The 144179-nt window shown below is 43.8% G+C and overlaps 2 protein-coding genes across 2 annotated transcripts; both read left to right on the top strand.

Moving 5' to 3' along the window:
- Positions 1-32624: 32624 nt before the first annotated feature.
- On the top strand, positions 32625-40892 carry LOC309549311 (uncharacterized protein; the record flags this gene model as incomplete). Its single annotated transcript, XM_082249503.1, is given in 5 exon segments — positions 32625-32884; positions 36057-36870; positions 38188-38695; positions 39404-40483; positions 40486-40892. Coding segments are annotated over 5 exon segments (2970 nt in total). The 3' UTR covers positions 40794-40892.
- A 39781-nt stretch (positions 40893-80673) lies between these two features.
- NIPAL1 (NIPA like domain containing 1) lies at positions 80674-142212 on the top strand. The gene is made up of 6 exons (XM_082259627.1): positions 80674-80852; positions 108877-109152; positions 132525-132581; positions 134406-134496; positions 135001-135161; positions 141380-142212. Exons 1-6 carry the CDS (start codon positions 80798-80800, stop codon positions 141997-141999), a joined length of 1260 nt encoding a protein of 419 aa, XP_082115753.1. The 5' UTR covers positions 80674-80797; the 3' UTR covers positions 142000-142212.
- The last annotated feature ends 1967 nt before the right edge of the window (positions 142213-144179 follow it).

The raw sequence follows: 144179 nt of genomic DNA, 5'->3' as shown, positions 1-144179 counted from the left end.
GTGAAGGAACTGGAGGCACTGTCAGCAGCAAACCAATCTACTATCGCCTCTACTTGTTCTGGCCTCATCACATCTAGAGGCGTATGATGCCCTACCAAATACTGCTGCAGGTTCTGTCGCCTACTCACACTTATGGAAGGTGTTTCACTTGTGCGTGTAGCACAGATCGACCACGTCCTCTCCTTGCATCAGGAGCTCTACCAGCAGCACCACGACCCAGGCCACGGCCCCTATTTGACAGTCTCCTCATATTTCTGTAATTTATGATCTTGCCCTAGAAAAGTGTTTATTGAATAGCGGAACAAAACAACAACAGTATCGCACGGGTGTATCTCACAGTTAAATATGCAAACTATGCCGCAATTTATTTTTTTTACCCCAAAAGGGTGTATATTGAATAGCGGAATAGGAAAAAGGATAAAAAATGATGTATCTCACACGCACAAACACAGACTAGGCCCCGATTAAAATTTTTTGTACCCTAAAGGGAGGATGAGGAAGAGGAGTAGGAGGAGTTCGGAATAGGAGGCAAACTGAAGCGCCCTGCAATCCTTGGCGGTGGAAGGAGATGCGTCAAACAAATTTAAAAGGTGTATCTCACACGTACCGATACAGACTATGCCGTAATTTAATTTTTTACACTCCAAAAGGGTGTATATTGAATAGCGGAATAGGAAAAATTTTATAATACGGTGTATCTCACACGTACAAACACAGACTAGGCCCCGATTACAATTTTTTGTACCCTAAAGGCAGGATGAGGAAGAGGAGTAGGAGGAGTTGGGAACAGGAGGCAAACTGAAGCGCCCTGCAATCCTCGGCGGTGGAAGGAGATGCGCCAAACAAATTTAAAAAGGTGTATCTCACATGTACCGATACAGACTATGCCGTAATTTAATTTTTTACACTCAAACAGGGTGTATATTGAATAGCGGAATAGGAAAAATTTTACAAAACGGTGTATCTCACACGTACAAACACAAACTAGGCCCCGATTACTATTTTTTGTACCCTAAAGGCAGGATGAGGAAGAGGAGTAGGAGGAGTTGGGAACAGGAGGCAAACTGAAGCGCCCTGCAATTCTCGGCGGTGGAAGGAGATGCGCCAAACAAATTTAAAAAGGTGCATCTCACATGTACCGATACAGACTATGCCGTAATTAAATTTTTTACACTCAAACAGGGTGTATATTGAATAGCGGAATAGGAAAAATTTTACAAAATGGCGGTGTATCTCACACGTACAAACCCAGACTAGGCCCCGATTACTATTTTTTGTACCCCCAAAGGCAGGATGAGGAGTAGGAGGAGTTCGGTACAGGCAGGAGACACACTGAAGCACCCTCAAATCCTCGGCAGTATGAGATGCGCCCCAAAAATTGGAAAGGTGTATCTCACACGTACCGACACAGACTATCCCGCAATTTATTTGTTTTTACCCAAAGGTGTAGATTAAATAGTGGAATAGAAAATATTATCAAAAAAAAGGTGTATGTATCTCAAACGTACAGAACCAGACTAGGCCCCGATTACTATTTTTTGTACCCCCAAAGGCAGGATGAGGAGTAGGAGGAGTTCGGAACAGGCAGGAGGCAGACTGAAGCACCCTCAAATCCTTGGCAGTATGAGATGCGCCCCAAAAATTGGAAAGGTGTATCTCACACGTACCGACACAGACTATCCCGCAATTTAATTGTTTTTACCCAAAGGTGTAGATTAAATAGCGGAATAGAAAATATTATCAAAAAAAAGGTGTATGTATCTCACACGTACAGAACCAGACTAGGCCCCAATTACTATTTTTTGTACCCCCAAAGGCAGGATGAGGAGTAGGAGGAGTTCGGAACAGGCAGGAGGCAGACTGAAGCACCCTCAAATCCTCGGCAGTATGAGATGCGCCCCAAAAATTGGAAAGGTGTATCTCACACGTAGCAACACAGACTATCCCGCAATTTAATTGTTTTTACCCAAAGGTGTAGATTGAATAGCGGAATAGAAAATATGATATCAAAAGGTGTATGTATCTCACACGTACCGACACAGACTATCCCGCAATTTAATTGTTTTTACTCCAAAGGTGTAGATTAAATAGCGGAATAGAAAATATTATCAAAAGGTGTATGTATCTCACACGTACCGACACAGACTATCCCGCAATTTAATTGTTTTTACTCCAAAGGTGTAGATTGAATAGCAGATTAGAAAAAATTTGATATCAAAAGGTGTATGTATCTCACACATACCGACACAGACTATCCCGCAATTTAATTGTTTTTACTCCAAAGGTGTAGATTAAATAGCGGAATAGAAAATATTATCAAAAGGTGTATGTATCTCACACGTACCGACACAGACTATCCCGCAATTTAATTGTTTTTACTCCAAAGGTGTAGATTAAATAGCGGAATAGAAAATATTATCAAAAAAAAGGTGTATGTATCTCACACGTACAGAACCAGACTAGGCCGCGATTACTATTTTTTATACCCCCAAAGGCAGGATGAGGAGTAGGAGGAGTTCGGAACAGGCAGGAGGCACACTGAAGCATCCTCAAATCCTGGGCAGTATGAGATGCGCCCCAAAAATTGGAAAGGTGTATCTCACACTTACCGACACAGACTATCCCGCAATTTAATTGTTTTTACCCAAAGGTGTAGATTGAATAGCGGAATAGAAAATATGATATCAAAAGGTGTATGTATCTCACACGTACCGACACAGACTATCCCGCAATTTAATTGTTTTTACTCCAAAGGTGTAGATTAAATAGCGGAATAGAAAATATTATCAAAAGGTGTATGTATCTCACACGTACCGACACAGACTATCCCGCAATTTAATTGTTTTTACTCCAAAGGTGTAGATTGAATAGCGGAATAGAAAATATGATATCAAAAGGTGTATGTATCTCACGCGTATCGACACAGACTATCCCGCAATTTAATTGTTTTTACTCCAAAGGTGTAGATTAAATAGCGGAATAGAAAATATTATCAAAAAAAAGGTGTATGTTCCTCATACGTACAGAACCAGACTAGGCCGCGATTACTATTTTTTGTACCCCCAAAGGCAGGATGAGGAGTAGGAGGAGTTCGGAACAGGCAGGAGGCACACTGAAGCACCCTCAAATCCTCGGCAGTATGAGATGTGCCCCAAAAATTGGAAAGGTGTATCTCACACGTACCGACACAGACTATCCCGCAATTTAATTGTTTTTACCCAAAGGTGTAGATTGAATAGCGGAATAGAAAATATGATATCAAAAGGTGTATGTATCTCACACGTAGAGACACAGACTAGGCCCAAATTACTATTTTTTGTACCCCCAAAAGCAGGATGAGGAGTAGGAGGAGTTCGGTACAGGCAGGAGGCACACTGAAGCACCCTCAAATCCTCGGCAGTATGAGATGCACCCCAAAAATTGGAAAGGTGTATCTCACACGTACCGATACAGACTATCCCGCAATTTAATTGTTTTTACCCAAAGGTGTAGATTGAATAGCGGAATAGAAAATATGATATCAAAAGGTGTATGTATCTCACACGTAGAGACCCAGACTAGGCCCAAATTACTATTTTTTGTACCCCCAAAGGCAGGATGAGGAGTAGGAGGAGTTCGGAATAGGCAGCACCCTCAAATCCTCGGCAGTATGAGATGCGCCCCAAAAATTGGAAAAATTACTATTTTTTGTACCCCCAAAGGCAGGATGAGGAGTAGGAGGAGTTCGGAAAAGGCAGCACCCTCAAATCCTCGGCAGTATGAGATGCGCCCCAAAAATTGGAAAGGTGTATCTCACACGTACCGATACAGACTATCCCGCAATTTAATTGTTTTTACCCAAAGGTGTAGATTGAATAGCGGAATAGAAAATATGATATCAAATGGTGTATGTATCTCACACGTAGAGAACCAGACTAGGCCCAAATTACTATTTTTTGTACCCCCAAAGGCAGGATGAGGAGTAGGAGGAGTTCGGAACAGGCAGCACCCTCAAATCCTCGGCAGTATGAGATGCGCCCCAAAAATTGGAAAGGTGTATCTCACACGTACCGATACAGACTATCCCGCAATTTAATTGTTTTTACCCAAAGGTGTAGATTGAATAGCGGAATAGAAAATATGATATAAAATTGGTGATTTATCAATAGCACATGTGAACAGCAATGTCTTATATCAGTCAGCTCTGCTGCAGGCTATGGAGGGAAAAAAAAAAGAAAATTCCCCTTTTAAGTTTGTAATTTTTAACTAGATTAGTACAGACTATGCCACAATTTAATTTTTTTTAACCCAAGGGTGTATATTGAATAGTGGAATAGAAAAAAGTATATAACTTTTGAAATCACTCAATAATAGCACATGTGTGAACACAGCAGTGTATTATCACAGTCAGCAAAGCAGCACTGAAGGAAAAACGCTGCGCACAACTGACTGATAAAAAAGACTTTTTTCTCCCTCCTCCTCAGTGGGCAAAAAGATTGTGTTCACACCACCCCACACACAGCAAAATCGATGTGGACCACTGACACCTGCCTATCTCCAGACTCTCCCTAAAAGGATCGATAAGATCGGTCACTGCCGGCACTGCAAACCCCCCCCCCCCCCACACTGCAAAATCGATTGTAGAACACTGACCCTAAATATCTCCAGCCTCTCCCTAAAAGGATTGATAAGATCGGTCACTGCCGGCACTGCAAACCCCCCCCCCCCCCCACACAGCAAAATCGATTGTAGAACACTGACCCTAAATATCTCCAGCCTCGCCCTAAAATGCCTATATCTCGCCCTGCCTGCAGCACTCCGACCTGTCCCTCAATTCTTTTCGGACACAATATGATTTTTTGCCTGTCTGTCCCTAATCAGCAGCCAGCACGTATGATGTGTGCTCTGTCCCTGTACTACAGCATAATGACGCAGCGGCGCTCGGTCTCGATCTTATAAAGACTTGGTCACATGCTTCAGATGGCCAATCACAGCTACTAATACATTTGTAGGCATGGCTGGGATGGCTTAAGGCACACCAGTTAAACGCTTGTTGATTGGCTGTTGAAAGCCCGCCATTAAAAGCGCGCCAATACATACAAACCCGGAAATAAAATGACCGAACACGTATTTTTACCCGAACATACAGTAAAGTTTTCGGGTCCGTGTTTGGGTAACAAAAATCCAATTATTCGGTACGAACACGAATAATACAGTCCGTGTTCGCTCAACACTAGTCCCCTGTCTTCTCTTCTCTTCTCCCCCTGTCAGCTCAGGAGTCAGCATTATGACATTCTGTAATCCCAAAAATAAACCTTGGTTAAAGTCATTGTAAAATTATGGGATCTGTTTTGTAAAAATATTTTATAATATCCAGTTAGTCTCCAGTTGTAGGCGGCACTGTAAATAAGATATTTTCCACAATAAAGTTACAAAAGGAGACACACTGCACATCATATAATCTTTTTTACAAAACCGATTACAATGATTTTTACTAGGGCTTATTTTCGGGGTAGGGCTTATATTGCAGCTACCCCCAAAAATCACGCTAGGTATTATTTTCGGGGTAGGCCTTTTTTTCGGGGAAACAGGGTATTAGCAACTCTATTATTAACAGAGATACTTTAAAGCAGAGTTCCGGCCTCAAATACCTTTTTTAACTAAAAATACCCCTATAATACGAATCCATCGCTCTTTACAGAACCGCTATTCTCATACTTACAAGGTGTACAGTATTGGATTTTCGTCAAAATCTTACTTTTAAAAACGCTGTCTGGGCGCGGCCATCTTAGACGTGGGCATTTGAAGCCGCAGTGTAATCTGCTGTGTCCTTCTTCCTGATTCCAGGGAGTGTTCTGGGAGTTCTTCCTGATTCCAGCCTCCTGGGAGTGATGACAAACAGCTCCCAGGATGCAATGCAAAGGCGGAAGTGATGTCGGTGGCCGCGGCCACAGAGGGGGGAGAAGGAGGAAGTACAATCAAAAATGCCCTGAAAATAAGATAAGGGATCACCAAAAAAAATTGAAAATGCCTACTTGTTGATCAGCATAGCGAGCACTCCAGGAATCACTTAAGTTGCAAAATAGGCCGGAAGTCCACTTTACTAGATATCCTCACTATGAAGAAAATAAAGAACTCACCACACAACTAGACTCTGGATTTTTTTTTCTTAGTTTATTGACTACCTAAAAACTAGCATAAAGCTATTACCTACCCAAAGTGTTACTAAAACCACAACAGTAAAATCAGTCTGTATATGCAGTAATGCATGCTTGTTATACTCACTGTGGAATCTACAGGGTTAATCCTGTGCATTGTGTAAAAAAAAAAAAGCTGTTTGATCCCGTCTTGTCTGTTTCTTCCCTTCTTCCACAGTCCCCAATCCATCTCCTGATAGAGCAGAGCCTTTGAGGCACTCTGCACATGCTCAGCTTGGTGTGTATTGCTAGATAGTTTATTTTATACTTCAATATTTTTCACAGATTAGTGTTGGCATTCATTTTTGGTGCACTATGAATCCATAAGACTCCATTCACACTAGCGCGACTTGTCAGGCGACTTGGTCGCCTGACAAGTCGCGGTCGGTCGCCCGCCATTGAATAGTGCAGGACCCGTTCTAATAGGATCGACACAAGTCGCTCCGACTTAGAAAAAGGGTCCTGTACTACTTTGGGGCGACCTGGAGGCGACTTGCATTGACTTCAATTATATGAAGTCCGTGCAAGTCGCGCCGAGGTCGCCCCAGTTTTGACAGGTACCCGGCTCATACTTCCGCCTAGACGATTCGAGCAGAAGTTTTCCTGTCCCCCATCCCTCCCTGCAATCTTCTGGGACACGTCACAGGTCCCAGAAGATTGCCCGGCCACTAAGGAGGCACAGCATGACTCGCTCATGAGTAGTGCGCATCCTACTGTGAAGCTGTAAGCTGCCACAGCCAGGTGCCCACACTTGTGATGCCGGCACCGGGGACAGGAAAGAAAGAGGAGCGAGGCTTCGGGTGGCTGCATCGCTGGATCGTGGGACAGGTGAGTGTTTGTTAATTAAAATTCAGCAGCTAAACTGCACTACATTTGTAGCTGCTGACTTTTAATAACCTTAAAAACGAGTGGAACTCCGCTTTAGGCCCTTTTCACACATGCGGACCAATCAGATCCGCCTGTCAGTTTTTCAGGTGGATCTGAATGGATCCTCCATGCATCCCTATGGGGCAGCGGATGTCGACGGAGACATGTCCGCTGACACCCGCTGCCATCTGATCCGATCCTGTCCGTCAAATCCGGATCGATGGAAACCCTATTTTCCATCCGTCCAGCGGATCGGATCGGATGGGATTGGATAAGAACGGACAGGTGGTCTGTTCTCATCCGATTCCCCCATAGAGAACCGCGGGGACCTGGCAACTCTGTCTCTGCCATCCGCCTGCTCAGCGGGGGATCGACGGATCGATCCCCCACTGAGAAAAAGCTTAGTCCGCCAACGGACTCCGTGTGTGAAAGGGGCCTTAGGCTACCTGCCATTTTCTTTTTGCATAATATTATAATTTTGTTATTTGTTTATTTTTATAGACATTTATTTTGCCTCTACTTCTGAGTCTATTTATCATTTATCAGCTTATATTATCTTTTTTATTTGGAATTATATTGTGTCTTTTTATTAAAAAATGGAACCTGTAACTATGTGTATAAAGACGTTCATCACATCAATCTATTGAACAATTAAACTTGTAATCATATGTACTTATCATGTTACATTTTGTGATTTGCCTCATGTAAAGTGCCATGACCAATGTATTTTCTACTGTATACAGTGCCTTGCGAAAGTATTCGGCCCCCTTGAACTTTGCGACCTTTTGCCACATTTCAGGCTTCAAACCTAAAGATATAAAACTGTAATTTTTTGTGAAGAATCAACAACAAGTGGGACACAATCATGAAGTGGAACGAAATTTATTGGATATTTCAAACTTTGTTAACAAATAAAAAACTGAAAAATTGGGCGTGCAAAATTATTCAGCCCCTTTACTTTCAGTGCAGCAAACTCTCTCCAGAAGTTCAGTGAGGATCTCTGAATGATCCAATGTTGACCTAAATGACTAATGATGATAAATAGAATCCACCTGTGCGTAATCAAGTCTCCGTATAAATGCACCTGCACTGTGATAGTCTCAGAGGTCCATTTAAAGCGCAGAGAGCATCATGAAAAACAAGGAACACACCAGGCAGGTCCGAGATACTGTTGTGGAGAAGTTTAAAGCCGGATTTGGATACAAAAAGATTTCCCAAGCTTTAAACATCCCAAGGAGCACTGTGCAAGCGATAATATTGAAATGGAAGGAGTATCAGACAGCTGAGGTGGGAGACTCTGTCCATAGGACAACAATCAGTCGTATACTGCACAAATCTGGCCTTTATGGAAGAGTGGCAAGAAGAAAGCCATTTTTTAAAGATATCCATAAAAAGTGTTGTTTAAAGTTTGCCACAAGCCACCTGGGAGGCACACCAAACATGTGGAAGAAGGTGCTCTGGTCAGATGAAACCAAAATCGAACTTTTTGGCAACAATGCAAAACGTTATGTTTGGCGTAAAAGCAACACAGCTCATCACCCTGAACACACCATCCCCACTGTCAAACATGGTGGTGGCAGCATCATGGTTTGGGCCTGCTTTTCTTCAGCAGGGACAGGGAAGATGGATAAAATTGATGGGAAGATGGATGGAGCCAAATACAGGACCATTCTGGAAGAAAACCTGATGGAGTCTGCAAAAGACCTGAGACTGGGACAGAGATTTGTCTTCCAACAAGACAATGATCCAAAACATAAAGCAAAATCTACAATGGAATGGTTCACAAATAAACATATCCAGGTTTTAGAATGGCCAAGTCAAAGTCCAGACCTGAATCCAATCGAGAATCTGTGGAAAGAACTGAAAACTGCTGTTCACAAAAGCTCTCCATCCAACCTCACTGAGCTCGAGCTGTTTTGCAAGGAGGAATAGGCAAAAATTTCAGTCTCTCGATGTGAAAAACTGATAGAGACATACTCCAAGCGACTTACAGGTGTAATCGCAGCAAAAGGTGGCGCTACAAAGTATTAACTTAAGGGGGTAGAATAATTTTGCACGCCCAATTTTTCAGTTTTTTATTTGTTAAAAAAGTTTAAAATATACAATAAATTTCATTCCACTTTATGATTGTGTCCCACTTGTTGTTGATTCTTCACAAAAAAATTACAGTTTTATATCTTTATGTTTGAAGCCTGAAATGTGGCAAAAGGTTGCAAAGTTAAAGGGGGCTGAATACTTTCACAAGGCACTGTAAGTACAGTGTCAGTGTACAGTATTATATCTGATCACTGTATTAGTGTCACTAGTGAAGTCAGTGTCAGCTAGTCAGTTTGTGTACCTCCCAGCGAGGGTCTGTTAGCGCAAGATTGTCTGCCACAGTAGCACAATCCCACGGATTACTGCCATTACAGTACAATGTTTATAGCTGCGTAAATTCCAGTATGTATACCATAGTTTGTAGAAGCTATAACTTTTCACATGCCAATTTATATTCCCTTTTTTTTACCAAAGACATAGCAGAATACATTTTGACCTAAATTTATGAAGAAGTTTGATTTTTTTTTTTAATGGATGTTTTATAACAGAAAGTAAAAAAAATCTGCCTGCCTGTTCACTATGCCCAAATGTAAATGGGGCCTAACAGCTAAACAGAGTGCCATTGGATAGTGCAATCTTCCAGCATAATCTGAAGGACTGAGTTTTGGACTGCAATCTTCCAGTGTAATCTGAAGGACTGTCAGTTTGACAGGCTACAACTGGACAATGCAGGAGATAGCCATGCAATACAGAAGCTCCCATCCTAGCTGGACCCCTGCATCATATTGCCAATTTATCAGGGACTGGTCGAGTATCCATCCAGGCTGGTTTTACGGAAGTGGATACATAGTTCGACTTCAGTACAACTAGCCTGTTGAATTTTTGGCATGCAATTACTGCCAAGGGCTACCGCTACCAACAGTAATCATTGTGTTCTGCCGGCAGGGAAGGCTCCCTTAGCCCCTCCTCAGGTAAAACACAATAGCACTGCGGGAGGAATTCCCCCATCTACACTGACTGTGTGGATGGGGGAATCTAGTGATTTTCTTTTCTGCAACCCATGGTTGCAGGAAAGAAAATCAATTAATTTATGGCTTGCCTAAATCCAGTGTATGTATGCATGTATATGTGAAATGCGAAGCTTCTCAGATTAATTGTTACCTAGCAATCCCTAAACACAGAAACACAATATGCTACATCACCTAACATCTGAGCTATCATGCACAATCAGGATTAACTAAAATATAGCACATTAAAAAGTCCACAGGGTGAGTAGCAGCTGAGGATCAAACAATATTATAATTTACAGAATAAAGTTCACTTCTTAGTAAATGCCTTTAAGAAAAACATCTGTTTTGAGTTTGCTTTTGATTATCCACTATTGTAACTACATGAAAAGCCTTCAATTATGTCATGTTTGTTGTCATTACTTTTCATAATGTGGTCATTTGTCTCTATATACAAAGTGGGATCCTTTAGCAGCCAACAATCATTATTGTGGTGAACTGGAAAGGCAAGTGCAGCAGACAAAGGACAATGTCTTACAAGGAATTCCCTCTACTTATAGAGGCTGAAATTTCATTTAGTTTATGTCTGGTGGGGGTGACTCATCAGTGTGGTAGCTTTTAGGGGAGGGCTTGCATCATCATAACCTCTGTACCCACATTAATGACATCCCTAGTTATGCCGCTTTTGATGGCTAGGAGGTTGTGGAAAAGATGATGTATGTTTCCCAGGTCACTCATTTTAACAAAAAGAGCCATAACTTTGTGGGTGAAAATCTTTTCGTACTGCAAATGCTTAGGAAAGTCATCACATAAACTACTAACAGAGCATTAATCAAGGCAACTGGCCTGTATAATTTAATTTCCCAGATTCTTATGCAGTTTTGTTTTGGAGTCATTGCCATGTGTATCTTGGAGTATGATAAAGCTGTTGAACCATCAAGGCCTACTCCTTTATTTTCCCATAATTCTCTTACTATAGGCTGTAGCCATGGGCATCCGCAAGTAGGGGCAAGGGGTGGCAAATGCCCCCCCCCCCCCGGAATCTCAACTTCCCCTTTAAAGTGGTTGTTATACCATCCTGTCTGGTCTGTTTAATACTCCTGTGTGCCCCTGTGTCTGTTTATGTGTTTTAAAAAATATTAGGCGTTCTTTACCATTTTTCGGGGCGCCCCTCACGTGACCCGTCAGCTCTCTCCTCTCCCCATCTGACAGCTGCCTGCAATTGGGGTGAGGATTCCATGCTGTCATCAGTCGGGAGGGGAGGAGGAGGGGAGGGGGAGAGGGAGAGGAGGGGGAGAGGGAGAGGAGGGGAGAGGCGGCCGGTCACGTGAGCGGTGATTGGCGCTCTGAAAACTTGTAAAGAATGGCTTATTTTTATAAAACACAGACACAGGGGCACACAGGATTATTAAACAGACTGTAGACAGGTTATGAAACTTTAAATGAAACTGAAGCACCAGGAGGGGCACCAACACAGGAGCAGACAGCCAGGGAAGGTGGGGGGAGAGAGGACAGAGGAGGACAGGTGAGCTGTGGATGATGGAGGCACGTAAACTGACCACGGTGTCAGGGCTCCGCAGCCATGGTATACCATGGTTAGTTTACAGAGGGGAGGACATAGCCAGGCAGGATCAGCCGGGTATTTTAGGTGATACGGGGGGCCAAATTCACTGCACAAGTTTTGTGCTGTATATAACATGCTTTACGGGAACAGGATCAATTTTTTTTTTTTAGGTTACCAAATGCTTTAAAAATAAATGCTGCCGTTTGTCTTTTAAAAATAAATACTCAAAATAAGTATAATGACTAAGCCATAAAGTGACAAGGTGCTTCTTGCGATATACATAAAATTAATATATATACATCTCACATTATCCAAAATTGCATGAATAAAGAAAGGGGGTCTCAATAAAGTGCATAAAAAATATATATATATATTCAAATCCAATCCAAGAGAGTCCCAAGAGTAAACTTAATACATAAAGTGCTTGATAGGTGTGCCCATCCACAATGTGCTCAAAAACACCACCACTACTAGCCACAAGATGGCCTCTCACCTCAATTGAGTAAAAAGCAATAAATCCTTAATGGAGGTGAATCCGGACCACTGGATGCCAATTGCTGGGCTGCTAATGTTTCGGGCTCAGCACAATCGATTGACATGAAAGAAAGTTGCAAGAGATCTAAGTGCTCACTGCAATTCAACCCTTTATTAAAGTATAAAAAATGTCACTCACATAGTAGGGCACAATCGGGCTTGTGCGGACCATACAGGCAATAATGTATATGATGAGGAGCCGTGCTGTGAAATCGCCACTCGTCCGTCTGAGTCTCCACCCTCTATACGCGTGGTGTCATACACTTGCGTGCCACGACTTCGTCAGTAGACCCCCTATTGTGCTATTGGTCAGGTTTTCTCCACTGTCCAATAAGAGCCCTTGTTGGACACAGTGGGGAGACTCCCCTAGCTCAACAGGCACACCTGGAAACACATGACAGCCTAGCTGAACAATCAGTCCCCCCTGATAAGCATGCAGGGCCCCCTTTATAGTTTGTCCTAGCACCTACCTAGGAGGGTGCTACACATGCCACTAAACAAAGCCGCCCACAAAAATAATTAAATGCAGTAAATAAGTTTGCTTAGTAACAAACCCTAAAGGGTTAACCACTGCCAAAGGGAGACTGAAGCTTCCATCTACAGCCTTGATTCACAAAACAATTGTACTTCTCAAATTTGTATGTGTGTAGTAATAAGGTACCTTCATCCCATATCTAAATATAACATATATTAAGGTAACATGTGCCAGGAAAAAATTAGGAGGCAGGGAAGATGGGAAGGGGAAAAGGGATATGGGGCATTAGGGATTTTAATGGTACCGTAAAAAGTATATTAAACAATACATAAAAGCAAATGGTTTATTTATTACAAAATTCATAAAAAAGACAGGTACAATCACAAATGCATTCCATGATCATTTACAATTGGCCAATTCAAATACAGACTCAATAGCAGTAATAATATATTACCCGTGTTGTAATTATACAACATATGTTCGGGCTATGATCTGCAATTGGGCCACACTCAACATGTTTTGCGGTTTTAACAGCTTCTTCAGGAGTCTAAAGATGTGAAAAAAAACAGAAATCCCTGGGAGACAATACCACCAAGAATGTCCTTCAAAAAGGGCGCCAATATGAACTATCCCCTGGGGGCGAGTGCCCTACTATGATCTCAATCAGGAAATCTCCTAAGTATATGGCGTCAAAAGGAATGAAGTATAGCTGTCCAATCAGACGGGACTGCCTTGAATTACAAACACAAAAAAGGTTTTGGGACTTTATATGAGGCATCGCCTGACTAAGGCTCTATGCCTCCATCCCTGATCATGAAGAAAAAGAAGGGGACTGCCTTGAAAGTTGTTCCCCAAGATAATTAAAATCAAGAGAAGTATACAGTTAGGCAAGGAGGCCTTTTTAGTGATTGAATATTGCTGATAATATTATTGGATTCAGTCATATAGGGTACCACCCCGCTGTGAATACCTCTCACTGAGATGTTGCTCATGCTTTAGGTTTCTCAAATCAGGCAGATCCTAGTACGGTCCCAATGTACAGCCCAAGGCCCAAGCTTTAAAGCCCTATGTGGCCATTCAACTAAAGCCTCAATGTCAGCAAAAGTTCCTCCAGTGCCTGCCCCCCAACAGGCAGCCCTGATTCACCAGGTGATTCTAACCTAATGAACTAAACCTTACTCTTCCAGGCAGGGCTGCTGTTAAAAACCACAGGACCCCATACAGACAACATGACATGGGGCCCCATACAGCGAATGCTTTAGTTATGAATGAACACAGTGAGTGATTGGTACCAATCACTCATTATGTTCATTCAGGAAAGGAAGGGGCTGGTAAATATGACATATTTATCTAACTTTTCTCCCACTCTCAGTCTTGAAGGATTCTATTGTGTGCTTTCAGCTATCAGTGGGAAGAAGAGGAGGGAAGCCAGCAACGCTGCGGAGGTAGAGGGCAGTTAAGGGGGTCTGGGCAGCAGGGGGAAAATGTATGGTGTGCAGGGAGGACGATCAGTGTGGCAGTGGGGCAATTTTTGGATCCGATTTTCTATATGGCTCCCTGCAGCAGCTAAAAGCTAACTGGAGGGGGAGGAGAAGAAGCCAGGTTTCATCTGCTGCAGAGAGAGCCATACAGGGGATTGGTTCCAGTAATTACCCCCCCTGCCACAATGATCATCCTCCTTGCCCACATCCGATTCACCCTGCTGCCTGGGTCCCCCCCCACTATCTGGGTCCCGCACAGTAGGACTGGTGGTACCCCCTTATCTACAGCCCTGCTGCCAGGAACCAGGACATAGTGAAAGAGTAGTGTTCAGGACAGCAACAAAAAGGTAGGAATTTGCAACAGAATTACAATAATACTCTGCAATGTATGCAAACCACCCAAGGGAATTGTGACATCAAAAAGCATGCTCCCCCCCCCCTTTTTTTTCTTTTTGGTGAAAAACTGGAGAGCAAAAGAAATAGAAAAGGACGTCCTATATTTCAACAAGCAATAGCTGGCTACAGTAGTCATCTACAGGCGACTCCTCTACCTTCTCTGGGAATGCTGGTCTTTGGAGGGGGTTGGCATAATGGCACAATAGTAAAGCAAATATAAGAAGCCGCCAAAGGGTAAATGCCATGTGTGAACAGACAAAGTATTTCTTTGTGCCCCTGGTATGCAGAGTACTCTCCGTGGAGGAGCTCAGGGTATGCAAAGCGGCTGCAGGAAGCAGGGCACAACAATACCCAGCAATGCAGCATTCATTTAAATACAAAGCATTTTGAATTGTAGCTCACCCAACCTCTGTCATTTAACTGTAAACACTGGCACAGGGCAGGTGCATGTGCCTAGGGGAGACCCTGCTGACACCGCTGCCCGCTTCACATGGACCCAGCGGACCCCAGACAAGACTGCGTGATAAAAGCCACCTGAGGACCAGTAGTGGGGCTCCCTGGATTATGGGTCATTTAGCCGAGACACCAGGGACTGCATCCAACCTAATCCACATGCATGGACAGATGGCCAGCCCTTTAGACCAGCCAGGTAGAGGAGCACACCTAGGTCCTGCACATAGGGGGAAAATAGAAGAACGTCGAGGCTGTAGGTGGGCTCAAATTTATATGAGTTAGGTCCTGGAGGCATGGGGGCCGGAGCCTATACCCAGCATCTGTGCTGACATGGAGCCGTCAGGAAAACAATAAGATATGCAGAGAGCATAGAGTGACAATATGTCCTCCTTTGGGAGAGGAGATGCCATAAAGCTTGCGGCCTGAAGAGTAATATAAGGAACAGTTTTTCTGAAATAGGTGAGCACCACAACAACCCCTCCAGTGTAGTTTAATAGGCCTCTTCGACTTATTACAGCAGTATTTTGGATATTTTCATTATGTACCTTGGACTCTGAGCTACCTTTATTTGAGACTAATACTGCCAAGTGTGCTGAACTGTATTGCCAACTACATGGAATAATTAAAAGACTCAATGATTTGAAAATATCATAAAGGCCAACAAGTGCGCCCGTAATTCACAAACTCTTGCGCCCACTATTCATACCACACAGTCTCACTTATCCGCTTTCTAGGCTTGTGGTTTCCCTACAATGTTAACTTTTTTGTTTATGAATATCAAATACCTATCTTATTGTCACTAGCTTGATTATTGTTATTTGTGTAAACTGTTTACAACCTGCATTTATTTCTTGCAATACTTTGTTGTAATGCCTTTACTTTTACAAAATAAAAATATTTGAACAAGAAAATATCATAAAGGCCACTACCATACTTTCTTTTTTACTATAAATTTAAAGAATAACTTGACTTTTGTTGAGGAAAAAACATTGCCCTCTGGGCGATCAATGTACATTGCAGGAATACCAAATTTTGTTGCTCTGAAAAAAATACCTGTTTGTGTCACCTGAACTTTACAATGTGTCTGAATGGCAAGGCCTGGTGAATTATAATCACCTGGTGCACTTAGAGTTCTAATGCAGTGGTCTCCAAACTGCGGCCTGGGGACCACATGCAGCCCTTTGCTTGCTTTTACCTATCCCTTGGGGCACTGTTTACATCCACTGATAGCAACAATGGGGCATCATTTCCCCCCACTGACACCAATGAAGGAGCTGAATTCCTCCAAATGAAACCAAAGATGGGGCAAAATTCTTCTCAATCAGAGGTGGCTCTAGGCCAGGGGTCTTCAAACTATGGCCCTCCAGTTGTTCAGGAACTACAATTCCCATCATGCCTAGTCATGTCTGTGAATGTCAGATTTTTACAATGCCTCATGGGACGTGTAGTTCCACAACAGCTGGAGGGCCGTAGTTTGAGGATCCCTGCTCTAGGCTTTGTGAGGTCTTAGACATGAGGCGCCGCTCACGCCCACAATGGCAAAAATAATTCAAGCGATCCATCTGTCAGCAGACCTTCCCTTAACAACAGGTGAGTCATCAGCCCCTGTCATGGGCGGGCAAAAAAACGTTATCCTTCCAGTGTGGAGCCCAGTGTAGTGCTTTGACCTCTGGCCACAAGTGGTGCTAACTCACATATTAATGCAGTTCCACCATGCTAAAACTTAAATAAAAAAATTAGAACTGACAGCAAACGGTTCCCCTGTGCTGCCTTTATACATGTAAGGTAATAAACATATTAGTCTGGGCATCTCTCACTGAAGAATCAAAATATACATGATTCATACATCTTGAAATTGTGGTGCTACATTAATAACAAGAATAAATCCAAATGTCGCAGGAAAATTCTGAACAATTTAAGCTCAAATTTGATAAGGTTATATGGAAGACTAACTAGTCACATTAGGTCCTAAGAGTTCCATACATATGTGTATAAAGTTTAGTTCTATCATATTATAATTCCATGCTGTAAAGTAATAGTTTGGTTATTCAACTGTAGCATATGACCATAGAGAAATATCAAGACAATTAGAAAGCTGTATCTGAGGGAGGTCTGCTGAACTACCATGAAACACATCCACACCCTTAGACCCTTTTATTGGTCATGTCACCTATAACATTCTCCTGTTCTGGGAAAGATGATTGCATCAATAGCTCAGATGCTCTCCCAATTTTCCAGCAATATGCAGAAATGTTAAAGGTCATTATGAGGTACAATTATTCTGCTATACTAAAACCGGACTTTTGCCACTTTGAAATGGCCCCCTCATGAACCAAAGACCAAGAAAAACCATGTTAAGTACTTTTGGCTTTTTTTTCCCCAATTATTTCTCTATTGCTGTTATTATCTATTTTGTAATATTTTTTCTGTAAATATTAAATTATATTTTAATTTCAAACATTAAGCCTGTGTCTTGCAGAGTTTCCCTACCCATGCTGCATTGCGGTGCCTTTTCTGGGGAATGGGACACTGTGCACTCATCTAGGAGGGCCCTGCACACTGACACAGAAAATCCTTAATGGGCACAAGGATGGATTTGGATTGAGTTCTGGTGGAGATCCTAAGGTGGAGGTAATCGTGGCTATACCAACCATAGATAAAGGGAAAGGTGGATTCTGATTTAAAATAACTTTGGGTCAAATTCAGGAGATGAGATCATATATGTACTGTATGTCAGTGAAGGGGATTGCACAATATGATATTATGCTCTATTACAGAGGTTAACCCAGGCAGGTTTGAAAACATATCTCGATTCCTCTGCAAAAACTCCCAAGACTCCTGTTTTTGTGAAGGGGAGAGAGCCTCTGCAACTCCTGCCTTCCTAATCTGAGCATTAGGATCTTCCTGGACCTTCACACTGACTGCCAAAACCTCTCTATCTTTCCATGTTTTTATCAGGTTGACATGGCAAATCTAGTAGGGTTTACGTTTGGTGGGCTGATGGACTTTGTAATTAACGTTCCCCACCCCCTCAACTATCTCAAAGGGTTCTTTCCTAACTACGGGCATAACTTTTGTTATTCTATCCTGCAGTTGTGAAATGTGTTCAACCACACTCTGGTAAAGGGAATCCTCTTGTTCCCACGTCTCCTTCACTATGTCTAGTAGTCCACAGGGGTGTCTCCCATAAACCAGCTCAAAGGGGGAGAATTCTGTGGAGGCCCAGGGTACCTCTCTTATGGCAAACAACAAGGGAGGCAACAAGCAACAAGTAATCCCAATCACGCCCATCCTCCTCAACTGCTTTTTTTAGCATCACCTTTAGGGTTTTGTTGAAATGCTCCACAAGTGTTTAGTCCACAAGTATTTAATCTTAAACAGTTTACAGAGGTCCTTCTTTACTTTTGACATAAATGGGGTACCTTGATCCGTCAAGATCTCGGATGGGAGCCCTGTACTCATGAACATCTGAAACAACTCCCGTGCGATGACCTTGGACAAAACAATTTGTTAAAGGGACTGCTTTCGAATACCTGGTGGCATAGTCAAGGACAACCAGAATGTATTGGTGTCCCCTAGCTGACTTGGATACATGGCAGACCAACTCCATGGTTGTGCAATCAAAGGGAACCTCAATAATTGGAAGCGGTACCAGCAGACTACGAAAATGGGGGGTTGGGGCGTTTTTTTGACAGATGGGGCAGGACTCACTGTAGTCCTTAGCTTCCCGATATACACTGGGCCAATAAAAACACTGTAAAACCCATTCCTGAGTTAAAGCCGGACCAAAGTGACCCCCAAATACATGACCATGAGTTGAATGTAACACTTTCGACCTAAAAGTTTTAGGTACCACTAGTTGTTCCAACACTTCATCATTGACTTTAGTTACTCTGTACAAGTCATGATTCACAGCAAAATGAGGGAACTGCATATCTGCCCCAGGGTGCTGTGGTTTACCATCTAATACTATGGCCCAATCCCTGGCGGGGATTAAAGTGGGGTCCCTCATCTGGGCTTCCCGGGAACCCCCGAGATTTGACAAGACCTCAGAGGAGGTACATTCCGCTTCCACCCCACAAATACCTCCAGGGGACAGGGATCACTTTCCGCAGGTTCGACCACCTGGTACCTTTCATCAATGTTGACATTCAGCAACACCGTTTTATCCATAACCTGTGTGGATTCTTGTTTTCGAGGGGAAATTCCCAAACTTTTGAGCTTGTGCTCATACAAGTCCCAAAATAGGGAGCAGGGTGACCACCAAGTCAAGGAGCGCTACTATCTCCTGTCCATTGACCTGCACCACACACTCATGCTGATTCAGGCTGACTGCAGCACACACTGCATAGGCATACATGGAGCGACAACGACCCATGTCGCACTTCATTGGTTCTTCCCATCTTGGGCACTGGGCTGCCAGATGACCCAGTTAATGGCAGGACCAACAGTGAGCCTCCCGGGGCTCCCCCTGCTGGCTCTTGGAAGGCTTTGTCACTGAAATGCTCCTGGCAGTTGTGTTGTGCACCCGAGCAGACACCATGTGGTCAATGGGTGCCATCCTGGTGTTGGAACGTACTTCCTTGAAATGGGCCATCTCTCTGGTAAAAGAGGGTCTCTCCTGGAAACGTCCTGCACAGCTGTAGCGCTTGACAGCGGCAGCAATCTCATCCAAAGATTAAGGCTCGGACTGAGCCACGCATCGGTGGAGATCCCTAGACAGCCTATGCAGGAACCGGTCCAGTGCGATTCGTTCCACAATTTGAGCGGGTGTCTTCTCAGGTTTCAGCCAGTCCTGGAACAAGTACATTAAATGGTACAGCTGCGCACGGGCAGGCTTAGCCCTGTCAAAGCAACAGTCACTCCCAGCCTTGCTAGGATTTCTGCTTTCAGCAGCTTATAGTCTCATGCTGATTCTGGGGCCAAGTCACAGTATGCATGTTGGGGATCTGCAGTCAGGAATGGAGCCAGCACATCCACCCAGTCTTTCTCAGGCAGACCTTTCCTTGCTGCAATCCGCTCAAACATTGCTAGGTACGATTCAACATTGTCTGTGACTGTCATCTTTTGCAGGGCCTGCTGCACTGCCTTCTGCGGGTCACCTTTAACCATTTCAGCCTGCTGGGTTACTGCTTTCTGTACCCGCTATCTATTCCACCAGCAAGAGGTTTGTCTTCTGTTGTGCACTTTTCATTTGCTGCTGTGCAATAGACACCATCAACTGCTTTATGAATTCCTCCATTTCCTTTTCAGAAGTTCTCACAAGCTGTGCAGCTTTAATCCAGGACATGGGATTGGCCTGCCCCCCTCAAACTTCCCGCATTCTCCACCAATCGTAAGGGATCAGAGGGGTGAACAGCCAGCTCAGAGACAGTCCAGAAAAATTAAAATGTGCTTTAACTCAGCTTTAAGGCAAACAAACAGAAAAAAAAAATGAATGGCTTGTCTTAAAAAATAGTCCCACACAGGAGTATCGTACAGGTTCTACGGTAATTAGTCTTATAGGCAAACTTCACAGCTCTTCCCAAAGCTACAGTCTTTCACAGAGGTTTTATCTCACCCAGCAGGTCACAATCCACAAGTGGAGCCTTCCACACAGCACTCTGATCTCTCTCTCTCTCTCCCCCTCTCTCTCTCATTTCAGACCAGCTGATTAATCAGGCTCTGTGGGGGCCAACCATCACTTCCAGGACTCCTTCTTCTTCTTTACACTGAAGATAGTACTTAATGACATTGGCTGTATGTTTGGGGTCGTTGTCCTGTTGTATAATACATTTGGAGCCAATTTCACGTCTCCCTGATGGTAAGGCATGGTGTTTGGTGGATAAGTATCTGCCTGTATTTCGCAGCATTGAGGACACCATTGATAATGACCAAATCTTCAACTCCATTTTCACAAATGCAGCCTCATACTTGCAAGGAACACAGATCGCTTTCAGAGAGCAATGCTAGTGTAAACCAACTCCAAGAGAGAAATTCCCCCACTTTGGAGAGATTTCCTCTTACTTGCTGTAATCTCTTTTTTTTTTCTTTTTTTTTTTGTGTTGTAAAACCTAATAAAAAAATATCTTTAACCACTTGCCTACTGTGCACTTAAACCCCCTTCCCATCCAGACCAATTTTTAGCTTTCAGTGCTCTCACACTTTGAATGACAATTGCGCGGTCATGCAACACTCAACCCATATACATTTTTCGTCCTTTTTTTCATAGAAATAGAGCTTTCTTTTGATGGTATTTATTCACCGCTGGGCTTTTTATTTTGTGCGCTATAAATGAAAAAAGACTGCAAATTAAAAAAAAAAAACGTTTTTTTTTTAGTTTCTGTCATAAAATTTTGCAAATTAGTATTTTTTCTTCATAAATTTTGGCCAAAATTTATATTTCTACATATCTTTGGTAAAAATAACCCAAATAAGTATATATTATTTGGTCTGCATGAAAGTTAGAAAGTCTACAAGTTATGGTGCTAATCATTGAAAATTGATCACGCCTAATGTACTGACAGCCTATCTCATTTCTTGAGACCCTAACAAGCCAGGAAAGTACAAATGACCCCCAAATGACCCCTTTTTGGAAAGTAGACATTCCAAGGTATTTAATAAGAGACATGGTGAGTTTTTTGAAGTTGTCATTTTTTCCCACAATTCTTTGCAAAATTAATTTTTTTTTTTACAAAATTGTCATATTCAACAGGTTATTTCTCTCACATGGCATATGCATACTTACAATTACACCCCAAAACACATTCTGCTACTCCACCTGAGTATGGCGATACCACATGTGTGAGACTTTTTTACAGCCAGGCCACATACAGAGGTCCAACATTGAAGTAGCACCTCCAGGCGTTCTCGGAGCATAAAATATACTTTTCATTTCTCAACCACCTATTACACTTTTGAAGGCCCTGGAGCACCAGCACAATGAAAAAGCCCACTAAATGACCCCATTTTGGAAAGCAAACACCCCAACGTATAACCTATGAGGCATAATGAGTCTTTTGAACATGTCATTTTTTTCCAGAATCTTTCGGAAAATGTGGAAAAAAAATGAAAACGCATTTTTTTTTACACAAAGTTGTCCATTTATAAGATATTTCCAACACATAGCATGTACATAGCAAAAATGACACCCCAAAATACATTCTGCTACTCCTCCTGAGTATGGCGATACCACATGTGTGAGACTTTTACGCAGTCAGGTCACATACAGAGGCCCAACATGCAAAGACACATAGCATGCACATACCATGAATTACACCCCAAAATACATTCTACTGAGCAAAGGGTAAACAAAAGCTTACCTGTAGTTTTAGAAGCACAGTTGACCACAGGAGTTGAGTCCAGGCAGCAGGCAGGGACCTGGTCAGCAACAGTGCATGCAATTCTCCAGGCAAGGATACCAGTCCAGTGTCAGTGCATGCGGCAGGCAGAGGCATGATGGTAGTCCTGCAGGCAGAAGTAGGGCCTCTGTCGGGATAGAATGGGGACAGGGGTAGAGTCTTCTCCCACCCAAATCGCTTTGAAGCCTCCGGGATCCAGACCCTAATCTGAGAAGAAGAAAAACAAAAAAAATTGTTTTCTTCATCCAGAAAAACAATTCTGGTCCCCTCACATATGCGAGACCCCTGTGGTATGAATCCCACTACTTCAAGAGGCAGGCAAAAATCGTGGTCAAACAGTCCAGGGTCAGTTCCAGAGGAGGCAGAGGTAGGTACAAAATCAGCAGGCAAAGGCGTGGTCAAATAACAGTCCAGGGTCAGTTCCAGATCAGGCAGAGGTATGAACAGAATCAGCAGGCAGAAGCATGGTCAAAAAACAGGCCAGGGTCAGTTCTGGAGCAGGCAGACATAGGTACAAAATCAGCAGGCAAAGGCGTCGTTGAATAACAGGCCAGGGTCATTTCAGGAGCATACAGTGGCATAAGGGGTGAAGGCGGAGGACTACGTTTACCATACTAATAATTTAGACACGTATGGTAACGGCGGAAACAGTCGTCTACACAGAGGCCTGGTTGGGAAGGACACTGGGGACAATAATAGCGGGTGTCTTTTCGAATTCCTGCCTTGGTACACACCCTACATTTTTTCTGCCGTTTTTGGTCTCTTTGTGTGGGAGGGATTTTACTGGGAAAATGGCGTTCAGACAGTCTGCTTATTACGTCAGATCGAATGTTTTCTGGTGGGCCGTTTGGAAATATGAGGGTTGTGAAGGTAGGAATTGTATGTGGCCAAATGAAAAATATAAATTGCTACTTTTTTTGTACCAATGATATGTACGTCTTGTGGGTAGATAGGGTTCCATCATTTGGTCGTTGAAATCCACTCCCCCCATGAATAAGTTGTACTCATGTACACATGTTGGCTTTTGGATTGGGCCATTCCTTCTTCGGGATTCCACATAGTTGTCATTGTGGATTGAAGACAACATGTAGACGTTTCTTCTGTCCCTCCACTTCACAGCCAGAACTTCCTCATTTCTCAGACTCGCCGTCTCCCCTCTTCTCAGCTTGGTGTTTACGAGCCTTTGAGGAAAGCCTTTCCGTTTTTTTCAGACCGTGCCACATGCAGGAGTCTTCTTTCTGTGAAGGTTTCGGAACAGGGGCAAACTGGTGTAGAAATTATCTACGTACAGGTGGTAGCCTTTTTCAAGGAGAGGGTAAATGAGGTCCCAAACAACTTTCCCGCTTGATCCCAAGTAGTCCGGACATTCAGGGGGATGCAGCTGGGTGTCCTTCCCTTCGTACACCCTGAAGGCATATGTGTACCCTGTGGCTCGGTCACATAGTTTGTAAAGCTTCACCCCATAGCGGGCCCGTTTGCTGGGAATGAATTGTTTGATGCCCAGCCTGCCGGTAAATTTAACCAGGGACTCATCCACACATAGATGTTGGTCTGGGGTAAATAATTGAGGGAATATTTCCGAAAAATAATTTAGAAGTGGCCGAACTTTGAATAGCTTGTCAAATGCTGGGGAATTTCGGGGAGGGCACTGGGTATTGTCATTAAAATGGAGGAACCTCATGATCATCAAATACCTGGCCCTGGGCATTACTGCAGAGTAGATGGGCATATGGTAGATGGGTTTGGTTGACCAATATGCTTGCAATTCGTTTTTTTTATTGAGTCCCACGTTGAAGGTGAGGCCTAAAAAGATCTTGAACTCCTCCACCGTTAGGTCTCTCCACTCAAAGGGACGGGAATAAAATGATGTGGGGTTACTCTGGATAAATTGTTGTGCATACAGGTTGCACTGGGCCACAATGGACGTCAGCAGGTCCTCCGTAAAAATTAAACGGAAGTAGTCTATTGGGGCAAAGTTCTCCGTGTTGACCTGGACTCCGGGCTGGGCAGTGAAAGGGGGGATGATGGCTTCTCCTGAGTTGGGAGGAAGCCACAGGGGGTTCTGAAGGGCATAGGGAAGGCTGGCGTTGGTCCTAACCCTTTGGGGGCGAGGTGTCACCCCACTTGAGCTTGGCCTTTCTTGCCGAGGCACTGTGGTGCTGGTGGATGGCACTGCGGAGCTAGTGGATGGCACTGCGGAGCTGGTGGATGGCACTGCCTCCTCCTCACCAGAACGCCTTCGTTTGGCAGGCGGGCAGTATTCTTCCTCGTCGGAGTCGGTCTGCGTCCCGCTGCTAATGACCGGCTCGTAATTTACTTCGGATTCAGACTCTGACTCCGAAGAAGATTCCGAAGCAGAAAGCTCCCTGTTGATGTCCATGTCCCCACTGATGATATTGAAGGCCTCCTCGGCTGAGAACATTTTTTTTGCCATCGTTGGTGACACTGATGGGCACGGTGACACTGATGGGCACGGTGAGACTGATGGGCACGGTGAGACTGGCTCACTGATGGGCACTGTGATGGGCACACTGATGGGCTCTGTGGGCACACTGATGAGCACTCTTATGAGCACTGATGAGCACACTGATGAGCGCTGTGGGCACACTGATGAGCACTGGGCGGGCACTGATGAGCACTGGGCGGGCACTGATGGGCACACTGGTGGGCACTGGTGGGCACTGGTGGGCACTGGGCACACTGATGAGCACTGGGCACACTGATGAGCACTGGGCACACTGATATGCACTGGGCACACTGGTGGGCACACTGGTGGGCACACTGGTGGGCACTGGTGGGCACTGGTGGGCACTGGGCACACTGATGAGCACTGGGCACAGATGATCACTGGGCACACTGATGGGCACACTGGTGGGCACTGGTGGGCACTGGTGGGCACTAGTGATCACTGGTGGGCACTGTTTTACACTCACGATCTCTCCTCTCCTCACACTGCAGTCTGTGTGTGAGGAGGGAGAGCTGGCAATGAGAGATGATCTCATATGTTTACATTTGAGATCATCCCTCATTGGATGCCTCGATCGAGTGACGAATGGCCGCTGTGATTGGCCATTCGCCACGATCTGTGATTGGCTGTGTCCAAGGGACACGGCCAACACAGATTATCCCCGGTGCGCGCTCGCGGGAGCGCGCGGGGAGACTGTTACTACCGAGGCAATGACAGATGATCTCATCTCTCATTTAATCACTAACTGAGTATGCAGCTTCTTTATCTTTTTTTTCCATTTATAGTTTATTACGCTCTTCAGCAAAGCACATAGTACACATAACAGAAATATAGCCTTCGTAATGGAAAGGACAGAAACATCCACATGTGTCATTACAATAAGAACCAGAAGACACTATGAGCATGTCAAGAACAGAGTCATCTCTTCAGTCTCCAGAAACTGGTTTCACACGGGCGTTTTCTGTAGTCCGCATCCGCCTGCTCAGCAGGGGATCTCCCCACTGAACAGGCAAATGACAGGTCCGTGTCAGCTCCGCTATGCAGAGTGGACACGGACACAACCTGCTGTCAGATGTAAATGGACCATTTGTCTGTTTCCATCCTATTGTCATCCGATCCACTGTTTTTGGTGGACAGAGTTGGATTGGAAGCTGGCAGGTGTCGGCGGACACATGTCCGCCGACATCTGCCGCTCCACAGAAAGCTATGGATTGTCCAATCAGGTCCTCCTAAAAAACTGACAGGTGGACCTGATTGGACAGCCCATGTGAAACCAGCCTAAGGCATCATGCACACTGGACATTTTTACAGCTGCTGTTTTTGGCGTCAGGCTTTTTTTCTACAGCCAGTAATCTCCCCAGCATGTTATCCTATGTGTCCATGCACACATATGCTGTTATCAGCAGTTTTTGGCAGGGACATTTTCTGGCTGGAACCATAACCCCCCCCCCCCCCCCAGAACTAGTGGGATTTGAGAGGATATTTTCAGCTGTACACTCTAACTATAATAAAAGCTGAAAAAAAGCTTAAGAACGTCGAAAAACCAGGCTATTCGGCAGAAGTGGGAAGCTTCTTTATCTTTTATTCACTTGAAGACCTGACTTTTTGTGTAACAATCATTGGGTTTTGCATTTTTTTATGTCACATGATATTTATGCAATGGTTTTTAAAATGGGAATTGGGAAAAAATACACTTTTTTTTTTTTTTTAAATACAAAAAAACAATAAATAATCCAATTTTTTGTATAATTTAAAAGGTGATGTTATGTAGAGTAATAGATACAAAATATATCACACTTTAAAATTAATATTACGCATGCCCATGCTGCGCCAACAAACAGCGTAAATTTAACTATTCATAGGTTACGCTTTAAAAGCCTTCTTCAGGTTACCACTTTAAATTCATTTTACACAGGAGGTCTGGTGCTAGAATTACTGCCTATAATCGGACATTCGCAGTGATATCTCACATGTGTGGGACGATCGCTGTTTTTATTTTTCCTCTGTTGCTTTAAATGTTTTTTTATCACTTTTATTGCTGTCACCAGAAATTTAAACATCCTTGTGATAGCAATATGCATGTGACAGGTACTCTTTATGGAGGGATATGGGGTCAATAGGACCCCAGATCCCGCCTCTGCATTTAAAAGCATTCAAAACGCCAAGATCATTGTTTTTAAAAACTTTAGATTTTTTTTAAAATGACGCAGATAACATGCGGGTAAACTGAAAGGGATTTCATGTCATCACTTCTGGGTCACCATAGCTGAGACCCGATCAAAACCAATCCCAGTTTTGATTGGGTGTCTGACTAGTCCGCAGACGTGCCAGCTGGTAACTCGAATATTCCGCTGAGATGGGAGAGCCCGAACAGTTAAAGCTGGTGCCATGATCATTGCCCCAGGTTTCCTGTTTCAGGGTGGCTCCTTGCAGCATTCTATAAAGCTACCCTTGTTTGCAGAGACTGGAGTTGTGTCTCCCTACACTGTCTGCATCAATAGAAATACACAGCCCTGTAGCCTAGGATAGCAAGGCACTCCCCTGTTTGCATCAGTGTTTATCTGTACACTAGAACTTTATACTCTGGATCTTTGAATTAAGTCATTTACTGCTGCATCATCACCGGGTTGTGGACTACATTATTATTTGGACTCCCCTGCTCCTCCCTCCTCCTCTCCCTTCCAGCAGGTAGCAACAATAGACCTCTTCCTCAACAGAAGATTCTTTACAGCAACAACAATGTGTATAATATGTTCTTAAAGGGATCATAAAGGCAGAAAGTTTTTTTTTATTTTAATGCATTCTATGCATTAAGATAAAAAACCTTCTGTGTAGAGCAGCCCCCCTAAGATCCCCGAATGCTTACCTGAGCCCCATCTCTATCCAGCGATGTCCATGAGTGCCTCGGCCGTCCTGGACTTTCCCTCCTGATTGGCTGAGACACAGCAGTGGCGCCATTGGCTGCCGCTGCTGTCAATCAAAGTCAGTTAGCCAATGAGGAGAGAGGGGGCAGGGCCGAAGCACGGCTCCGTGTCTGAATGGACACACGGAGCTGCAGCTCGGCTCGGGTTCCCCCATTCGACAAGAGGGAGGGGCCAGGAGCACTAAGGAGGGACCCGAGAAGAGGAGGATCTAGGCTTCCCTGTGCAAAACCACTGCACAGAGCAGGTAAGTATAACATGTTTGCTATTTTGAAAGAAAAGAAAATGATGAGACTTTAGTATCACTTTAAGGAAGCTATTGAGGAGAGAGAGCTGCAGATAAACTGGTAAAACTTATGTAGGAGAAATGGTTTCATCTCTGTATCCCCTAAGGCCAGTCACAGTTTTTACACTTGCTTACACATGTACACAGATGTACATGTAGCACCCTCCTAGGTAGGTGCTAGTGAGAGTATAGTTTTTGGCTCTGTCTACTCATTAGAGGGGCTGCAGGCAAATCTATATTCCTCTTTGCTTACCAGAGTTAGTGAGGTCTGCTCTTTGTGCTCAGCATGTGATTCATTGTGTCTAAAGAGTGTTTCACACAGGTCCAATAGGGAGGCATGTTGGATAGTGGGAAGAAACCTGTCAAATGAATGCATAGGCTTTGATAGAGTCCTGGTGATTGGCAGTGGCCAGTGGCCTCAGTGCATTCTGGGGTTCAAGTCAGGAGCACATGTGCTGTGGGGTCTTTGGCTGGAGAGCAAAGTCCCGGAGGGAGGGGGCGGCCTCCTCCTCCTCTGTAGCAGTGGCACATGGTTGCAGGAGGCCGTCCTGAGGGCCGGAGAAATGGATCAGAGGAGCTGAACCTAGAGGTCCAGGAGAGCTGACTGAGGGGGAGACACTGGAGACCCTGGAAAAACAGTATCGTGAGTACAGGGACTTGTGTCAAGGGGGCCTGACCTGAGGTGGGCCACCCCACGTGTAGGATAGTCAGAGGATGGGTGTCAACAGTAAAAAGAGAGAGAGAGGATGCTGAGGAGAGTGTCCTGAAGATAATCAATAGTTCACCAAATCATCTTAGGAAAGAGACTTAATTCTAATTCACCTTTAGTGGCAGGGTGAATCAACAGCCTGGCTGTACATGAAGATAGAAGTCCTCCAACATTGTGCATAGTTAATTCGGAGTATCCCACTATTCCCTTCTCCCTATCCCTAATTTATAATAAAACACAAAACAACTAAATACCCCTGGACTGATTATTGAAACTAGCCAAGGAAGAACAAAAGGACTGTATGATGGTAACTCAGGGGGACCCGAAAAGTGTGATACTGGCAGTCCTTACGGGGCAGTGCTACATTTGGGGGCGTCGTCCGGGATACAGATCTGGGTTACAGCAATGGTTGCTAACAGCAACAGCCAAGTAGTCCCACTAAATAATGCCATGCTTTTCTTAAGTAATGTTCTGGAGTGTTAGTAAAGAAAGTAATGTCTGCTCTACAGTGACCATTAAATGTGTGTTGGCAAATTGGGTTTGCAACGGTGGTTGCTACAGGCAACGAACAGACATTCACCCAAGAAATAGTATGTACTCTCAAGTGAAATGTTTGAGAGTTGATGGAGGAGAAATGCACTGTATTGTACAAAAGGATTGTGTCTGCATTAGAGTAATCAGTGCAAGTGTTGATCAAGAGAGTAATGATCTGGGATACAGGGATCGGAGTCGGGGGTCATGTCTGTACATGTGCTGTGAATGAAAGTGTTGACTGTGCAGCTAATGACAGCGGGACAATTTTCACTAGCAGTATGGGAGGTCAGTTGGCTTTGGAAGAAAGAAATGCAACTGAGGCCCAAGTACAGATGAAGAGGGCAGATGTGTGTATGTTGGTGAACACAGTCTGCTACGGATTCTGCTACCATTCGAGCTGGCCGAGCAGAGTTATGGCAGCAGCGAAGGGGTTACTGCACCGCGTGGGAAAGCGCAAGCTGAAGAGATCTGCCTAACAGGAGGAGCCACCGCCAGAGAGTCAGCTAGTCTGGAGTTGTGTGCAGAGTCGCCGCTCGCGGGCTGACAATCTGAGTGGAGGAAGAGAGCTGAGACATCACTTCCGCCATTGGGTATAGCTGAGGAGAAGACACGTGTGTGGAGGAGCAAGATGGCAGATGCCGGAGTGAGCCGGAGCGAGCCGGAGCGCAGGGCTATCCTGCATGTTGGTGGAGTACCTGGAGAGTTAGCGGAACCACCAGTGTCGGTCCTGTGGGATACAGGAGTTCAAATGGTGTCCATCGGAAGACTGACACTGTGCAGCGGAGGGGACAAGGAACATCTCGGGCTGGTATGTAGCCGATGCTTGAAAGTGTCCATGCGGCTGCAGGCATGAAGTTAGTGTGGGCACTGCGGGGACTTGCTTGTGCAGGCGGGTGCGGAGTGATTGTTGGCCCAGGAAGCTGAGTGTGAGCTGGGAGACAGGATTCACTCAAGAATTGCTGGTGCCTATGAAGATCCCTGTGGGCAGAGGAAGGGGAGTGCTGAGAGTGCTGCTGGAGCCGGGGCCAGTGGTGCAGATCTACATATGCCAGGCCAGGGAAACTTGCATTTCGGAGGTGAGATGTACCTGTACCCAGATGGTGCAGGCCGAGTCATGGCCAGGAGAAGGGCCAGCAATACCTGCACAGGCAGAACCCACAACTCTAGAAAAGGCAGAGGGGAATCAATGGGCTCGTTGGAGGAAGGCCTCTAGTTTGCCAAGTGAGAAGAAGGCCGGAGCCATTGATATAGGGTCCCCCCCATTTCCAGCTTTAATTTGGGTCCTTGGAAGAAGGAATTGATATGTGTAGGTCTGAAGAGGAGACAGAATGGGACTGGGGAACAGAGAAGAGGAGTAGCTCTCCAAGTCCCAGTTCACTTGATGAGGAGGCAAAGGCGTCTGTGGTGTGCATGCAGTGTGCCAAAAACTTGGGGTTCTGTGAGGCCTATGCTACAAGGGTCCCAGATTTGTCCCCACCCCGCACCTACACCCGGGCTCAGGATCAGAATGAGGCCTATGCTAAGCTCATCAAGAGAGAGGAAACCCTATTTACCCCACCTGGGAGTAGAAATAGACACACCCTTCCCAGGTTCTCAAGGTGGCAGCGCCTGATACAGAGAAAGGTGGCCCTGGGGCATGGGTACGACTACCCCTACGCTCCTCGGGAGATCATGGAGGAAGTTGAAGCCAGAAGAGAAGAGTGGTGTGATGAGGCAATTTGGGAGTTTCTGTACATTCTCAAGCCGCATCGAAACTGGGAGAGACCTGAATTGTGGAACACTTTTCTCTCTGTAAAGGCAAATTGGAATTTGGGGCGGGCCATTCACATGGACCATGTGGAGGTTCGCCACCCATACGAAACAGGTCAGGTTTGGGCTGTTCGCATTCAGGATTCAAAAGGAAAGACTTTCGGGATACCTCATCCTGATTATTATTGTTGAGGATGTAGAGTTCCCACTCCTGTAGAGAAGATGCTATGTTGCAAGGCTGGCTAGCCTGAATATTGTTAAAAAGAGGGACTATAGAACCCGAAGAAAGTTTGAGTTGTTATTGTTGGGGCTAGAAGCCCTATTTCTGACCCTCTAACCCACAAAGACTTCCTGTTTACAGAACTTCAATGGACACTTAGCTTTAGGCTTGGTTACTACAAGAAGTCATCTTTACTTGATGTTTCATTAGGATCCTTTGGGCCAATGGGCCAGGATCACTAGTTGCTACCCAAAAAGGAAAAAAAAGAGAGACACTTTGCAAAGACATTTGGGCCAACGGGCCAGGAGAATTGCAGTACAGAAGACCCCTTTACAAAGATACTTAGCTCAAAGGACACTTTGTGAAGATCCTGTTAGGCCAGTGGGTCGATTGAAAGGATGTTGTGTGAGTTGCTACCTTGGGAGAGGAGGTAGTGACCCATTGTCTCTTCAGAGAAGGGGGATGTCAGAGTGAAGAGCCCCTTGAAGAGATTTTTAAAACTCACAAGTTAGACAAGGTGCTCAGGCTCCAGCAAAATAGCTTGTCACAGAAGAAGAGATTTTATCTCGGTGTTACAGAAGGAGAGGACAATTTCAGCGAGATTTCAGCTTTCCTGCAATCAACTATCTGAAAAATAAAATTCAACTGGGTATCAGTGGACCCTTTTCTCCCTCTGCACTGTGCCTCTTTGGACTCCACTGGGAAGGAGAGAGAGAATGACATCATGGCGGCTGTGAGGCTCGGTTCACATATATGCGATGCGGGAAGGCTGCGAATTCGCAGCCTTTTCCCACATCGCACACGCACCCCCGGCAGTTCACACTGCCATATGCGATACGCTGGGGGTGTCAATGTAATCTTAACGACACCCCCAGTTTCATCGCATATCGCAGTGCGATCGTGCAGTTCGCACAGGATGGGATCGCACAAGTGTGAACCGCTGTGCGATCCGATCCTGATGCGGCTGCAAAAATGCCTCCTGTGCGTGTTTGCACCGGGTGCGATGCGAATTTAGCCATACAAACTGTATGGCTAAACTCGCACCGCACAGCTGATCGCATGTAATGTCGGAGCAGTGCGCTCCGACATTACATGCGAACCCGGCACTCGCAGAAGTGTGAACCGGGTCTAAAGCCTCTCCAGGGAGGAAAGGCTGAGAAAACTGAGGCGCTCGGACAGCTTCTGGACATAGCTACAATCTTCTCCATGGCGCCCATCTACCATTATCCAGTGAGGTTCCCAGAAGAAGAAGACTGGTGATGGACTGGCCACCAAAGTGAAGAGGGATATCACCATCAGCTCCACATTTCAGGAATCTTCCACCAGCAACCTGAAGCGCTCCTCCCAACAAAAGAGCTATAAATACGAACAAAAGAGCTATTAATTTGAAGCTAATGCCGAGGACATCATGCCAGCTGTGACCCGCCTCCAGGGAGGAGAGGCCAAGAAGAGTGAGGCCATTGGACAGTCTATGAACATCACCACAACCCAGGAGCCTTCCACCAGCACTCAGAGACGCTCTTCCCAGGTGAGCAAAGGGGCTAAATACAAAGAGCTGGTGTATGGAGGTCTACTTGATGTTTTGAAGAGCGCAAAAGGTCAACGCAGAGCAAGCCAAAGGGTCAGGGAGTCAAAAGACCCAAGGCTGAATGAAGTAAGTGAGAGAAGGTAAGTATAACTTTTCTTATAAAAAAGAAATAAAATATGTAGCGCTAAAACATTATGAACAAAGTCCATAAATAAAGTCCATTTCCACCAGTGATATTGCACGGCACCAATTTGCAGTAAAGTGAAAGGAATCCACCACCAAAAGGAGTGTTCAAAACACGCTTACCAGATAGTTATATGCATTGGGCCTTGAACTATCATAGAACTGCAACACACTCGGTGACGAATTGGACCGGACCTCTTCACAAAGATGAATCCCAGAATTGATACCTTGACAGTATACCTTAAGGGAGCCACTCAAAAGAAGGAAATAAAACCCCTCATAGTGCAGTAATTTCCATAAACTTTATTGGATGTAAAGCAAAGATATATAGCACTCACATTTGAGAAGGGTATAGTGTGCGAATCACACGCCGACCTGCGTGGTTCCAAATCGGTTAGCAAGGTAGCAGCCAATGTCCTCTATTGCATGTAGGCGTCCAGCAAGGGCGGCCCGACGCGGCGTTTCGTCACATATGACTGACGTCTTCAGGGGCAGAGCAGAGCCCCTGAAGACGTCAGTCATATGTGACGAAACGCCGCGTCGGGCCGCCCTTGCTGGACGCCTACATGCAATAGAGGACATTGGCTGCTACCTTGCTAACCGATTTGGAACCACGCAGGTCGGCGTGTGATTCGCACACTATACCCTTCTCAAATGTGAGTGCTATATATCTTTGCTTTACATCCAATAAAGTTTATGGAAATTACTGCACTATGAGGGGTTTTATTTCCTTCTTTTGAGTGGCTCCCTTAAGGTATACTGTCAAGGTATCAATTCTGGGATTCATCTTTGTGAAGAGGTCCGGTCCAATTCGTCACCGAGTGTGTTGCAGTTCTATGATAGTTCAAGGCCCAATGCATATAACTATCTGGTAAGCGTGTTTTGAACACTCCTTTTGGTGGTGGATTCCTTTCACTTTACTGCAAATTGGTGCCGTGCAATATCACTGGTGGAAATGGACTTTATTTATGGACTTTGTTCATAATGTTTTAGCGCTACATATTTTATTTCTTTTTTGTTATATACATATGCTCAGTGTATGATTTGAGTGTAGCTGCTTTGTTAATTATTTTATTGTGCGTTCAATCGCTTACCTTTTAAGTTTTTTAGCGCAACTATACCCATATTTTATAACTTTTCTTATATTTAAAGCCCACCCCTCTCACCCTCCCCTAACTGATCACTGGCTTGAAAAAAAAAAAAAAAACCCTAAAAAAATCTATTTTTTTTACCCAAGGGCACGATCACTGCAGTCCCAAGGGTTCTCCCCTCTTCTATTTACATACGGTGAGGGCTTGCAGGATTGCTTTATTAGGCTTTCCTTAGATTTGGGCTTTAATATAAAATAAATGTTATATACAATACATAGAAAAGATAAATATTGTATAGATAAGATCAATATTATATAGAAAGTGTGTGTTCCTGACATCTCCTGAACCTCTCCTTTTCCCCTCACTCCTCTTCCCTTGCCCCAAAAAAACAAAAAAAAATTAGATAAGATAAGATAGTTATTATATAGATAATATAAGAAAGATATTATTTAGAATGTGTTTGTTCCTGACATCTCCCGAACCTCTCCTTTTCCCCTCACTCCCATCCCCCCCCCCCCCCCAAAAAAAAAAGTTAGATGAAATAAAATACAGTATATATATCATATAGATACAGGGGCAGACTGGAAGCTTTCAGCCCAGGGGGCAAGTACAAACCAGAAGCCCATGGTGCAGCGACTCTGCCCCCCTCCCACTCTCCCTCTTTCCGTCCTCCTGCCCCCCATTCCAGGCTGAAGCCCTGCTCCAGGTACTCTACTCACCGGCTGAATCTGGGTTCCCATCCTGGTCAGCAGGGGGCGGTTGGGGGGAGCTGGGACAGCTTGGTTGGGGCTGGCCATGGGAGGAGAGTCTCAAGTTGGGCATGGAACCGTCCTCTGCTCAGACACAGTTTACACCATCAATGCTGGGGAGGGAGGCCTGTGCTCTGTCCTTGTCTTCATCCAGCACTCAGTAGGTTAGTGGCAAATACTTTTTACTTCTCTTTGCTAGGGATCCTTTAGGCATGTCTGTGGCAAACACAGTGCAGCCTTTATACAGGACATCAGAGCGGCCCGGGGGGCAATTACCCCCCTGCCCCCTGGCCCAGTCCACCCCTGTATAGATAAAATACAATAGATATTAGATAGAATGTGTGTGTTCCTGACATCTCCCGAACCTCTCCTTTTCCCCTCACTCACCTCCCCTTCACCCCCCCAAAAAAACAAAAAAAAAATTAGCTATGATAGCATAGATATTGTATAGATAAGTTATAATATCTCTCTTAATGGTCTTTTCTTCATAGATATAATATTTCATGGTCTCTCTTTCATAGGGTCATAGTCCCCTCGGGCCGGCTCAGAATAGAATACAGATTTTTTTTATACTAGTGTTAAGTGTCACTTTAACATCTTACAAAAAAGAAGGGTGATTGGCTGGCTGTAAGGGGAGGAGGAGGCTGGATTTGTTTGTTACACTAAACAATATCTTTATTTTTCAGAAAAAATTCCATACTATCCATTAGGTAATTGCCCTGCAATCTGGTCCTTGTAACCTCCTCCATGACCTCCCACATCTCTCCTTTTCTCCCTTTACATTTGTTAGTTTGGCATGAGCAATGGATCGCTTCTCGGCCTTTTGGCTAAGATCAAGTGTAGTATCGACTTTAGCCCTTAGGGGTGTCTCTGCTTTACGGCTAGGACGTTGAGAAACATTTGTATCTATCCAAGCCATTTGGTCCTTGTGGGGTACCCTCTGCTCGGCCTGGTAGGATCGTTGATTAAATTCAGCTTCACCTACTCGCTGCTATTGGGTTAGAGGCTTAGCCCCCACAAGGAACGAGATTGCGATCTTCCCTCCTCCCCCCCCCACTCTGCGCTACTACCTTCGGGCAGTAGGCGCACAAGGGCCTTTTTAAAGGCTGCGAAAGAGTGAAGACGCCGAGGAATAAGAAGGAAGCCGCCGAAGTTCTCCTGAAGCGACTACTGACGAACTCCTCCGTCATGGGGAAGAGCACTGGGAAGAAGAAGCATGTCCCCGCCACTTCTGCCAAGACTCCGGGAGAAGTCGCCTCAACCTCCACCCCCACCCCGGCCAATGTCAGCCAGCCGGGCTCAGCAAGGCCAACCAGGTCCGCAGACGGGCTTCCTACCCTGGAACCCTGGATGAGGCAGACAGTGGTGCTGCAGCTGAAGGAGGTGGACGGAAGAATCCCCGACATGACCCCGGAAATCTTTGGCAAGAAAATGATCCTCGAGCAGGGGTTCAGCAAGGCGGAGACCCTGTCTGTACAGACCTTCATGAAAGGTATATTTTATATAACTTTTGTGTCTCTACAGGTCTGTAGAAGGTACTGGGAAGCGGTGAAGAATTGTGGCCCGGATTCCCCTTTCCGCAACTTTGTTGCGAACACTCCCATTCAACGGGATGAAAGGCGGGTGACGGTGTCCATGAGGAATCCCCATACCCCAGCAAAAGACATTGCTACCTACCTCCAGAGGATTTGCATCGTGGCCAAAGACCCAGTCCGAATCCTCGATGTCAACGGCTTCTGGACAGGTAAGTGGGCAGTTTCTTGCAGGTTAAGGAGAGAGCCTTCGGGGGATCTCCAGCACCTGAAGCCCCACTTCTCTCTGGGAGCCTCCGCAGGACTCCTGTACTACGCAGACATGCCCCATACCTGTCACAGGTGTGGCAAGCAGGGTCACGTAAGTATGGAATGTCAGAAAACTTCTTGCAGGTTCTGTCGGGTTGCAGGCCATGAGACCAAGGATTGCCCGAGGTCCAAGACCTGCAACCTCTGCGGATTGGCGGAGCACGTCTACAGAGACTGCCCCCAGAGATCCCGGTCCTACGCTGGAGCCCTGATCAAGGGCAGAGCTCCGGACGTCGCTGGGAAAAAGAAGCCAGGGGAAAAGGCAGCGAAGGAACCGCGGAAAGCCACTGGTGAGTCCCCCCCTCCCCAGGCCCCTACCACCTCCTCCGACCCATCCCTCCCCACCCCCTCTGAGTCGGAGGTGACCCCACCTGCCCCTCCCCCCTCCCAGCCCCCCCCCCCGCCCTGTCCTCCATGGAGGACTTCCCCACCCTGCCCACCGCCACCCCCACCCCCACCCCCACCAGCAAAGGCCGGAAACGGAACCTAGATAGTCCGACAACGGAAGAACCCACCAAGCGGCCCACCGTGGCCCAGCAACATGACATCGCTGGACTGGACCCAGTGGTGGAGGACCTCGAGGACCTTGAGTCTGCGGGGGAAGATGAAGGAGAAATGCAGTTAGGTAAGGATCTGGCTCCCCCAGGGACTGACCTCACCCAGGACCTGATGGACAGCATCCTCGAGGAGAACGGCCTGAACCAGGACACCGGACAGGCACAAGAGGCAGTGGAAGAACCACCCCCCCCTCAGGGGAGGTAAGTTCAGCCCACCTGCTAGCTAGCCCCTTCATCTCCTTTACATGATGGCAGAGATCTCCATCTTTTCCATTAATGTTAGGAGCATCAAGGATGCGTCTAGAAGACAGGTGGCGCTGACTTTTCTTTCCACTCAGCAGAGTGATGTCTACATGCTTCAGGAGTGTGCCCTACCCTTCTCGAGGAGGTACACTCATCTGTCCTCCCAGTGGACCCATGGTCCCTCCTACTGGTCCGGGGGTGTCGATTGTAAGTCTGCAGGGGTAGCCATTCTTGTCAGGGGTGGTCGTTTCACGGTTGACTCCGTCCAGGAGCTCGTCTGTGGCCGTCTTTTGGTCGTAGACGGCTCATGGGCGGGAGAGCCAGTTAGGCTCATCAACGTGTACGCCTCCCCAGATAAGAATGAGCGACTGGAGCTTTTCCAGACCCTGCGGACCCAACTCGTCACCACCAGGGCAGTAGTAATCGGCGGTGATTTTAACTGTCCGATTGAGGAGGATGGGCGCAGCTCCAGCATGTACGCAAAGCTCGACACCACGTCTAGGCTGCTCAAGGAGATGATTGCGGAGGCTTCCTTGAAGGACGCCGTGGGATCCATAGGGAAAGGTTCCGTGAACTATTCGTGGTGCCGTCCTGATGGATCTGTGCGTTCTAGGATAGACTTCGTGCTCACCTCCAAGACAGTCAGACATCGCGGGTTCTCCATGGTCCCCTGCTTTTTCTCTGACCACAGGGCCATTCAATTTCGGGGTGACCTGGGCGAGGGCTTTGCCCCCGGTCCGGGCTCCTGGAAGCTGAATGGTACCCTGCTGGAAAATGAGGAACTGCTGGAGGAACTCAGGGAGGCCTACATTACCTGGAAGGAGGACAAGAGGTTCTTCGGAAAGGTAAGCGACTACTGGGAGTTTGTGAAAGTCAAGCTACGCAGCTTCTTTCAGGCAAGGGGACGCCAGCAAGTGTGTGCCAGGAAGAGGGAACTCAGGAGACTGCAACGTCAGATGCAGTCCCTGCAGGACCTTCACCACTGCGGCTGGGACGTTAGGCAGGACCTGGAGGACACCAAGAAGAGCCTGAAAGGACACTTCGAGGAAGAATCCAGGCACCTCGTCTTCCGTTCCAAGGTGGAGAATCTTGAGAAAGGTGAGAAATGTAACTCTTTCTTTTTCAGGAAACTCCACTCAGGACACACTCCCTTGTCTGAGCTGCGGGACGAGACCGGAACACTCCAGAAGGGGAAGGAGGCTGTGATGCAAGTGGTCAGCGACTACTACACCAACCTCTACTCCCCGAAAAAAACAGATACGGCTGAGGCCGACAGGTTCTTGTCAGGTATCACTAACCAAATTGATCCTGCAGGTATGTCGGCAATCAACGCCCCCTTGGCGCTGGAGGAGCTGCACTCTGCCGTCAGATCCTTTAGGCAAGGCAGGACCCCGGGCTGCGACGGTCTCCCAGCGGAGCTCTATGTAGCGCTGTGGGATCTCGTTGGCCCGGACCTGCTCGAGCTGTACGAGGAGATGGTGGTGGAGGGCACAATGCCTCTGTCGCTGAGGGAGGGGATGATCACGATTTTGTATAAGCGTAAGGGGGAGAGAGGGGATCTGAAAAATTGGCGTCCCATCTCTCTCTTGAACGTGGACTACAAAATCCTCGCCAAGGTTCTGGCCAACAGGCTGAAATCTGTCATCGGACAGATCATCCACCCGGATCAGACTTGCGGCATTCCTGGTCGCAGGATTGCGGACAGCCTTGCGCTTGTCCGGGACACGGTCCAGTACATTCGAGGCCGCCGTGTGCACGCGGCCCTGGTCAGTCTTGACCAGGAAAAGGCCTTTGACCGTGTCTCCCACGAGTTTATGTGCAGAGCTCTGCGCAGGTTTGGTCTTGGGGACATGTTTTGTTCGTATGTGAATGTGATGTATAATGACATTTGTAGTACGGTGTTGGTGAATGGCTGGAAAACTGACCCTTTCCCTGTTCTCTCTGGGGTCAGACAAGGCTGCCCTCTCTCACCTCTGCTTTTTGTTTGCTGTATAGAGCTCTTTGCCGAATGCATCCGACAGAACCCAGAGATCAGAGGGATCACCGCACCGGGACCGGACAGAAGGGTTGTCAAGTGCTCACTCTACATGGACGACGTAACGGTGTTCTGTGCTGACCAGCGCTCCATCGACTCGCTCGTCCAGACCTGTGAGGACTTCGGCAAAGCTTCAGGGGCAAAAGTCAACTGCGGGAAGTCAGAGATCATGCTCTTCGGAAAGTGGTTCCTGCCTTCTTCTGCATCCATCCCTTTCAGCATCAAGGCGGACTTCATCAAAATCCTTGGAGTTTGGTTTGGAGCTGAGGGCGCAGCCCTGAAGTCTTGGGAGGAGAGACTGTCCAAGATGAGACAAAAGTTTGGACTATGGAGCCTCAGAGAACTCACCATCGAAGGGAAAACACTGGTACTCCGCAGCGAGATCCTCCCTGTGTTGCAGTACCTCGCCCAGGCCTGGCCCCCCCGGGTCAACACCTGCAAGGCCATCACCAGGGCGGTGTTCCACTTCATCTGGGGCTCCAAGATGGACAGAGTGAAGCGAGCAGTCATGTTCAAGGAACCCCTCAAGGGCGGTAAGGGCGTGCCCGACATCGCAACGTTACTAGGGGTGTTCTTTGCCTGCAACTGCATCCGCAGAACTTTGATTGACAGAACTTCGGACTCTGGAGGCAACTCCATGTCCCGTTTTTTCCTCCTGCCTCTCTGGAGGTCCCTTGGATGGGACAAATGGGACAGCTCCATCCCCTACAACTGGGACACTCCTTGGTACTACTTGGACACTTTCAAGTTCATCAAGGAGCTGGGGCTACATGGAGTTAAGCCCGACTTGTGGAAGCCAAAAACTATCTACAAGTTGATCAGAGCATCAGACATTGCTGAGACTGTTCCAGGCCTCCCTTCAGCCACTTGCAAAGTGGTCTGGAGGAATGTCTCTTCAAAGGGACTCACCAACAGGCATAAAGATCTGGCGTGGATGGCTGTCCAGGGGGGTTTGCCACTCAGGACATTTATGCATGCCAGAAACTTGTGCAGATACAGGCACTGCCCCTTTTGTATCATCCATGAGGAAACGTCATTCCACTTTTCTGGGAGTGCTCATTTGCACAGAGCCTGTTGAGGGCCTTGGAACCTGAACTGAGAGACTTTGTCCCACAGACTGCCATCACACACTTCGCTGTGCTGAATGGACTTTTTCACGGAACATTTTCACAGGAGGACATTGACAACGCCTGGCGGGTGTTGTGCTGCTTTAAGGACGCTTTATGGTGCGCCAGAAAGCGCCTTATCCACCAGCGGGAGAGGATGTCTATTCAGGACTGCCGCAGACTGGTCCACAGTCTGCTCAGAGACTATAACCTGATGGATCTCATGGAGGAAGAGGAGGTCTGAAGATTTCCCCTTCCCCCACTCTCCCTTGTGTGTCTTTGTCCATTCAATAAAGCTTCGGGCCTGTGATTTCATTCCCCTCCCCTTACCCCCCCTCTCCCACCCCCCATCACACCTGTTGCTTTTTTGAAATGTTATTGATACAGTTTGAGTAACGTAACGTATAGACAATGTTATCTAGTTTCATGCTTCAGGGGTATTGCGGCGTCATGCATGATGTGATGGCTCGGGGTTTCCTTACTCCGCACAACACATCAGACATCATACCGCAGAATGAATGTTTGCGATTGAATGTATTTATTAGTATGACCGGAAATGTATTGTAATGTAGTGTATTTATGCGCTGCGTCGCAGTACAGGGGAGAATGTACCCCGAAAAAAGTATTGTTTTTTGTATATCTTTTATGCAAATAAAGATTACATTTTCAAAAAAAAAAAAAAAAAAAAATGAGCAATGGACATTAGTTGCAGTAATTTGCACTACTCTATGTAGAGTACTAGCATATAGCCCATCTCAGGAGTAAAAAAAAAAAAAAAAAAAACAGGGTGTCTATGCTATTACTAAAAGTGTTTGTTACCCTAAAAAAAAAAAAAAAAAATAGAGATCCTGTTTTCTTATAGCAGGTTAAACAGCACAGTGCTGGGGTACACCATTGATAACCTTAGACCAGTGATGGCGAACCTTGGCACCCCAGATGTTTTGGAACTACATTTCCCATGATGCTCACCTTCACTGCAGAGTACACAAGCATTACGGGGAAATGTAGTTTAAAAAAATCTGGGGTGCCAAGGTTCGCCATCACTGCCTTAGATCATTCAGAGCAAAGCTCCGTACACACGTACCGATCGTCGGCCGAACGATCGGCTGTCTTTTGTCCGAGGGCTGTCTTGTCTGTTGAAAAGTGCAAAAGACTGCACACGAATTTTGTCGGCCAACAACAGCCGACTGCAGAAGTGATGTCATGTGATGGTTAACTTTCCTTGTCTTTTTTATTTTCTGAGCATGCCCAGTTTTGCAAATCTGCTGTCTGTCGGCCGAAATCTGTACTGACTGGCGAACAATCGGCCGTTCTGGTGTTGGCCAGCAAAAATTTTAATGCTTGCACGACAGATTCTGTTCGGCCGAAAATGCGCTGTCGGAAGAATCATACTAATAAGCCTACAATTGGCCGATCGGTCGTCGGCCGAATCTTTACGGCCGACAATCGGTACGTGTGTACGGGCCTTTAGAATCATTAATCACTACTCTCAGAATTATCTGATTTTTCTGAATATGGTCTTCTAGCCAGTTTTCTATCCATTTAAACTGATCTTTCCAAGTCTGTAGACTTTACCTTACACCAGGGTTTCCCAATAAATTTTACCCGTGGAACCCTTTGACATGGTATAGCAAAAATGTAGAACCCCAACAAAAAAATGTGTGCCGTAGCCTTTCAATGAGCAGAGTGTAATGTTCTCTTTTGCTGGCAAATTCTTTTTATATCTGGTTTTAGATCTGGTTTATATCTGGTAAGCACTGCCCGCTTCACATCCCCCCCCCCCCCCCCAAAGCATGACCAGTGATCAGTGGAAATACATTAACCCCCTCATGCTGCATAATACAAATACCATTGGCAATTAACCACTTGCCGACACGTCACAGTACATATACTGCAACAGTGTGGCAGCTACAGGTGGATGTCACTGCCTGTTTTTGGCGTATGCCCCTGTTCTATCAGAATAGCGCTACCTATCAGATTCTGCAACTGGAAGTGAAGTTCGGCCGTGAACAGCTTACTGTGCATGCGCCATGCGTTCCAACATGGCCGCTATGTGTTCCAATAGGCAGAGATGTATAATAACGAAGTAGAACTACTTAAGTACTGTACTTAAGTACCGAAATGCGGTATCTGTACTTTCCTAGAGTAGAATTTTTTTCTCCTACTTCTACTTTTACTTCACTACATTTTTTCGATGATTTCGATACTTCTACTCAAGTATTTTTTTTTTGTGCTGCATAGTTACTCGTTACTTTTAAAAAAATTACCACTGCCAGAACAGTAGATGGCAGGTTGCATAAAGCTCAAAAAAATGTGTATAATGTCATTTGTAAATCAGCGCATACGAAAATAAAGGCTGTGTATAATAAAAGCTGCTATACCAAATCTTTCCAATAAAAAGAAAATATGAAACAAACAAATAAATGGTGCTACAGCGCTTAAAGTGCATCAAGAAACTACTAACAAACACAGGTTAATCATTTGAATAAATCATTTGAAATAATAAAAAACAATATGATGTTCAAACTTTTGACTTCTTTCTTTAATAACTACATAACACAGTACTTGTACTTCTACTTTCAGTACTTGAGTAGAAATTTTTTTTCAAAACTACTGGTACTTTTTACTTTTAGTACTTAAGTAGCAAATTTTTTGAAAAAACGACTTGCAATACTTAAGTAAAAAAAATGTTGAATACTTTAGTACTTCTACTTAAGTAACTTTTTCTGCGAGCACTTCCACTTCTACTCAAGTCACTTTTTGATCGAGCACTTGTACTTTTACTCAAGTAGAAATTTCGAGTACTTTATACAAGTCTGCCAATAGGTTTCCTAATGTAACAGAACATGAAGCAGCAGAGGACATCTTCTTACACCCACGCAAGTCTTGAATTGTACAATGTACGGTTGCAGAATCTGATAGGTAGCGCTATTCACCAGAAAACAGGCAGTGTCGTACACCTGTAGCTGCCACCCTGTCGCAGTACGTGACGGGTAGGCAAGTGGTTAATTGCCAATGGTATTTGTATTATGCAGCATAAGGGGGTTAATGTGTTGCCAGTGATCACTGATGCATTATTGACTGACCAGTGGCAGTTCATTAACCCCTTTGAGCTGCATTGGTGCTACCAGTGCCAGTGTTAATTAAACCCTTTTTGCTGCATTAGCGGCACCAGTGTCAGTGTTAATTAACATTGGTTGCACTAACACTGATGGTGGTTGCACGAATGCAGCAAAAAGGGTTTAATTAACAGTGACACTGGTGCCACTAATGCAGCTCAAAGGGGTTATTTAACTGCCACTGGTCGGTCACTAATGCATCAGTGACCAGTGGCAATACATTAACCCCCTCATGCTGCATAATACAAATACCATTGTTAAATAACCTCCCCTCAGCCTCAGAATCCCCCCCCCCCCCAATCCATAGAGTTAATGATGGCAATCTGCTTACTTGTGGGATTAACAGTGCTTGGTTCTTCCTTGGCAAGGCGTCTCCTCCAAGTCACAGCTTCAGCAGGCAAACTCTCTGCTCCTCCCCTCTTGGACCTTTCAAATCCTGCCTCCGGCCGGCAGCCCACGTCACTACATGATTTACGAAGCCCCTGTCAGGCGGGTATCTCCGCTGACAGGGAAGTGAAGGTTCCGCTCCCCCCCCCCCTTGTATCGGCCCTGCTCTGCTGTTTCCCTCCTTCCAGAAACAGCAGGTAGAGGTGGCCATCTTTGATGTGGCAAAATGCCGCAGGATCCCAATTTTGTTCTCGGTTCCGCGGAACAAAAATTTGGAAACTCTGCCTTACACATTAGTTTGGGGAACTGTGTTAAACACTTTTGCAAAATCCATAGTATACCACATCCACAGCCACCCCTCTGTCCAAGGTTTTACACACCTCATAAATAGAAATGAGATTTGTCTGACAACTTCTGTCTTTCATGAATCCATGATGTCTGTTACTTAAAATATTTTTTCTAGCAAGAACTCATCTATGTGGTCTTTTATTACCCGCTTAAGCCCCATTTATGACAATTGTTGGTTACAAGTTACAATCAGTATTTTTTGCTAGAAAATTACTTAGAACCCCCAAACATTATATATATATTTTTTTAAAGCAGAGACCCTAGAGCAGGGGCATCAAACCCTCCAGCTGTTGCAGAACTACAAGTCCAATCATGCCTCTGTAGGGGGTCAGCCCCTTGAATGACTAAACTCCATTACACTGTACTTCTATTGAGAAATTCCCACAGACTGTCATGCATCTTTCAGCCACAAGATGTCACTGTTGTTGTTTTTTAAGTGAAGGGATCTTTCTGGAAAGGAGGAGGGAGCAGGAAGTTCCTGGGACGGTGTGGTGTTCGTCTCTCTATGGCTGTGCTGAGCTGAGGAAAGGTACTGCATGCTGTGGCCTTAAGAGGGCATATAGACTGTATAATCCAGGGACAGAGCAACAGGATCTTGCCAGAGGAGACAGAGCTGAACTGTGGTACTACGGACTGCAGCTGATAACCAGAGAAAGAGAGGAGAGAACATCCCAGAGCACCTCAAGCAAGTTACAGAGCAAGGGGCCAGACTGCAGTGACCTCCACGTGACAGAACAAGATAAACAACCTGCAAAGAAACCCAGACCAGTGCATAAGAGACTGCAGCTACAGACAGCAAGGGACAGATCCAGAGACCTGACTGCATCCACCATCACAGAGACTGAGATAAAGCAGCTGTACCTACAGAACTGTGAGTGTGCACCGGTGCTAACCTGTGGCAGGGCATAGAGCAGGTTTCTGTAGACAGATCGTTGCAGCAACGTGTCCCGGTTAGCGGGAATCAGATAGGATCATACAGCAGAGTAGCCTGTATTTCTGTGTGTGCGTTGGCGGGAGCGCCATTTTAAGTATCACGTTGCAGTTAACTTTGCTGTAAACCTATGTAATCTGTTATTACTGTTAACATCATTCTCCGGCCATTATACTCTGGTGGTTAACAAAGCCGGTATCTGCTTCAGCCTCTCTGTCTGCTGTACCGTACTTGAATTCTGCATTGCGGTCCCCTACTCCTCTGACCACTACACCTCTGCCTATGGGAGTCATATTTGTAACTGCAAATCCTCATTGGACTTGTAGTCCTGCAACAGCTGTATTTGGGAAAAAATACACTATTGAATAAAAAAATAAGAAAATAGTAAAGTTAGCCCAATTTTTTTCTATAATGTGAAAGATAATGTTAGGCTGAGTAAATAGATACCCAACATGTAATTCTTCAAAACTGTGCACGCTCATGGAATGGCGACAAACATTGGTAATTAAAAATCTCCATAAGCTTCGCTTTACAAATTTCTACAGGTTACTTAGAACTAGAATGTTTGCTCTCACTCTAACGATCGCGGCGATACCTCACATGTGTGGTTTGAACACCGTTTACATATGTGGGCACGACTTGCGTATGCATTCGCTTCTGTGTGCGAGCTTCTATTTTATCACTTTTATTCCTATTACAAGGAATGTAAACATCCTTTGTAATAGAAATAAGCAGGACAGGTGAGATCTGGGGTCAAAAAGCCATATAGGAGAACCAATCACACTCCTGCAGCCACTGAAAGCCCTGCAGAAGTGAGGATAATAGAGGAGATCGGTTCTCCTATATGCCGCCCCACCAGCCCTCCTATCTAGCCTGGTGCTAGCAGTGTCCACAATGTTCACTGATAGTCATCAGTACCTTGGACCGCCTCTCCGACTGCGGCTCAGGGACAGGTGTAGACAAATGTGACAAGGGAGCTACACGGGTCCCCTGCAGCACGGGGCCAGGTCGCCATGGCGACCCTTGCGATCCCTATAATTACGCCCCTGGCTGGGACCACTTTTATGTGAAAGAGGACCGCCCACCCTGTAAGAAAATACTGGGGTTATGGCAGCTATCTGCTGCCATACCCCGGTATTTAACGTTAAAATGCTGACATAAAACTGCGGCGAGCGGGCTGGAAGTGGTTAAACTCTCCATTATCTTCCCGGTGACTACAGTAAGTTAAACTAACAGGTCTAACGTTTCTTGGTAAAGACTTTGGTCCCTTTTTAAATATTGGAAATTTCTTGGAACTTTTTCTCCCATACAACGTATACTTATAGCCTTTATTTTTAGAACTACAAATAGTATGACAACTAAATACAGTATACACAGTGTTTATTAAAAACAAACTAAGGGTAGATTCCCTATTCTGCAAGCAAGAAATAGTAACCAGTAGCAGAACTCAAAGGATCTCATTAATGAGACCTACATATGACAACCTCAGCCTGTTCTGGACAAAGGAGAAGCAAGGGGACTAATTACCCGGGCCATGAGTCAGCTGTCAGGTGCCATTTTTACATGTTAATTACCAAAGATTCACTAGCAGGATTTTAAGGGATGCAAGTCGTCCCTAGTGAAATAATATGCATAAAATAGCACCCAGCACATATAAATGTTATTCTGTGTTTGTATCACAGCTTGACAACTGTGCAGGGATAAACTGATGTACAGTAAATCCTTGGTTTACAAGTAACGCGGTTCACCAGCAAAGATTTTTTTAAATGTTGCCTTGATTTGCGAGCGCTGTCTTGATATAGAAGCAATATACAAGCAGTAGTTTTAATGTTAAAAAAAAGAATTACACTCACAATGTTAATGAGTTTGGTGCAATTTCCGTACAGTATACAGTTCTGTACGTGGCCAGAGGCCCAGGAGCGCTGGTGGCTCCCAGCACTTCCTGCAGAACTCGGGGACACTCAGGGACACTCCCAGCTGGGTGGGCGGACGTAACGCGCGTTCGGAGCACCCGGAAGTGACGTCAACAGTTCCCGAGTGTCTCCGAGTTCTGCAGGAAGCGCTGGGAGCCACCAGCGACCCCAGACCTCTGGCCATATACAGAGCTGTCTACTGTACACCAGCGGCATTATTGTACAGTGCATATACACCAGCAGCATTATTGTACAGTGCATAGACACCAGCAGCATTATTGTACAGTGCATATACACCAGCGGCATTATTGTACAGTGCATATACACCAGCGGCATTATTGTACAGTGCATATACACCAGCGGCATTATTGTACAGTGCATATACACCAGCGGCATTATTGTACAGTGCATAGACACCAGCGGCATTATTGTACAGTGCATAGACACCAGCGGCATTATTGTACAGTGCATAGACACCAGCGGCATTATTGTACAGTGCATAGACATCAGCGGCATTATTGTACAGTGCATATACACCAGCGGCATTATTGTACAGTGCATAGACACCAGCGGCATTATTGTACAGTGCATATACATCAGCGGCATTATTGTACAGTGCATATACACCAGCGGCATTATTGTACAGTGCATAGACACCAGCGGCATTATTGTACAGTGCATATACATCAGCGGCATTATTGTACAGTGCATATACACCAGTGGCTATGGAATTGCCCCAGACTCCTTAACATTGTAAGTGTACTGTAATTTTTAATTTTTTTTATACAAAAGGAACTATGGATTGGGAGCCTGGTCATAATGGTAAATGGAGGGGTGCCGCAAAGTGCAGGTTAATTTGTTTTATTTTTACAGTACACTTTATACTTTTTGTATTTTGTATTTCCATAATCATTTTATATTAATAAATAAATGGTTGTGGAATGAATCATCTGAGTTTCCATTACTTCTTATGGGGAAATTTGGCGAGTGCTTTGGATTAAAAGCATGCTTCTGGAATGAATTATGCTCGCAAACTAAGGTGTTACTCAGGGGCGTAACTACAGGGGTTGCAGGGGTTGCAATCGCTACCGGGCCCCATGCTCCAGGGGGCCCGGTAGCAAACCAGTGGGTGAACTTCTAGGATCTCAAAGGTCACACTTGCGACCGGGCCCTGGCATTTCACCACTGTGGGGAGGCCCCAAGATTGCAGGAAGGGGGCCCACTGCAGAACTTGTGAAAGGATCCTGATGCGGGACCATAATAAAAGGCCATGCAATGAGATTAAAGAGCCCCAGGATTAGTGGGAAGAGCCCTGGGCTTGAAGGGATGGGCCCCGGCCAGGGGTCTGGGGGGCCCTTCATGGTTTCTTGCATCGGGGCCCTGAAGGTTCTAGTTACGCCTCTGGTGTTACTGTACTTAAATATTCTGTGGTATGTGGTAAAGCAAAGGAATATTTGAACAAAACTGTGTGACCTACTGACTAAGCAACTGTCACAAGGTAAAACATTCTTCTAAGATAAATAAAATAAATAAACTGAAAATATTGTCCATGGTGACATTCTTACCTACCTCAATACCGGGCCAATTCTTAAACTTCTCATATACATGTAAAAATCTACTTTTTTTTACTAGAAAATTACATAGAACCCCCAAACATTATATATTGTGTTAAGCAGAGACCCTATCGAATAAAATGGTGGTCGTTGCAATATTATATGTCACATGTTATAGTATTTCAAATGCAGTTTCTTTTGGAGACAATACACTTTACATTTTATTTAAAAAGAAACAAAAAACAGTAAATTTACCCAAATTTTTTTGTATAGTGTAAAAGATGGTGTTATGCCAAGTAAATAAGATACCTAACATGTCATGCTTTTAAATTGCACATGCTCATGGAATGGCGACAAACTACCATAATTTAAATTATCCATAGGTGATGCTCTAAAAGCATTTTCAGGTTACCAGTTTAGATTTAAAGAGGGGGTCTGATGGTAGAATTATTGCTCTTGCTCTAAAGATCGTGGTGATACCTCACATGTGTGGTGCGATCACTGTTTACATATGTGTGTGGGATTGACGTGTGTGTATGCCACTGCGTGTGAGCACGGGGTGACGGAGGCGCTTAAATAAAAAAAGATTATTATTTTTCTATTTTATTTATTTTTACAGTGTTTTTTAAAAAAAAAAAAACATTTTTGATCACTTTTATTGCTGTCAAAAGGAATGTACATGTCCCTTTTGACGGCAATAGCAATGCCAGGTACTCTTTATGGAGAGATGGGGGGTCTGTTAGACCCCCCATCTCTCCTTTGTGCTCCAACGCAGTCGATCAGACACTAGACAGCAAGTAAACAAAGAGTTGGAACCGGAAGTGACAACATAGTCAATGCTCGCCAGTTCCGATGTCATACATTGGGAGAAACAGCTCTCACTGTGAGTTCCTCTCACTGTGAGGCCAGATATGGATGCCGCTGGTCGCATTGCTCCTGGCTTCCTGATCGCTCGGTAGAGCCCAGTAATGGAGACGGGACCCCCTTCTGCCACTTGTAAAAATATTCCAGCGGCTGCCCTGCCAACCAGGAATACTTTTAGGCCTCATGCACACTGGACATTATCAAAACATCAGTAGAAAGCTTTAGCTTTAGAAGGCTTTTTTCAGCTTTTTTGCAGTAGCATTTTTTAGCATTTTTTAGCATTTTTTTAGCAAAACTATATTCCCACAAAAGCTTATGGCTCAAAAACATTGATAAACGCTGAATAGGCACGTTTTTCGGTGTTTGTCAGCTTTTTCAAGCTTTTACTAAAGTTAGAGTGTTTTTACAGCGGAAAATTTTGCGATTCGGCACTGCTTACTTTAACAGACAATTGCGCGGTCATGCGACGCTGTACCCAAACTAAATTGACATTCTTTTTCCCCACAAATAGAGCTTTCTTTTGGTGGTATTTGATCACCTGTGCTTTTTTTTTTTGAGCTATAAACAAGAAAAGAGCGACAATTTTGAAAAAAATTACAATATTTTTCACATTCTGTTACATAAAATTCTCCAAAAAAAAAAAAATGTAAAAATCAAAATTTTTTAACATTTTAAGCCAATTTGTTTTCTGCTACGTATTTTTGGTAAAAAAAAATCGCAATAAGCGTATTTTGATTGGTTTGCGCAAAAGTCATTGCGTTTACTAAGTACAGGAAAGTTTTATGTTTTTTTTTTTACTAGTAATGGCGGTGATCTGCGATTTATTTTGCGGGACTGCGACATTGGGGCGGACAGATCAGACCCCCTAACTGACATTTTTGACACTTTTGGGGGTACCAGTGACATTACTACAGTAATCAGTGCTAAAAATATGCACTGTTACTGTAAAAATGACACTGGCAGGGAAGGGGTTAACAGTATGTGTGATCAAGGGGTTAAATGTGTCCCTAGGGGCGTGATTCTAACTTTCAGGGGGCGTGACTTGTGAAGTAATCACAGAGACATGTGATCCTATATAGCAGGATCCCATAGCCTCTGTGATCACTTCAGGGAGAATGACAGACGGGCTTTGCCCAGGAGCGGCTGCCTGCTGCAGTAAAACTGCAATGGGCGGTCGTTATGTGGTTAAAACCCACTAGTTCTGTTTTTTTGTTTCCAGTCAGAAAACACCCCTGCCAAAAACTGCTGATAGCAGCCTATGTGTGCATGGACACATAGGATAACATGTTGGGGAGTTTAGTGGCTGTAGCAAAAAAACATCTGACGCCAAAACAGCCGCTGTAAAAACATCCAGTGTGCATGAAGCCTTACATGAATAAGAATCGCCGGCTGTAAAAAATGACACCGGATCATGGTTGTAGCCTTAACCATGATCCCGGTATAACCACCTCCCTACCAGTACGTACAATATATATACAGTGGCTGGTAGGGAGTATTCTGTAAGATTAAAAAAAAGAGACAAATGTTAATCAAACTCTGTTAATTCTAACGTTGTTTTTGTACTTATAATCCAGGAAGAGCAATAAGTCGCTGTTTTTTTTGTGCTAACATGGGAGTAAAATTCTTCTAGTCCCTGCAAATGGCAGAAGGATTAGTGCCAGAGATGTATAAAGTACTAGAGACCCAGACTTGAGTAAAAGTACAAGTGCTCTATCAAAAAAGTGACTTGAGTAGAAGTTGAAGTGCTCTTTAAGCACCACACTTAAAGCGGAGTTCCACCTAAAAAAAAAAGAAAGTGACATAAAAATACCCCCGGGACAGTCAGGGCTAGTACATTCCACAATGGCTAGCCTCTGAACTGTCCCGGGTTGCACTTACCTGCAAGAAGAAATACTTACCTTGAAAATGTATTGTCCAGCGCTGCCATCTCAGGTGTGGGCAGCTTGAAGCCAGCGCGATCCTCTTCTGCGTCCTCTTCCGTCTTCTTCGGTCCCACGATTCACTGCACCGGGCCCGCCGTCACTTCCGGGGCTGCAGCGTCATCCCTGCACAGCTTCTGGGCATGCCCAGAAGCTGTTTAGCAAGGTATGACGGCGCCTGCACCGGAACTGACGTCGGGGCCGGTGCAGGCGCATTGATTCCTGGGAGCGATGACTGTCAGCTCCCAGGAATCATTGCAAGCCAGGAAGTGACGAATCGCCGTGGCCGCAGAGGGGAGGAAGAGGAAGTAAGGTAAGTATATTTTCTTATAATCCAGGGTAAGTAAAAATAAAAAAAAAATGCGATTATCCCTTTCTTTTTGAGGTGACCTGGCACAAGAAGATGGACAGAAGTGTAACTTTAGGGTGGAACTCCACTTTAAGTAGAAGTACTAAAGTATTCAACATTTTTTGTACTTAAGTATTGCAAGTAGTTTATTTTAAAATTTACTACTCAAGTACTGAAAGTAAAAGTACAAGTATTGTGTTATGTAGTTATTAAAGAGAGTAGTCAAAAGGTCAGGGCCCCCCTCCCATTTTAGATCCCCCTTAGAGCAGGCCAGGATCTCCCTCCCAATATAGATCCCCTTAGAGCAGGCCAGGGTCCCCCTCCCATTACAGATTCCCCTTAGAGTAGGCCAGGGTGCCCCTCCCATTACAGATTCCCCTTAGAGCAGGCCAGGCCCCCCCTCCCATTATAGATCCCACTTAGAGCAGGCAAGGGTCCCCCTACCATTATAGATCCCACTTAGAGCAGGCCAGGGTCCCCCTCCCATTATAGATCGCCCTTAGAGCAGGCCAGGGTCCCCCTCCCATTATAGATCCCCCTTAGAGCAGGCTAGGGTCCCCCTCCCATTATAGATTCCCCTTAGAGCAGGCCAGGGTCCCTCTCCCATTATAGATTCTCCTTAGAGCAGGCCAGGGTCACCCTCATATTATAGAGTCCTCTTAAAGCATGCCAGGGTCCCCTTCCCATTATAGATTCCCCTTAGAGCAGGCCAGTGTCTCCTTCCCATTATAGAGCCCCCTTAGAGCAGGCCAGGGTCCCCCTCCCATTATAGAGCCCCCTTAGAGCAGGCCAGGGTCCCCCTCCCATTATAGATCCCCCTTAGATTAGGGCAAGCCAGGGCAGGTCCCTCTCCCCATTGAATAGATCTGATCCCCTTAGTGAGTGACTTGACTTCAAGACAGTTCTTACTTCTTCTACCTTAGGCTGTCTCGAGTCCTCCAGCCTCTCTCTCCACAGTCCCCAGTCCTGTCCCCCCTGCTGAAAGAAGAATATATTCCTACCTACATCCAGTTCTCCCGCGCTGGGTGGCCGCGCTGCACAGTGCCCAGAGACAGTCTAGACTCTAGTAACTCACAGTCCCTCCCCCAGCCAGGGCCCAGAGAGATCACTCTGCAGGCAGGTTTCTCTCTTCTCTCGCCACCACCACTTCACTTGAGAGCCGAGCGGGAGGCGGGACTCAGGCCAAGCAGAAGGAAGGGCAGAGGCGGGGAGGCTCTGCCCCTGAGCCATCGCATCGGGTCGGGATTGGTCGTGACTTGTGAGTCTCAGAGACAGTGAGACTCGAGTAAAAAAAGTCAGCCACGGTGCCGGTTTGGAATGGAATGATTCATAAAATTTTTATAATTGTAACGAGTAACGATGCAGCACATAAAAAAAAATATCGGAGTAAAAGTATTAAACTCATCGAAAATATGTACTGAAGTAAAAGTGGAAGTAGGAGAAAAAAATTCTACTCTAGTAAAGTACAGATACCGCCTTTTAGTACTTAAGTACAGTAGTGAAGTAGTTCTACTTCGTTAGAAAAGAAAGAAAGTGGAGGCGCAAACACCTAGTGCATTACCCGTGGTCAATTTGCAAATTGTTTAATAAAAAATGCCAAATGCATACTCACAGACGTAGAGATAAAAACATGTTACAAGAATCCACCATGGGTGAACTGGGACACGTCCTTCAGTCAGGACCGCTAACGCGTTTTGGGGGTCAGGCCCCCTTCCTCAGAGCTGGTCTTACCACATGCAGATCACAAATATATATGAGACAGCTCTAATTGCATCAGTTCGATCCCCCTCCCTCCGAACTGATGCAATTAGAGCTGTCTCATATATATTTGTGATCTGCATGTGGTAAGACCAGCTCTGAGGAAGGGGGCCTGACCCCCGAAACGCGTTAGCGGTCCTGACTGAAGGACGTGTCCCAGTTCACACATGGTGGATTCTTGTAACATGTTTTTATCTCTACGTCTGTGAGTATGCATTTGGCATTTTTTATTAAACAATTTGCAAATTGACCACGGGTAATGCACTAGGTGTTTGCGCCTCCTCTTTCTTTCTTTTCTATGTACCCGTATTAGAGTTCCCTGCCTGAGGAGAGCAGCACGCCTGTCTTCCTATTCGGAGTGAGCGCTGGGCTGAATTTTTGTACTTTAGTTCTACTTCGTTACTATACATCTCTGATTAGTGCTCCTACAATTTTAAAGGAGTCCACCAAGATGGATAGATAAACCTATTTATCTTGATGGTGGATTTGAAGCCTCAACAATTGCCCTTACATTGGATTAGCTAAGAAGGAGTGGATGTTGTGGGAGGTGTTGTCATAGTTACCTATTCAGTTATGTGCGTATCTAGGGATCTACAGAGATAATAACTAGTTTCCTCTAGCATGACTTTGGCCGGCCATAGACGCTTCAAATCTTGACCGGTTCAGCAGGAACTGGACGACATTCGAACTGTGTGTTGGCAGGCTGAATGTACCAAGTTGATTGATGGATCAGCTTGGGTACAATCAGCTTTGCCAATTCACTTCTGATTATCATTAGCGCCTGCTTTAGCCATTAGCAATAGTCACTGTCTTCCAGGAGAAGACAATTGCTCGGCAGGAGGGATCCCCCTGTCAGCACTGTCTGTGTTAATGGGGAAATCGTGCAAATTTCTTGCCTGCAAGCCATGGTTTCAGGCAAGAAATTTGCACTGTTTATGGCCTGCCTAAGGCCTTGTTCACGCCATCTGCATAGACCCGTGTTTTTATGCACAAAAAAATCCCCAGGTCTCTGCAAGACACACAGAAAACAATTGTTTTCTATGTATCCAATACAAAGCAAGCACATTATTCAATGCAAAGTGTCTGTAAATATGAGTGGGTGCTGCTGTAACTGCCAACTGGGAGCAGAGGACATTCAAAGTAGAAAGTCACCAGCACACCTTAGATCTTCAGAACGTTTCAAAAGCTTTATTCAACTTTAACATTATAATCACAGAAGCAACATTTCAGAGCCTCGCAGAACACCTTCAACAGGCATGTGATGGACAGATAAGGGGCACAATGATGGCGGGGTCTTTAAAGAGGTTTCTCTGATGAGGTTTCTCTGATGAGGGATTCTCCGATGTGGGGATCACTAATGAGAGGTGATGACACAGGATGGGATGTCAGGTTGTGCATAAAAAAAAGTGCATGAAAAAAAGTATGTGCATAAAAAGTCACTGAAACAAGCATGGAAACTGATGTAAACTTGTGTCTCTGCAAGTAAAATTTGCACGTCTTTATCCATCTGTTTTTCTGCACGTATGGTGTAAATGAGGCCTAAAGCTGGGTATGTAGGCAGGTGCAGTCTATTTTCTTCACTACAGGTGGTGCTGTCTGCAGTGGTAATGTAGATGGGGGAGGAAGTGAACTTAATTCCTCTATGGTTTCCTCAGTCATAGGGAGGCAGCTATCTGATTGGATGCTGGCCCCCTAGGTGACTTTGGCAACCATCTTGGGTCAGATAGAGTCTATTTAAGACCCTGGCTCCCAGGTTTGGCAGACATTTTGCGAGTGACTAGTGTAGGGACAGGTCCCCTTCTGTCAGGGACAATGCTTAGCATCAGTAAAAAGAGTAGAAAAAGGAAGTACACAAGTACAAACCCCCAGGTTTTTTTTTTAGCAGCAATGACTTCTAAAAGTAAAGTGTAAAAGACTGTAATATTGTCTAAAAAATTCTTCTTTTTTGTCAATAGCAAGGTAAAAAAACACATATAGGTAAAACATCCCCGAAGGGGAAAGGTATATTATGAGCTCTGGTTACAAAAAGTGACATATGTTAAAAAAGTAACAATCGCACAGATTATCATCACATTGAGATGCAGGAACCCCGACGCCTTTCGACCTATATGGTAAGGTCTTCCTCAGGGGGTCTGTGATGTCAGATTGGCGATGTCAAACAGGGACCAGAAATCATATTGGTGGCTGGAAAGTCCTCTTGAAACATGGAGATATAGGTTCCCCCACCAAAGGTAGCAGGGAACATGCACGGGACTACAAGGAGTCACATGTGATACCCACCAGAGTGGGGTATGGACACCTGCCTATCATGCAGCAATGTACAAGCCTATTTTTTCTTTATACAGGAATCTCCAAGTGAAGGAAAGTAGAGGTAAAAGAGTAGGGACACGCCATCCTTCCTGGAAGTCTCCCCATTATTGTATGGCTGCATTCCACTCCTTGAGGTCCCTCTGAGTTTTCAGTCTACTGTCTCATTGCTGTTATAACTTGTGAGTTTTCCCAGTCAGGTTGCCTTCCCACAACCCGACTGTTGAGTATTGCTTGAATTCTGCTACAATATATTCATGTTACTGCTTGTGGACTCTGTGTGTTTTCTTTCCATGCTGCATCACACTGCACCTACCCACACTTATACATGGTATGTTTTATATTCCTTCAGTCTACTTTCCCCATCCACATAAGCGAGGTGGATGGGGGAATCCTCTCCACTGTGCTATTGTAGTCTGACAGTGGGACCCCTCTGCTGTCAGAATACACTGATCAGCACTGCAGCCACTGATCGAATTAAAGTTTTCCAGCGGCCCGTTTTGACAGAAGTCGATCTTCTGTCAGACAGGTAGGGCCATACACAGATCGAACTTTGTCTGGTATCTGCTGAACTGGATGAATTTCAATCCATGTGTACCCAGATTAAGGCAGTTGATGTGACCCTGTAACTAAGTGGAGCTAAATCCACCAATTTACCATTTCCCAAAACAGTTTACATTTAAAGCAAAACTAAAAGCTTAAATACTTACCTTTGTTCCAATGGCCCAATTCCTGTGAGGTCCCTTGCCGGCAGTGTGCTGGATTGTAACCTGAGCTGCACATGCATAGCATGCGTAGCGTACATTCTGCAGAGGATTGCGAACAGGCATGTACATTTATTTTATTGCAGAACAGGCATTGCATGTCTCTTCTGGAATAAAGAGCCTGTTTATTGGCAAAAAAAATATGTTGCATTTAGCTCTGCTTTAAGGAATACTATAAATGCTTGTGCTCTCAACTAAACTGTCAAGCCATCGGATTTCCCCTTTCGATCCTTGGTTTCCTTGAGAGATCGCTTAATTCAATTCAAATTGGTGCGTCAAGCCTACTTCACCCCATATAGGCTCCAGAAGATGAATCCCACCTGCACCGTGTATGCATTGCCCAGCTTAATACAGTAGGTGTGTTACTGACCAGATCACCAGGTGAAAACAGAGGGAAAACACACCTAAAAAAAGAAAGCAAATGCAGCCAATACAGGATTGGTAAGCTGCAATATAGAAAATTTTTGGTTCTGGGTTTAATACCACTTTAACTGCCCATGCCTAGGGGTAAAGGGATAAGCTGTAATATTTAATATTTAACTTATTCCTTGCTCTGGCAGGCTCCTCTCCCTGAGGCTCTGGGTTGCCATCCTCATTTACAATATAGAGCTACTGGTAAGTGTTACAGTTTCCTCTACCCCTACACGTAATGAGGATTTAACCCCTTTAATACTTGAAACTTGGTGTGCTTTGTGTATTTCTTCCAGATCTTTGCAGTAGTTTTCTGCAGGCAGCCTGTATTATTATTATATTATTTCAGGTACTTATATAGCGCTGTCAATTTACGCAGCGCTTTACATATACATTGCATATTCACATCAGTCCCTGCCCTCAAAGAGCGTACAATCTAAGGTCCCTAACTCACTTTCATACATACATATAGTAAGGCCAATTTTATACAGGATCTATTTAACCTACCAGCATGTCTTTGGAGTATGGGAGGAAACCAGAGTACCCGGAGGAAACCCACACAGGCACAAGGAGAACATGCAAACTCAAGGCAGGTAGTGTCATGGTTGGGATTCGAACCAGCGACCCTCTTGCTGCTAGGTGAAAGTGCTAACAACTACACCACTGTGCCGCCCTGTAGTGTGTGGAGCCTGCTGAGTCCATCCCATAGCTCTGCTCTCTGCGCAGGTTATGTACAGCACGCTGATGATGTCATCATCACCACTTTTACACGGTAGCAGTCTAAAAGCTACCTATACTATTAGAAGTTGGATGGTCCTTGTAACACAAGGTCTTAGGTATAATGACAGGTTTATTTTCCAGGGTAGGAAAGCACGTTGTTGAATCTCACACTGTTAACACATTATGCATTCTGAGAAGGAACCAACAAAGCGGCACACCCTTGACAAACATAGCTGAAGTTAATAACACTGGACCATTAATAAACACCTCTAAGCTCTCTTTCCTATTGTTTTTACTTTTTTATTTCATATCATTGCTGTATCTCTTCTATGTGCAGCACCCTCCTGGGTAGGTGCTAGAAGAGAGAGCATAGTTTTTGGATCTTTTCTGCTTACCCGAGAGATTGCCAGGTAAATCTATATTGCTCTCTGCCTACCAGAGAGCAGGATCTATTGATAAGGTCTGCTCATGGTGCTCAGGTGTAGCTCAGCTTGTTTGAAGTGTTTGACACTGGTCCAATAGGGAGGCATATTGGACAGTTGGAGGAAACGTGACAAATGAGTGCACAGGCATTTAGTTCAGCCCTGGTGATTGGCAGAGAAATGTGCATCAGTGCATGCTGGGATACTGTATAAATGCCATGGGCACATGTGCTTGGGGTCTTTCAGCTGGAGAGCAGGGTCCCAGAGGGAGGGGGCGGCTGCCTCTCCTCTGCAGAAGCTGCCATGCGGCCTCAGGTGGTCGACCTGAGGACCGGAGAGTCAGAGAGGGGGACACTGGAAAGGATCTAATTCTGCCTACAGTGAGTACAGATCTGTGTCGTGGGGCCTGCCTAGAGATGGCCACCCCTTCTGCTAGAGGAGTCAGTGGAAGGGTGTCAGACAAAGGGATGCTAGAGAGTGTCCTGAAGATAATGTAGTTTCATCAAGTCTGCTGCTAGAGACAGCAAGAGAACTTAATTCTTCCATACAAGTGGCAGTATGGTTAAAGCAGTGTGTCTGCTTCCACAAATAACCCAGCCAAGGGAGAATTGTCCTTATCTTCTGTGAATAGTTCAAGGGGGAGTATCCTTTTATTTCCTTTCTCCCATCCAAGTTCTACAATAAATACCAAAAACAAAATCCCCCTGGACTGTTTATTGAGTAACAAGCAACTTGGAGTAAGGATGGTTGAGTGAACTGTCCCCTAGTGACTGTCTGCAGGTAATTTGAGGAGGCCCAAGAAGCCATCACATAGCAAGCCCTATGGGGACAGTGCTACATTTGGTGCTTGTCTGGGATTTCCTTTGAGTTACAGCAATGGTTGCTACCAGCAACGACTAGACAATTACCCAAGAAACGCCAAGTCTTCTCAAGTAAAGTGCTGGAGTGTCGGTGGAGAAAGGATGTGCTGTACTGTGGAAGAAATTAATGTCTGCTTTACAGTGATCAGTACAAGTGTGCTTTCAAGTTATGGTCAAGAAAACATTGACCAGGGACGCGGAGATTGGTATGTCAGGGGTTGTGTCGAGACATGTGCTGTAGAAGAAAATGTCTGCCATGCAGTCGGTACCAGCACCTCTCTCCCTGCCCTTTCCTATCTCTCTCTCTCCCTGCCCTCTCTCCTCTCTCTCCCTGCCACCCCTCTCTCCTCCCCCTCTCTCTCTCTCTCTCTCTCCCTGCCTTCTCTCCTCTCTCTCCCTGCCCCCTCTCTCCTCTCTCTCTCTCCCTGCCCTCTCTCCTATCTCTCTCCTCTCTCCCAGCCCCCTCTCTCTCTCTCTCTCTCTCTCTCTCCCTGCCTTCTCTCCTCTCTCTCCCTGCCCCCTCTCTCCTCTCTCTCTCTCCCTGCCCTCTCTCCTATCTCTCTCCTCTCTTCCAGCCCCCTCTCTCTCTCTCTCTCTCTCTCTCTCTCTCCCTGCCTTCTCTCCTCTCTCTCCCTGCCCCCTCTCTCCTCTCTCTCTCTCCCTGCCCTCTCTCCTATCTCTCTCCTCTCTTCCAGCCCCCTCTCTCTCTCTCCCTTCCCCCCTCTCTCTCTTCCTGCCCCCCTCTATCTCGCCCTACCCTCCACTCTCTGTCCCTTCCCCCCTCTCTCTCCCTGCCCTCTCTCCTCTCTCTCCCTGCCCTCTCTCCTATCTCTCTCTCTCTCCCTGCCCTCTCTCCTCTCTCCCAGCCCCCTCTCTCTCTCTCTGTCCCTGACCCCCTCTCTCTCTTTCTCTCTTCTTGCCCTGTCTCCTCTCTCTCTCCCTGACCTCTCTCTCCCTTCCCCCTCTCTCTCTTCCTGCCCCCCTCTATCTCCCCCTGCCCTCCACTCTCTGTCCCTGCCCCCCTCTCTCCTCTCTCTTCCTGCCCTCTACTCTCCCCTCTCTATTCCTGCCCCCTCTCTCTCTCTCCCTGCCCTCTCTCCTCTCTCTTTCTCCCTGCCCCCACCCCTCTCTCTCTATGCCTTCTCTCCGCTCTCTCTCTCTCTCTGTCCCTGCCCCTCTCTCTCCCTTACCCCTCTCTCTTTCTCTCTGCCCTCCCACCTTTCCCTGTGTCTTTTACCCCCCTCTCTCTTTCTCACACCCCCCCTCTCTCTCTCTCTCTTCCTGCCCCCTCTCTTTCTTCCTGTCCTCTCTCTCTCTCTCCATTCCCCTCTCTCTCTCCCTGTCCTCTCTCCTTTCTCTCTGCCTGCCCCCCCCTCTCTCTCTTCCTGCCCTCCCTCTCCCCCTGCCAGCACTGGAAATAGCTTTACCCTAGTCTGTTTATTAAACCTCTTCTTTCCCATCAACTACATACCGATGTGATATATAATAGTATAACTGAATGACTTTATCAACTTTATCCACTTAAAGGGATATTAAACCCCAAAGCAAACATTTATTTTATTGCAGCTTACCAATTCTTAGATGTGGTGGCTGCATTTGTTTTCTTTTTTATGTTTTCTTTATTTTATTTTCACCTGGTGATCCTGCTAGTAATTCTGTTGTTTTTCAAAAGAACAAGTTGTCTTGGAGACTGCTGTCTAAATGTGTCCCTGTTGCTCCTTCATCCAGATTGGAGGCACTCTAATACTGGAGGGGTGCTACTGAACAGATCACCAGGAGAAAACAGAAAATAAAAAGCCGAATGCAGCCACCACATCTAAGTTTTGGTAAGCTGTGAATTATATTCCTCTCCATGCACAGTCGATTCGGTGGGACAGGCAGTGGGTGGACCCTGGGGAATCTTGGTGGTCAGGCCGGGGGGGGGCAGTCCTAAAGCTGTTTAGGGGGCCCCAAAATTTCTGATGGCTCACTGCTCACTAACAAGTTGGATGGGGAGAAACCATTTACAGCACATTATGGGGAAGGGAATGAAGTGGTGGGCTGTTCACAGCGTTGTATTATAATACATATTAACACATAACATATAAAACATATAAAACCTATTCTGTTTAATTTGGGCTTGTTCAAATACATGTTCCCACTTTTTCTTTTTCTTGTTTTTTAAAGAAGGTACAGTTACCTTTTTACTTGGTAATGCGCATTGAGCGGTTCATTGAAATTAATGGAAACCAGTGCTTTCGTTTTTGTTTTGTATTTTAATTTAAGAAAATTGCAACATTAATCTACATAACAATTATTTAACCTTTAAGTAACAATCGGAGGGGAAGAATTTCTAGCTTAAACTAAAAAATTAACTTTTGTCCAAGTCTTATGAAATAACCTTAGTAGTACTATCCAGTTTGAACGTGTTTTTGAAATAATTGAAATGCTTCTATACAAAACCATAAACACTAGGCTTAACGTAATTGTTGCTTTGTATCCCTGTTTGCATGTGCGTGTCTACAGCTGGCTCAAATAGTTTAAACTGGATTCAAGAAGTCAGATAGGGAAGTTATATTTGCATCTCTCACCATTCCCGCCATTGATTTGTATCCTCTGCTTCAGATTTTACATGGAAATTTACCTTGTCAGCTGCTCTGTAAATTGTCAGCATAGACAGAGTTTGCTGAAAATCACTTATGTAGCCAGGTGTTTGGCTAAGAGAGTGAAAGAAACATTGGCAGCAGCTGCTCTCTGTAGCTGTTGGCCTGCGGTGCTGAACTGGTTAACCACTATATCAGCCAAAAGAAGGAGCTCCTGAGCAGGAAGAATTTAATAGATTGAGCCAGGCAGCATTGCACCGTGGGAACTGTAGTCCAGAGGAGAGAGACTGCAATTCCCAAAGGGGGATTGTCAGAAGAAAGGGTAAGAGCTACAATTTCTCAATCTATACAGGGCATAGCCTCCTCTTGCCTTGAGGGAGATCGGAGAGTGCACATCCCTGTCCAGTGTACACCATTACTGCTGCATATTGGCTCTTAAGCTGGATCCAGAATGCTGAGTTTGGGAGTGCTGACAGCCAGAGGCACTTGGGTGCAGAGCAGAGAGTGGACTAATCACTGTGTGTTACCAGATGATGAGCCTCAATAAAGCTGGGATTGGTGAGCTGCTGCTGTGGAGATTTACTATCTGCTGACCATACAGCCATCTAGTAGCCTTGTTACTCCCTGCAGACTTGACTGGGACTAATTTCATGTGCACCAACAGTACAACTGGGCCCCAATGTTAGCCAGCTGAAGAGTTAGGACTAAAGACTTTCAATTTACAGCTGCTACACAGAGTCCTTCCCCTATTGCTTATTCTAAGATGTGCCTCTCAGGGGACATTGATCATATCTTAGCAATTCTCCTAGAGTGCAGAATTAGTTATAGTATTATTATTCACATTGCAGTTAATACTTATATGCACTATTTATTGCTGACTTTGCTGATTTATGTATTGATTGCAGAATAGTGCTATAGAATTCTATATTCTAAGTTAAGGAGAAATATGAGCAAAGTTTTTTTTTGCCCTTCTTCTCCTATGGATTACAGGGGTGCAGTTTGATGTACACTTCTGTGACCCATTTTCAGCCAATGATGTCACTCTGATTGGCTGATTGACTGATGTTGGGATCCATCTAGATCCCTGAACCCAGCCTCTCAGTGAGCCACAGGAAAACTGTGCCAGCCGCTCTAGCCCCCTCCACAGCCTGGAGCTCCAGTGAGCACTGGAGGGGCAGAGCAGAGAGTTGGTGACTCACAGTGGGGGGGGGGGGGGGGTAATGCAGCATTGGACAGATGTTGCAATCACCTAGCTGAGCATAATTTTTTAATTTTCTGAACACCATACTTTTCTGTTACTTTGGCATAGTGATTATACTGTCTTGTGGACTGTGTCGAAACCTACCTTCTGTATGTTGCTTTATGCTCAAACTCCCATGCATTCTAACCCAATACATCGAGTCAGTAGCAACTGGGTTTCAGTTTATTGTACTTAAAGCAGAGCTAGGCTTGTTACAAAAACTGGGAGCAAGCAGCTGTTTGTTTTAGAACAGACATACTATATCTCTTCTGCAATACCACACACTTATAAACACAATATTCTTCTGCACATAGTGTAATAAGGAGATGCAGCACTCACTGCTCTGGATACAGAAACCCCTATGTACATAAACAAAGCTTATGGTTTAACACCTAATACAAATGTTCCCATTGAAACAAATGTGATACGTAAAACTCCATTGATAAACCAAAAACATATATACCAGTATATAAATTAAAAACAAAATAAGAAAAATTAAAAAGATAAAAAATACTGAAAAGTCCACTCCCAGTGTCCAATTAGGGCCCCTCGGAGCAATATAATACAAATAATGTGAATGAAAATTCCACCTGCAGTGTTCACAGACCACCAGAAAGCCAAAGATACCAACCCTGTACCAGATCCCAAAGATCTCCGAAGCCCTGTGGGGCTAGTGGCCTGTGATGTCATCACACCTGCCTGTGTACAACAGTGAGGCGTTATACACTTTATCCTATACTTTGATGCTTGTGAATATATTTTTCATTTAATAAACTGGGAGTTTTAGCGATACTACTCTATGGTATCCTGTAGTTTTCTTCCATCATCCCTGAGGAGAGTTTGGTATCCGTTAAACTGTGAGGAGACTGGAGTGAAGTGATTTGAAGGATGCAGCGGACCCATCAATGACCTCATTTACTGGTTTAAGCACTTATGATCTTTAGAGATCATTGAGATCCAGTAAGGAGTTGGCAATTCTGGCAATGTTGGCAATTTTGGCTTTCTGGTGGTCCGTGAGCACTGCACGTGGAATTTTCAGTCACTTTGTATGTATTATATTGCCCAGAGGGACCCTAATTAAATACTGGGAGTGGACATTTTATTATTTTTATCTTTTTCATTTTTTTCATTTTGTTTCTAATTTTTGCACTGGTATATTTGTTTTTGGGCTATCATTGGGGATTTTCACTCATCGCTTTTTTTTTAATGGTAATATCTGTAAACTATCAATTTTGTTCATAAAAATAGGGGTTTGCGCACTTTGTGTAACATTGGTAATAACACGCACTTACCTTCCTGCTAGCTCTTTCTTCTATGGAATGACATGGCAACTCAGCGTGGATTCCCTGCACACTCCTGCTGAGCAAGAATGACTGACTTCCATGTGCAAGTGCAGAATTATGTCATTTCCCCACTGGCCAATCAAGAGATATAACCCCCCACCTGAAAGTACCTGGGGAGAACATGACAGCAGCCGGAGAGGCATGTAACAGCCTTTTCGCTAGAAGGTGGAAGTGATATAAATCAAGCATTGATGGTGTTTTAGTATATCTGTTCAACATCATAAAGAAGTGATAGTTGTGGCGCCAACAACATTTTTTTACTTCTATGACATCATATATTTTTTCCTGTATATGCAGATGCTCCTTTAAGTGGTGTGAGCACTCTCAACATTTTAAAATTAGCAAAAGTAATGCGCTACTATGTGCTCAATAATAAATCATAATATTGTCCGAACAGAAAAAAAGTGAACAAAATGCAATAAACATACAAAAAATAAAAATACAAATTCCCATCAAGTCAAGAAAGAAATTTCTTGAAAAAGTTTCAAATACCATGACAAAAGTGTACTAATCATCAATTCCTTCTTATAGTGCTCCACCAATCCACCAAAAATGTACATTTACCAACCATTTATATAACACCAGCCTTCAGATAATTAACGGCTCCTGCTTTTCCAACAATAGCTAGGGACCAGGAGATCTCATGGCGGTGGAAAGGATTCACCAACCCTGACTCCCCTGATAACTCTCTCATAAAGTTTCACAAAAAATACCCAGGGAAAGTGATAAAAAGTTCCATACCACGATGTGGTAGGTTGTCTGTATTGGTGCTGACTATCGCACTATTAAATGTAAGTGCACATTTTGTAATATCTATACTGCTATATATACATTAACTGCTTACTGACCAGCCGCTGTAGTTTTACGGCGGCAGGTCGGCTCTGTCCCGTGAAACATCGTACCTGTACGTTGCTTCGCAAGACCGCTAGCAGGGGTGCCTATTCGCCACAGGGGAAGCTAATCAGTGGGTCCGGCACCCACGATTTCTCCCTGTGGAGACAGAATGGCGGTCTACAGTTGTAAAGATGGCACATCGCTGTTCTGTCAGTGATGAACACAGGGATCTTGTGTTCCTCTTATTTAGGAACACAGGTTTCTGTGTTCATGCAGCAAACCCCCCCCACACACAGTTAGAAAGCACCCCTTTAGGGGCCAGTGGCGGCCTGTGCATAGGGGGCGCCAGGGCGCCGCCCCCCCCCCTAAAAAAAAAAGGAAAAAAAATTACAAAAAGAACAATAAAGTTTTAAAAAAAATCGCGTTCGCCAGCCTATGTGGTGGCTATGGGGGGGTGGGGTTTACGACCCAGAAGAGGCGCCTATTGGCTGCCTTCTGGGGGTGTAACCTGGGCGCAGGTCATAGCGCTAGGACACCCCCACTTTCGTGATATCCTGGCTGTGATTGGTCCAGTCTCCAGCCTGGACCAATCATCATCCAGGACACCCGATTGCTGACGTCGCAATTGGGGCGGTGCCGGTGCGTTCGTCAGTCACGCACCGTCACCGCCCGATCTCCTTCCCGCCGCCCGGACCGATCGGAAGACCAGAAGACTGAAGAGGACGAGACGAGCAGCGCCGTGAAAGGTTCCCGGAATCCCACCGCCGTCAGAAGAAGAGGACTCGAGGAGAGGAGAGGAGCAGCGCCGTGGACGTCTCCCAGGCAGCCCAGGAGGAGAGCAGGTAAGTGATTGAAGCCGACCTGTGCCCTCACCTGTACCATGCCTATACCATCACCTGTACCATGCCGCCTATACCATCACCTGTACCATGCCGCCTATACCATCACCTGTACCATGCCGCCTTTACCACCACCTGTGCCATGCCTCCTATACCATCACCTGTGCCATGCCTATACCATCACCTGTGCCATGCCTATACCATCACCTGTGCCATGCCTGTACCATGCCTATACCATCACCTGTGCCATGCCTATGCCATCACCTGTGCCATGCCTGTACCATCACCTGTGCCATGCCTGTACCATCACCTGTGCCATGCCTGTACCATCACCTGTTCCATGCCTATACCATCACCTGTGTCATGCCTATACCATCACCTGTGCCATGCCTATACCATCACCTGTGCTATGCCTGTGCCATGCCTGTACCATCACCTGTGCCATGCCTATACCATCACCTGTGCCATGCCTATACCATCACCTGTGCCATGCCTGTACATCACCTGTGCCATGCCTATACCATCACCTGTGCCATGCCTGTACCATGACCTCAAAGTCACGCAATTTTTTTACCGCATTTTTTGCCGCAAAGCAATACCTATTACATTTTTCTTTTTGCGCCCCCCCCCCCCCAAAAAAAAATTTTGAGCACCAGCCGCCACTGCTAGGGGCACATTTAATCCTTTGATCGCCCCTGGTGTTAAAGCGGAGTTCCGGGCACAAAAACATTTTTTCAATGAACATACCCCCGGGACAGTCAGGGCTAGTACATTCCACAATGGCTAGCCTCTGATCTGTCCCGGTTCGCACTTACCTGCAAGAAGAAATACTCACTTATAAAATTTCTTCTACAGCGTTGCCATCTCTGTTGTGGGCAGCTGAAGCCAGCGCGATCCTCTTCGGCGCCCTCTTCCGTGTCTTCTTCTCCCATAATGCGCCTGCACCGGCCCCTCTCGTCACTTCCGGTGCGGCGCCGCATTCCTACACAGCTTCTGGGCATGCCCAGAAGCTGTTTAGCAGGGAATGCGGCTTCGCACCGGAAATGACAAGCGGGGCCAGTGCCGTCGCATTGATTGCTGGGAGCGATGACGATCAGCTCCTAGGAATCATTGCAAACCGGAAGTGACGGCGCGGGCCGCGGCCACAGAGGGAGGAAGTGGAAAATAGGTGAGTATTTCTTTCTACAATTACAAGGTAAGTAAAAAAAATAAATAATCCTAACTATCCAATTCCTTTTCAGGTGAAGAAGAGCAAGCGGATGGCCACAAAATCGATTAGGTCGATTTTGTGCCCGGAACTCCGCTTTAACCCCTTCCCTGCCAGTGTCATTAGTACAGTAACAGTGCATATATTAGCATTGATTATTGTAGTAATGTCACTGGTCCCCCCCAAAAGTGTCAAATATGTCAGGTGTCCGATCTGTCCACCGCAATGTCGCAGTGCTGCTAAAAATCGCTGATCGCCGTCATTAGTGGTAAAAAAAAAAAATTATTAAAATGACATGAATCTTTTCCCTAGTTTGTAGACGGGATAACTTTTGCGCAAACCAATCAATATACAAACCCAATTCCAAAAAAGTTGGGACACTGTACAGATTAAGAGTAAAAAAGGAATGGACTAATTAACAAAACTCACACTCAACATATCAAATGTTAAAAGTGGGACATTTTGAAATGTCATGCCAAATATTGGCTCATTTTGGATTTCATGAGAGATACGCATTCCAAAAAAGTTGGGTCAGGTAGCAATAAGAGGCTGAAAAAGTTAAATGTACATATAAGGAACAGCTGGAGAACCAATTCGCAACTTATTCGGTCAATTGGCAACATGATTGGGTATAAAAAGAGCCTCTCAGAGTGGCAGTGTCTCTCAGAAGTCAAGATGGGCAGAGGGTCACCAATTCCCCCAATGCCGCGGCGAAAAATAGTGGAGCAATATCAGAAAGGAGTTTCTCAGATAAAAATTGCAAAGAGATTGAAGTTATCATCTACAGTGCATAATATCATCCAAAGATTCAGAGAATCTGGAACAATCTCTGTGCATAAGGGTCAAGGCCGGAAAACTATACTGGATGCCCGTGATCTTCGGGCCCTTAGACGGCACTGCATCACATACAGGAATGCTACTGTAATGGAAATCACAACATGGGCTCAGGAATACTTCCAGAAAACACTGTCGGTGAACACAATCCACTGTGCCATTCGCCGTTGCCGGCTAAAACTCTATAGGTCAAAAAAGAAGCCATATCTAAACATGATCCAGAAGCACAGGTGTTTTTTCTGGGCCAAGGCTCATTTAAAATGGACTGTGGCAAAGTGGAAAACTGTTCTGTGGTCAGACGAATCAAAATTTGAAGTTCTTTTTGGAAAACTGGGACGTCATGTCATCCGGACTAAAGAGGACAAGGACAACCCAAGTTGTTCTCAGCGCTCAGTTCAGAAGCCTGCGTCTCTGATGGTATGGGGTTGCCGAGTGCGTGTGGCATGGGCAGCTTACACATCTGGAAGGGCACCATCAATGCGGAAAGGTATATCCAAGTCCTAGAACAACATATGCTCCCATCCAGACGTCGTCTCTTTCAGGGAAGACCTTGCATTTTCCAACATGACAATGCCATACCACGTACTGCGTCAATTACATCATTGTGGCTGCGTAGAAGAAGGATCCGGGTACTGAAATGGCCAGCCTGCAGTCCAGATCTTTCACCCATAGAAAACATTTGGTGCATCATAAAGAGGAAGATGCGACAAAGAAGACCTAAGACAGTTGAGCAACTAGAAGCCTGTATTAGACAAGAACGGGACAACATTCCTATTCCTAAACTTGTGCAACTTGTCTCCTCAGTCCCCAGACATTTGTAGACTGTTATAAAATGAAGAGGGGATGCCGCACAGTGGTAAACATGGCCTTGTCCCAACTTTTTTATGATGTGTTGATGCCATAAAATTTAAAATCAATCTATTTTCCCCTTAAAATGATACATTTTCTTAGTTTAAACATTTGATGTCATCTATGTTGTATTCTGAATGAAATATTGAAATTTGAAACTTCCACATCATTTCATTCTGTTTTTATTCACAATTTGTACAGTGTCCCAATTTTTTTGGAATCGGGTTTGTACATTTATTGGGATTTTTTTTGCCAAAAATATGTAACAGAATACAAATTGGCCTAGAATGATGAAAACATTTATATTTTTAATTTTTTTTGGGGGAATGTTTTATAGCAGAAAGTGAAAAATATTGTTTTTTTTTTTGTTTTCTTTTTCAGAATTGTCGCTCTTTTTTTGTTTGTAGCACAAAAAATAAAAATTGCACAGGTGATCAAATACCACCATATGAAAGCTCTATTTGTGGGAAAAAAAAGGACATCCTTTTTATTTGGGTACAGCTTCGTATGACCGCGCAATTGTCAGTTAAAATTACGCAGTGCCGGATCGCATACAAAGGCCTGGTCATTAGGGGGGTAAATCCTTCCTGTCCAGAAGTGGTTAAATACTACACTATGATAATTTTTATCACTTTCCCTGGGTGTTTTTTGTGAAACTTTATGAGAAAGAGTTATCAGGGGAGTCAGGGTTGGTGAACCCCTTCCACCGCCATGAGATCTCCTGGTCCCTAGTTATTGTGCAACAAAAATAGCTGTTCATACAGCCAGAAAACTTGTGAGCTGATAAATTCCTGTGTTTTCTATCTTTGGGGTGTTAATCAGTTCCTTGCTATTTCCATGGACTACAGACGTTGGAGGTGTTTTATAGTCCTAACACAGTGTTATGTAGTCCTCACATAGGGTAAAATAAAGGAAAAATAAAATGAATGCAGCCTGCACATCCATAGACTGGTAAGCTGCAATATTATTACTATTGTTCGTTTAGATACACTTTATTTATAATCGGGACAACTGTAGTGGTATCAGCTGTCTGCCGAGTCACACTTATGCGATGCGGGAAGGCTGCAAATTCCCAGCCTGTTCCCGCATCGCATCCGCACATCTGGCAGTTCACACTGCCATATGCGATACGCTGGGGGTGTCAATGAAATGTTAACGACACCCCCAGTTTGATCGCATATCGCAGTGCGATCTGACAGTTCGCACAGGAACGGATCGCACAAGTGTGAACCGCTGTGCGATCTGATCCTGATGCGGCTGAAAAAATGCTTCATGTGCGACTTTTGTGTGGGTGCAGTGCGAATTTAGCCATACAAAGTGTATGGCTGAATTCGCACCGCACAGCCGATCGCATGTAATGAAGGAGCAGTGCGCTCCGATATTACATGCGATCGCCGCACACGCGGAAGTGTGAACCGGCACTAAAGCTGGTTATACACAGTTTGATTTTTGTTTGAACATAGCAACAGTGTTCATCAGAACATTCTTTCTTGCCATCATTGTGTCAAATAATTTCATTTGAAAGCCCTTCAAATTTCAAGACCTGCTACTTGAAAAAAACAACATAGTGAAAAACCAAGTGAAAACGACATTCATAGCTAGAAATTCATGGGTTCAAGTAAAAATTCCATCCTGCTCCTTCAAATTTTCTCATTAGTGCGGTCAAAATAAAAGTCAGTTTGACCCCATTAAACATTAGAAAATCAAACATTCTGAATTTCACACAAAATTCTTCTTGTGTATGGCCAGCTTTAGAGAGCATTCCCCATCGATGTGGAAATACTTCTTTATGGTCCTTTCACACGCTGCGCTGCCGACGAGGTCCGTTCTCTGATCGGCGGGGGATCGATCCCCGCTGAGCAGGCGGATGACAGCTCCGGTGTGGAGAGGGAGGTGTCAGAGCCCCGCTTCTCTCTTTGGGGGAATCGGATTAGAACGGACCTCCTGTCCGTTTTCATCCGATCCCATCTGATCCGATCCGCTGGACGGATGGAAAATAGGGTTTCCATCCGTCCGGATTTCACAGACAGGATCGGAATCGGAGAGCAGGGGGTGTCAGTGGACATGTCACCGCATCCACTGCCCCATAGGGATGCATGGAGGATCCGATCAGGTCCGCCTAAAAACTGACCGGCCAATCTGATTGGATCGTTCGTGTGAAAGGGGCATTATATCTAATGGGATGGAGGCTGCAAAAAACAAAAAAAAACAAAACAAAACAGGTGTTTCAATCATTGAAAGTTTTGAAGTTGGATGTACTTTAAACACTTTCCATCCCCCATATAGTAAAATGAGGGGCGCAAGGTGGCTTTCTCGTTCTGGGATGACATCATATGACATCATCCCAGCCTCGCCGTGCCCCGCAAGAGCACGCAGCGTAATGACTGGTGGTGCGCTGTGTCCCTGGGACACGGCGCATCCCTGATCTCGGTAAAGAGCCGATGACGAGGTTCTTTACCGATGTGATCAGCTGTGTCCAATTAAGCAAGTTATCATAATGCTCTTTATATAAAAAATGTGTGGTGTCCAGAACCTTTATTGAAAGTGTTACTAAACCCAGAAGCCTGCATTCACTATACCTGGTCTCCCACAGTACACAGAACATGGAAATGTAGTTATTTTAGTGAATATAAACTGCTAAATACCTTTTCTCATCAGCAGTATATAGCAGTCTTATGACCTCTATGAGTGTCTGGGTAAAGCTTGTATGAGGCTACAGGAACCCTGGCCCTCTGTCTTGACAGTGCTGATTGGCCCTCTTCTAAACACATGGACACTCCCAAAAAAAAAAAACTCTTTAGCAACACATACCAAACTGAGCATGTGCAGAGTGCCCCCAATGCTCTGTTCTATCAGGAGATGGATTGGGGACAATGAAAGAAAGGGAGGATCAGAGAAGACAGGATCAAACAGCCTTTTTACACAAGGCAGAGGATTAACCCCTTGGGTTCTACAGTGAGTATTATAAGCATACTTTAGAGCATATACAGACTGATTTTACTGTTGTGGGTTTAGTAACGCTTTAATGTCAAGGAGGGATTAATTTCAGAATGTCACTTGAGACTGACGTTAAATGTTTTCCATTTACCAATAAATACAGGTCCTTCTCAAAAAATTTGCATATTGTGAAAAAGTTCATTATTTTCTGTAATGTACTGATAAACATTAGACTTTCATATATTTTAGATTCATTACACACAACTGAAGTAGTGCAAGCCTTTTATTGTTTTAATTTGATGATTTTGGCATACAGCTCATGAAAAACCCAAATTCCTATCTCAAAAAATTAGCATATCATGAAAAGGTTCTCTAAACGAGCTATTAACCTAATCATCTGAATCAACTAATTAACTCTAAACACCTGCAAAAGATTCCTGAGGCTTTTAAAAACTCCCAGCCTGGTTCATTACTCAAATCCGCAATCATGGGAAAGACTGCCGACCTGATTGCTGTCCAGAAGGCCATCATTGACACCCTCAAGCAAGAGGGTAAGACACAGAAAGAAATTTCTGAATGAATAGGCTGTTTCCAGAGTGCTGTATCAAGGCACCTCAGTGGGAAGTCTGTGGGAAGGAAAAAGTGTGGCAAAAAACGCTGCACAACGAGAAGAGGTGACCGGACCCTGAGGAAGATTGTGGAGAAGGACCGATTCCAGACCTTGGGGGACCTGTGGAAGCAGTGGACTGAGTCTGGAGTAGAAACATCTAGAGCCACCGTGTACAGGCGTGTGCAGGAAATGGGCTACAGGTGCCGCATTCCCCAGGTCAAGCCACTTTTAAACCAGAAACAGCGGCAGAAGCGCCTGACCTGGGCTACAGAGAAGCAGCACTGGACTGTTGCTCAGTGGTCCAAAGTACTTTTTTCGGATGAAAGCTAATTTTGGATGCCATTCGGAAATCAAGGTGCCAGAGTCTGGAGGAAGACTGGGGAGAGGGAAATGCCAAAATGCCTGAAGTCCAGTGTCAAGTACCCACAGTCAGTGATGGTCTGGGGTGCCATGTCAGCTGCTGGTGTTGGTCCACTGTGTTTTATCAAGGGCAGGGTCAATGCAGCTAGCGATCAGGAGATTTTGGAGCACTTCATGCTTCCATCTGCTGAAAAGCTTTATGGAGATGAAGATTTCATTTTTCAGCACGACCTGGCACCTGCTCACAGTGCCAAAACCACTGGTAAATGGTTTACTGACCATGGTATTACTGTGCTCAATTGGCCTGCCAACTCTCCTGACCTGAACCCCATAGAGAATCTGTGGGATGTTGTGAAGAGAAAGTTGAGAGACGCAAGACCCAACACTCTGGATGAGCTCAAGGCCGCTATCGAAGCATCCTGGGCCTCCATAACACCTCAGCAGTGCCACAGGCTGATTGCCTCCATGCCACGCCGCATTGAAGCAGTCATTTCTGCAAAAGGATTCCCGACCAAGTATTGAGTGCATAACTGAACATAATTATTTGAAGGTTGACTTTTTTTTTATTAAAAACACTTTTCTTTTATTGGTCGGATGAAATATGCTAATTTTTTGAGATAGGAATTTTGGTTTTTCATGAGCTGTATGCCAAAATCATCAATATTAAAACAATAAAAGGCTTGCACTACTTCAGTTGTGTGTAATGAATCTAAAATATATGAAAGTCTAATGTTTATCAGTACATTACAGAAAATAATGAACTTTATCACAATATGCTAATTTTTTGAGAAGGACCTGTACATCATGTGTACTCAGGGCCGCCATTTGTACCAGTTTATTAGATTTTATATTCAACTGATAGATTTCAATGATATACCAGACAATGTGGCCATTCTCTATTCTTTTGCAGAGTAGTTAGGAGAGGAACACTTGATTTCCAGATAGTCCTCTTGGCCTTGTCCTTCTGGCAACTCTCCTTCTACGTCAGGACTGGGGTTTATCTGGTTTCCTTCTTGGTTCTCATCTTGGGTTATATTGCTTTTTGCCACCTCCAGCACTCCAGAGTCCACAAACCTGCACCAGGATTTGCCTTATGCCCTCATACGTGCTGTCCACCTGGAGGAGCATAAGTGAATGCCAGTGAGTGTTGACTGAAGGCAACTCATTCCACTCTAGCAGTATTAGATTAGAAAACAAACATTTATTAGCAGTTTAGCAATGTCATCTGGTGATCCAGCCAGTAAGTCTGTTGTTTTTCAACACAAAAGCTCTCTTACAGATACAGGGATGAGGCAGACCATTTAATACTGACAGGGGTGCTTAACCGGTTGCCGACCGCCGCACGACTATATACTGCGGCGGTCAGCCCCGGCCAGGCAGAGTGACGTATCGGTACGTCACTCGCCTGTCACTGACTTGCGAGCCTATAGCGGGCGGGCGCGCGCCCGCCGAGGCGCGGGCCCGCCGCGGCTCGTTCACAGGCAAGTCAGTGCGTGTGACCGGCGGACTCGATGTCCGCCGGCCACACTACGATCGCTCCTGTGAAGGGAGAAAGACAGAGCAGCTTGTGTAAACAAGCTGCCTGTCAGTTCTCCCTGTGTAAAAGTAAAGATCTGACCGTTCTACTATGTAGAACGGTTGATCTTTGCTTTTACACCAATAGCAATGTCCCTACACAGTAGAAAGCACGCCCCTAGGACACACTTAACCCCTCCCTGTCCAATAAAGTTAACCCCTTCCCTGCCAGTGTCATTTTTGCAGTAACAGTGCATATGTATAGCACTGATTACTGCAGTAATGTCACTGGTAACCCCAAAAGTGTCAAAAATGTCAGTCAAGGGTCCGATCTGTCCGCCGCAATGTCGCAGTACCGAAAAAAAAATCGCAGATCGCCGCCATTACGCGTTAAAAAAAAAAACACCAAAAATGACAAAAATCTTTCTCTTTGTTAGTAAACGCGATAACTTTTGCGCAAACCAATCAAAATACGCTTTTTGCGATTTTTTTTTACCAAACATAGGTAGCATAAAACAAATTGGCCGAAAAATGTTAAAAAATTTTGATTTTTACTTTTTTTTTTGGGGAATTTCATATAAAAAAATGTGAAAAATATTGTTATTTTTGCAAAATTTACTCTTTTTTTTGTTTATAGCGCGTGATCAAAAAATCGCACAGGTGATCAAATACCACCAAAAGAAAGCTCTGTTTGTGGGAAAAAAAGGACGTCAAATTTGTTTAGGTACAGCGTCGCACGACCGCGCAATTGTCCGTTAAAGTCACGCAGTAAAAAATCGCAAAAAAACCCCTGGTCCTTTAGCAGCCAAATCCTCCGGGGCTTAAGTGGTTAATGATCAGCTAATATTTATTTATGTAAAACCTTTATCCCAAAAGGAAAAAAAACGGTTTGCTGTAACTGATTTTAAAGTGTTAGCTGAAGTTCAATTTGTTATTGTATTTAAACCTGCTAATAGGTCTAACATTCCCCTCTCCCCAGAATGAGAATGCTGCTGTCCAACGGTGTCCCCCGTTCTCATTCACCCAGAGTGTATGCACTCTAATACAGGAGGTGTGTTATAGGCCAGATTACCAGGTGAAAACAGAAGGAAAAAAGCCTAAAAAAGAAGACTAATGCAACCACCACATCTAGTGATTGCTAAGCTACAATACACTAGATTCAATTTTTGGCTTAGGATTCAATGCGGCCTTAAGTTGCATTTTATAAAGTTTGGTAACTCACAGATGCAACTTTTTTTCTATTTCTCTGTTTGACCTTTATTGTTGACCTTGTGTGTCCTGATATTGCTTGGACTCCACTGTGCTTTAAATCTGACTTTGTGTACCCCCCCCCCCCCCCATTTTGATTATTACATTTGATTCCGGTGTCACCCCTAGCATTGTATTTCTGTCCATGTTCCTAGCAAAACCTCAGTCTGTTTCATTTTAATATTAGTACAGTGAATGCAGATTGCTAAAAAGATGCAGTGTGTATTGGTTAGACTTGCTTTACCCTAACTGAATCTTGGTAACAAACTATTTAAAAAAAAATAAGAGACCCAGTTATTTTTCTTATTTGGGACGAGGTAAGTATCAGGGGTTCTGAGGAGCCCATTTACAAAGACACTGTCACTTTGTCCTGAATGGGCAAGGTGCAAGAAAACCAGAGATGTATAGTAACTAAGTAGAACTACTTCACTACTGTACTTAAGTACCGAAAGGCGGTATCTGTACTTTCCTAGAGTAGACTTTTTTTCTCCTACTTCCACTTTTACTTCACTACATTTTTTCGATGATTTCAATACTTCTACTCCGATATATTTTTTTGTGCTGCATAGTTACTCGTTACAATTATAAAAATTACCACTGCCAGAACAGTAGATGGCAGGTTTCATGAAGCTCAAAATATGTGTATTATCAGCGCATACGGAAATAAATGCTACTGTATGTATAAATAAAAGCTGCATTTGAAATAATAAAAAACAATATGATGTTCAAACTTTTGACTTCTTTCTTTAATAACTACCTAATACAGTACTTGTACTTTTACTTTCAGTACTTGAGTAGCAATTTTTTTTTTCAAAACTACTGGTACTTTTACTTTCAGTACTTGAGTAGCAAAATTTAAAAAAAAAAATGACTTGCAATACTTAAGTACAAAAAATGTTGAATACTTTAGTACTTCTACTCAAGTCACTTTTTGATCGAGCACTTCCACTTCTACTCAAGTCACTTTTTGATCGAGCACTTGTGCTTTTACTCAAGTATGGGTTTCGAGTACTTTATACAACTCTGAAGAAAACAAAGGGGTTGATTTACTAAGGGCAATTAGGCTGTTCACCTTGCAAGAGAATTTTCCCCCAAAACTTAGTGAATGGGATGAAATTTCACTGTGCAGAGATTCCCAATCAGAAGCAAGGAAAATAATAAAAACAGCATTTTTTTTTGTTTGCGCATGATTGATTGATGGAAGCCAACAGAGCTTCACCTCATTCACTAAGCTTTGGGGCAAATTTCCTTACAAAATGAACCATCCTATTTGCCTTTAACAAATCAACCTCTTTGTCTCTTTAGGATGTCTATATGTTTAATGAAGCCAATGTTACATTTGGCTAATTATCAGAAATTTGCATAAAACATGATCAGTGTTAAAAACAGACCTACCCCAGACACCTGTCCTCATCACAATACAGTGTAATTATGCTAAACCTAATTATAATGCATTGATTCTTCCCAGCTGATAAACAATCATTACAATCATTACTGCAGGTAAAACAGTGCCAGGATTAGTAACTATGAGAAAACAGTAAGCAGACAGTGGATTCTGAGTGTTTATGGGATGTTTAGGAAATGCAAACTAATAAAGATTTTTCCACTAAAAAAAAAAAAAAACAAAAAAAACAAAAACAAAAAAAAAAAAAACATTCTGTACATAAAGAGGTGTGATTTCTGTTCTGCTCTCACAGCAAATTGGAAGGCCAACCCTACACGACCATACACGGCCATACACGACCATACACGACCATACACGGCCATACATGGCCATACACGACCATACACGGCCATACACGGCCATACACGACCATACACGACCATACACGGCCATACACGGCCATACACGACCATACACGGCCATACACGACCATACACGACCATACACGGCCATACACGGCCATACACGACCATACACGACCATACACGGCCATACACGGCCATACACGACCATACACGGCCATACACGACCATACACGACCATACACGACCATACACGGCCATACACGACCATACAGGACCATACACGGCCATACACGGCCATACACGACCATACACGACCATACACGGCCATACACGACCATACACGGCCATACACGGCCATACACGACCATACACGACCATACACGACCATACACGACCATACACGGCCATACACGACCATACACGATCATACACGGCCATACACGACCATACACGGCCATACACGGCCATACATGACCATACACAACCATACACAGCCATACACGGTACCCTGTATGATTGACTCAGTCTGCGCGAATCTGATCCATATCCAGTCTTGCTTAATTGCAAAGAAAGATATTTGATTATTTATCGATTCAATCATTTGATTAATCTCACACTGAAAATCGATGCGCTTGCATCCACCATAATACAGACCAGTCACTGCTGTTCTCTGTCCCTGTGCAGGGTGCCTGGTCTGTCTCCCTTCTCTGTGTTTTCTGCAGGCAGCCTGTTGTAGCTTTTCCTTTTTTCATAAACCAGACATAGAGACATAAGCATTCATATATATCAGGGGTCTCCGAACTTTCTAAACAATTTACTCTGCTTCAGACTTTGGGGGGGGGGGGGGGGGTCGAATCGTGGCCAGTGGGATAAGAAAATGTCCTGGTGTCAGTGAGAGTAAACAAGGCCCCATCTTTGGTAATAGAGGAAATATTAGCGCCTCATCATTGATGTCAGTGTGAGGAAAAATGACCCATCAATATTATCAGAGGGAGGAATAGTGCCCCATCATTGGTGTCAGTTAAGGATATACTGCTCCATTATTGGTGTCAGCAGAAGGAATAGTGCCCCATCATTGGTGTCGGTGGGAGGAATAGTACCCCATTGTTGGTTTCAGTGGGAGGAATAGAGCCCCATCATTGGTGTCAGTGGAAGGAATAGTGCCCCATTGTTGGTGCCAGTCGGAGGAATAGAGCCCCATCATTGGTGTCAGTGGAAGGCATAGTGCCCCATTGTCAGTGCCAGTCGGAGGAATAGAGTCCCATCATTGGTGTCAGTGGAAGGAATAGTGCCCCATTGTCTGGTCCAGTCGGAGGAATAGAGCCCCATCATTGGTGTCAGTGGAAGGAATAGTGCCCCATCATTTGCGTCAGTGGAAGGAATAGTGTCCCATTGTTGGTGTCAGTGGGATAAATAGCCCCATTGTTGGTGTCAGTGAGAGGAATAATGCCCCATTGTTGGTGTCAGTGGGAGGAATAGTGCCCCATTGTTGGTGTCAGTGGGAGGAATAGTGCCCCATCATTGGTGTCAGTTGGGGGTATGGTGCCCTATTGCTGATGCCAGTTGGAGGAATAGTGCTCCTTGATTGGTGTCAGTGGGAGGAATAGTGCTCCATGATTGGTGTCAGTGAGAGGAATAGTGCCCCAATTTTGGTGTCAGTGGGAGGAATAGTGCCCCATCATTGGTGTCAGTTGGGGTATAGTGCCCTATTGTTGGTGCTAGTTGGAGGAATAGTGCTCCATGATTGGTATCAGAGGGAGGAATAGTGCTCCATGATTGGTATCAGTGGGAGGAATAGTGCTCTATGATTGGTATCAGTGGGAGGAATAGTGCTCCATCATTGGTGTCAGTGGGAGGAATAGTGCTCCATGATTGGTATCAGTGGGAGGAATAGTGCTCCATGATTGGTATCAGTGGGAGGAATAGTGCTCCATCATTGGTGTCAGTTGGAGGAATAGTGCTCCATGATTGGTATCAGTGGGAGGAATAGTGCTCCATCATTGGTGTCAGTGGGAGGAATGGTGCTCCATCATTGGTGTCAGTTGGTGGTATAGTGCCCTATTGTTGGTGCCAGTTGGAGGAATAATGCTCCATGATTGGTATCAGTGGGAGAAATAGTGCTCCATGATTGGTGTCAGTAGGAGGAATAGAGCCCCATCATTGGTGTCAGTGGAAGGAATAGTGCTCCATCATTAGTGTCAGTGGGAGAAATAGTGCTCCATGATTGGTGTCAGTAGGAGGAATAGAGCCCCATCATTGGTGTCAGTGGAAGGAATAGTGCTCCATCATTAGTGTCAGTGGGAGAAATAGTGCTCCATGATTGGTGTCAGTAGGAGGAATAGTGCTCCATGATTGGTGTCAGAAGGAGGAATAGTGCCCCATCATTGGTGTCTGTGGGAGGAATAGTGCTCCATGATTGGTGTCAGTAGGAGGAATAGTGCCCCATCATTGGTGTCTGTGGGAGGAATAGTGCTCCATGATTGGTGACAGTAGGAGGAATTGTGCTCCATCATTGGTGTCAGTGGGAGGAATAGTGCTCCATGATTGGTATCAGTGGGAGGAATAGTGCTCCATCATTGGTGTCAGTGGGAGGAATGGTGCTCCATCATTGGTGTCAGTGGGAGGAATAGTGCCCCATCATTGGTATCAGTGGGAGGATTAGTGCCCCATTGTTGGTGTCAGTGGAAGGAATAGTGCCTCGTATCAGTGGGAAGAATTGCATCCCAATGGCTGGATAAAGGTATGCAAAGGGCCGCATTGGACCCGCCCCCCCCCCCCCCCCCCTGGGCCACAGTTTGGAGACCACTGATATATATGTACAAAAAATAAATGGTAAGATAAACAGATAGTGTGAGATATAGCTAAGTAAGTGGAAGAGGGTTGTATGGTGTATGTTAACTCTGCACAAAGACATAAATATAAAAATGAACATACTGCAGACTTACATAATATTATGTATTTATAATTGCACACACAACGGTTGTTCAGTATATCCTAAATCTTGAATTTATTTTCATTGCTCTTTAAAACTCTAATGAATCACTGTCTGTAATTTAATATACCACAATAAAAAAATAAATTAATTTAAAAAAACTGTATACAATACATTACATTGCACTTACTGTGCCTGACCTTTACCTTCCTATAGACGTACTTGTAAATGATAGATTGCTTGACAATAACTCAGCCAACAGTCACCTTTTAACAAAAAGCAGGTATTTGCGGTGTGAGTGTGCACCAGTCAGGACTTGCACAAATAGTTTCTTGACGGAAGCCACTGGCTTGTCACCGAGCCTGTCACACATAGAGTAAGTAAATGGGTGTAGCCTTTGTAGTCATATTAGTGTAGTGAAGGCAGGGATGAAGGGGCAGGTCTGCCGTGTTCAGTTTACAGGAGGTGACAACAACACACTACCAGGAGAGTTCCAGGTGGACTCAGGAGGGTGAGCCCAGGAGAGATATTCCTAGATTGAAGGATGGGAGAGGCACCACCTATTATCACCTTGCCAGCAGGTACCGTCTGCAGCACAGGTTAGTAACATTTTCTTCTACCTATATATCTCACCTGTGTTATTTTATCTACGTTCTGTACATCTCCTCATATAGCCTATGTATTAAAGGGAGATTGAAGGGTTATTTTTAGGCTGGAGCAGCAAACCTGTGCTCGCTTTACACGACCAATCACACTCTGGTAAAATCTGATATTTTAATATTTCATCTACTATGATTGGATGTTCAGATCAAACTGGGATTTACCAAGAGAAGGTGAGAAATGTGCCTTAGGGCTTGTTTACACCTCAATCGCTGCGTTCAGTGTGCCGTTCCACATTCACAATTACATGTTGTGACAATGCGTTTTTCTGGCATCATTTTTTTCTTTTACTACAAACAACTATATTTAGTATGAAAACTTTTTTTCCCTTGTGGCTATGTGGATTTTGATGCATTCATCCACCTTTATGCACGTTCCGGTGCGGTACTGGAACTGAATGCAATGGTGTGATTGGAAAATATTGTTTTACACTGCATGCATTCAGGATGTGTTTAAAACTATCCACCCAATTGCCTCTGGTGTAAATGAGCCCTTAGCTATATCATTTCTACAATTCTATTTTTTTTCTGCTGAATATACGCCAATACTGAAGTCCTACATGGTGGAATGAGAGGAGTGTTTTCATTATTAGGATGTGAGATGTAATATTGTCTTGTATTGCTGAAATTAAAAAGATACAAATGATATTTGGGTAGGAAGGAGTGTTGATGATGGGATGGATGAGGTAGGTAGGTGTTCTGCTGCTGCGCTGTCCAGGGCCGCTGATAGGGGGGGACCACCAGCCCTCTTGTAGGGGGCCCGAGCACACAGGGGGGCCCACACAGAGAGGGGGATTAGTGATGGACAACAAATACAGAAATCTTTTTCCAGCACCTGAATCTGATCTCTGTCCCTCTCCCTGCTATCAGCTTTTATCTGTTGAGAAAGAGACAGTTCTCCCTCACTAATCCCCCTCCCTTGTGTGGGCCCCCCTCCCAGGACTTATCTCTGCTCAGGAGTTTATTTGTAAATTGTTTCTCTCTCTCTGGGCTCTTTCACACAGCCGCTCCGCTGCTTTAGTCCGCTGCGGGACTTTTTTTTTTTTTTTTTTCATGGAGCGGATGACATTTGTGTCATCCGCTCTGTGTGCCCGCATATCATCCCATCCGTTTGCGGATGATATGCGGACATAATGTAAGTCTATGGCATTGCGGATGTCAGCGGATGACACCGCTAACATCCGATTTTCCTTCCTTTCCGTTTTTTACACGGATGAAAAAATAGGGTTCTGTTCCGTTCCAGAAAACGGAACAGAACTGAAAGGAAGAAAATCGGATGTCAGCGGATGGTATTCCGCTGCCATCCGCAGTGCCATTGACTTACATTATGTCCGCAAATCATCCGCAAAAAAATAGGATGATTTGCGGACAAGCGGAGCGGCCGTGTGAAAGAGCCCTCTGTCTCTGTGAGCACTGAACTCCAACTTGCCCAGCCTGTATATTTTTCTCATCTCATCTTTTTTATTTAAAATTGTTTTTTTTTTTTAGATTTAGCAGGAATTATGCGAGTTATGTTATATTTGTGTCTGCTAATAGTGATTTTGTTGTAATTTTAGCTAAATATAGCTTTAATATTTTCTTGGGGGGGCCCTGCCAGGTAGTCCTGTACGGGGGGCCCCGCGATTTCTAACAGCAGCCCTGGTGCTGTCACATCTCTGGTATGTATAGGTGAGTGTGGGTGTTATAGTGGAGGAACAGGTGAGCTCAGCGGTGACTCAGGTAGGGAGGAGAGATGACAGCTGATGAAGGGTGGTGCAAATTGCACAAAGAAATTTTGACATCAGAGCTGGACAGAAATGGCTATGCTAATGTGTAATGTGTACACAGCAGGGTCATACATAGATACTGTGCAGGTGAGTCACGTCAAACGCTAGGAACAGTTTTACATGGTTGAAGTGAAAACACAGTGTACTGACATTTTCCACTGATTGCATACATAGGTCTGTAGAAAGGTTCTTTTAAGCAGGGCAGGGCAACAACATTTTCTAATCAGGTAAAACATTCTGTTCTGTCATCTCAACCCTTTACATCAAACTGACTCAACAACCAGTCATGAAAGAATTTGTAAGCTACGATTTGTAGTTCTATAAAAAAAAAAAAAAAAAAACTTAGAGTATGAAGAAGTATGAAGAAGTTTGTATTAGGCCCCTTTCACACTAGTTGGACCGCAAAATCGCATGACAAGACGTTTTCCATTATTTTCAATGAGCCCCATTCATATCAGTGCGTTTTGAAGTCGCACCGACTTCAAAGTAGTTCCTGCACTACTTTGGCACGATTTTAATGCGTTTTGAGGTATATAGCCCTGAGCCGTTGCTCAAAATCGCGTCAAAATCGCTGCAAAGTCACGTCAAAATCGTATCGAAAAATCGTGGTAAAATCGCGTCGCATAAGTGTGAAAGGGGCCTTAGGTTTATAGAGCAACTGTGTACATGGTTTTGTCATAGTATACAATATCATGACAATCACTATAATCATCATAATATTTATAATAATCATATTAATACATTATTATTATAATAATTATTATTATTATTTTTGTCACTAAAATTATAAATCTTATCCAAATCACTACTTCCTAGTATAGTACTGAAAGCTCTCCTACTGTCTGTCCTTGATCTAGGTATACTTTATATTAAGATCAATGAGTCATATGACTCGTTGAAACTGCCAGTTGTTACAGAAGTGTTGTATGCAAAATTTCATTATTAGGTCTCAGCTATGCCATTGGACCCATGTGTTGTCATAGCCATGGTACTTCTTGCATGTAATAGACTCTAATGGGCCATACACACTATACAATTTTCTTTAGATTTTTTCCTTCAGACTTACCAAAACCATATAATATGATGTCAAACCTAAACACTTTCAATTTGTATGCAATCAGGCAGGCCCTTGCACTACTTGGAAAAGGTAAATCTAAAGGAAATCTGACAACAAAAGTTGTATAGTGTGTATCCAGCTTAAAGCTGGGAATACACTGAACAAATATTGTCCAGTGCCTAATGAACCAACCAAAATTTGCCCTGTGCCACCCTCCTGTGCCATTCAGAGATCACTTTTGCATTTTTTGAATGAATGCCAAGGGATCTGTGATTGGATAAGGTGGAGAGACAGGGTGGTGACATCACCCTATCCAGCTCATCCAGGGCCAGATTAACGTAGGGGCTATTGGAGCTGCAGCTCCAGGCCCCTACCTTTATATAGGCCCGGGTTGGCCATATTCACTGTTACCGCTCTTCTGTCACTTGTAAACACAGAAGTCTGGCTTCTATGCTCGCTTCCCCAGGCAGCTCCCTCAGAACCTCCCCACACAGCACGAAGGCCGGACAAGGAGGGACAGTTGCCGATGCATGGATGTGTTTATGGGCTTCAGAGACAGCATCCCATGTGGAATTAGGCATGCATGGCTGCACCCTTCCTCCTCTGGGTGCATGCCAAGGCACGGCCCTTAAGGCCCTTCAAAATCCTCAGCACCAAGCCCATGATGCTCTTAATCCGGCCCTGAGCTCATCCATTCAAATACTGATTTGCATACATTGAGAAAAGTTTTCTTTGAACTGGGCTTGTGCTGAGTGACTGACCTCCTGTGATTTCTAGCTTCTACAGGGATCCCACAGATATAGTATCTACATTGTTACAGTGGTTAAGCTGGGCCAATGTAACTATGCAAAAATATCCATACCTGGACTTCCTATTTTAAGTGGAAGCAGGGGCTGACTGGGAACTTTCGGCCCAGGGGGCAAATACAATCCAGAGGCCCATGGTGCAGCGACTCAGCCTCCCTATAACTCTTCCCGGTCTCCGTCTGACCCCCAATCCAGGCTGAAGCTCTGCTCCAGGTACTCTGTACCCACCGGCTGAATCCTGGTTCCCGACCTGGCCAGCAGGGGGCGTTTGGGTGGAGCTGGGACAGCTCGGTTGGGGCTTACCGGGGAAGAGTCTCCAGTGAGGCATGAAACTGGCTTCTGCTCGGACACAGTTCACATCATACATGCTGGTGGGGAGGGGGGGTGGTCTGCGCTCTGCCCTTATCTTCATCCTGCACTCCGTAGGTTAGCTGCGGGACTTTTTACTTCTCTTCACCAGGATTAATTTAGGCATGTCTGTGGCAGAAGCAGTGCAGCCTTTTTATAGGGCATCAGAGCAGTCTAGGGGGCAATTGCCCCCCTGTCCCCTGGCCTAGTCCTCCCCTGAGTGGAAGGCAAGTCAAAACCTGACTAAGCTTAGATGTACCCCTACCCCATTTTTAAGTCTGTTCTATCTACCCTGTAAAACAAAGGATGTCTATATTTACCTAATTTGCCAGCCATGTGATCATCCCAGCGCCAGCTTCAGTGTAGAGGTGAAATCAGTGACAACGGCTGCAGAGTCTAGACAGTGAAATCACCCGTAGGCTTACTATGAGGTATCCGTTGTCAGCTGTCCCTCCTCTACACTGAACCTGGCTCTGGGACCCGGTCACGTGACCGGACCAAAGTGACTTCAGAATAGGTAAGTATAGGCATCTTTCATTTTACAGGGTAGATAGAATAGGCTTAGAATGGGGGTAGTAGCAGATTTAGGCTTAGTTAGATTTTGACTTGCCTTCCACTTCAACCTTTTCTGAACCGGCATGGACAGGCAGGATCACGTACATGTACGTCACCCAACCTGTTTCAGGTTAGGGGCATGCAGCGCGTCGCTCCTGTGACTGTTGTGTCCACCAGACACGGTGGATTACAATTACTGATAACTGGGTATCATGTGATTGCTATGTAAACTGTCATGAATGGATTTCCATTCATGAACCGCTTACCTATGGTTTTGATTTGTGATTAGCCCAAAGCAATTTACATGGTACCAGGCTACCCCTACCATGTGATTAGCTGTAGCCAATCACAGATCACAACCATAAGCAAGCTGTTAATAAATGGTTAACCATTCATGACAGCTGAAACTATTGCTTAAAAAAATAATCCCTGATCACCCCCTCTCCCCCCCCCCCCCTCACTATGGTGACACTGAACTACTTTTTAAAAAAACTTGCCATGCCTCTTACTTAATATCTCAGACTGTCTAGTTTCCAAAAAGGGGTCATTTGGGGGTATTTGTACTGTCCTGGCATTTTAGGAGCCTCAAGAAATGAGATGAGGCCGTCATTACATCAGAACTGATCAATTTTTAAATATACAGTATCTCACAAAAGTGAGTACACCCCTCACATTTTTTGTAAATATTTTTTTATATCTTTTCATGTGACAACACTGAAGAAATGACACTTTGCTACAATGTAAAGTAGTGAGTGTACAGCTTGTATAACAGTGTATAACAGTGTAAATTTTACTGTCCCCTCAAAATAACTCAACACACATTAATGTCTAAACCGCAACAAAAGTGAGTACATCCCTAAGTAAAAATGTCCAAATAGGGCCCAAAATGTCAATATTATGTGTGGCCACCATTATTTCCAAGCACTGCCTTAACCCACTTGGGCATGGAGTTCACCAGAGCTTCACAGGTTGCCACTGGAGTCTTGTTCCACTCCGTCATGACGACATCACGGAGCTGGTGGATGTTAGAGACCTTGCGCTCCTCCACCTTCCGTTTGAGGATGCCCCACAGATGCTCAATAAGGTTTAGGTCTGGAGACATGCTTAACCAGTCCATCACCTTTACCCTCAGCTTCTTTAGCAAGGCAGGGGTTGTCTTGGAGGTGTGTTTGGGGTCTTTATCATGTTAGAATACTGCCCTCCAGCCCAGTCTCCAAATGGAGGGGATCATGCTTTACTTCAGTATGTCACAGTACATGTTGGCATTTGTGGTTCCCTCAATAAACTGTAGCTCCCCAGTGTCGGCAGCACTCATGCAGCCCCAGACCATAACACTTCCACCACTATGCTTGACTGTAGGCAAGACACACCTGCGTTTGTACTTCTCACCTGGTTGCTGCAACACAAGCTTGACACCATCTGGACCAAATAAGTTTATCTTGGTCTCATCAGACCACAGGACATGGTTCCAGTAATCCATGTCCTTAGTCTGCTTGTCTTCAGCAAACAGTTTTTTGGCTTTATTGTCCATCATCTTTAGAAGAGGCTTCCTTCTGGGATAACAGCCATGCAGACCAATTTGATGCAGTATGGTCTGAGCACTGACAGGCTGACCTCCCACCCCTTCATCCTCTGCAGCAATGCTGGCAGCCATCATACGTCTATTTCCCAAAGACTACCTCTGGATATGACGCTGAGCACGTGCTCTCAACTTCTTTGGTCAATCATGGCGAGGCCTGTTCTTAGGGGAACCTGTCCTGTTAAACTGCTGTATGGTCTTGGCCACCGTGCTGCAGCTCAGTTTCAGGGTCTTGGCAATCTTCCTATAGCCTAGGACATCTTTATGTAGAGCAACAATTCTTTTTTTTCAGATCCTCAGAGAGTTCTTTGCCACGAGGTGCCATGTTAAACTTCCAGTGACCAGTATGAGAGCGATAACACCAAATTTAACACACCTGCTCCCCATTCACACCCGAAAGCTTGTAACACTAACGAGTCACATGACACTGGGGAGGGAAAATGGCTAATTTGGTCCAATTTGGACTTGTTCACTTAGGGGTGTACTCACAATAGACAATAGACATTATTGGCTGTGTGTTGAGTTATTTTGAGTGGACAGCAAATTTACACTGTTATACAAGCTGTACGCTCACTACTTTACATTGTAGCAAAGTGCCACTTCTTCAGTGTTGTCACATGAAAAGATATGTTAAAATATTTACAAAAATGTGAGGGGTGTACTAACTTGGCCTGAATTTATGAAGAAATTTGATTTTATTGGATATGTTTTATACCAGAAAGTGGAAAATATTGTTTTTTTCATTTACATAGCAAAAAAATAAAAAAACAGAGGTGATCAAATACCACCAAAGGAAAGCTCTATTTGTGTGAAAAAAATAATATACATTTCATTTGCGTACAGTGTTGCAAGACCGCACAATTGCCAATTAAAGTAGTACAGTGCTTAATACCAAAAAATGCTCTGGTCATGAAGGGTGGAAAACTTTACTGATGTCAAATGGTTTAACTAACAATTTTAACAAGTCCTTTACCATAGTTCCCCAATCCATTTAATTTTTTGCTAATTTCTCACAATACTATGATCTACAAATGGCGTAATCACTTAAAGGGTCATCATAATCCGATGATACAAGCTTTGTACAATCAACTTTTAGATTAACCAAAACCATGTAATATCATTACTAATATACAGGATTTATATAGTAGTAATAGTTTGCGCATCACTTTACAACATGAGGGCAAACAGTACAGTTACAATATAATTCAATACACGGCCCTGCTCGTTAGAAGTTACAATCTAGGAGGGAGGGTCAAGTGATGCAAAAAGCAATAACTGTGGGGAATGATCTGATGGAGAATAGAAAAGTTCAGTTGTTAGGTGGGGGCAGAATTGGCTTCTCTGAAGAGAAGGGTTTTCAGGGATCGTCTAAAAGTAAACAGAGTATGAGATAGTCAGAAAGATACATAATTTTTACTGTTTAAAGAAATGTGTTATTTGTATGCAACACAGGCCTTGTAATTGTTTCTTATGTTCAATAAAAATATATTTAAAAAAAAGAAAGATTGGGGTAGGGAGTTCCATAAGATAGGAGGTGCTCGAGAAAAGTCCTGGAGGCGAGCATGAGTGGAGGTGACAAGTGAACTGTGGAGGAACGAAGAGAACGATTAGGTTGGTATTTTGAGACTAGGCTGGGGATGTAGCTGGGGGTTGAGTTTTTGATGGCTTTGTAAATTGTTGTTCGAATTTTGAATGTAGTTCATTGACAGAGAAGAGTAGCAGACACTGAACGGTTGGTAAGGTGGATAAGCCTGGCAGCAGCATTTATGATGTACTGTAGGGGGGATAGCCTATGTAAAAGTAATCCCGTGAGAAAGGAATTGCAGTAGTCAAGATGAGAGATGACCAGGGCATAAACTAGGAGCTTTGTGGTGTCATTGGTTAGGAAGGGGCGTATTCAGGAGATGTTGCGTAGGTTGAGGCAGCAAGATTTGGACATTTATTGGACGTGGGGCTGAAAGGATAGTTCAGAGTCCAGGATTACACCTAGCCTCCTGACATGTGGGGAGGGGCTGATAGTAGTGCTGTCAATCTTGACAGAGAAAGAGGCATGTGGGAGAGGAAAAATCATGAGCTCAGTTTTGTATAGATGGAGTTTGAGGAAGTGGTGTGACATCCAGGCTGATATGTCTGTTAGTAAATTAGTGAGATAGATTTTGGTGTTGTAGATATTGGAAGCCATGGGTGGCTATAACCTGACCCGGGGAGGAGGTGTAGATGGAGTATAGGGGAGGACCAAGAACAAAACCTTAAAGGCCCCCGACAGAGAAAAGTAGAGGAGAGGCAGAAGTAGAATTGTAAGTAACACAAAAGGTGCGGTTATATAATTAAGATGAGAACCAGCGAAGTGTACAGTCACGGAGACCAAAGACGTGGAGTTCTTTGAGAAGGAGGGTGTGGTCCACTGTGTCAAAGGCAGTAGAGAGGTCCAGGAGTAATAGCACAGAATAGTGTCCAATGGATTTAGCTGTTAGCAGATCGTTTGTGAGTTTAAGGAGAGCAGTTTCTGTGGAAGGGCAGAAGAGAATCAAGAGGATTATTCTGAATGAGAGGGCGTGGGTTGTTAAGATTGGAGGGGTCTAGTGAGAGCATTTTAAGTATGGGGGTGACTAATGCATGTTTAATAGAGTTGGGGAAGATGCCAGAAAAGAGGGAGAGATTAGATGTGAGTTAGAGAGTGCAGGATAAAGCCAGAGGGTGACCATAGCATTTGCGAGGAAACAGGTTCCAGGGGGCAGGTGGTTAGGCAGACGTTAGCGAAAAGTTTAGCAACCTTGTCTATAGTGGTGGGGGTGAATGAAGGAAGTAATGATTGTACCTGTGTACATGGAGTGTTAAGTGGAGAAGGTATCTGTACAGTGGAGATCTCCTCACGATTTTATCATTCTTATGTTTGAAGTGATTTGCAATCTCCTGGGCAGTGAGTGAGTTAGTGAGTGGAGGCAGTGGAGCAAGAAGTAGAGAGGTAAAGGTAGAGAAACGTTGACGAGGATGGGATCATAAATTGTTAATGAGAGTGATAAAATAGGTCTGGTTGGCAGTGAGGAGACAGGAATTGTATTTTTGAAGGGTAGATTTGTTTTGTTTGAAATCGTAGTCCTAGTCTTACGCCACAGGCGCTGAAGAGCGTAGCCATCTTTTTTCAGACTTCTGGTGTCATCTGTTTGCCAGAGTTGTAGGGGACGGGGACTGATTCTGTGTTTATTGAGGGGGGCAGTGTGTCCACGGAGGATGACAGTGAAGTGTTGTAGACTGAAGTGGCTAAGTTGGGGCAGGCAGGGGTGAGATTTTGTCATAGAGGTTGTCAGTAGCATTTTAGAGAAGAGAAGGGTTGAAGTGGCAAAGAAAGGTATCTATGGGTAACTGTTAGGCGGTTGGAGGGAGAGGAGGTGGAAGATAGGGAGACAGTAAAACTAATAAGGTAGTGGTCAGACAGAGGGAAAGGATTGTTGAAGAGGTGCATGGAGCATAGGTGGTAGAAAACAAGCTCAAGGGTGTTACCATATGAGCACCTAATAGATTTGAATCCAATCAGGCAGGCCCGTGCAATAGATTGTATAGGGGTTGATTTACTAAAGGCAAATCCACTGTGCACTACAAGTGCACTGCAAGTGCACTTGAAAGTGTAGTCGCTGTAGATCTGAGGGGGACATGCAAGGAAAATACAAAATAGCATATTTCCTTGCACATGATTGGATGATAGTAATCAGTAGAGCTTCTGCCATTTCAGATCTTCCTTTCAGATCTACAGTGACTGCACTTCCAAGTGCACTTGCAGTGCACAGTGGATTTGCCTTTAGTAAATAAACCCCATAGTGTTTGGTAAGATTAAAGAAGAGTAAAACAAGAAAAGAAATTCCTCATAACCTGATTTGATGTTTAAATCAGATGTGTTTACTAAAGTGACCTAAAAATCAACTCCACAATGTTCATTATCTTATGATATATATATATATATATATATATATATATATATATATATATATATAGATATAGATATATATATTTATATGTTATTGCCTTTTTGGTAAAAAAAAAAAAGGGGTTATTAACAATACATTTTTCTGTTGCTCATTGCAGTCAGATTGCAGTTCGGTTTCATTTTTTAAACCTGTGCCAGCAGAATAACAGATGCAATATGACTGTTTACTGTCCATGGCGCATCCTTGTTCATATCACTCTTTTTTTAAATCATTTCCACTATATTCAGTATAAGTTAGCCTCTTTAAAATAAAAATGACTTATGGGTGAATGCCATTTATATATAGCAGTGAAAGGGAATGCCCTATGTACAGCTTGACATGGCCTAGGTGACATAGATTGAAGCACCATGGAAGTGAAGTTTTTATTGACTGTGATTGTACCAGTCATAGGTTTCCCTTGAAGCCTGAAGTCTCCCTGCCACTGTGTGCAGTAGTCATATTGAGGATAAATGAAATAAAGAAATAAAAAAATAAAAAAAATCACTTTAAACTATGTCAACACATAAGAACTAAAAATACATTTGATTAATGTGAGAACACGGCACCCATGTATGACGTGCAGGGAAGCACAAGGGAAACACCTATCAGAATGAATAAAATTAAAATGTATTTTCAATGGCCACACCTTTGTCCCAAAGGTAATTGAATTTAATTGAATTATTATTAGTATCATTTCATTTAACAAAATGAACATTCATTACAGCAGTCAAACAACTGTCAAACAACCCTTTCTGGACTTGGTTCCCTTCCCAAGGCTGACGCATGGGTTATGTATAGCACTGGTTCCCATGTCTAATGTCTTCTGAAATGTCATATATGCACCAGGCACTGCCATAGAGGAAAATGCCCATGTTGGCATGCCAGTTGGAATGTCCACTCCATTTGCTTATTTGGCTTCAAGTACCTCCTCTGTTGCCAGTTCCAGCAATGTCTCCTCTCAACTTCATCCCAAGGAGGAATTCGTGAGAAGAAACTGCTGGAAAAGGCAGCAGGGAAGGTGCTTGTAGCCAAAGAAATAGGAAAGAAGGCAATCGGAGTGGAGATTCTAGATAGGATTTATCTGAGTTAAAGAAGAAGGTGGACAAAAAATCTAGCATACCCATCTAGAACCCATTCAGAACCAGCGTGTCTTGACCTACTTGTAATAAAGGGGCCAATTCAATTTGGTGAGCCTCCAACTTTTGAGCACAGTGGTAGAAGAATTGGGGATTTTGAGCTTTTTCCACTTCTATTGACCTGCTTCAGAAACTTTTTTACTTATGAGAATATAAAAAACAGTGGCTAGGGATAACATTGGTTTATGATATTTGAGAACACTGGAAAGTGTAACTGTACTGACGGCTGGAAACACAATTAGATTTTTGGAGTTTGTTATTGTTTATTACAGTATATTTTGGGGTGGTTACAGCGTGGTTTGTTTGTAATTTGTTATGCCAGTTGGCATTTTTCACTTTCAGTATGTTTTTTTTTTTTTTAAATATTGCAAATTACAAGTCAAAACAGAAAATAACAGATAATAGCAGACAATACGCTACCTATCAGTAAGAGCATAGCTGCCGAGTATACAGGACTATACAGAAACATGGTTGCAAGTTTATAGATGACCAAAACAGGAAGCCAGTGTTCTCAGGATGGTCATTAGCTAGTTGGGGAGTTGAATGGCAGCAAGCAAAACATTGTTCAAGAGAACATAGGATCCAGGTGGATTGCATGGTGCTCATTAAAGCAGAGGTAAGAAAAGAGATGAAAGCTTCTCTGCAGTAAGGAAGCAAAATATTATAATAAAAGATGATGGTGGGAGGTGGGATAGAAGATAGGGGACATCGACAGAGTTGTATAAAGTACTCGAAACCCATACTTGAGTAAAAGTACAAGTGCTCGATCAAAAAGTGACTTGAGTAGAAGTGGAAGTGCTCGATCAAAAAGTGACTTGAATAGAAGTACTAAAGTATTCAACATTTTTTGTACTTAAGTATTGCAAGTCGTTTTTTAAAAAATTTTGCTACTCAAGTACTGAAAGTAAAAGTACAAGTAGTTTTGAAAAAAAAATTGCTACTCAAGTACTGAAAGTAAAAGTACAAGTACTGTGTTATGTAGTTATTAAAGAAAGAAGTCAAAAGTTTGAACATCATATTGTTTTTTATTATTTCAAATGCAGCTTTTATTTATACATACAGTAGCATTTATTTTCGTATGCGCTGATAATACACGTTTTGAGCTTCATGAAACCTGCCATCTACTGTTCTGGCAGTGGTAATTTTTATAATTGTAACGAGTAACTATGCAGCACAAAAAAAAAATATCGGAGTAGAAGTATTGAAATCATTGAAAAAATGTAGTGAAGTAAAAGTAGAAGTAGGAGAAAAAAAATTATACTCCAGGAAAGTACAGATACCGCCTTTCGGTACTTAAAGCGGTTGTAAACCCTAAAAAATAAAATAAAAAAAACCTGCAAGACAAAGGCATAATGAGCTAGTATGCATCGCATACTAGCCCATTATGTGTAACTTACCTTAGAACGAAGCCCCGACACGGACCCCCGGACATCGCTGCGGGCGCTGCCATGATCCCTCGCCGTCTCCTCCGGGTTCGGCGGCTCCGGCGCGGTGATTGGCCGGAAGAGACAGCTCTGGCGCGATGATTGGCCAGAGCCGCGATGACGTCACTCCCGCGCATGTGCGCGGGAGTGATTTTCCGGCAAGCTCCCGGCAAACTAATTGAAGGTCCCCCCGGACTTTCAGAGCGCATGCGCCGCTCGCGCGAGCGGCTGCATGCACTGTAAATATCTCCGAAACCATGCCGGTTTAGGAGATATTATTTGTACCTACAGGTAAGCCTTATTATAGGCTAACCTGTAGGTAAAAGTGTCAAAAAGCGGGATACTACCGCTTTAAGTACAGCAGTGAAGTAGATCTACTTAGTTACTATACATCTCTGGACATCGAGGACAACCAGCCCAAGGACCCAAAGCCTAAAGTGTTACTAAACCCACAACAGTAAAATTGATCATTAAAAAACCCCGCAGTTGAGCTGCATTTTTACTGCCCTTCAACTACTCCCCATTTTTCTGCAGAGACAGCAGCAGCAGCTTGGGATGTACACATGCCACAGACACAATGCCTTGCATCCATGCAGGAATTATACCTCCAGCGCAACACATTCATATGAATGTGGAAACACTGCAATTGCCCTGCAACCACGCACGATACAACGCCTCCTCACCACCTGTCTATTGTTGTCTGAAGAGTGATCCAAACGTGGATCCCACTTCAAACAGCAAAGCAAGTTTTAACAAGCCCTTACAAACATTCTCTGTTTTCAGTCACTTTTGGTGAAAGTGCAGTTTGATCCCCTAAGTCCTAAAAAGAAGATAAGGAGCCAATTTAAAGGTTTCCTGATCATGTGATTACCATTGTTAACCAATTATGGTGATTACAGGGAAGGTTTTTTTTACAGTAATTGTTTCTGTGCTTCTGTCTATAGGACTGCATATGTGCGTATATATACTGTATACCTGTGGCAAGACTATACTGTATCTATATTGTAGCTATACTGCATGCAGGTTAACTGGGACTGTCGTTAAATGCAAAGATGCTCTTAAAGGGTCCTAATGATAGCCAGCAGGAGAACATCTTATCCACTTTACCACCGGAGGATTTTGCTGTCTTCCGTCCAGGCCACTTTTTGCGATTCGGCGCTGTGCGACTTCAACTGACAATTGCGCGGTCGTGCGACGCCGTACCCAAACGAAATTTACGTCCTTTTTTTCCCACAAACAGAGCTTTCTTTTGGTGGTATTTGATCACCTGTGCGATTTTTACTTTTTGCGCTATAAACAAAAAAATAGCGTTTATTTTGAAAAAATAACAATATTTTTAACATTTTTTTATATGAAATTCCCCCCAAAAAAGATGTAAAAACCAATTTTTTAAAAAATTTTTGGCCAATTTGTTTTATGCTACATATGTTTGGTAAAAAAAATCGCAATAAGCGTATTTTGATTGGTTTGCGCAAAAGTTATTGCGTTTACTAACAAAGGGAAAGATTTCTGTCATTTTTGGTGTTTTTTTTTTTAACGCGTAATGGCGGCGATCTGCGATTTTTTTTGCGGGACTGCGACATTGCGGCGGACAGATCGGACCCTTGACTGACATTTTTGACACTTTTGGGGGTACCAGTGACATTACTGCAGTAATCAGTGCTATATATATGCACTGTTACTGTAAAAATGACACTGGCAGGGAAGGGGTTAATTTTATTGGAGAGGGAGGGGTTAATGTATGCCTGGTGCTTACTGACGTGTAGGGGGGGAGGTGACTGAGTGAGTCATGGACAGATCGGATGTCCAGCTATGCTGAACAGTCCGATCTGTCACTCCCTGTCACTATGGAGATCCGCCCGCTGTGTTTACACACAGCGGGCGGATCTCCAGACTCGATCCCCGACAATCGGGTAAGAGCAGCGGCAATCGCCGCTGCTCCTCCCCTGGCCCGACTCCCGCTGTGAATGAAAACAGCGGGAGCGAGCCTCCGGCGGCCCGCAAGCGCCGCCCAGAAGGGGGAGTGTCTGACGACGTAGTAGTACGTCGTCAGACGATAACGAGCCACTCTGCCGCAGTAATATTACTGTGAGCAGACGTAAAGTGGTTAAAGGACTGCCTCTCCTGTAATAATTATTCTGCAAGCCCCCTTTGTTCTCCTGCTCCTTCTGCTTCAAACCTCCTTTTCTTCTGGACAGTGCATACCCAGTTGGTGCAAGACTAGCATTGCCCTCATAAATGCGCTCTGGCAGCATAGTTCCAGCATTCAGTAGATTAAACTTTACTAGTGCGCACTACTGCACTTGAGGTGGCCTTGCTACTCTTTATGCTGATCTGGACTCAAATGTCATCTTATGGCTAGTCCTTACTGTTAATCACTTTGTATGCTAAATTGTGTTATTACCATTGTTTTATTTTATTTATTTATTTTTATTTAAGAAAAAGTTTATTTAAAAACGGTAGAAAATACAAACATGGAAAAACAAACAGAGTTGCTTAGCATCATAACAATACAGAAAGAAATGGTTCACCAAGAACATAATACATCTCAGAACAGTGTTACGGATATAAACAAGTTCACATTGTGCATCACACCTGAAAGCCAATATCAACCATGCCAACATCCCATCCTGTTTATATAATATAATATTATAATTATAATATAATAGGCATATAATACACTCGGAATCTCTCACACGGCAAAGGCAGAACAGTACATTTCACAAGTGTTCATCCTACCGGGCATTGTAGTTCTCTTGTCATGACCAACTCATGCGGGGATAACCCAGGTACATCCAACCAAGGAGACCATAGCCTATCAAATTTGGTGAGTCGGCCCCTGTGCTGATATATATATATCACTCCAGGAGGCGCATCCTTCCCATATGTGTCACCCACAACTTCACCAAGGGGGCAGTCGCCAATTTCTAGCCCAGGAGAATTACTCTTCTGGCCTGGAAAAGGGTCCTGGAGAGGGCTAACCTAGTTCTCTCCTCTGGTCCAACATCCTCAAGTATGCCTAGCAGACAGGGTATAGGGCTTAAGGGGACATTTACTGAGAAAACACCATTCAGCGTGGAGACAACCTCAGTCCAGTATCGGTGCAGCTTGGGTCACCGTCAGAGGTGGTGGATCAGATCGCCTGGGGCTCGTCTACATCTGTTGCACAATGGGTCTGGTAGTCTACCCATCTTATGTAACTTCACTGGGGTATAGTGTGCTCTAAGTAAGATATACAGTTGGGACACCTTTTGTGAGATGTTAAGGGAACAAGTATTCACCGATTGAAGAGCTTCATCCCACTGATCCCCCATCAGCTCCCCCACATCCCCCTCCCATTAGAACATTGCCTTGTTCCGATTACCTTTCAAGTGTTCCAGCAACAACATAGAGTAGCATTGGGAAATAAAACCCTTTGCTCCCTGACTGATTGAATGAGATGAAAAATGGGGGTAGGCGACAAAGACCAATTTGTAGCAGGTCCTTTCACCTTAATTGCATGGGCCAACTGAAGGTAATAGTATAGCATGTTATCTGGCAAAGCATATCTGCCCTTAAGATCCGAGAAAGACATCAGCTTCCCACTATAAAATACCTGGGAGACATACACTATCCCCCGAGCACGCCACCTGGGCCCCTGCTGCAATTTAGCTAGTTCAGTGTAGATATTATTTCCCCAAAGGGGGTTATATGCAGTGTATCCCGTGACACGTTGTAACTGTTTTGCCTTATTCCAGACCTTTTGAATAAGAACATAAGTGGGTTGTTGTTTATTGGGCTTTATTAATGCCTGGGCTTCTAAGCCCTCGGGGATAGCTCTCGCTGAGGTACCTATCAATAGGAGATGGGCAAAAGACCCCCCAGGACCTGGGGACATAGAACCTACAAGGTGCTGAAGTTGGGCAGCCAAGTAATAAATCCAGCTATTAGGAAGTGCAAGGCCCCACCGTCCTTGGAGTTTTGTAGTTGTTCTAGTTTAATTCTAGGTGGTCTCACCCCCCAAAGTAGTGTCCTAAAAAGGGTATTTTTCACCCTAAATACTTTAAGGTGCACCTCAACAGGGCAATTATGGAGAACATATAGTAGTTGGGGCATTATGATCATCTTGATCAAGTTCGCCTTGCCTGCCAGAGACATTTTAAGCCTATTCCATATATTCATTTTATCTCTAAACCTGGAAAGGAGAGGTTGTATTTTGAGTTGACAGTAATCTAAAATGGCAGGGGAAATCTGAATACCTAGATAACGAAAAGAAGTTCCTAAGGGAATGGGACCCGGGGCCACCACTGCCCGTGCCGCATCTTTGTCTAAAAGCATTGGTGCGGATTTAGTCCAATTGATGGTGAGGCCAGAGAAGTTCCCAAATTCCGAGATTATAGACATGTCATTGGTCAAGGAGGACGAAGTATCCCCCAGGAACAACATCATGTCATCGGCATATAGCATGATTTTCTAGTGAATATCGCGGTACCAAAACCCGGTCAGCAGGGGGCTATCTCATAACAGGGCTGCAAGAGGCTCTATTGCTATAGCAAACAACAGAGGGGACAAGCCTGTCTAGTGCCCCTGCGCAATGCGAAATCTGGTGACACCCTGTCTGACACCCTGATCGCCACCCGTGGGGATATATACAGTAGTCTCACCCAAGCGATAAAGCGCCCCCCAAACCTAGACCGCACCCGACAAAGATAGGGCCAGCTGACACTGTCAAACGCCTTATTGGCATTGAGAGACAACAGTGCCCTCTGGCCCATGTTGTCTGCTGGGGTTTGCATATTTAGAAATAGATGTCTACGGTTAGTGGCTGTAGATTTTTGGGGCATAAACTCTGCCTGATCCGAGTGAATAATTGAATGAATACATTTGTTTACACGCATGGCCAGTACTTTCGCTAGGATTTTCACATCACTTTGCAGTAAGGATATGGGTCTGTATGAACTAGGATCCATGGAGTCTTTCCCAGGCTTTAGCAACAATATTATACTGGCCCTAGACATAAATTCAGGCAGGGTGCCCAGTATAGCAGCAACATTAAATACCTCCAACAATCTGGGCAGCACCACCTCACTATAAGTGGTGTATATGTCCATGGGGATCCCATCGTCCCCGAGGGCCTTACATGTAGGGAAGGAGCAGGCAGCCACCTTCAACGCTTCCAAGGTGAGCGGGGCATCCAAAGCCTGACAAGCTGCTGGAGACAAAGCGGGCAAATTTACACCGTCAAGGTAAGCAGCTAGAGACTCAGGCAGGTAGCAATCTCTGGAACCGTAGAGATCTGAATAGAAGTCAGCTAAGGTGAGAAAAACCTGATCTGGGTCGGTGACCACGCTCCCCGTAGGGAGAGGAATCGCACCAATGACTGGTGAGGATTGTTGAGATCTGCCTATCCTTGCCAGTAGTCTACCTGTCCTCTCCCCCTCCTCATAGAATGCCATTTTAGTAAAAAAGCATTTCTTTTCCACGGCGGAGGCTATCAAGCTATCCAGAGAATCCTGGGCGGCCATCCATGCTTCCCTCGCAGAGTCAGAGGATTGCGTAATATACACAAGTTCCAGCCAATGCACCTGGCCTTCAACCTGCTCCAGGAGGGAGGAGGATCTTCATTTGATGGCGTTAATTTCTGTGATAAAAATACCCCTGAGGTGTGCCTTAAAAGTTTCCCATTTCAGAAAAATATCATCACATTGGGAGTGGGAGCAAAAAAAAAAACAGTAATTTGATGAGAGATATACTCATGGGAGGAAAACAACTTCAACCAGAAAGCATTTAGCTTCCATGGTGCTCAACACAGTGTGGATGACGGTCTAGTATAGAGCCACACCACTAGCGGAGAGTGATCCGGAACTCCGCGAGGCAGGTACTCAATCTTGGAGGTGTACCCGGGGACATGACCCGACCCCAAAAAGAAAAAGCACGAAAACTGCTTGGTGTGAGGATTACAAAGGCACCGTAGGTCCAACCAGCCCACCTCCACCAACAGTCGGCTCAAGGTAGTACCCCTCCCTCGAGACCCAACCGGGGCAGAGGGTGCCTATCCAACTGAGGGTCAGGGCAGCAGTTAAAGTCCCCCAAAACGATCACTGGGATGTCAGGTTTATCAGCCAGGTACATCAGCAACAGTTGCAATATTTCCCTAGGGAAAGGGGGAGGAACATATACATATGCCAGGATTAAAGTTAACATGTACAATTTACAGTGCAGAAGTATGAAACGGCCCAGTACATCTATTAGTTAATCCAGTTCCTTGTATGCCAATGCCTTGTGCACCAGTACACTCACTCCGCGAGAATAGGCAGAGTAAGGGGAGTGGTACATCTTATCAACCCACGAGTAATGGAGACAGTTAACTGTTTCCTTAGTTAAATGAGTTTCTTGTAGGCCTACAATGGCTGGATGGAATTTTCTAATGCAGGACGCAATCATGGTGCATTTGAGAGGAACATTCACTCTTCTGACATCCCAGGACACCAAAGGGGTAACTGGCGGATCAGCCATAGACCAGAAGTAGCAAGAAGCGGTGAGCCTGTACTCTCCAGGCCCAGGCAGATGGCCTCCACTTGTAGCCATCGGTAGGTGGTATGCTAGCTCTCGCATCAAGGGATTCATCAGGCTGAGATGAACACTGCATAGAGGCACTTGGTGAAATCCAGAGAGGACCAGGTGGAAACAAAGGGGGAGAAAGCCTAAAAAAAAGAAAAGGAATGCAGCCACCATAAGCCATGCTGACTATTCATTCATAATCATGAGAGATCACTATAGCACTAAGCTTAGAGAGGGCATATAGATCTGTGCTGGCTGAACCTCCTCCCACACAACGCCCATAATTTGGTCTTCAAAAGGGGGTGGAGGTAAAAACCAGCATACAGAGGTGCGTTTTGGGGACAACGGGGCCACTTATCAAACGGGACCAAGTGCTATATACATTTGGTCCCCTCTGGAGTTAAATCAAATTTAAAACATTTTAAGAATAGTTCTTCTTTAAAGGAAGACACAAGAGCTCTTTTAAAACCTTGAAGATTTAATCTGCCCAGCCAGTAAATGATATTACTTAAAGTGGAACTAAGTTCCTTCTATCAAACAAACCAATAATGTTTTCTGCACTGTTTTTATTTAAAGTGTACATAAACTCTAAAGCCTCACACACTACTAGTTTTTTTTTCAGTTGAACAATGTTAGTACAGTGATTTCTCCTGCTGAGCTATTGGGTTCTGATAGGGGGGTGGCTCCCCCCCCCCCCAACCAAAACACTCCAATCAGTGCTCTGGGGTTAAAACCAGGTTAAAATTAAGAAGAAAAGTGTGGGGGAAAAAAAACAAACGTATGCATACACCACATTTTAGGACCATTAGGCTGCAATACTATCAATATTTAGGTTTGAGTTTGGATACGCTTTAAATTCTGCTTTCTAGCACATATGCAGTGTGTGCTACATTTAAAGGGGAACTAAACACTCCAATACTTTAGAGACAAACAAGCTGCCATCTTAGGCTCTGGTTGACATGCTGTTGTCATGATGCTGCACATGTAATCAGTTATGACACCAGTCATTTAATGGCTTGATAGTTTGGTTGAGAGCACAAGAATGTAACTGTTTTGGTAAACGGTTAAATCAATGCGTTTAGTCCTGCTTTAAGGTATGTTTCTGGTGATAGATATGATATTACAGTTTCCAGTGTGTTTATATTGCTTCTCAGCTGAAGTCTTTAAATGGCCGGAGTCAAAGCTGGTCACGTGCAGCACCACAAAAAAAAAAAAATATTTGAAAGATGTTGAATAACTGGCCAAACTGGCTCTGAGTAGACTAACTGGCTCATTATAACTTGAGGGCTCCTATGTACATTTTCTAAATGCTTGAAGTGTTGTTGGAGTAACGTAATGCCAGAAGATAACAATCAATTTGTATCCCTCGGAAACTGAATGTGTACTTACCAAGCCATAGGTAAATAAAACCCAGTAATTTGTGGGCAGGAGTTTTGCACTTCTTCCTTATTGAATAGCAGAACTCACACGAAGAAACATATTTCATTTTCTTGCTCATCCTGTATGAGTTGGAGCCGTCGTATTTCTTGTTCAGGAGAGATAGACATTTTTCTCTTCTATAGCAGGGAAAACTTCCAAAATGGGTGAAGTGTTTTTTTACCACTTGACCAAGCTATAGGTTAGCTGTATTTACCTAAAACTAACATAACGACTTACAGACATTAGATGGTAGTTGGGTGTTTGGAAATGATCCAAGTGCTGAAAGAGCGCAAAGATCTTCTATCCATGACCGGAAGTGTTTTTGAGGGAATTTATCAAAATCGGAACAGTCAGAATCTGGAGCAGATGTGGCAACCACTCAGCTTTGATCTTTCTGATTTATTGCCATTGCACATATGCTCAAGATTCTGTCTTCTTCAGTTTTGATAAAGTCCCATCTTTACATGTATGAACGTGAATGTTTCTAGGAACAGGAGACACTTCATGAGCTGTTCTTATCTCAAAAACATATGATCTAATCCATATAATTTCATACTGGCCTGTTAGGAACAATTGCTATATCACGGGTATTCTAACATGCAGTAACATAAATATAATATAATACAGCATCATTCAATGCTGTTTAGTGTCTCCTGTTGAATTTCAGGACCCAAATAGAGAGTGGTTCAAGAACAAAAATGACAGATACTCACTTACTACTTCCCAGAACCAAGATAGCCATGGCTTCTACAACAAATAACAGCTACTCCCTCATTTCTTACCAGGACCAAGGCAGCCAGTGCTTCTAAAACAAATTCTAAATATTCCCTCACTTCTTCACAGGATCAAGATAGCCATTGCTTCTAGAACAGATCACAGCTGCCCCCTCACTTCACAGGACCAAGGTAGCCATTACTTCTGGATTGAAGCACAGACACTCCCTCATTTCCAGGACCAAGCTAGCCATTATTTCTAAACCAAATCACAGCTACTCCCTCCATTTTTTCCAGAACCAATGTAGCCATTGCCTCTAGAACAGGCATGTCCAACCTGCAGCCCGGGGGCCGCATGCGGCCCAGAGCCCCAGGCAATGCGGCCCACTGCCCCCTGACAATTTTTTTTTTGATGGGGAAGAAGGAATTCGGGTCGGGGGCACGGCCATAGCGGCTTCCAACTAACTGTAGGCTGCCTCGGAAGGGATCATCCTCTAGTTGTGTTAAATTAGTGCTGGGGGGGGGACGGCAGCGCGGGAAGGGGCGCAGCAGCGTTTTATTACTTATATACCTTAACTATAATATATATTTTATATGCAGCCCGAGAAAATTTCTCTACACTCAATGTGGCCCAGAGAAGCCAAAAGGTTGGACACTCATGCTCTAGAACAAATCACAGCTATTGTACTCCCTTACTTTTTCTATTGGTGAATACACCTGCAGCAGACTCTAAGACCCAAGAGTTACTGCTGAATGCTGGTCTATTCTGACATGCAAAGCTCTGGAACGTCCAGACATTGCTGACGTTTGCTTGCTCTTTACTTCTCCTGGCACATTGTTATTCACAATTGAGACTGCCATTCCTATTTGCAACTGAGAACGTAATGGTCCTATAGACATGTGTGGGGGCAGAAGCTCTGACACTACCTATAACTGTCAAGGTTCTGCCTGCTAGAATGGCCAGCTGTAACATTAAGGTTTTGGAGGATGATGCAGGTCTCTTCTCAATTAAAGTTTCTTTAATCTGTGTATTATCTGGCCCTTACAAAGCAGTAAGATACTTATAAAAGTAACGTAATAACAGATAATGGGCAGAAATTAGCAAGTATTTTTATCACACATCTTTGTTACATGAGTGCTCAGTAATTAGGACAAAGAGCACAACTCTGGAACCAGAAGCACATGCAGGAGTGTACATCCCAAAGCAAAGGTTCTACTACCTAGGGGGATTATAGAAGATTTCTCATTACATCCCCCCCCCCCCCCCCTCTTCCCAATAGCATTCTCCTTGTCACACGTAAGTACTTTGACAAGCTGCTGTTATGATGGATCCATCTCTTTCTATGCTGTTGTCAAATCTGCCATGTGGGGAGGGGAAGGGGGCATAACAATGAAAAAAAAAATGTAATGATAGTTCTTTTTTATGGAAGTTAAGCATAATAAATTAGATTTAGCACCATGAAGCTTCAGTAAACATTACTGGTATCCTTGTGTGATTCTCAAAGGGGCTTGCCAATCTAAGGAACCAGTGTGGTGTGAACAGAGAGCATGTTGCCCTTTATGCTGTCGATAGTTAATGTATATATGTATCGGTACTAGTAACTATATGCTACTGATTTCCATAAATATACCTAAGGTGGGTAAAGGTCATGACACTTTTTATCCACAGTCATTATGACATTATTTGTTTTAAGTGTCACCTTTTTTATATTCAGTGTGCTTTAAAAGTCACTTTGTGTTCCACAGCTCTATTAAAACTCTATTTCACGTGTATAGACACGTGTTTACACATTACTCTGTTATTAACCTATGTCTTGTTTGCACAAAACAGACACAAGGTAACATTGCAATGACCTACTCGTGTTCCAATTTTATCTTCTTTATTTAAGATATCCGTCCTTATATTCAAACGTCTCATTCTGGTGACATTTTTTTTATTTATTTAATTTGTCACTTTACCATTCTCCTTCACTTCCAACTTCCTAAAAGTGGAAATCCAGCTGTCAGCATATTTTTTTCTAAATAATGCAAAAGTATCAGAGTGCCAGAGCCGCCATATTGTAATGTATACATTAAAGATGCTTTCCTCCCCAACTAATAACTGAAATTGTTTAAAAAACTAATATAAATGTTCCTTCACTTACTGTAATTTAAGGTCACATGACACTCCAAGCCCTAGGTCTTCTATTTTCTTCACTACAAAAGAGTTCTTCTTTGGGTGTGTACATGATCACGTTCTATTGGTTGTCCAGTGGAGGGGTCCTCTAAGGCAGTGTTCCTCAACCTTTTTTCAGTCAAGGCACCCTTAGAGCCGGTTCACATACAGGCGACCCGACTTCCCGGGACGACCTGTGAAGTCGCGGTGCACAGCTCGCACCACGACCTCGGAGCGGCATGCACGGACTTCATATCATTGAAGTCAATGCAGGTCGCTCCAGGTCGCCCCAAAGTAGTACAGGACCCTTTTTCTAAGTAGGAGCGACTTGTGTCGCTCCTATTAGAACGGGTCCTGTGCTACTCTATGGCAGGCGACCCACGGCGACTTGTCAGGCGACCAGGTCGCCTGACAAGTCGCCCCAGTGTGAACGGGGTCTTAAAATGATAGACAATCTCAAGGCACCCTTTCAATTTATGGACAGTCTCAAGGCTCCCCGTTCTAAAATGTAAAATACTATTCTAATCGTTTTCCATAATGCGGCAGCATGGACACACGTAGGACACCCAACATTAGAGGTGATTTACTCCTACAAAGCAAATACACTTTTGCACACTAGAACCAACTAGTATTCCAATGTTTCTCCTCTCCCTCAGTTTCTCTTCATCACTCAGCTAATGTGACCCCAGTGTTGATGGAGAGGGGCAGGGGAGGATCAAACAAGAATGCCGTGCAAGCGATCGACACCCTTCTCATCAACACTGATGACATCACTGATTGTTAGGACGCCAGTGGCTGAAAGGTTGAAATGGTGCACAATAAAAACCTGTGGCTTTGTGTATCTAAAAGGCAGGCTTGCTCCACCTACTGGCTTGTATACATTTTTGGGCAATTTTTAGGGCATTTTGCCAGGGCACCCCTGAAGAAACCTCAGGGCACCCAAGGGTGCTTGGGCACCCTGGTTGAAAAAGGCTGCTCTAAGGGTCTAGAAGTCTGCAGTGGTGTAATGATGTCTGGAAGATACAACTGATCTATGCATGTACAGACTGCAGCGTTGGATTCACTGGGTGTCAATGTCACTCACAAAAGATGTGCCAGCAAAGGATACAGACGGTAGAGATTTCAAGTATAAAAAAGGCTTCAAAAGGCATTTATTTATTTAACTGGTGAACAGGTGGGAGGGGGGGGGGGGAGCTTTGCCTAGAGAGTATACCATAGCATTCCCCTTGCTTTTCTGTCTAACAGTTCCTATACACAGAGGCTGTTGTAACCATTTATTATACACTCTCCCATGTCACAGCTCTCTAGCAATCCCTAAATAAAAGCTGTATGTAAAAATCTTTTCTCGATTGGTTGGAATTGTTTTTCCCATTCGCTGATCTCAGCACAGTCTCGCATTGAAGGTTCAGAAATGAAACTACTGCAAAGCGGGAAGCAGAATCAGAGTACTATATAGTAATAAGAAATGATGGCTGTTATATACCTTATATATAAAATTACAAAGAGGTACACTATTCTCAGGCTTTCACACTGTCATACTAACTTGCAAATCAAACATTTGATTTAATTTCGAATTATTCATAATATGGAAGATATGATTTCATGTAAAAATTTGTGATAGAATGATTTCAAACAAGAAAGGACAAAACTGTTGGCACTGTCAATAGTACTTGTAATAAATAAAGTAATAAATATGGGTGTGACTATAGCCGCAACAACTGATACAGCTTTTATGAGATCTATCAGCATAGACACATGGAGAAATGAATCCGGGCTTTAATAAACTTGACGACATTGTACTGAATCATGTTCATGGTACATAATCCCTTACATACATCAGGAGAATCCATACTTTTTCTTCTGCTCATACACCATTCATGGTAACAGGCAGTTGTGATACACCTGTTTAAAACACCTATGGAGGCAGATGTATTTATTGTATAAAACTGTCACACTGATAGTTCTTTCCTTACCCAGCTACATATCACAGCCAAGCCGTGTTTTGGCAGAAAGTAATAAACTGGTCAAAGAACGAAAGGGACATGTTTTGTTTGCTGCTTTAATTGAGTTTAAAGCCTACAAGGGCAAATGTGGATGGTCCCTTTAATGCCTCAATTATACTTGCGGTGGTGTCCTTACCTCCTCCGAATATTGACTCCCCTTGGCAGTTGACAGGTCTGTAGGCAGGTGCAGTCTACTTTCTCCACTGTAGGTGGCACTCATCCGCAACAGCATTGTAGCTGGAGAGGAAGTCAAGAGGAACATAGTTCCTCTATGGTTTCCTGGGTCACTGGGAAAGCAATCCAGTTGGATGCTGCTGCCCCATGTGACTCTGGCAGCCCTCTTGGGTCACGCAGAGCATATTTAAGGCCCTGACTCTCCGGCTTGGTGCGCTTAATGCAAGTGGGTAGCGTAGGGAAAGGTACCCCATCAGTTAGGGACAGCACTAGCAGTAGGGAAAGGTTCCTGATGATAAGGGAAAGGGTAGGGTTGCAACTCCTCTGGATGTCTTCCTGCTTGCCTTTTCACGTTGCTGAACAATGAGTGTACACGGTTGGGCAGCCTTCCCACTGGGTTTGTTGTGAACTGTTGCTGCATTACTTCAATACAAGTCTTCTATTGCAACTGACTGTGTGAATTATTGCCATTGCACCATGCTGCACCCCACTTACAGGTGGTTGGGAGGTGGTATGTCCCTTCTTCATTGCCTGTTTTAATACTTTTTTTTAAATAAGACCACAGCGCCATGCTGCACCTGCATGCATTACAAACAACTTAATTAAATTTAACAATTTCCCAATCTCCCTTTGGGATTAATAAAAAGTTCTGTAATCTGTAAGTATTCTAGTAAGAATTCTACATGTATTCTGTATGAATGTGTCAGGTTTGGTAGTGGTACTGCAGCAGTGCTCTCTGATTGTGATGTGGGGTATCATTTTTGTTGCAGACCTGCCTCAAAGCATCGCAGCTACAATATATGTCCCACCCTACCCCCTAGGGTTAATATGGGCATAAATGCCTATTTTTACCAACCCCCCCCCCCCCCCAGCTGAAAGTGTAAAGGCAAACTTCATTCAGTCCCATCACAACCTTGGTTGTGTGTGTTATATTATAATCAATTTAGTGCAGTTTCCTGTGAAAAAAAAATTAAAAATGATTTGGATCTGCAGACTTGTTAGAAACCTGCTTGTATATCTTTTGAATCATTCTGGGTCTCGTTATCGGCAGCATATGCAATATATAGAGTAAAATAAATTTTTTCTACTAGACCAGCATTTCTCAACCTTTTTAAAATGAATGAACCCTTGAAATAACTGTCAAATTCTAAGAATCCCCTGGTAATATTATTATATCTACAGTTCATGATACATAAGCATGATGGTCACTGAGAAGAATGCTCCTCCTTACATTTGTGGTCATTGGGAAGAATCACCCCCTTACTGATAGCTACAAGCACCATTGGTTTCTCATCAGAGAGGCAGAAATTGCTCACTTCTCAAGGAACCCCTATAAACCTCTGGAGGAACCCTAGGATTACACAGGACCCTGGTTGAGAAAGACTGTGCTGGACTGTCATTCTGTAATAAAAAAAAAGGCAAAAAGGAGGACTCCAGTGGTTGTTGTAGGTCAGGTGATCATATTTCATTTTGAGTTCGCTGTTCACAACACTTCAAGCATTACCGTGTTTCCCCCGAAAATAAGACCTATCTCTGTTTTCTAGGATGGCTGCAATATAAGCCCTACCCCGAAAATAAGCCCTAGTTAAAATCCTTGTAAAATCATGTAATCCACTCTGTAAAATGATTATATAATGTTCAGTGTGTGTCTTTGTGTAACATTATTGTAAAAAATACCTTATTTACGGCGCTGTTGGGCGCTCATGTGACCCGCCAGAGCTCACCTCCTACTCCCAGCTGATGCCAGCTGCCCCTCCCTCTGCAGTGCTTGGAGCAGGGCTGACATCAGTGGGGATCACGGCAGTGCCCGGAGTGGGACAGAAGAGCTCCGGTAGGTCATGTGAGGGCCCAGCGGTGCTGTAAATAAGGTACTTACCACAATGTTACATAAAGACACACACTGGACAATAAATAATCCATTTACAGAGCAGATTAAATTTAACAAGGAATTTAACCAGAGTTTATTTTTGGGCATACGGAGATGCTGACTCCTGAGTGGACAGGGAGGGAGAAGTGGAGAGGAGACAAATAAGGCATCCCCTGAAAATAAGCCCTAATTAATTTTTTGTAGCCAAAATTAATATAAGACCCGGTCTTATTTTCGGGGAAACACGGTATTCAGCGAAGCATTGTAAAGAGCAATGATGGCATCAAACCAATCACATCTCAATTTACTGAAATTAAGAAAATGTATCATAACTGGTTGATTAGAATGCTGTACTGTACACATTTATTGTTATCAGATGGGCGGGTGCAGATGGGCTTTTGTTTACATCAGAACTGTCTACTATGAAAGTAACAATATTGTATACGAATTCTTATTCTAGGAAATTTGTTACCGTTGATGTGTCCTCACAACATTTCCCAAGTATGGTGTCTAATAATGAACACAACACAAAGCCCCTCGTCATTCATCCATGTACAGAACAGCAGCCAATCCAGCAACGAGACAAACCTGAGCATTGCAACATCATTCGGGAGCAAATACAACCTCTACATTGGTTTAATATTAGCAGTAAGCTCCAGCTTTTTCATCGGGTCAAGTTTCATCATGAAGAAAAAAGGCCTTTTACGGTTGGCTGAAAAGGGAGTCACCAGAGCAGGTAGGAAAAATAAGACTTGTTTGCTTATGATAAGATAAGTACCACATTTCAGGTAATCGTCATAGCATGTAATATATTAGAGCTGCAGGAAATGTCATGTCACCAGTCTCATGAACCTGCATGGTTGTATGAAACGTACTTCAAATGGGCCATATTTTAAAAATATCTAGAACATTATAAACATGTCATAGTTCCTGTTTTTACATGCCTGTGGGTACTTGTAGATCTTCTTCAAAAATAATAATTATATAATTTAGGGGCATTTGTGAAGGGGGGGGGGGTGTCTTTTTGACTTACGCATTTCATTTAATTAATTTTGTTAAAATAAGTCTCTAAAAAAAAAAAATGTAATTTTTGCCATGATGCCGTAGAAAATGAATTTGCAGCTCTTCAAAAAACAAAAGCAAGGCGATTCAACACAAAGGTTTCTGTTCCCAGTAAAAATAATATAACTGGAAATAAAAAATTGTCAAAGCCCATAGTAGAAATTTTTTTTTTTTTTTTGAAAATCTACCTCTAGGGCACAACTTTAGTATAGTAACAGCAAGGTATTTTGCCAAAACAAACCACATTTAAAAAAAAAAAATGTATTTTACAAAATGCAACTTTTATGTACTACATTGGCTATGGATATGGATAACCAGCTTCTGGAACAAAACAGCAAGGCTTTTTCTTATATGAGTGGAGCTTTTAGTACACTGAGTCTGTAAATAAATTGTCAAATAATGAAACTCAAACAAGGTTGCCAAACACTCCTGGGTTTAGCTGATCATTTACTGTATGGCATATTCATTTTTAATTTTCGGTAAAATTGAGGGTGAGGCAGAGATATAGAAAGGTGCCCATTTCTCATTTGAGAACATTTGTGTTTAGGACAAGTCTCACAGTTGTTTTATCAATGTATTTGGAAACAGCTGTAAAAATCGTATAATATTATGCAAAATATTAAGTCCCCAGTTCATGCTTCCCCCAAGGGTTCAATAACCTTTTTTGCCTAGGGGTAAGAAATAATCAGCGATATTAACCTTATGTCCCGCTCCTGCAAACTTTCTCCTCTATGCCCTTCAAAGCCTCTCCTCCTTACTGCTGGACCAGTCAGAGAATCTAACAAGTCATCAAATACAATGCAGGACTGTTGTGCCTCGATTCTATGTGAGGAAGTTCCTACATACCAGGAACTTTGTAGACTGGAAAAGAGCGCCATCTGCTGAGGAATAAGATATAGTTTCTTTCTCCCTAGACCATGGGTCTCCAAACTATGGCCCTCCAGTTGTTCAGGAACTACAATTCCCATCAGTTCTGGTCGCCAGTCCTCAGGAGGGATGTGTTGGAGCTGGAGAGAGTCCAGAGAAGGGCAACTAAACTAATTAGGGGATTGGAGGACCTTAATTATGAAGAGCGTCTGCAATCGCTTGATTTATTCTCCCTGGAGAAGAGATGTCTGAGAGGGGACATGATAGCAATTTATAAATATCTCAATGGTGATCTCGGCATAGAAAAACAGCTATTCAGTCGAAGGAATTGCATGAGGACTCGAGGGCATACAATGCGATTAGAGAAGCGTTTTAACCTCAGGCAACGTGGGGGGTTCTTTACTGTTAGGGCTACAAGATTGTGGAATTCTCTACCACAAGAGGTGGTTTCTGCGGGAAGTATGGTGGCTTTCAAAAGACCCTTAGATGTACATCTCAAGGATCAGAACATTCAGGGCTATGTGAGATGATTACGGCCACACACACCTACACAGGTTGAACTGGATGGACTATTGTCTTTATTCAACCTCACCTACTATGTAACTATATATGTAACATCATGCCTAGTCATGTCGGTGAATGTCAGAGTTTTACAATGCATCATGGGACCTGTGGTTCCGCAACAGCTGGAGAGCCGTAGTTTGGAGTTCCCTGCCCTTGACGAATCCAGCAATAAAATCTTGCAGCGGGGGGGAGGAGGTAGGGGGGTGTCACTGTCCAAGCTGACTGAAGTTTAGCTTTAGGCCTGTAAACTATATTCATTTTTAAATGGGAAAGTATTTTATCTATTTTATTCGCAAGCAGAGTGACAATCTCACTCTATAACAAGTACCTTAATAAGTATGACTTAATTTGGAATTTTTTGTGTAGTGTGATAATGTCACTATTGGGTACCTTCAGGTTAATCTATGGGATATGTAGCCGAGTGTCAATAGACTTACCTTCTGCTAAAACACCATCCATCAGATGCACTCTAGTGTTGTCTGTATCCCCAAGTGTTATTGTCCTAGATAGGTCTCCAGAGATTATTAACTGATTAGACAAGAACATTAAAGGGGCATATTTATAAAGCAGGTAAATCTCACATTCATCAAACATTCTCTATAGGTGAATCTTACAGGTCCACATGTTATAAATATACCTTTTTAAAGCTGAGATCCAGGAACAAAATCTACCCTTGCATTGGGTATCCTCCAGCACTGCAAGGGTTATTTGCTTGTTTTTTCTAGGGGTGTATGGATAAAGGGTATTACTTACCCTAGTGCTGTTCTCTTTTACCTGAAGCTTCAGGTGGTGGGTGGTCATCACATACAGTGCAGGGCTTTTAACCCTGCATTGTACATGGAGGAGGCAAATATGAGTCCGCAGCTGAGACCGGTCGCATGGATAGAGGAAGCCTGTTGGAGCCAGGAATAAAATAAGTATTACACTTTATTCCTGCACCCTAGATTAAATGAGCATTTAACCCTTGCAATGTTAGGGCACTCCACTGTAAGGGTAGACTTCCTATAATTCCTGGAGTTCCACTTTAATTTTTTTAGTTCAAAGATTAAACATATATTTAACGGGATAGTTTGCAGCCACAATGTATTTCTCCATTTAAATCTCAAGGGTTCCAGATTCCTAATAAAATAAAGTCAGCTAAAAATATGATTTTTCTTCCACCCCAGCCTCTACGGGATTTTCCTCTCTGAAATCTACTACGTCTGAGAGAGGCATATAGCAGTAGGCCTTAAAAATAATATTTCCAAAATGTACAAAACTCTTTATTATTGGAAGAATTAGGCACGGAAGATCCAGCTTTCTCCCTCTGCACAACACGTCAATGTGTATATAGAGAGTCTCTGTAATAATAATGACATTTATTTCCCACAACTTTCATCAGTCCACTACTGTGGTCAGTGCTGTAGCTGTTATTCGCTTTCATTGTGGACTTTGGAAACACGTAGATTGTTTAATTGATTTCTAGTTATCCTGCATAACCTTTTATTGGAGAAACGATAAAAAAACAAAGCACTGTAATTGCAAAACAATTCCGAGGCGGAATGAACATTCCAGCAGTGAAAGGAGTTTTTATGTTCCTGTTAGGAGAACTTGGCCAAGCCGATCATCTAAAAAAAAATGATAAACTGAACGCTGTTTATATCTTGGAGTCAGGAAGAACTTTCACCTCCATGTGGGCAGAATCATGGTTCATGGGGGTTTTCTGTTCCCTTTCCCAGTCTTGTAAGGCCTGCTACACACGGGTTAAAAATAAATTGGCAGGCACAGTAGAAACCGGCCGACTTTTGTCCCATGCATACAGCTGCCTGTCCGACAGAAGCCAATCTCACGACGGCTTCTGTCAAACAAGCATGGTGGAAAACCAGCATTTGACGGACAAAAGAATTCTCCTCCTAGCACAAATCCCCTCCCCCCTCTACCATATCACCTCTTCAAGCACAACCCCCCCAAAATCAACCCTGCAAGCACAAAATTCTCTTCTCATATCCCGCTCCCAACACAGTTCCCTTTGAATCACCACTCCTAGCACACACGCCCAAATGTCCCCATCTAGAGCATTTCTTTTTTTTTTTTTTTACTACATTTTTTATTTATTTGTTTTTCAATTTTTCCATTAAACTTTTACATACATTCATGGTATCAGTTATTATTTACAACTGCTCCCCAAATTTCTCCTCCCAATACCAATCCCTTCCCCCCTCAATCTCCTTGCGGGCCCCTCCCCCCACCTCACATGATATTACAGTGCCCAGGGCAGCTTCACCTCCTTCCCACCCCTTGTCCCAGCTCTGCCTACTATTCTTCTGTCGAGACTCTGAGGAAGAGGCTAAGCCTCGAAACGCGTTAGCCTTCATAAATTCAGGGGACGACTCACCCTCGGATTCCTATGTTGAGGACTGCGTCCCTTATGTGATATGCTTTTATCAAGAACTCGTTTGTGAGTATTTTTAATCTTTTCTTTTAAATAAACCTTCCAAAGGATAATGCACTAGGCTGGTGCGCCCCTGTGTTTGCTTGTCGTTTACAGTATTCTTCTGTTTTACCAAAGCTACCTGGACCTCACTGTGTGGGGTGTTGTGTTTGAGGATAATCACAAGTAACTGTATTCTGGGCTGTTATACAGAAGTAGTGATTCTAGACTGACTCTAAGTTGTTATAGAGTCTTTTAGAGGCTAAGCTGTGCTGCCATGTTACCCTGGTCAAGCCACAGAGACATTGCTGTGAAGAGTCCAGGTATCGGCATGCTCTTTGCCATCCTTTGGCTTTTGCCTCTTACTAACTCCTGTTTCTGGGCCAAGCTTTTATAATCTGTTTGTATTCTGCAATATATGCATGCTCTTCTAACTTTGCACCTGTTTACACTTGTGGTTGAGGGCAATAAAAATGTGTGGTTGAGCTGCACTTTTACTGCCCCAACCCCCCCATCCAAACCGATCTCCCTTAAAGTGGTTGTAAAGCCTAAACATTTTTTACCTTAAAGCATTCCTTCCATTAGGGTAAAAAAGGTTTAGGTGTCAGCATCAACCCTCACCCCCATTTTTACTTACTCACCCCCTTTTGCACTGGGAGCCATTGGCCCGAATCAAGCATGCATGAGTGCCCCCATGGGAAGCAACTTCCCATGGGGGCACTGGAAAGAGGGGAGGGGTCAGGAGCACCGGTGGGTGACCCGAAATGAGGAGGTTTCACAGCTGGAATTGCACAGAGCAGGTAAGTAATGACATGTTTGGTATTTTATTATTATTTTTTTTTTTTTAATCTACCTTTACAATCACTTTAAAGTGTTACTAAACCCAGAACCTGCATTCACTATATCTGGTCTCCCACAGAACACGGAAATACAATTATTTTAGTAAAAAGATGGTAGGAGGAGTTTTTATTCTCCCCTGACCCTCTGTCTGGATAGTGCTGGTTGGCCCTGTGCTGATCACATGTACTCTCCCAAGAAAAAAATACATACCAAACTGAGCATGTGCAGCCAGTCCCCTGGCTCTATAAATATCAGGTTATTTTCTGGAGACGGTGAAAGAAGAGGAGGATCAGAGAAGACAGGATCTAACCGCCTTGATACACAGTGCAAAGGATTAACCCGTTCCACAGTGAGTATAACAAGCGTGCTTTACTGCATATACAGACTGATTTTCCTGTTGTGGGTTTAGTAACACTTTAATTTTCAAGGACAGCAGCCAGGGGAAACATCATGCTGTGGCCAAGATGCTTCGCTTCACAGACACAGCAGGAAATAAACGCACCGGGTTTTGCAGGTGTAAGGGATGTCAGGTACCCCATTAAATCCTTGTATTTGCAGAAACTTCTCAATAAAAATAATTCTGATTTCACCCGGTCCGATCCCTTCGCACATTGGAATTATTGACCATACTTTCAGCATATGTGCAACAAAATTGGCGCCCGAATAGGGACCGGGTGAAGGAAACGCAAAGGTCACGGAAGTGGAAGAGAGCGGTTACGCTGTCCGTGGCGAAGCTGAGAGAAGATTTGATTATTAACCGTTGCTGCACAGGAATCGCACACAGATGGATATAGAAAAGTTGCAAGACGAAATCAGTGGGCATCTGATTCACATGACAGTCAGTGATCTCATAGAGACTTGCCAGTTTATCAAGGCCTCCGAAGCAAGTATGGCGAAAGGAAAAACCCGGCGCCACTACATGCGGATAGTCAATGGGGTGATAGATGAACTGGTCGAGACTGAAAGTGAAGAAGCGGTGACACAATTTCTCCAAGCAACTAAGATATTCGTCAGTGAGCTAGAGAAGAAGAGGGACAATGCTGAAGCACCAAACACCAGTAAGAAAGACCCCCAACCAGAACAGCAATTGGCCAATCTGAAACGACAATACCACACTATGCAGGAGAAGTTCCAGGAAACGTCCAGAATGATCGAGGATCAGATAAAAGAGCTGAGTACTAAAAGCCAGGACTCAAATGACAGCCATTCAAAACAAGAACCTATACCAGTTACTCAGAGGCTTCACCATGGTAACTTGCCAGAGGTGACAATCAGGAAGGACTTTAAGATTGCTGGTCAGATAGGTGAAAAGGAACAGAAAGACAAGTTGTCCTATACAAACCTTATGCACCAGATCGACATGGGACTACAAAAAGGGTATCCTGAGTCCGAGATTGTGGAAGCTGTGGTAAAAGCCATTAGTCCCGGCCTAAGTCTCAGAGGTATGCTGGAAATGAAGAATGGACTGACCCTAGTGCAACTTAGGAGAATCCTAAAAAGCCATTACAAGGAGGAAAATGCCTCCGAACTGTACCAACAACTGATAAACATCTCACAGAATAGTAAGGAAACTCCTCAAAATTTCCTGTTCAGAGCTATCGAATTGAAGGACCGCCTGTTGTTTGTCTCACAAGGAGAAGGTTCGGATGAACACTTCAGCGCTGAGCTGATACAAAAGAAATTCCTACGGTCAGTGGGTACTGGACTGAGAAGTGACCACATCAAGTTCCAGTTAAAGCAGTATTTAGATGATCTGTCAATTCCAGATGAGGTGCTCATAGAGAAAACAAATGAAGCCACTAATATGGAGATGGAAAGGGAACAGAAGCAAAAGAAAACTCAGCCCAGCAATTCAATGAAAGGGAAAGAATGTCAGTCCAATGTCTTACAGTGTCCTCAGGAACCAGATGTCCTGCCAATGACTGCTGACACAAGATCAAGTAGCCCAACCATCCAACAGCTTTCAAAGAGCAATGCTGAACTGGAAAAGCTGATACTCCAGATGCAAAAAGAGATGATAGAGATGAAAACACTTTTCCAAGGTTCGAGAACTCTGCGAGATTGTGAATTTAGAGGGCCTCAGGTAACAATGGACATGAGCAATAGAGGTTGCCAATCTTGTAAAAGAACTGGTCGGAGAACTGCTTGTGACCATTGCTTTCATTGTGGTCAATCTGGACATATAGCGAGGTACTGTAAAATGACCAGTCCCAACCAGTTAAACGGGAGAGGGTTGCTGTCAAGGGACCGACAGTAACCTGTGCGAGAACCAACCCTGTGTCCCAAAGTGCAACTCCTGTCGGTAGCAAAGCAATAAGCTCTCAAACCACCATCAGTGCCATGGCTGGAAGGGTGAGCCAAGACCCCTTGCAAAGGGTACCCATCCGCAGTAACCAAAGACTCTACCAGATGGCTGAGGAAGTGCCAACTCACGTAGACGGTGTTACCATGAGACAAAACAGCAAGTTACTGAGTCTCATTGGGAAAAAGTGCCTTGTGAACTGTGAAATAGATGATACTCCTGTCCAGGCCCTATGGGATACTGGCTCTCAGGTTAGCATTATCAATGAGAGCTGGAGACAGCGGGTTCTGCCACATACAGTGCTCCGATCTTTTGAAGAATTGCTTGGGCCCGGAGTCCTCCTAGGAAAAGCAGCTAATGAAACTGAGATTCCCTTCTCCGGGTGGATTGAGGTCGTTTTTCAGCTAACATCGGGAATTAACACCTGCCAACAGTTAATAGTGCCCCTTGTGGTATCGGAGGATGAGAAAGTAGCTGAAAAACCCATCATCGGTTATAATGTCATTGAAGAACTCTTCAAGGAGACATCTGCCAAGGGAAAGAAAGCCATTCCAGGTTTTGTAGACGTACTAGGAACAGCATTGGAACTGTCGACCACCAAAACAGAGATCCTTGTAAGTCTACTACAAGCCAGTCACAGGGAAACTGATGGTGCTACACTAAAGACTGGTACTAAGAGCCAAAGAATTCCAGCAAACACTGGGACGTATCTCAGGTGTAGGGCTCACGCCAAACCAGCACTGCAAGATCAGACAGTTTTATTTACACCTGATGAGGCCCATCATTGGCCTGATGGACTGCATGTAGGTGAGACATTAGTATCACTTCAAAAGGGACAATTTTCCAAACTATCCATCCCGGTTTGGAACACAACTAAGCGGGACATTATTTTATCAGGTCAGACTAGGATGGGGTGCCTCGAACCCATAAAGACAACGTACCCAGCTCAGGTGAAACTGAAACAATCAGTGAGTGTGGCCACTCACACAGTAACTCATCGGCCACCGACATCGAGACAAGGGCCAGAAGGTCGAGTGGAAAACCTAAACACGAGTCCATCACCGGTAAGCGATGCTAATCGAGAACACTGGGATCCACCAGTGGCTATCGAACACCTACCGGAGGAGGATCAACAGGTAGTGAAGACGATGTTAAGGGAGGAATGCAATGCTTTCGCCAAAGATGACTCTGATGTAGGATGTATCCCTTCCCTACAATTGCAACTTCGCCTCAAAGACTACACACCAGTTAGGAGGACTTACATGTCCGTACCGAAACCACTGCACCGGGAAGTGAAAGAGTACCTGCAGGATCTACTGAACCGTGGATGGATTGCGGAGTCAAAATCTCCATACTCATCACCCATTGTGTGCGTAAGGAAGAAGGACGGTAGTTTAAGACTGTGTTGTGACTACAGAGAATTGAACCAGAAGTCCATCCCTGACCGCCATCCAATCCCTAGGATCCAAGACATGCTGGACAGCCTAGGAGGAAGTTCATGGTTTTCGGTGCTAGACCAAGGGAAAGCCTACCATCAAGGATTTGTGGAAGAATCCAGTCGACCACTGACTGCATTTATCACACCTTGGGGTCTGTATGAGTGGATCCGAATACCCTTTGGCCTTAGCTCTGCACCAGCTGAGTTTCAACGCAGCATGGAAACCTGTTTAATGGGACTGAGGGATGAGATCTGTCTGCCGTACCTAGATGACAACCTTGTTCACAGCAGATCATTCCAAGAACATGTGGAGCATGTCAGGTTGGTACTGCAACGATATCAGCAACATGGAGTCAAGTTAACAGCTAGGAAGTGTGAACTCTTCCGAAACAAAGTCAGATTCTTGGGCAAAATCGTGTCCAAAGATGGTCATTCCGTGGATCCAGCAGACACTGCGCCTGTGCTGGCATTGAAGAACAACCAGCCAAAGACTGTTGGAGAACTCAGAAAACTACTAGGATTCATTTCCTACTATCGCCCTTACGTCCAAAACTTTTCCAGAATTGCAAAACCTCTCTATGAATTACTGTCAGCGGATACAACACCTGCTGCATCATCAGCACCAACTAGCCAGTCCAGGAAGAAGAAGAAGCCATCACCAAAGCTAAGAGGTCAACTACCCTCTCATCAGTCTATAGTCTGGACTGACCACCACCAGGTAGTGCTTAACCGGCTTATTGAGGTGTTAACTAATCCTCCAGTGATGGGTTACCCTGACTACAGCAAATCCTTTGTTCTACACTGTGATGCCTCGCAAGAAGGACTAGGAGCTGTGCTGTACCAAGAGCAAGAGGAAAAGTTAAAGGTAATTGCTTACGGGTCTAGAACTCTCACTCCTGCCGAGAAGAACTATCACATGCATTCGGGAAAACTAGAGTTCCTAGCAATGAAGTGGGCCATATGTGATAGGTTTCGAGACTACCTATACTACTGTCCATCCTTTGTAGTATATACTGACAATAATCCCCTAACCTATGTCCTCACTACGGCTAAACTAAATGCAACAGGTCATCGATGGGTTGCAGAATTAGCTGACTTCAATTTTACCATCAAGTATCGTCCAGGAAAAAGAAATGCGGACGCAGATGTACTTTCCCGTATGCCATTAAGTCCTGAACAATACATGCAAGAGTGTTCGCAAGAAGTTGACCCCAAAATCGTCGGATGCATAACACAAGCACTTCAAGTACGTCAGAAGGAAGAAATGCCTTGGCTGTGTCCAGTAACCATTGCCCATATGACATCAACAATAGATGGTACCCAAACGAAGGTAGCTCAAATACCCAAAGGGACCATTAGGACAGCCCAAAAAGAAGACTCCGTGATTGGCCCACTGTGGAAGTACAAGAGCCAAAACCGGTTCCCATCAAAACAGGAACAACAAGGTGGACCACTTGATCTCTTCATACTAATGAAACAGTGGACCAAGCTATACCTTGATGAAGATGGAATCTTGAGACGGAAAACATCATCAGGTTCTCAACTAGTGTTGCCCAAGTTGTATCATCAATTGGTATTGAAAGAATTACATGAAGATATGGGACACTTAGGAGTCGAAAGGACTGTAAACCTGATCAGAGAAAGATTCTTTTGGCCACATATGCAGAGAGACGCTGAGCAATACATCAGCCACCAGTGCACTTGTCTGAAAGACAAACGCCCACATAAACCTACTAGAGCTCCATTGAACAATATTGCCACCACTTATCCTTTTGAGCTGGTCTCCATTGACTTTCTCCATCTTGAGACTTGTAAAGGAGGTTATGAGTACATATTAGTGGTAATCGACCATTTCACCAGGTTTGCTCAAGCCTACGCAACCAAAAACAAGTCTGCAAAGACTGTTGCCGACAAGATATTCAGTGACTTTGTCTTGAAGTTTGGATTTCCTACCAGAATTCACCATGACATGGGTAAAGAATTTGAAAATCAATTGTTCTTGGCATTAGGGAAACACTGCCATATCCAGAACTCTCACACAACTCCATATCATCCAGAAGGCAATGGACAATGTGAAAGATTTAATCGTACCCTGTTGTCTATGCTTCGAACCCTGTCACCAGATTCCAAGAAAGACTGGAAAAGTTCACTTGCACAGGTCGTACATGCATACAATTGCACCAAGAGTGAAGCTACAGGGTATTCTCCATTCTTTCTACTGTTCGGAAGGTCTCCAAGATTACCCATAGATAGCATGTTTGACACTCCAGTAACAGAAAAATACAAGACTCACTCTGAGTATGTGAAAACGTGGACAGATAGGATGACTGAGGCCTACCAAGTTGCTTCAAAGGTAGCTACTCAAGCTGCACAAAGAGGAAAAGAACACTATGACAAGAAGACTCATGGAGTTGAACTTGCACCTGGCAGCAGAGTTCTTGTAAGAAATCTTACTGAAAGAGGAGGACCAGGAAAATTGAGATCGTTCTGGGAAGATGCCGTACATGTTGTCCTTAGGAAAAAGTGTGAAGATAGTCCAGTGTATGAGGTCAAGCCAGAAATTGGAAAGGGCCGAACAAGGATTCTACACCGCAATTTGTTATTACCATGCGATTACCTACCCGTCGACAGAGATCAGAAGATACCTGACAGACCCAGTGCCAGAAAACAAGGTAAAGTTCCAAAGACTACTCAACTGCCTACACAGATATCTGAGGAAGTATCAGAAGATGAATCCGATCATGAACAAGAGCAATGGAGATCTTTCATCCCTGTAACTCAGAGAGATCACACAAGAGAAGACACAGAGTTGAATCCAGAAGCAGCAGAGTTCTACCCCTGTGAGTTTGAAACGAGTGGGGAAGTTACAGAAGAAAGTACAGCGGAAGTTCAAGAAGAAAGTACAGAGGAAGCTACAGCGGAAGTTACAGAGGAAACTACAGAGGACAAGCCTGTGGGTCAACCTGAACAAACTGCATGTTTACCAGGAGATATAGAAGAAGAAAATCCTTCACCAGGAAAGCCAACAGAGACAGTTGACTGTGACGAAGGCGATTATGAGGACACTTCGAATGCCCTTCCTCTACGCAGGATACAACCCAGCAGGAATAGGAAACAACCAAAAGTTCTGACTTATGACACTTTGGGTCAACCCAGTAGTACTGCCAGAAATGCAGCTGTACAGGTCATAGACTGTATTCATACACTACCCATTTGCCCTAGCTGGTATTTAAGTCCAGAATGTTTTGCTGAGGACTCTAAAAACTGGTAAAAACAGTGACATATATATTGATACAGTCTATTAATTATCACTAGGTTACAGTTGTTTACATATTTTGAAGATGTTAGCTCTTATTTTCTGTAGTTAACAAAAGGACAGTTCTTGCACTCTCACAGCAGATTTTCCAGGTCAAGCAAAAATAGCTTCACGTGATGGAACTAGGTAGTTAAGGTAAAGTCGGCCGACAACAAAATGGATTGAGAGTATTAGGTGGTTATGCTGTATTGTATTGATAACGTACCATGGGTATTCCACCTTAAATAATGGACAGAAGTAATAAGATGTTCCCTAGTTCTCCATCAAACCATCTTCTCAATAGCCTACACAAACCTGTGTTGTAGAGGTTTACTAATTAGTTGGCTATATGCAACAATATCTCACCAGGTACATGAGCGCTCTGGACCAGGTGGGAAACTGTGACATAACTGGGAGTAGATGTCGCAGGGAGGATGGTTCCTCCATTAATGGGATTACTACTTAACCTTGGCTCCCAATGGCTATTGTGAGATGGGGAATGGAATGGTTCTAATACTAAATCTGCATATGTCTGGGACGACATCAAATTTTGTGGGGGAGAGTGTAAGGGATGTCAGGTACCCCATTAAAAAATAATACATTTCTGTTTTATGGCATTTCTATTAATTTACCAGTAGATGGCAGCACAAAGCACAACTGCAAGCAAGGCATGGGAGGAACTAAAAAGTTCGACGTTTTGTTCCTGGGGGAACAGAATAGCAGTTCCTGTCCTTCAGAATAAAAAGTCACCTCACTGATGTCCTTGTATTTGCAGGTAAGAGGGAGTATATTTAGGGTTATAAACAGGGCAAAGTCGATTTAATTTACATCCCTGTGATCAGTAGAGGCTCCTGTCACTACTGTGTGATTGAATAACAGACTGCACAAATGTTAGTGGGTCACACTGTCGCAACATGACTACAGTGTACCAGGAATGGGGTTATGATAGTGTTATGTGTTTATATCTGATATTAGATTGTTTTATGAGACCCCTGTGATGCAGAAGGAGTAACAACATTTCAGCACATGTTTAATTGGTTGTTATTTTCTATGAGGACGTTATTCCTGTATATCAGAATGTTGATATTAATATATATATAGTTATGTAATACTGTAGTATGTATGGACAGAATAGCAGTTCCTGTCCTTCAGAATAAAAAGTCACCTCACTGATGTCCTTGTATTTGCAGAAACTTCTCAATAAAAATAATTCTGATTTCACCCGGTCCGATCCCTTCGCACATTGGAATTATTGACCATACTTTCAGCATATGTGCAATACAGGCACGATCGCCTGCCAAACAGGACCAATTCAAGTGAATGGCGCTGCGCTGCAACCTCACTGCAACTGTGAGGCTAAACAGCCAGTAGGGAGATGACATATTGCCTCCTCATCGCCTGTGAAACCCCATGAACGCGATTTGCTCTTCAGAAGAGCAGCAGATCTTGCCGCATGTGTAAACAAGCCCTTACAGTACTCTCTGATTATTTCGCGATTACCTATTCTGTTAAATATATATATACAGTGGGGATCGAAAGTTTGGGCACCCCAGGTAAAAATTTGTATTAATGTGCATAAAGAAGCCAAGGAAAGATGGAAAAATCTCCAAAAGGCATCAAATTACAGATTAGACATTCTTATAATATGTCAACAAAAGTTAGATTTTATTTCCATCATTTACACTTTCAAAATAACAGAAAACCAAAAAATGACATCTGCAAAAGTTTGGGCACCCTGCAGAGTTATTATCTTGTACTGACCCCTTTGGCAAGTATCACAGCTTGTAAATGCTTTCAATTCTTGTTTGAGGTATCTTTGCCCATTCTTCCTTACAAAAGTCTTCCAGTTCTTTGAGAATTCTGGGCTGTCTGTCACGCACTGCTCTTTTAAGGTCTATCCATAGATTTTCAATTATGTTGAGGTCAGGAGATTGTGAAGGCCATGGCAAAACCTTAAGTTTATGCCTCTTGATGTAATCCCCCGTGGATTTCGAGGTGTGTTTAGGATCATTATCCATTTGTAGAAGCCATCCTCTCTTTAACTTCAGCTTTTTCACAGATGGCATCAAGTTACCATCCAAAATTTGTTGAAATTTTATTGAATCCATTTTTCCTTCTACTCGTGAGATGTTCCCTGTGCCACTGGCTGCAATACAAAACCAAAGCATGATTGATCCACCCCCATGCTTAACAGTTGGACAGAGGTTCTTTTCATTAAATTCTGTGCCCCTTCTTCTCCAAACGTACCTTTGCTCATTCCGGCCAAAAAGTTCAATTTTAACCTCATCGGTCCACAGAACTTGTTTCCAAAATGCATCAGGCTTGTCTATATGTTCATTTGCAAAGTTCAAACGCTGATTTTTTTGTGGTGAGGACGTAGAAGAGGTTTTCTTCTGATGACTCTTCCATGAAGACCATATTTGTACAAGTATCTCTTTATAGTGGAATAGTGTACCACAACTCCAGTGTCTGCCAGATCTTTCTGGAGGGATCGTGCAGTCAAACGTGGGTTTTGAATTGTTTTTTTCACAATCCTGCGAGCTGTTCTGTCTGATATTTTTCTTGGTCTTCCAGATCTTGCTTTAACTTCCGCTGTTCCTGAAGACTGCCATTTCTTAATTACATTCCGAACAGAGGATATTGACATCTGAAAATGCTTTGCTATCTTCTTATAGCCTTCTCCAGCTTTGTGAGCATCAACTATTTTCAGTTTCAGTTTTCTAGACAACTGCTTAGAAGATCCATGGTGCTGATTGTTGGGGCAAGGTCAGATGAGTCTGGGCATTTAAAACCTTTGAGACTGACATCACCTGGTCTTCCCAGATGATGATTGAGAACAATCCATGACAGTGGCAGGTCTCAGCCTTGCAAAGGGGGCAGTGCATGCTATAAATTCTGCAGGGTGCCGGAACTTTTGCAGACGCCATTTTTTTGTGTTCTGTAATTTTGAAAGTGTCAGTGATGGAAATAAAATCTAACTTTTGTTGACATATTATAAGAATGTCTAATCTGTAACTTGATGCCTTTTGGAGATTTTTCCATCTTTCCTTGGCTTCTTTATGCACATTAATACAAATTTTTACCTGGGATGCCCAAACTTTCGATCCCCACAGTAGGTGGGACATCACTAGGTTGTAGCTTTGATGGTATGATTCATATTCTTCATGGTATTTTATATTTATCATGCAGAATAATTATGAGCCAGCAGACGTGATTATATATAGTCATTCCAATTTCAGAGATAATTGTACAGTGACAGCTTCAGTGTCATCATTTTTGGGGCTCTGGAAATATGATAATTTATTTTTAAAATATTTTCATCCAGAACATCCTTATATGCAGGAACTTGACTCAGGGCTAAAATTAATGTCTGTGTTTGCTGTAGAAAGAGTATTAAGTGAATACATGTCATTCTTGCAAAAAACAGGGCTTTTTTTCAGCTGGAACTTGGTGGAACTCAGTTCCACCACCTCTGGCTCAGGCTCTCTGCTCACCACTATCACTTGTAATTGTAAACACAGAAATCCGACTTGACAAGTGACAGCTTGTCTTCCAATGACTCCCACAGATCTGATCTCGCTTTTCCACTGCATGGAACCGAACGGTTTGGCTTGCTTTTGTGCTTTTCCACTGCTGGTACCGCATGGTACGGTGTAGGAACGGTTCGGTACGGAACGGTACAGCGGCGCTTTTCCACTGCATGGAACTGAACGGTACGGCTCTCTAAAACAGTACCACCTCGATTGTGGTTCCAAGAGGTACCATACCGATACCATATCCCACAATCCTTTGCATGCAGTCACTACTAGCCACTGATTGGTCAGAGAATCGTTGTTATCCCACCCACTTAACTTTAGTACTACTTTAGTGGAAAAGCAAACCATACCTAACCGTACCGAACCGTTCCAACACCGTACCATGCGGTACCAGCAGTGGAAAAGCAAACTGGGCCAAGCAGGGCCGAGTAGAGCTGAGCTGGTACTTGCAGTGGAAAAGTGCCATAAGTGGCTCCCACTGAATGCAGGATGGGGACAAGGGAGATGGAGGTGCCTGGGGTGTAGTGCGGATGCTGACACCCCCATTGAATAATCTCCCTGCAAGTGAGAGAGGTGGAGCCACCTACAGTGTGCAGGGAGGTACTAGAAAAGAAGAGGGGTGAAAGTTAGATGTGGATGGGGGATGCAAAGGTAAACAGCTGTGGAAGAAGGCTGAAGTCTGCATTCTGTGTAGTGCACCCCTGAATTCTGCACTATATGCGTAATGCACCCCCAAACTCAGCATGTAGCGCAAATCTGAACTCTGCATTGTGTGCAACCCCCACTGAACTCTGCACTCTGCACTTACTATGTACTGTACTATGCACTTTACTAACCCTTTAGGACCCTCCCACTGTTAGTGAAATTTGACCACACCCACTATTTGATGCGGTTTGGAGGGTGTGTGTGTGTAGGTGGGAAAAGGGTTGTTTTGGGGGGGTCGTGATTGAATTCCTTTACCTATTTTATGAGAAAAAAAAAGCCCTGGCAAAAACTAACTTTTATGGCCACACATAGTAGGACTTGCCATAGGCTTTAATGTGGAGCACCGGGGTGCTCAGTTTGAGGTATGGCCTGGACACTATCTGCATGGAGTTTGCATGTTCTGCCTGTGCTTTTTTGGATTTCCTCTGAGTACTCTGGTTTCTTCCCACACTCAAATAACATGTTGGTAGGGTAATTGATTCCTGTCTAAAATTGGCCCTAGTATGATATTCTACTGAGTGTATCCAAGACGGCTGTCTCACTATCTGCCCCAACAGCATATAAAGTGCTTGTAGCCCTCAGGGTTAAAAAGCTATATAAAATACATACATTACGTTTAGACATAAAATAGTTGTCAGACACGTGAGTATTATCATTATCACCCAAAGATATTTTTAATGATCAACAGGCATGTTTATTATTTCCAAGAATGTAGGGTTATGAACTGGGGACAGGGTTCAGTTACGCCAACACTCATCTTATGTCAGGGGAACAATGGGGTTTGGCTGATTCAAGCCAAAAGGTATTATTTTGCTTTTGGGGAAGGGTTGGGGCTTTTAATTGGGCTTTTATTGCTGTATGTCTTCCTATTGGGGAGAAATTCTCATTTGCTGTTTTGACAGGAAGTAATGTGAAATCTCTCCAACGGGGACCAGATAAAAGCACAAGTTTAGTACAATAAGGAAGATTAGAACTTTCTGCTCCTCCCATTTCCTGCATGGATGACATGGACACAGAAATGAGAGACAATCTCAACGTGGTCAAAGACAGAAATGACAACCAAACAGAAATTGTAACTTCCCTACTTTATCCTGAGTTTAAAAAATAACATTATAGCTGGTGGTAGGCTTTACATTTACTAACCTAGCCTGATTTGGTATCAATCATCATATTTGTCCAGCAAGCCAGAGTAGGTGGAGAATATACTTGGAAGGATAAGTGCACTTTAAGACAAAGTGTGCCTGTTCTTTTTGCCCCTTTGCCCTGATCTAAACAAACTCACCCCCCCTCCCCCCTCCATTCAAACTTACCATGATCCAATGGCTGCGGCCTCCGGTGAGTGTTTATATTCCTCCCAAGGCTGTGCAGTCTCCTGCCATGTTCCTTCATCTCTGGCCTTGGAATAAAGGAAAGCCCTAGAGAAGTCTTTGGGACTGTAATGAGCCGGGGTGGCCGGGACAGTGAGACTTGCAGTGCACAATGTAAACAATCATCAGAGGTCCCTTGCATCATATTAAAGTGGAGTTCCACCCTAAATTTATACTTACCTCCATCTTCTCGCTCCGGGTCACCTGAAAAACAAATGGATAATCGCATTTTTTTTTTTTTTTTTTACTTACCTCGTAGAGAAAATATACTTACCTTACTTCCTTCTTCCTCCCCTCGGCGGCCACGGCCCGTCGTCACTTCCTGGCTTTTGCAGTGATTCCAGGTAACTGAACGTCATCGCTCCCAGGAATCAATGCGCCTGCACCGGCCCCGACGTCAGTTCCGGTGCGCGCGCATCATTCCCTTCTAAACAGCTTCTGGGCATGCCCAGAAGCTGTGGAGGGATGACGCGCGCGCACCGGAAGTGACGGCGGGGCCGGTGCAGTGCATCGTGGGACCGAAGAAGAAGGAAGAGGACGCAGAAGAGGATCGCGCTGGCTTCAAGCTGCCCACACCTGAGATGGCAGCGCTGGACAATACTTTTTCAAGGTAAGTATTTGTCCTAAAAGGTAAGTGCAACCCGGGACAGATCAGAGGCTAGCCATTGTGGAATGTACTAGCCCTGACTGTCCCGGGGGTATTTTTATTAAAAAAAATGTCCCAGGGTGGAACTCCGCTTTAAATTAGATATGAATCTATGGAGGGAGAAGGAAGGTTAGTTTAAAGTGGTTGTAAACCTCATCCATGAAATATGAACAAAGCATATCCTACTATAGTGTGTACTTGTCTCAATTAAAAGCACCAAGTGTAATTTCTGTCTACTGCTTTGTTCCTCTGCTATCAGCATGAATCACTTTAGACAAGTTTTTCTGACGCCAAGAGAAAAACGGTGACAGAGGAGGGCGCTCCAGTACACAGCATGTGATTGACAGCCTCAGCTTGGTTCCTGTGTGCTGTGTGAAGGGGGGAGGAGGTGTCCCTTTCCTCCATTCAGCTCTCTTCACTGAGCTCTGCAAAGTATAATTGCAGCTCTTTGCCCCTCTTTTCTGACATTTCAGATAAGCTTATAAAAATCTGGACTATGAACCGATATAGAGAAGAGAACACTGTAGATAAAAAGGTACAACTTGTGTAGAAGGATTTGTTTCATCTCTGTGTATCAAAAGTAAAAAAAATATACCTTCCTATCTATTTACTAATGCTAGCAGCATGAGGATTAAAATAGTGAAAGTTTTGCTAAAGGCAAAACTTTTTTTTGTCATTTTGGATAGAGCATGAGAGGGTTATAATCTTTGTCAGTTTTTTTTTTTTTTTTTTTCCGCCATCTGTGTCCCATTAGGGACATTTTCCTTCACTTCCTGTTTTATAGCCAAAACAAGAAGTGAGAGGAAATCCCTCCAAAATGAGGGAATCTTGGGGTGTCACCGGTATCACCAGAACTAGCGTTCCCATTAGAAGATTTCCACTCTATTACTGTTCGGATGTCAGCCTAAAATTTGGGATTTTCTATTTCTTTTACTTTCAATAATAGTAAACAGGAAAAACAGAAAGGGGGAATCCCCCTAATGGGGACACAGACAGCAATAAAAACTGACAGGTGTTCTAATCCCTCTCCACTTAACCCAAAAAAATAAATGTTTGCCTTTAGTAACACTTCAATGTTAAAAGAGAAGTATGAGAATATATTTTTTTTAAATCATACTTACCTAGCTGAATGCATCATCAGTCCAATGCTGCATCTGTCCCCCCGCCGACTCTAACTCTGAGAACCAAGGAAACAAACACTGCCGATCACTCCATTCCCAGAGCTCCCTGTCAGTCACCAGCGCTCTGCTCTGTCCCCCCTAGCTCACTGGAGTGCTGGGCTGTGGAGGGGGTGGGAGCAGCCAGCTCAAGCTCTCAGCAGCTTACTGAGAGGCTGAGCCATGTGCCAGTCAAGGCATGTGGGTGGATCCCAACCATATGTTCCCGATCTTCCCCAGTCTGGACTGCCTCTGTGACGTCAGCCGACAGCTGGCTTCAGCCCGCTGTCTGCTGAAAACAGGTCACAGGAGTGCAGAACAAACTGCACTCCTGTGATTCATAGGAGAAGTACAACCAAGCAAGCTTTGGCTGTACTTCTCCCTTAATTATGAACGTTTAGTCATGCTTTAGGAAATAGGAGGTTTAAGGATCAGAAGGGTAAGAAGTGAGAAAATGTATACATGGAATTCAGTGTTGAAGAATCCTGGGTTCCCAAATTTTCCCAAACCCTGGAAATCTGTCACACAATACTAATTATTCAGAACCCATGAAAGTTTAGTTTTAGCTAACGTTAGATTAATTGTTGGAGATTTCTGGGATCTAGTGATTGACATGATAAGATGTGGAATATCAGAGTTTTGGAGTGTTTTGGCATTCCATGTATTTTCTAGTAACAGAGTAGATCACATATTCTTTTCAAGAAGTGTTTAAAATGGAGCTCCAGTCTATAAATAAATAAATAAATAAATAAATAAAAGTCAGCAGCTATAAATACTGTAGATGCTACGTTTTAATATAAGGACACTTACCTGTCCAGAGATCCTGCGATGTCGGCATCCCAAGCCGATTCGCCCATCGGCTTTGGGTGTAGGCGCCGGCATTGCAAGAAGGGAAACCGGCAGTGAAGCCTTCAGCCTTCACAGCCGGTTTCCTACTGCGCATGAGCCAGTTGCACTGTGCTTTCTGAATGGTCCTGCAGTCTTCTGGGGCACACACAGGTCCCAGAAGGCAGCGGGGGGGAGAAGGAGGGGCAGGACATGACGTAGATCGCCGTGCAGTGATCTTACCAGGAAGCAGGAGTAGATACCTATCAAAACCAGGTACCCGCTCCCCCCCTAAAAGTGTCAAATGTGGCAGTGGAGGGTGCGAACAAGTGGAGCTTCCCCTTTTGTTTGGAGCTCTGCTATAATAATGGGACACTGCCACCAAATAGGAAACATTGTTTCTCTAAAACCACATTGGCTGAAACATTCTGAAGGAGTATTCGGATATATTTTTTCTAATTTAGAGAGAAAAAGCTACCACCTGGAGAGGACTCCAGTTCACACCACAGAAACACAGTCCTGGATACTTTACTACATGCGTCTTTTTGACACATTTTTGATGTGTTCCAATGCGTTTTTGATGCAGTCCAATGCATTTCCCCCTCTCTTTTTTCTTGACTTTAAAAAAAGGTGTGTGTTCCAGTGCGCATTTAGGTGCATTCCTGTGCATTTTTGATGCGCTTCAGTACAGTCCAGTTCAGAAAAAAATGCAACATGTTCTACTTTCTTTATGGAACTGGAATGCACTGGAACTGACCGCACTATGCCATTGAAAACCATATAACCTGCTATCCATGCGTTTTTGATGCAGAAAAAAAAAAAACACAGTGGACTGCATGTGGTGTGAACTAGCCCTAAGGCTTCATACACACAGGTTTATTGTAAATGTTGTTGTAGCACTGCCCCCTTGGGGGTTGCTTGTAATTGTATGTTCTTCTGTGCCGCTTTGACCCTGTGAAATGTCAAGCCCTCCTGACCCTCTAGGTTCAGACATCTTGTGTATACCTTTAAATAATACACTAACACAATGCAAATCTGTTTTAACTCTTTAGATTTACTTTACTCAAAAGGAATGTTTAAAGGAAGTATAGGCCCTAGGTAAACCGCCAGGACTCGGTTGAAAAAATACTAAGAGAGCCGTTAAATAACCAGTTATAGTAACAAGCAAATAACACCAATATACACAATATCTGACAGTAAGTGAATGAATCTCTACGAAAACTATGAATTGCTTTATGAAATACTCCTACTAAAGGGGAACCCTGGGTCAGCCTATAGTACCTATATCCTAATGAGAGATGAGGTAATCTAGCTACCAGTAGCGTGTGCCCTTTAAAAGCAATAAAATAGCAATGTTCGGAATGTAAGGCCTTGCTATTATCTTCACCGGCAGTTGGAGCTCAAAGAACAAATGATTCCCAAGTGTAGCACAGTGTGAGACAGGCAAGGCAAGATAGCTGGCTCTGATTAATGATGATCCACTAACTGATCCAAATGTAGGGTGTCTGTATACAGTGTTCAAGAGAGATGCTGTAGCAATTGATAACTGGACTTTGAGCAGGTGCTCTCTCCCCAATCCTGATGACCCTCTTATAACTCCTGGAGGAACAAGCAAAATCAACTCTCCACGCTGAGACACTGAGATGGTCGTGCTCTGTTGATTCAGTGAGTCCCATTGAATCTGACACGATCAGCGATGCTGCAGAGATGTATGCGAGGTAGCGTGTGTTGTCCCTCCCACCTGGGCTGAGTCTGCAGACAGCTGGATGGTGTGCAGTAGGCCGCAGCCTTCTCTCTCTCTGTGGCAGACCGATGCACACTTGATGGATCCCACAGGAAGCAAGAGAGCATGAGCCTGGTCAGCAGATACCCTTTATAGTCTCTCTCCTAATTCTCCCCGAATAACCTGCTGGGAGGTGTAGTCCACAAATGGTTCAGCAGTGCAGTAGTATCTTTCAGAAGACTATGGTCCCCACATTGCTCTCTTCCAGTCTCAGGAGTATGATGCATGAAGATTCGAGACCAACACCAGGGGAGCACAGAGACAGTCTGAAAGAGCAAAGAAAAAGTCTGCAGTGTCAGATAAATGTAGTCTGCTCCCGGCTACACTGTTTATCCTGACAGGAGAAAGTCAGCATTAGAAACTCACCTAAGCTGCATTTTTTCAGACCAGTTTAGGGGATTTTAGCAGGATTTGGTGTTTGGGAGTTTATTTTTTTTAATTGTCCAGAATGTTTACTTACTCTGTACATTGAAATGAAGTGCTATACATGTCTAGCGTTTATGCACATTTAGGCTCCCTTGCCATTTTTTAGGACCTGTTCACAATATAATGCAGTGTGTGAGAGCTGGGTTCCCGCACGGCTTCCGATCTCAATACCCATGCAATCTGCTCCAGGGGTCAGTTCAAGTTACCTTTTCCCACACTGGATCGCATGGTACAAAAGTACCATGAGATGCAGTTGCCGCATATTCAAAAAGTAGTGCAGGTCGTGCGGTGTGGAGCGGTGCGATTTCAGCCTATGTAAAAGGAATGGGTCTAAAATCAAACTGCACAGACCTGCATTTGAAGTGCACAGTGTTCCTGTATGATTCACATGCAGTGCCTAGAGTGAAGTGATGTCTGTTGTATTATTGTACATCCTTGTAAATATCCTTGTGTAGAAGCTCCGACTCCCCTGTGTCATGGATCGCTCAACAGCTTGAATCCATGTTGTCATCCGCTGCCTTCCATTGCCCATCCATTGTCCAAAATCCCTTCTCTCCCCTGCAGCAGCCGCTTGATGACACAGGGTAGCCGGAGCTTCTGCATCACATGACTGCACTGGATTGGAAATAGGTCATTTTTACAAACTGTATACAGCATAGGTAGGAGAAGTGGTTTTAAGCAGACTTAAGCTGGTCATACATGGATAGAAAACCATTTGAAAAAATAGGACATTTTACTTTTTGCCATTAGCTATGATTAGTATTTTTTTTTTCTATTGATTAGATATTTGCTAATATGTGTACGATATTTGGCAATGCCTTGTCTCATTATAGAATGAGTATTCTATTAAGTTTCTGTCTAATGATAAAAAATATTTTGTTCCAGGGCAGGGCGGATGCTCATACCTCAGAGAATGGCTTTGGTGGGCCGGGCTTCTCTCAAGTAAGTCAAACAATTCTTTGTTTTCTGAGAAAATCAATGCAATAATAATTTACTTATGGCTGAGCCAACTGAATGAGACATCCCCAGTCCAGTATGCATTCATTGGAGAGGAGACAGAACAATGCACCGTGTGTCCTCCGTACCTGCCTGCTTTGTTTACATCAATTCTCACATATTGCTATTGGTGATCATTGTAATACTTGTGTTTTCTAGCTTTTTCGAAAAGTAAAATTAGGCATACTGTTTCATATACTATTAATGAGTATAAATATTATAGGCTGGACTAGTACCGCGGCCGTATATTTACAGAAACGTTAGAAAAAAAGCTAGTCAGACTTTAAGGGTATCAAACACAAGAAATCTAAGTATCATATTTTTATTATTTTATTGGAGCTCCACCCAAAAGCTTGTTTTCTTCCTCTCACATTTGGCATCTTTCGGGGGGGAGCAGATACCTGTCAAAACCAGGTACCCACTCCTACTTCCGGGTAAGATCACCGCACAACGATTAGGACAATCTACGAAATTTCCGGCCCCTTCTCCTTCCCTCCGCTGCCTTCTGGGAGACACACAGGTCCCAGAAGACAGCGGGACCATTCAGGAAGTGCAGCGCGACTCGCACATGAGCAGTAGGAAACAGGCTTCACTTCCTGTTTCCTTTAGTGAAGATGCCCGCGCCTGCACCCGGAGCTGATGGACGGATCAGTTTGGGGTGCCAACAATGCAGGACCCCCGGAGAGGTAAGTATACTTATATTAAAAGTCAGCATCGACAGTATTTGTAGCTGCTGACTTTTAATTTTTTTTTTTTTTACAGGTTGGAACTCTGCTTTAAGATCATACAATTGCAGGTAAAAACACAAAAAATTTACACATGATATGTAGTACAAGATAGTACACAATCCACCAATCTTTACATCGCTAACATTATTGATCTATGTGGATACATTTGGTTAATACTCTAACTAACCCACTTGCCATGATGATGTAACCCAATTGTTAATGGATAGGTTGGAACATTAATTAAATGTATACATACTGTACAGGGAAATAGTGTTAGTGATGTAAAGAACAGTGGTTTATGTACAATCTTGGGCTACATATCATGTGTCAATATACTTTTTTTATGTTTTACCTTCAATCTTAAATTAATTAAAAGGTTTTAGGAATATGTAATAATAAAAATATTGATTTCAAAATTTGTTGTGTGGCGTGATTTTAAAGTCCAACAATTTTTTTTTTTAGGAATATGGAATATGTAATAATAGGAATTTTAGGAATATGTACAAATAAAAATATTGATTTTAAAATTTGTTGTGTGGGGTGATTTTAAAGTCCTTAACATGTATAGCTTGGAAGAAAGAAGAGACAGAGGGGATATGATAGAAACTTTTAAATACATAAAGGGAATCAACTCGGTAAAGGAGGAGAGCATATTTAAAAGAAGAAAAACTACCACAAGAGGACACAGTTTTAAATTAGAGGGGCAAAGGTTTAAAAGTAATATGAGGAAGTATTACTTTACTGAGAGAGTAGTGGATGCATGGAATAACCTTCCTGCAGAAGTGGTAGCTGCAAATACAGTGAAGAAGTTTAAGCATGCATGGGATAGGCATAAGGCTATCCTTCATATAAGATAGGGCCAGGGACTATTCATAGGATTCAGATATATTGGGCAGACTAGATGGGCCAAATGGTTCTTATCTGCCGACACATTCTATGTTTCTATGTTTCTAACAATTTTTTTTAACAATTAATGACATTATTATCAAGTGTTGACATAATGCTTTGCCCTTAGATAACAATCTAATTTTTTCATTGCTAGTGGGGGCAGGAGAAGCTGCAAACTTTGCTGCATATGCATTTGCACCGGCCACTCTGGTGACGCCACTAGGAGCACTGAGTGTTCTTATATGGTAAGTTTGGATTTCAGTGATGTAAATAACCTTGATAATCATATCATGTACACACACAGCATTGTGTGTCTTGGGTTTTTATCTGTGAGCATTTTATTCTTATTGGGTGTGTACAGATATGAGGAAGTTTTGTCCAACCAAGATCCTGGTTATTCATGCCAGTATGGGCACTTAGCTAACTGTAGCAATGTCACAATTGTATTATACCTGAGAAAAGAATAACATATCAAAAAAATCAGTGGATCCTGATAGGAGTCCTTGTTGACCAGCGAGGCCACCCATCTTACTAAAGGTACAATAGGGAAGCTCAGGGGTCAGGGATGTTCAGGTTCAAACCTTTTACAGGCAGTTATACTATCTGCATATGCATTTTTTTTTATATTGCCACCCTGAATTGCCCAGGTCAGTACATGTTTATTTCAAGCTGAATGCTTTTGCTTTAAAAAAAAAAAAAAAAGAAAATGTATCTTGCACTTTAATCTATAACCTGCTATATCTCTGCAGTGCAGTCCTGTCTTCATATTTCCTGAATGAAAAGCTGAACATACATGGGAAAGTTGGATGTCTTCTGTGTATTCTCGGCTCTACCATGATGGTCATACATGCTCCTCACGAGGAAGAGGTTACATCTCTACATGCTCTAGAAATTAAACTCAGGGATCCAGGTTGGTATTTCAAATATCATTGCAAATGTAAAGCAATTATTTGTGAGTTCTAAACTAACCACATGTTTTTGGGTGGATTCAGCCTTTTTATGAATACTGAATACATAGGATATTCTTAATGAAATTTCAGTGAAATCCCTTGCTGTAGAAAACACATTTTATTCTTTTTCCATGGTTAGGGTGCTCTTACACAGGGATGAATATCTAATATTTTTCATTTTTCCTCTACGCGGAGGCCTGGTTGTCTGCAGAATTATATTTACCACTATAAAGCAAGGATCCTGTAGGGCACATCACATGTAAGTGTAGGTCTATACATCAGAAAGCTAAAAATGTGTTTTGTTTGGAACCTAGACCTGTGTGAACCTAGACTGTCATCTGGCATGTAATACAGAAGCATATATTCATCATAGAGATAAATGAAAAGTCCAAAGACAGCCACCAACCACTGTCAAAGTCTCTGGCATCTTAGATCTTCACATCTGTGTAAGAGAACCCTAACACTTTCATACATGTAGAAAAAAATAAGGATGTATGTGGTCTTTTCTCCAACCACCACCCCCCCATCCCCCTCCTTCTTCCCATATCAAAACTGAGACAAACCATGTGTAATAATGGGGGAGGGCATAGTGGCGCCTTGGCTGTCACTGACTCCCAATGATTACAAAAAATGGCACAGACACATAATTATGGGGGATTGGTTTAACAGACCAGCTAACTAGCATGGTAACAGTTCTTCCAGTAACAGATATTTCACCAAGACTGGCAATTCCTTAAAAAAAGATCTGTTATATAATTGTAGCAGCTTTTCCAGGCATTGGGCCTGATGTGGGTCTGCCATGGCTACCGGTTACACCTTCAGCCCATTTAAGCTGAATACCCAAGTGTGAGAATGGAGTCAATGACCATTCCGGCATCTTTGATATAGGGGATGGGAGAAGGGAATGAGTGGGATACTCCTCTGGCTTAATTAGGTACAAATGGGACACTTTGTGAAAAAAATGCCTTTCAGCGCTGTCATGACGGCAGCTGGGTGCCGACCAATGCTTACTGGCGCTTCAAAAACACTGACTTGCTGAACTGTACTTGAACTTGACTTCTGACACTCTGATCAGCTCAAAAGTCCTAAACTGTGCTTAGACTTGAATTCTGATGCTCTGGTTAGCTCAAAAGTCCCGCATCCAGCTCCCTCCAGTTCTTCCTGACTGAGGTAGCTCCTGTAACTGCTTGTGCTGCTGCAACTCTCAACACTGTACACTGCACACTGTACACTTTAACACTTCAGGGCCCAACCGCTGGTGCCCCCTTTGCACTTCAGGGTGCTCTCACTAGGCACCCCCTCTACCTTCAAGGTCCTCTCACTAGGCACCCCCCTACACTTCAGGGTCCTCTCACTAGGCACCCTCTCTGCTTCTCTTCAGGGTCAACACTGGCACCCCCTTTACTTTTACTCCTGCATCGGCTAGCTAGGTCCTGGATCCCCATGACATTCACCAGAGTGGTCCCCTCTCTCTCTCTAGGCCAGGGGTCGGAAACCTATGGCTTGCAAGCCAGACGTGGCTCTTTTGATGGCTGCATCTGGCTTGCAGACAAATAGGGTCTCCTGCTATGAGTATATCATTATTAGCCAGAGTCGAGTCCATGCCTTGCAATTCGTCACTGCGTTAATACTTAAATAACTTACTTAACTTACTTAAATAAAGGTTCCCGACCCCTGAAATATAGTGTATGGCTCTCACTGAATTACATTTCAAAATATGTGGTGTTCGTGGCTCTCTTAGCCAAAAAGGTTCCTGACCCCTTCTCTAGGCAGACCCCCAGGGGGCAGTTTGCAGTACTCACGAACTGGGAATGCTTTCCTAAAACTCCGCTGGTCCTCGGCACACCGGATCCTCTCTGCAGCTCAGCTCAGCCCCCTGTCACCTCAGGCAAGCCGCCCGGGTCACCCGATACTGCTGACAGTAGGAGACACAGCAGTACTCTCCCTCCTGGGACTCTGCTTCCCACCAAAGACGCTGCGTCATGCATTCCCCTCAAACTTATACCCACTCCCAGAATGCTGTTCGGCAGAATCTGCCTTTCAGGGGTAGATACAGGCCTGAGTGCACCATTGGCTGGGTTTCCTCCACTGCCCAATGAGAACCCTCTCATTAGGTACAGTGGGGAGTCTCCCCAGTCTCAACAGCTACACCTGGGAGACATGACAGTCCAGCTGAAAATCATGGCCCTGCTGTTAGGCAGCCAGGGCCCACTATACTTTACCTAGCACCTAATTTGTATGAACTATTTAGGAACGGGTATGGGCAGAGATCTGTAGAGGTAAAATAATTTGGGCAAAGTGCACTTCTTAAAGGCTGCCAGTTTACCTGACCATTTGAGCTCAAATTTAGCCAGAGACTGAAGTTCTTTGGACATTTGGGAACCTAGCACCTACTTTGTAGGGTGCTACATCATAAACGAGTTTTCTGATTGGGCTGTAGTTCCTGTTTAGGAATGCATTGGTTTATACATGTGCACAGTCTAAAAAAATAATTAAAAAGATCATGTACACAACTTTCAGTAATAAAAATGTGATACAAATTAAATGCAGAGGTGCCTGCACATACTCTTGGTTTCAATAAGACTTTGAGAGTCCTCAGACAGATAATTCAGCTGCTGATGTCATGCTTGTACCAATGCCATCACACACCTTAATATTGATCTATTAGGCACCTTTCACACAGGCGGACCGTTCAGATCCGCCTGTCCGTTTTTTTGGCGGATCTGAACGGTCCCCCCATGCATTCCTATGGGGCATCGGATGTCAGCGGAGACATGTCCGCTGACATCCGACCCGATCCGATTCGTCAAATCTGGACGGATGGAAACCCTATTTTTCATCCGTCCAGCGGATCGGATCGGATGGGATCGGGTGAGAACGGACTGACGGTCCGTTGACATCCGATCTCCCCCATAGAGATGCATGGGGAACTGTCAGCTGTGTCTCCGCACACAGTGCGGAGACACAGCTGTCCTCCTGCTGCTCAGCGGGGGATCGGCGGCTCGATCCCCCGCTGAGAAAAACGGACTCCGTCCAACGGACGGAGTGTGTGAAAGGGGCCTAACAATAGTGAGCAGTCAGTGACAAACAGTATGAAAGTAGAGGGGTGTGTCCAGGTTTGACTTCAAACACAAGAGTTGGCATTTGCATGAAAGACCCAAGAGACTTCTGGGGCACTTTGCAACCCATGTAAAGGTATGAGTAAGCACCTCTCTAAATACCTGCATTTATTTTCTAACATTGATGTGTTGGTTGTAAACTCATTACAGATAAAGAATAAAGAAAAAAAATCTTAAGGCACCAACACCTAAATTACTTGCTGGCTACGATAAAAAAATATTTCCCTGGCAGAAGCAGACTGGAATAGACATGTCATCTTCTCAGTCACTGACAGATTTAATCATCTGTGTGCATGAGAAGAAAAAACTCTGCGCTTTTTTGGTGATGTCCTTTAGGCAGTCACATATAACCCTTATGGCCATTAGTACATCTGCAGCTGTCCCTATTAAACCACACAAAGGGATGCAGTGTTCTCTAGAAAACAAAAGGAAAGTGCACTGCTAACGCAATAAAATCTCTTATCTGACAAATAATAATAAAAAGTAATATGCACTCCATGACCCTAGCGGGGGTGTGTGCCAATCACAGCTTGTCACTGGTGTATGGCTGTAGTCCTGGCCAGAGACACAGCCTTCTTTATGCCAGTAGAATCTTTCCTCTGCATTGATAACCATCAACCTTGCTATACAGAGCACTCCGGCTCTTAGTGTCTGCCAATCCTTTCCAGGAATCAGGGCATAGTATCATGGGCGTCCGCAGGTAGGGGCAAAGGGGGGGGGGGGGCAATGTCCCCCCCCTGGAATCTCAACTTCCCCTTTCAAGTGGTTGTTAAGCCACTTTATACCATCCTGTCTGGTCTGTTTAATAATCCTATGTGCCTGTGTGTCTGTGTTTTAAAAAAATAAGCCGTTTATTACCAGTTTTCAGAGGGTCGAGCACCACTCACGTGACCTATCGTCTCTCTCCTCTCCCCATCTGACAGCTGCTTGCAGTGGGCGGGGCCAAGGATTCTTCACTGATGTCAGTCGGGAGGGGAGGAGGGGGACAGGAGGAGAGAGGCGGCGGGTCACGTGAGCGATGAGTTGCGCTCTGAAAACTTGTAAAGAATGGCTTATTTTTATAAAAAACAGACACAGGGGCACATATGATTATTAAACAGATTGTACACAGGATATGAAACTTTAAATGAAACTACAGTAGCAGGAAAGGAGAGGGGGAGCAGGAGCAGACAGGCAGGGAGAGAGGACAGGAGAGCTGCGGATGATGGAGACACGTAAACTGAGCACGGTTTCAGGGCTCAGCAGCCATTATATACCGTGGTCAGTTTACAGAGGGGAGGACATAACCTAATAATATAATGTGATAATCAGTGCAAACCATAAACCAATTAAAAATCAAAACTATATAACTGTACGCACAAGGCTGCAAACAATCAGTGCCAAACACAAAACACCAGTGACAAAATCGATAATAAATATTGCTGCGCCAAGTGAATCAAAAAATATACATAAATAGCTTATAATCAGAAAGCAACTCAATGCTTATATATATAAATCAAATACAAATCAATATGTTGAAAAATCAGTGATAAATAAAGTCCCAATGGTGAAAAGCTATAGGTGATCAATAAAATCAAATAAGGAAATCAATCTTCATCTGTGATCAAGACAGTGTAAAGTGCTGCATGCTTCACTCCAGTGCTCCCAGTGGCTAGTGCAAGATAAACAGCTCACCTTAGGAATAGACTCATAAGAGTCATACACGCTTTGGGATGTATATGGATATGGATAACAACCTGGTCTCCCCTCTTTCACTTCTCCAGCTGACACTCCACGTGAGCCAAAAGCTCGATATGAGAAAAAGGGAAGAAGGGATCTAGTGCTCTCTGCTTTAAAATGCTTTATTACATTTAATAGATAAAGATCCACTTACATTCTTATGCACTTAAGCAGTGCGGGCTTAACAGCGTCAGACAGTCAGATAACTTCCTGTGTACCTCCAAGGACCGACGTACTGCGAGTAGGCTCCTCCCCCGTACGCATTACATCAGAGACTTCGTCGGCTGACGAAGTCTCTGACGTAACGCGTACGGGGGAGGAGCCTACTGTTAAGCCCGCACTGCTTAAGTGCATAAGAATGTGAAGATGAAGATTGATTTCCTTATTTGATTTTATTGATCACCTATAGCTTTTCACCATTGGGACTTTATTTATCACTGATTTTTCAACATATTGATTTGTATTTGATTTATATATATAAGCATTGAGTTGCTTTCTGATTATAAGCTATTTATGTATATTTTTTCATTTATTTAGCGCAGCAATATTTATTATCGAGGACATAACCTAAGCCAGCTATTTCAGGTGATACAAGGGGCCAAATTACACAGCAAAGCACTGTGCTGTACTATTAGGTGTTTTTCTTTTTCTTCCTTACTTTTAACTCATTATATTTCTAGTACTATAGCCATAATGTGTGTCAGGCTGTGAAAGGTGTACACCCCCACTGGGGTCATGTGAGTGTATATTGTTTTTAGTTATTGATTGTTATATAAAAGTTTTATTGCACTAGTGGTGCACTTCCTCATAAAACCTCATAAAGCCCACCAGGGCTGAAACTCGTCAACACTTGTGCATTTTTCCCTTTACCTGAATCTATTGAAATAAAGATGATTCATTGCTGTGAATAAGCACATGGTGTGAAAGGCGTCTGCTATCCTGTTGTCTTGTGTTTCTCTTCGATGTTGAACCTTTGATTTAAAGAATAAAAACTCAAGTTTCCAAGTTCCTGGGACTGGAAGTGCCGCTTTCTTCTTTTTTACAGCGCTATATAAGTACCTTCTATAATAATAAATAATAAGCCTGCGTATGTGGCTACATACAGTACCTGTCCCCACATGATCTAGAATTACAGCAAACAAATTGTTTAGGTTTGTCAACAGGCATGTATCAAATCACCTGAATTTGAGACAGGTCAGGCAGATTACTGTTTGCATGTATTGTGCACTTTGTTTGCTAATTAAACGCTAAGCCTTAACCATGTTTTACTGAGGCAGATTTTTCAGCTTGTTCAAATTTTTAAGTATATTACCTTTAATCTAATTTTTTTTCCCCAACAGTTTTCATTACTTTTGCAACAGTGTCAGTTGTGGCATCCTTGGTCCTAATAATACTGGTTGCCCCAAAAAAAGGTCAAGCCAACATCCTAGTTTACATCGCCATTTGCTCTATAATTGGTGCTTTCTCTGTGTCTTCTGTGAAAGGACTGGGAATCTCCATCCATGAGTTTATTGAACACAAACCAGTTTACAAAGATCCTCTATTCTACATCTTACTGGCTTCACTGGCTTTATCTGTAGGTACACAAATAAATTATCTCAATAAAGCTCTGGATATCTTCAATACCTCCATAGTGACACCTATATATTATGTTTTCTTCACAACTATGGTGGTCACCTGTTCTGTAATATTGTTCAAGGAATGGAATAGTATGGATATCAGCGACATGATTGGAACATTGAGTGGCTTCCTAACCATTATTATTGGCATTTTTCTTCTTCATGCCTTCAAGAACACCAATATCACATGGAGTCAAATCACATCTAGCATCAAGAAAGATAAACAAACAGGGTCTGGTGGACAGGAAGACCAACACAGCCTGCTTGGGAATGCAGAACATTCCATATTGGCATTTGAGGATGATATTGCCATCTTCAGTAGGACAAACCAACAGAACTAACAAAGCTCCATGCTTACTGGAAGATTTGTACTTCCTTTTTCTGACCTCTTGTACCTTGCAGTGTTGAGGTAGAAGATCTGTACTCATTTTTGTAAGTGCACAGACTGCCGTGATATTATGTTTCAGACCTCAGGAAATGAAGCCATTTGTACATTTTGTATATAGAGAGAGATTAATGAATATTTTAAAATAAATGATCTATTTTAAGTGGAATATTCACATACCTTTTTATAAGATTTATTGTATTTTTAATGTGTATAAATATTTTTAAAGATATCTTTTGTCTTTACTAGCCTCAGAATTATTTCTTAAATGTTTTTTATTTGATGGTACTTTAATGGTTGGATGGAATTTGCTTTACCTTATAAAAGTACCTCCAATACAGCCACAACTACCTTGAGGGGACATGCCATTGGGTGAAAAGTTAGAATATGATTAGGCTGCTTTGACTCAGACCCCCTTTAACCCTCCAGTCAATGCATACATTTGTCTGCCTATATGGCAATGGTGACAATCATAAATAACCAGTATTACAATCTGTCTAGTCAAAAGCTTTTCTGACACGACTGTGTTGAGCAGGGAGTGAATGCAAACTCGGATCATTTTTTTCCTTTGTTTTTTTTTTATATGGCACTTTGTGTTGCAGGCTGGCACACTGGTGACATCTGACCCAGTCTTGGTTTCCATGTTAAAAGGTTTGTCTAATTGCAGTGGAAAGAAGCAATATAATAACTCAACGAAGACCTAAATTTAAAAATAGAATACAAATGCATTAAATAGGCTAATTCCAGTACCCATTTAGTGCCTAGCCACATGGTCTCCCATAGAGAGGCTTTGGGTAGCTTACAAACAGGCAGAGCCAGCCAGTGGTCATGTGCTTATGAGAGACAGTGTTGGGGTAGTTACTCAAAAAATTTAACTAGTTACTAGTTACTAGTTACTTCTGTAAATTGTAAGGAGATACTGCAATTGAAAAGTAACTTCACTACTTATTACTTTACTTTCCTCTTTCTTAATTGACCGTGTAGAAGAAGATATATGACACTCTTTCTGCATAGAGTTTATTGTATAAACACCGGCTTTGGGAAACATGAGAACAAAACCTGAAAAAAACAGAATAAAACATAAAGTGCAACAAAAAGTCATAAACTTCATCCCTCTCTATTCTTCGAAATAACGATTGTATCGCACGGCTTGGGTAACGCAGGAAAGCGCGTTCCTATAGCCTAGTAAAGTAGTGTAGTTACCTCCTATAGCCTAGTAAAGTAGTGTAGTTACTTCCTATAGCCTAGTAAAGTAGTGTAGTTACCAATATTAGTATTGTAACTAGTTACATTACTTAGTTACCAAAAAAAGTAATGTAGTTACTGTAATCAGTTACTTTGTAACTAGTTACCCCCAACACTGAGAGAGACCATGTGAACAGTGAATGCCTTGGCATGTGAATGGGCACAGGAGGGTGCCATTCTTAGCTTCTTACAAGACGAAGATACCCTTTTATGCTCTGATATTTACAATACGGGGGTTATTAGCTTAATACATATATTTCTTTCTTCTTTACTGTAAAAACAAATATTTTCCATCTACAGGATTTTTCCAAGTAGACTGAGCAAGGTACTTTGTTGGTTTATCTATGTTCTAAGTGTTGAAAGGTAACCATGCAGCACAAACTGAAATCTTCTATGTTATTTATAGAAAGGATAGTGTTCATTACTTAGCAAAGTATATAGGGCTTCACCTTTGTGTTAAAACCTGCTGCACCTGTACATACTAATTTACATAACTGTGTCCTGCCAAATCAGACATGCAGAACAATTGCCTTTTGTATCACACACCTAACATTGCCACAAAACTTTTACAGTGGTAAACTTGGCCATAAAACTTATTGTTAAAGGTACCCTGTACTGAAAGAATCTTGGAGGTGACAACTGCTAAGCTATTCTGAAAAAGCATGTTTTTTTTTCCTGGGTTCAATATGCTCAGGGAAATAAGAGATATAAGAGCTCCTGAGTTGAAATATTTCTCCAAGTCTGTGATTCAGAAGCTACTAAAGCCATCAAATCAGCATAACGACCATCGAGTATTCTCAGAAGAAGAGCAGCAGCCTCCATGGGTTCCCTAGAACAAGGCTCTATTAACGTTCATTCAACTCTTCATCAAATCCCCTTACTGGTAATGAT

This window comes from Pelophylax lessonae, assembly GCF_965119305.1.
Source record: "Pelophylax lessonae genome assembly, chromosome: 1".
Taxonomy (NCBI): domain Eukaryota; kingdom Metazoa; phylum Chordata; class Amphibia; order Anura; family Ranidae; genus Pelophylax; species Pelophylax lessonae.
This window is presented reverse-complemented; position numbering and strand designations above follow the sequence as displayed.

What these genes read in the sequence shown, in the direction of transcription:
- NIPAL1 (XM_082259627.1), top strand. Translation starts at nt 80,798, where the DNA reads ATGGGAGAGGCACCACCTATTATCACCTTGCCAGCAGGTACCGTCTGC. An exon ending in AAAGGGAGTCACCAGAGCAG is followed by an intron (nt 109,153 to 132,524) that starts GTAGGAAAAATA and finishes ATTTTGTTCCAG; the next exon opens with GGCAGGGCGGATGCTCATAC. An exon ending in AATTAAACTCAGGGATCCAG is followed by an intron (nt 135,162 to 141,379) that starts GTTGGTATTTCA and finishes TTTCCCCAACAG; the next exon opens with TTTTCATTACTTTTGCAACA.